Source organism: Humulus lupulus, chromosome 1, assembly GCF_963169125.1.
Source record: "Humulus lupulus chromosome 1, drHumLupu1.1, whole genome shotgun sequence".
Classification (NCBI taxonomy): domain Eukaryota; kingdom Viridiplantae; phylum Streptophyta; class Magnoliopsida; order Rosales; family Cannabaceae; genus Humulus; species Humulus lupulus.
The window spans coordinates 269,632,550-269,776,728 of NC_084793.1; the positions used below are offsets into that span (position 1 = coordinate 269,632,550).

A 144,179-nucleotide genomic window follows, 5' to 3' on the forward strand; every position below is an offset into this window, starting at 1 on the left:
TTTGGTCTATTTTTGCAGACGCGTAAATTCGACCATTTGGTGCTTTTGGCCCTCGACCTCCTTTCGACCTCGACAATGCTCCATCTTTTCTGCTTGAGGTATATTTTCTTTTTCTCTTCCGTTCATTGGGTCTAAATTAGCGTTACTCGGGATGGGGTACCCTGACCTGAGCTTGTAGTGATGTAACGCCCTACTTCCTTAGAGTCGTTACTAAGTGAGTTTTAAGACAAAATAGTGTGCAACGAACTCGCTAACCGAGGTTTTGAAACAAAAGTGTGACTAATTAAAAGTTAAGGCTGTAATCTTAGAAAAATGCGTTGTTTCAATAAAACTTCTAGTATTAAACATTTGGGATCCCAAAATAAGGTTTGAAAACTATTTACATCTTAAAATAAGTTTACAATTGATCAGTTATAAAAATCATAGATTATTGCAGCTATTTTCGAATAAACCCCCAACCAAAGCAGTAGGGCAGGCCAAACATGTACGCGTCGCTTCACGCTCTCCGTACTCATGGTTGGTTGACTCAGTCATTGCCCTTACCTGCAACACAGAGCACCCGTGAGCTGAAGCCCAGCAAGAAAACTCATGCAGAACATAACATATGCAATTTATACAGTTTATCATATCAGATAATCCATAGATAAACAAGTCAACCATTAGACTAAGCAAACATGGCCATGCCGCCCCAGAAGCCTTACCAAAGCCTGGGGTCTCGGTCCTTGCCGTAAGGATCTCACATGTATCCTCTGGGTCCTACCCTGACTATAAGCATCCCATGTGCTAAGTGTTACTTCCGGCCCCGCTGCCGTTCTCGGCCTTGCCGCCCTCGGCCATAGCCGTTCATTTCACTATAATCATATATAGCATAAATCAAACAACATTCAAACAAATATCAATTCATTTAAATCTGCACCCTAACATGTAATGCAATATAGGGTCGTGCCCGGAAATCATCTCATCATGCAATATAGGGTCGTGCCCCGCAATCACACTATGGGCCCACGCCCTATCCTACGGGTGTTATAGTTTTCTTACCTTTCCATTCAATAGCTTAGATCACCTGACTCCTTGAGCACGATCCCACACGAGCCTTAGCGCACACCTAGGTACAAACATAGGTCAAAGTCAACACTGAACCCCAAGTCCGAATACCTAGCCTCGGGACCAATCCCGAGCCCCCGGGAAGTCCTAAATCCCCAAAACAAAGTGGCGGAATCGAGCCCCGAACCCTAGGTCAAAATCCCTCATCAAAAACCCAAAAATCCACCTCTGTGAACAGTGCAGCGCTACAGCGCTCTAAAGAGGGCGCTGTAGCGCTACAAGCATAACACTCCCCCCAGAACAGGGGCTAGTGCTACAGTGCCCACTGACTAGCGCTGTAGCGCTAGTTGCAGCCCAGCAGAACCCAAAAATCGCTTCTTGCGATTTCCTTCAACCAAATCAACCCCAAACTTGTCCAAACCTTTTCCAAACCCAAAATCAAGCTTATAAACATCTCACACTCATCCCAAGCATCCCAAGAACTCAAAACCCAAGCACATTCAACCTAAATCTCAAAATTCACCATGAATAACCCTAAACCCAGAAATTCAGTCAACAACAAAGTTAAAGGCTTAGAATTCTTACCATTGATGCAAATTTTGACCTTGATTCAACCCTAGACCTCCTTAGCTTGTTCATCATCAAAGCTTGCCTAGAAATTCCCTAAAATTCCCATAAACTCAGCTCAAAACACAACTTAAACCATCAAAACCCTTAAAACTGAAATCTCTAAAACTTACCTCAAAAGTTGATGTGTTCTTGCCAAATCTTCAAGTCTAACCCAAGATCCTTGATGCCCAGCCTACCATTGCTCTCCACTAAGCTTTGATCCAAGAAAAATGGAGAGGAATGGTGCAAAAATGCACAAACCGATCCTTTGGAAAACCCCTCTGTTTTTCTCTCTTTTCTTTCTTTCCTTTTTCTTTCTTTTCTTTCTTTCTCTCCACAGCCAACACTCTTTCTCTATAAATCCCACTAAGTGTATAAAGCCTCATAAATCAACCTTCTAAAAGCCAATTGACCAAAATACCCTTCCTATTAACTCTAAATCCTTTTGTCCAAATAGGGCCATTTTAGTCATTTTACCCAATTCCCGCTAATCCTCAAGTGTCTCTAATATTTCCCCGTTGCTTTCCAACACCTGATAAACCACCAAATAAATATTCCCCATCATCAAAATTAATCTCAATCTATTCTCTAAATTCCTGCTTATACCCCCAGGCTCGCCCCGAGCCGGGTATAAATTCCCGTCATGACTTTCCGCTAGCCTGCTCACTGAGATCGCCTCGAGTCACAAATCACAGATACATCCACATCACAATGTGGTCTCAACAATCATCACATATCAATGCAGTTATGCCCAACATGGCCAAAATTACAGTTATGCCCTTCTAACACGATCCGGGCCTACATGCATACTAATATACATAGTCATGCATCTCAGATAAACAAATAGTCATATAACATGCCTTAAATCATAACCATGCATTTAATTCATAAAAAATCACACATAAATCCCATTATGCACTCCTGGCACGCTAATCAAGGCCCTTAAGCCTTATTAGCTAATTTGGGTCGTTACAAGTGAGTTTGACCATATGCACGCCCCTCCCTTTTTTTTTTATATCCTGTAGTGGGCCATTTAGGACGTCTGCATCCAGAGATATTAAGCCTATTCCTTTGTGTTTTGTAGCCTTTCCCTCGTTTATACGTGAACCCCTTTTTGCTGTTGGGACGAGGTCTCATGGTCAGTGACGGCCCGTCCGACATACCTCCGGGGGCTGAATTTATTGACCTGTCCTCAGATTCAGAGTCCCCTGAGGGCAATCCTCACCAAGACTATGACTCCTTAAAGCAGGCCCGCATTCACCACCTTGAGTACATGGCTGAACTTAGGCGTAAAATTTGGGTAGTGGAGAGCGAAATTGACTCGGTGTCAAGAGGAGACGGAGAACCTTCCCCCCCAGACCTTAGTGACCATGTAGCGAGCCTTAGGGTGACCCTCTTAGAGTTGCAGAGGGAGTTAGAGTTTATGGAGGGACACTTTTCGCCTGAGCCTTCCAGCCCGTCTTCGCCTGATGACTGTCAGGGGGCTGCTTCTGCTTCTCCTCAGCCCCTAGTCTCAGTTTTTCCCAGCTTAGCACTTCCGCAGTCGCTCCCTCGATGGAAGACTCTTGCTAGGAAGAAAAAATGGAGGGTCAAGTGTTCTGTCTTTTCCTCACATTTTTCTTTTGATTTTGCAGATATGCCGAGGGCAAGGCGACAGGTATCTACCCAAGAGCAGGACGACGCCCCTTTACTAGCGTCCGAGCTGGTGTCACGCATGTCTGACAACAAACTGATGGACACCATGCATCATTATCACGTCCCTCCAGATTATGCTCTATACGCCCCTTTGGAGACATGTCGGGCTGACCGCCCTAGGCTCGGCTTCGTGGCCCTCAGTGAGCACATTCTGAAAGCGGGTGGTACCGTTCTGTTACACCCGTTCTTTGTTGCAGTCCTCAACTACTTCGACCTTGCTCCGCTTCAGCTGGCACCCAATGGCTGGCTGACTTTGAGCTACCTTTTCATTGCCTATATGAAACTGTTGAAGCACGCCCCTACGACAACCGAGGTACATTTCCTCTACAACCTCATGCCCCTTCACAATTCAAAAGGCTTTTACTACTTACAAAAAGCCAACAACGGGGCCTCTTTGATAGAGGGTTCAGTGTCTAACCCGGGGGCTTGGAAGCGGGACTTTTTCTTCGTGGAAAGTCCACTCTCTGTCCGTGAGGATTTCCGGACCACTCCCAGTAAGTACTCTGAGCATCACTTCCTCTCTCTTTTTTTTTGTTTTTGCAACTTATGGTCTCATGCCTTACGCTCACATTGATTATGGCGCGTATTGTGCAGAGAGATTCACCGAACCCATCGTCGTCGAGTTGGAAGCGAAAGACAAGAGACAGTTCCTCAACGCTGATCCTGCCAGGAAAAAGGCGGTGCGCCTTTTCACCGTAAAAAATCTGAACCGCCACAAGCTATCTCCCGTTTCTGACCTCAAGTTATTGTGGAACATCTCTGGGTTCACGAAGATGAAGGAGACCTTGGCTGAACCTTGCCCGGATGACGATGACGATGAGGAGGGGCCGGAGGAAGCCCCCCTTGACCGCGGGGGATCCCACCAACTGCCTCCATCTCCTGGGGGGTGCCTTCGATGTGCTTCCTATGATCCGGACGCAGCCCCTCACTCACAAGTCCAGCAGGACATTCCGGGGTGTAGTATTTACCCTGACCCTGAGGGCCACGACGCCTTCACTCAGGCTCCTCTCGACTCCGGATCACCGGGGGCTGATTACGCCGGCCTTGCGGAGCCCCCCTTCGATCTACCAGAGCCTCGGCTTTCCACTTTCACCGCGCCCCCTCCCGCATCGGCAAGCGGGTCGTCTGTTCCCATCCAGCCAGGTGCCCCTGGCACGGATGGGGAGCTCTGGGTAACTCGGATGGCATCGTCTTACGGACAGCGATATACCCAAATTGCCTCGAGCCTCCCTGTATCCGACTGGAGTGGCCTTGGGAACGTGACCCAGACGGACCTTGGGGAGAACCTAAGGTGCGCCACGGCCTGGGTGAGTTCCTGCACCTTGCGTCGGCATTATTATGTATAGATGTACATGCGTTTTTCTTTTTGTTACTTATTTTTGATGCCGTTAACTTTCTTGTGCAGGCCAATACTGTGGCTCTACGGTTTTCTGACTCGTCCAGCAACCTCTCCGCGTCTACTGCCGAGAGGGACTGCCATACAGCCTGGGTCCAGGAGCTCGAGAAAGAGCTTAATGAAACTAAGGCTAAGTTTTCAAAGGTCCGGACCAAATTTTCCAACTTGACGCTAAAGAGGAAGGAAGTAAAGGCCAAGACCAAGGGGCTAGAGGACAAGGTTACCCGCTTGGAGCGTGAACTCCAGGAGGCCAAGGCCATCATGGCCGCATCACAGCAGAGAGTTACCCAGTTGGAGGCTGAAGTCGAGGCCCTCAGGGTCGAACTTCAGTCGGTGCAGGAGAGGAATGCTTCCTTGGAGGCGGAGAGGGCTACCACCGAGCGCAGGTCCATAGACCGTGCCCTTTACAATGTGTGGAGGCAGGATCTGAATTTCAACTTCTCTTCTTTTGGTGAACATGCCATTGCTCGAGCGGCCACGTGGAGCGCCCACATTAGGAGGCCCTGAAGTAGTTACCTCATAATATTTGATGGCTCGCCCTCCGTGGGTGTATGCGCTCTTCCTTCTTTTTGTACTTCGGACCTTTGTAATATGACTGTCATTACTATTTTTCTAGCGTAACTCTTGTACTATCTTCGGAACTTTCTTTTTCAATGTATAAATACATATGCTGCTGTTTATTTCTTGTTCTACTGCATTTGAGGCCCTTTTAAGGCTATCACCTCTTTTATTTACCAGGCTGGAGGTCCTTTGGAGCCCATGTGAAAGGGTTCACTGGGACCTCTTTTGGTGCCTCTTGATTACTTTTATAAGGATATTTTGACCCCTTGGATCCTAGCTATCCTTTTATATATTTTTGCGCGCGCTTATTATTCGTTGCGAGAAGCGTCCTTCTCGTCATTATGCATAGTACTATTTTTGCAAGGGTCTCTTTTTGGGACCCTTTTTGGCTAGACAGCTTGACGGCTGCTCTAGACTTATTATTAAGTCCCTAAGGCCTCTTTGATATTCACAAGGGTAGCTAATCCTTGTGATCCCAGGAGATGCCTTGTAAGGACTCCGCTTAAGGCCTGATATAGGGGTTCCTCTGGGATCCCTGCTAAAGGGTCCTTTTTAGGGTCCTCCTGATGGAGGGTTGTTTTTAGGATCCTCCTGGTAGAGAGTCCCTTTTAGGAGTCTCCTTCTTAGAAGGGTGAGGGGTCCTTTTTAGGGTCCTCCGTTAGAGGGCCCTTTTTAGGTTTCCTTTGCTAGCCGCATGTTGTTGCCTCCTGTCCTACTTCCTCCTGATGGAGGGCCCTTTTTAGGATCCTCCTCACAGGGGGTCGTTTTTAGGGTCCTCTTGGTAGAGGGTCCCTTTTAGGGGCCTCCTTTTTAGGAGGGCGAGGGGTCCTTTTTAGGGTCCTCCGTTAGAGGGCCCTTTTTAGGTTCCCCTTGCTAGCCGCATGTTATTGCCTCCTGTCATGCCCCCCAAGTGTTTGGTGAAATTTATTTCGACAGGCACTTTGGCTGATGCCCGCGTAGCGAAGAAAAATAACACATGAAGTTGCAAATAGTTTCATTCATAACACGCGGTTTATAGCCGACTTTGTAAATAAAATAAAAAAAGGGGGATTACATCTAACAAGGAGGTTACCTAGGTAGCCTCTTTGATTCTTACTTGCTTAAGCTAAAATAACGAAGAACAAACTAAACATAGGTTCTTTTGGCACTGAGAGCCGAAGCCTTGCTGGTAGCACTTCTCGAGAGGCTCCGTAACCCATGGGTCCAATCTTGTGCGGATCTAACTTGTGTGGGTCGCTTCTTCATACACAGCCGTTGTCATTGGCATAGATGGTTTGGTGGTTGCGCAGAGGGACATGTTATAGCACTCCCTCGCTTCCTTCTGCTCCCCTTTCACACATGCTACTCCCCCAGGGGTAGGGAATTTCATAGCTAGGTGATACACAGAAGTTATCGCCTTCAATTCTCTCAGAGAGGGTCTCCCTAATACCGCATTGAAGGCTGAGGTGCAATCTACCATGACAAAGTTAGCCATTACGGTGGTTTGCCTGGGTTGTTCCCCCACGGTGAGGGCTAATTCGATTGTCCCTAGGGGTTGCATCGAATTTCCCGTAAACCCATACAAAGTCGTAGTGCAAGGCTTTAGGTGACGGAGGCTCAATCCCATCTTCTCCAGCGCCTGTCGATACAAGATGTCCACAGAGCTCCCGTTATCCACCATGACTCGATGTACCCTCATGTTAGCAAGCTGGGCGGTTAGCACCAGGGGGTCATTATGAGGGAAATGCACCCCCTGCGCATCTTTTTCAGTGAAAGTTATTGAGTCATTCTCGCCCTTGAAGCTCTTCGGGGGGCGTTGCTCCAAACTTAAAACACAATGTGGTGGACTTCGTCGGGCCTCCTTAGCATACCTGTCTCGCCCTTTCCTAGAATTGCCTCCAAATCCTGGTCCTCCAAAGATGGTCCTAACCTCTCCTTGCATTTCTAGGGTCACCTCACGTGCCCATGATGGGGACACTCCTCCTTCTGGCCTCTAGTTATCCTTGCGCACATACCTGCCCAAATGCCCCCTGTGTATGAGTTCCTCAATTTCTTCCTTCAAATGGATACACTCTATCGTGGTGTGACTAGTGTCCTTGTGGTACTGGCAGTATCTACTAGGATCCCTTTTGGGCCGGTCCTTTCTCATTGGAGGGGGCCTTTTGAAAGGAACTCGATCTTCGTTGGTGAGGTAAATGTGATCCCTGGTATCTGTGAGGTTCATGTAGTAAGTATAAGTCGCTTGCCTATGATCATTCCCCTGTTTGGTTTTCCTCTGCTGGTCATCTCTTGATCCATCGTATGCCCTTCTCTTCTTTGTTACATTCGACCCGTCGTTAGTTGGGGGCTTCGCGTGGGGCTCCTCCTTTCCTGCCTTTAGGTTTGCGTGGCCATCCTCCACACGAATATACTTCTGTGCTCTCTCGTAGAAGTCATCTAAGTCAGTTACTTCCCTCTTCAACATGTTGTCCCACAACTTGCTTCCTGGGAGCACTCCAGCTGTAATGGCCATTTTTAACTCTCGGCGGGTTAGGCTCCCCACTTTCGCGGCCTCCATATTGAACCGGTGAATGTAGCTCTTCAGGCTCTCATTCTCCCCTTGCTTCACGTTGGCTAGGCTGGTACCTGGCATCGTGTAGTCCCGCACGGCATGGTGCTATTGGAGGAATTCATCAGAAAACTGCTGCCAGGACCTGATGGACCCCGTCCTTAACCTTTTGAACCATTTGTAGGCGGGTCCTTTCAAGGTGACAGTGAAGCAATGGCACCTGGCACCGCTTCCAATCCCTCTCAGTTTCATCAGATCGTTAAACGCATCCAGGTGGTACTTTGGATCTGTGTTTCCTTCGTAGGGGGTCATATTGGGCTCCTGAAAGTTTGCAGGGAGCCGGATGGCCTGAATCTCCCTCACAAAGGGTGACTCATGGTCGAATTCTTCCTCAAAGGCCTGGCCGCCTGATGCGGTGATGATCTTGCTTCGCAGGCTCCTCATCTCCGTGTCCAGGTCCTGCCTCCTCTTGTTTAAAGAGTCCCTCAAAGTGGACGGGCTAAGATCCGCCTTTCCCTTGCCTTCCCGAGGCGCCATAGGAGGTGTGGTCCCTTTGCCCGCCCTCTTTTTATTAAGCTCCTCCCGTAAATTCGAAGGTGCTCTTTTAGAGGTGACCTCGTCCTTGTTGCGAGGGGCAGCGTTGGTCCTTGGTGCTGGTTTTTGTGCCTGCTTAGGTGGTTCAGGGTGTTCGCGTCGCTTTGCTCGGGGGGTGTTACTGGTAGAGTGTCGCGTTCTCCCATCATCTACTGGTACGGTGGTCTCCACCCCGTCCTTGCCTTTCTCCTTCCTCTTAGGCAAGTTCACGCTCGATTTACCCTGCAACAGGCCATTCAGGACCTCTTGCATATTCTCCAAGGTGGTCTCCAACCTTTGGTTCTTACGGTGGAGCTCACGTATTTCCTCTTCATAAAACTAAGATTTCGAACTCGAGCTCACGGAATGGACCCAGGGATGCTTATCATGCCTACGGGTAGAGGGGCCCGGGTCCTGCCGGTCGGAGTTCGGTACCTGCGGTGGTTTTGGGAAAGGGAACTCATTAGCATTTCCCGATGGTGCTCTTGGAGGACTTTCTCCAGGTGGAGCGGCCGGTGACGAGGCCACTCTATCACCTCCGTGAACCTCGGGGTTCTTCGGAGGCTCCACGTCCCTGGGTGGAGGAGCATCCTTCCTGGAGGCCTTCAGTTGGACTCCGTTCAGATGAACCTCTACCTCTCGTGGTTCCCTGAGTCGCTTTTAACGTCTTGGAATTTCTTCTTGCCGGAAACAATGGTGGAACAGTAGCTTGAAACTAACGTTCCCACAGACGGCGCCAAATTGTTGACAGTGAGAACTCGTCAACTAAGTTGAGTTGGAAAAAATTATCAAGTAAGGATCGTCAATAAAAAAGCTGTAGAAATCTAAGAAATAACTCAAGAACAATGATAGAATAACAATGGAGAAATCAATCTTTCCTTCATTCTCAAGCCTTTGCTACAGTAAATCTTCCAACCCCCTTTCAGGTGGGGTTAGAGTTCATTTTATAGTTGGCTCTAATGGCCCTGGATACATGGTGGTCTAGGAGACCAAGTGGTACATAAGTACTATGCCAGGAGAGTGGCTTCAGAGGTTGTGGTCGTACATCCAGTACAGGGGCAGGTGTCAGGAGGATGCCTCCACTACTTGTCCGTACCCATGTCTGATGAGTGGTGGCAGGCATAGTGGTGCAGGTGGTAGTGGTGTCGACTCTGACTCCTGGCCGTAGACGTATGGGCCACGCTCTTATTCCAGCACTCCCACTCCCTCACTGGCACGGGCGTCCGTATTTCGACGTACAAGGTCTTAAGGGCCGTACCCAGTATGAGATCGTACAAGTACGTTCCACTAAACTCGCACCCGGGCCCCTGAGCATCGGGGCCCCCAAGGCATAGGGAACGGGACACTTGGCGTGTGTAAAGGTGATGGCATGAGGCGAGGCTCTCGGGTCCTTGATGCGAGGTGCTTGAAGCACCCCGAGGTCACCTGCGTGCATAAGTGATAGGCACGGGGCCTTGATAGATGGGTGCGTGGTGAGATGACTTCCATGTGAGACCCTTGGCTCCTCTGACGCGTGCCCCTATTTGCGAGGCCACCTGGTGTGCGGGCGTGGCTGCGCGAGGCCGAGGGCCTCCTGAGGCGCGAGGCCGCCTGGCGTGCGGACGTGGCTGCGCGAGGCCGAGGGCCTTCTGGGGAGCGAGGCCGCCTGGTGTGCGGGCGTGGCTGCGCGAGGCCGAGGGCCTCCTGGGGCGCGAGGCCATTTGGCGTATGGGCGTGGCTGCGCGAGGCCGAGGGCCTGCTGGGGCGCGAGGCCACCTGGTGTGCGGGCGTGGCTGTGCGAGGCCACCTGGTGTGCGGGCGTGGCTGTGCGAGGCCACCTGGTGTGCAAGCGTGGCCGCGTAAGGCCAAGGGTGTCCGCGCCTGGCTGGCCGAGCGAGGCCTAGCGAGGCCGTTGGCATCTCGCATCGGGGTGGCCAAGTGTGGCCGAGCGAGGCCATGGCATCTCGCGTCTAGGTGGCCGAGCGAGGCCATGGCGTCTTGGCATTTATGTCGTGTAAATGGGGGCTTCATGGCAGTGATCTCATATTTCCCCTTGGTGAGATTTTGAGCATCAACATATACTATAAAAACATATGACTATCAAAAACATATATCATATAGGACTACAATGGCCATCATACTTCTTGGGGCTTGCTAGCTAAGCAAATCATATGCCCATAAATTTGTGGGGCTTGTTATCTAAACAAGTCATATGCTTGTTATCTAAACAAGTTATATGCTCAAGGACTATAAAACATATTCTATACATATACATATCATAAAATAAACATATCATAACATATAAGCACATAAAATCCATCCTATTTTCCTTACCAAAAGCTGGGATATTTGGGAACAAGAACGAGATTAGAACACTCCTATAAACCAACAGTAGAAATGGTGAGAATCTCTAAGAATAAAGATGTATATGAGAACTAAACCATCAAGAAGAAACTTACCAAGAAGGACCTTAAGTTTCAAGAACTTAAATACCTAATCAAAAACCAATAACAAGAGTTAGGATCAAAATAAAAGGAAACTAAAGAAAATTAAAGAACCATATAGAACTGAACTTAGGAATAGGAATACCTTGTATGACCTTATGGATTGGTCTAAAACACAATACCAAAATCACACTATTTCTCACTTTCCAAGTGTTTATAAAAGCTTAGAATGATAAAGCTTTAACCCAAAACCCAAGTGTATCTCTCTCTATGATAACACTAGCACCTTGGAGGCTCTGATCAAATGCTTAAAGAATGAAGAAAATGGTTGAGCACTAGGTCTGATTTATAGAGTTCAAGGAGTGAAACTAATCCCTTTTAATTTGAATAAATAAATGATTATAAAATGAAAAAGATTTGAATTTTCGTTCAACAAATGCCCAGAACTCGGTCAAAACCGTTCAAAGGAAAGTTCAAGTGGTTAAGGGTATTTTTAAAATTCAAAAATCAAACTTTCAAAAGTACATACATGGAGCTGATATATCGCCCCCTATAGGCGATATATCGCCTCCCCCTGTATTCCCAAGCCTCGTTCGATCGTTCCTGCAAAGTCGACGTGTTTTCCGTATCTTTCGTAGGTGATATATCAGCCCCTAAGCTGCGATATATCGGCATATGTTGATATATTAAATACGTATTTGCACTTTTTCAACATAATTTGAATTGGATAAATAGCTTTGACTGAGTCATAATACGATCCTAACAGCTTCTGGAAGGTTCTAGAGATTCTAGATCTTTCTTTTATTAAAACTATTCATCAAAAATACTTAATAATCATAATTATGATAAGTGTCACACTCTTATTAGCTCTATCTAAACCATAGGTTATAATAAATATATATCTATGACCAGCAATATTAATCAACCTTATGTTATAATTAATATTCTTAAACTATAGGTTAAACTTATAAAATCCACAACTGTTGCTATGAGTTTCCAACTAAGTCCCGGTTTGAACCAAAATCCATGGTAACTAACATACTACTAACTAATACTAACTACTACTACTATCTAGCTAGCTAAGTAAATATTTTGGGACACTACAAATATTTCATAATTAAAAGGGAATAAAATTACCATTTTACCCTTTTTAACTATATCTAGTTCCTAGTGTACCATTGACTTTACTAGTGAAGGTTGTGTCACAAACAGTTTGCGATGTGAGCGCTCATAATCCTTTTAGTTCCAAAAGTCAACCCAATAGGGAACTTTGGATGCTCAAAATTCCATACTTGTAAAAGATCCAAAGCACGTGCTAAGGCCATAAATGCCCAAGTACATGCATGTGCCTACGTCCTTAGGTGTGTATTGGGAAGCCTTGCCAAGCGAAGCCCCAGTAGGTGTGCCACACGGGACCCCCATCCCACGCCTCGCGAGCCCAGGAGGTGTGCCACGTGTGGCCCTCATGCACCTCCGCGAGGCCATCACCCCCACGCCTCTGCGAGGCCGTTATGCCCTCTCCTCACATACCTGGGTCCATACCGCAAGAAGGCATGCTTAGCAAAGCCTCTCACCCTTAGGGGTCTCGCAAGGTACGGTTTCCCCGAGACGTCTCGCACCATCACTTTTCCAAAGTACCACGCGCACCTAGGTCCATGGTGCAAGAAGGCAAGCATCTTGCAAAGGCACCCACGTCACTAGGGTCTCGCGAGAGACGGCCCCGCCTCACCACAGCCGCTTCCCTAGGGACCTCGCAAGAGACAGCCTCGCCTCGCCATAGCCGCGTCACTAGGACCTCATGAGAGACAGCCTCACCTCACCTCACCACAGCCACGTCACTAGGGCCTCACAAGAGACGGCCTCGCCTCGCCACAGTCGCGTCACTAGGGCCTCGTGAGAGATGGCCTCACCTCGCCACAGCCGCATTCCTAGGGCCTCGCGAGAGACGGCCTTGCCTCGCCTCGCCATAGCCCCATCCCTAGGGCCTCGCAAAAGACGGCCTTGCCACAGCCACGTCCCTAGGACCTCAGGAGAGATGGCCTCGCCTCGCCACAGCCGCATCCCTAGGGGCCTCACGAGATATGGCCTCCCCGAGGCGTCTCATGCCATATACGTAGTAGGCCTCGTTGAAGAGGCCTTATCTTTCTCCTTGAGATAAGTGCCACCAACGGGGCACCGCTCTTACTGTGGGCCTCACAAGAAGTAAAATCAAGGACCTCTCTAACACACGATTATGGACGGATAGGGGAAGTCTCATAGCGATTCGCATAGAGTCAGAAGAAGTACGGAGCACACTTGCAAACTAAGATGAATTAGAGTATAGACACAAGGCCCATGCCAGACAAGTAGTGGTCGTACAAGTGAGGTACCTATTGTGGTCCTCACCAGCCCATCTCTAACACTAGTACTAGGCGAGTAGTGGAGGCATAATCGAGTACTAAAGTGGAGGTGCTCCCATAGACTCTGACCATGTACTGGAGCCAACACCACTACACCTGATACCACTCTCCTAATAGTGCACTTGTGTACAATTTGGTCCCCTGGACCACAATGTATCAGGGGTCATTAGAGCCCACTATAAAGGGAACCCCACTTCAACATTGAAGGGGGTTGGAAAAAACACTGTAGTTTTATACCAAGAGAAATACAAGCTATTTTCCTATTTCCTTCTGCAACTATTTTTGAAGTTTCTTATTAGATTTTTGGAGTTCTTCATTTATAAGTACTATACTTTGATTTTTCTAACTTAACATCGTTGACGAGTTCTCACCGTCAACAATTTGGCGCCGTCTGTGGGAAGAATAAGTGTCAAGCCACTATTCTTCCATTGATTCCGGCAGGAAAAAATGCCAAGACTGTAATGCCCCGGAATCCCTAATGCAGTTTAATGGCTGGATTAGTAGGCCAGGAGGGCCATAATTGTTTAATTATGCCATTAAATGATTATATGCATGTTTATGTGAATTATATTATAATATGATGTTAAATGCATGCATGTGGGTCCACATTTCATTACAGGGATGTTTTGGTAATTTGGCCCGTTGAAGGCATAATTGTATATTTGTATGCATGTCGGTGACCTATTGTTGAGACCACATTATAATGTGGGTTTGTTCGAGCTATTCGGCATGAGACGATCTTGGAATGTTAATTAGCGGTCTAGTCATAACAGGTTTAAGTTTGGGGCTCGGGATGAGTCTCGGGGTGATTTTAATGATTAGAGTATTGCCGAGAATTAAAGGGTAACGGGATATGAATTATTGGTGTTTGAGAATATCGAGAATAGCGGGAATTGGAGAGCGTTAATTATGATTAACGAGATAAGTTAGAAATACTAATTTTGCCCTTGGGAGCCTTTAGAAACCCTTATTAGACCTAGGGGTATTTTGGTCTTTTTACCCCTAGGATAGTTATAAACCATTGAAGGTTGTAGAAAGGTAGTGAAAACAGAGCATAAGTTCAAGCTTCTCCCGTACCTTTTCTCCTTCTGTTTTCTTTGTGATTTTTGAGCAATTCTTGAGGATTCAAGCTTGGGAAGTAAGTCTTGGGAGTTTGGGAGTGTGTTCCACCATTTAAGAGCATCATAATCTGAGCTTGAGGTAAGTTTCTAGCCATTAAAATCCACGCTTTGCCCTATTTTAGTTCTGGTTTTTAGTTGGGATTTCTAGGTTGGCTGATTGGTTTTGTTGGGAGTTTTGGCTAGGGTTCTTGTGGTTGTGATGCTTAGGGTATGTGAGGATGGTTTTTGGGTTCATTTGGCATAAAAAATGAGGTTTGGAAGCATTGGAATAAGGTTGGAATTGAAGGAGTCGAAGAAGAAGGTTTCAGGGGAGAGCTGTTATGGGGGTAGCGCTACAGCGCCCATCAGAGGGCGCTATAGCGCTACACAGGATGTTTGCTGGGCGGTTGGGGGTTCTGAGTATAGCACTGGGGCGCTAGGGAGTAGTGCTATAGCACTACTCTATTCCTCCAAAATCCTGTTTTGAGTGTTTTTAAGTGTTTTTGGCTCGGAGTTTCAATCCTTAAGGCCCGGGATCGAATCTACTCACCGTGTGGGCATGTTTCGAGGTCCCGAGAGTGGGGTTTAGGTTAAGACCCTTTCATTGTTGATTTTCATTAATGGAGGTTATAATTGGTTGTGATTAGGTAACCGCTAAAGAATCAAAAGAGTGATCGTTCTCAGGAGTTGTTCTTATTATATTTCTCGCTCGAACCAGAGGTAAGAGAACTGCACCCCATATGTGACATGCATGGTTGTGTCATGAGGCGTGTTGATTGTGTAAATGTGGACATGGATTGATTATTGAATGCTTTGAAAATCTTGCTCACTTGTGCATGGTACTGACTAATTATTCATAATTGGCAAAGGTGTCAGTATCAACTGTGAAGCTGTGACTCATTAGTCAGGTTCGGCAGTGGTATTGGGCACTGGTCACACAGTGCTGACTCATAAGTCAGGAACGGCTTTTTCGTGCTCAACGCAAGCCAACAAAGATTAGATCTAATCGACATCTGCATTAAATGACTTAGAAGAACGTTAATGCCGGACCGACCTCAAGTTCGATGAAAACTAAAAGCGCTGGTGTGACTTACCCATCAGTCACTCATCTGTTAAGTTAGAGACTTACCCATCAGTCTCTCATTTGTTAAGCCGGTGACTTACCCATCAGTCACTCATTTGTTAAGTTAGAGACTTACTTATCAGTCTCTCATCTGTTTAAGCTAGTGACTTACCCAGCAGTCATTCATCTGTTTAAGCTAGTGACTTACCCAGCAGTCACTCATCTGTTTAAGCTCTGTGTGATTATAATAATAATCAGTTGTAAATATCTCTATGCATAATTGTGTTTTCTTACTGGGCTTTGGCTCATGGGTGCTATGTGGTGCAGGTAAAGGGAAAGAAAAGCTCACCCAACCTTGAGTGGAGAGCTTAGGTGGTGATGTGTACATATGCGGCCGCTTGACCACCACAGCCAAGGAGTTCTCAGAGGAACTAGGGGGTTTACCCTATTTTTGCCGCTTAGGTCGGCGGGTTTGTAAATTTGAAACAGTAATGACCATTTTGAGTTGTAAATAACTTGTAAATGTTTTTATGGGCCCATGAATAGTTTTATGTATTAAATAAAATATATCCTTTCCTTTTTATTAGTTTTCCACCTTAGCCTGTTAATAACACTTAGAAGCACGTTTTTAACAAAAGGACTCGGGTAGCGAGTCAAATTTCTGGTTCACTGTTCATCGAAACTGTCCTGGGGTAACCAGGGCATTACAAAGATGTTCTAAATGACTAAGAGAGCCATGAGAGGTGGAGGTCCACCTTGATGGAGATCAGTTGAAAGCCTCCATGAAGAATCCTCCTCCACCCAAAAATGTGGAGGCCCCAAAGGAGCCCAAGGTTCACGAAGATGAAAGGGAGGCCTCATCCCCGGCCGTCCCACCTGATGAGAATCTTCCAAGGTCAACAGCTGCCCCTGCAAGAGATGCCGGTGAGTTCCCACCCCCAAGGCTGCTGCAGGTGCCGAACTCCGGCCGGCAAGATCCGGGCCCATCGACGTGCAGACCTGACAAGCATCCTCGGGTCCATTCCGTGAGCTCGAGTTCTAGATCTCAATTTTACGAAGAGGAGATATGTGAACTGCACCGTAAGAACCAAAGGCTAGAAACCACCTTAGAGAACATGCAAGATGTGTTAAATGGCTTGCTACAAGGGAAATCAAACATATCTCTCCCTAGGCGAAAAGAGAGAGGTCAAGAGGAGGCAGAGACCATAGTCTCAGTGGACAATGGGAGGACTCGAATCTCCACCAGTAATACCCCCCGGACAAAGCAGCACGAACATCCCAGACCACCAAAGCAGCCCCAGAGGCCAGAGCAGAAGAACAACGCTGGCCCTCGTAACGAAGTCAAAGTCACCTCAAGGAAAACACCCTCAGATTTACGAGAGGAACTCAACAAGAAAAGGGCGGATAAAAGGACTACACCTCCTATGGCACCCCAGGAAGGCAAAGGAAAGGGAGATGCTAACCCGTCCATGTTGAGAGACTCCTTGAACAAGAGGAGACAATACCTAGACACAGAAATTAAGAGCCTACGAAGCAAGATCATCACCGCATATGGAGGACAAGCCATTGAGGATGAGTTCGACCATGAATCGCCCTTCATTAAGGAAATCAAAGCCATCCGGCTCCCAGCCAACTTCAAGGAGCCTCATATGACCCCATATGAAGGAAACACAGATCCCAAGTACCATCTGGACACATTTAACGATTTGATGAAGTTAAGTGGGATTAGTAGCGAAGCCAGGTGCCATTCCTTTGTTGTCACATTGAAAGGACCTGCGTACAAATGGTTCAAAAGACTTCGACCAGGGTCCATCAGGTTGTGGCAACAATTTTCTGATGAATTTCTCCAGTAACATCACGTCGTGTGTGATTACACAATGCCGGGCACCAGCCTCGCTAACGTGAAACAAGGAGAAAATGAGAGTCTGAAGAGCTACATCCACAGGTTCAATATGGAAGCATCCAAGGTAGGGAGCTTGACTCGTAGAGAGCTAAAAATGGCCATCACGGCTAGAGTACGCCTGAGAAGTAAGTTATGGGATAACATGCTCAAGAGAGAGGTCATAAATTTTGACGATTTTTACGAGCGGGGGCACAAATATATTCGCGTAGAGGATGGTCACGAAATCCTTAAGGCCGAAAAAGACCAGTCCCCACCAAAACCCTCAATCTGGGAGAGCCAAAGCGGTGCAAAGAAGAAGAGGGTCTATGAAGGAACAAGAGATGATCGGCCTCGGAAGCCCCAGCGCATTGATGAGCGTAGGCAAGACCCCTACACCTTTTATACTGACCTCACCCACGCTAGGGAACATATTTTCGTCACGAATGAAAACCAGGTCCCTTTCAGAAGGCCACCGCCAATGAAAAAAGAACGGTAAAAAAGAGACCCCAGTAAATATTGCCAGTATCACAAAGATATCGGCCACACCATCGCAGAATGCAACCATTTGAAAATAGAAATCGAAGAGCTTATACGCAGGGGACACTTGGCCAGATACGTCCACAAAGAGAACCAAAGGCCGGAATAAGGGGTATCCTCGCCACGGGCACGAGAGGTGGCCCCGGAGGTACAAGGAGAAGTCAGGAACATTTTTAGAGGGCCAGGATTCGGAGGTGAATCAAGGAAGGGGCGAGACAAATATGCTAGGGAGGCCAGACGAAGTCCACCACCATGCGTCTTAAGTTTGGAGCAACACCACCCGAAGAGTTTCAAGGGTGAGAATGACTCGATAACCTTCACTGAAGAAGATGCACGGGGTGTACATTTCCCTCATAATGACCCGTTGGTGTTGACTGTCCATCTAGCAAACATGAGGCTGCATCGGGTCTTTGTGGATAATGGAAGCTCTGTGGACATCCTATATCGCCCAGCTTTAGGGAAAATGGGACTAAACATCCGGAACCTAAATCCTTGCAATACCTCCCTATATTGATTTACAGGAGATTCAATACAGCCCCTAAGGGCAATTGAGTTAGCCCTCACCATGGGAGAACAACCCAGACAGACCACCATAATGGCAAACTTTGTCGTGGTGGATTGCGCCTCAGCCTTCAATGCAGTATTAGAGAGACCCTCCCTAAAAGAATTGAAGGAAATAACTTCTGTATACCACTTAGCCATGAAATTACCAACTCTTGGGAAAATAGCAAGCATGAAAGGAGAGTAGAAGGAAGCGAGGGAATGATATAACACATCCCTCTGCACGGTCACAAAGCCATCAGTCCCTATGGCAATGGTTGTGCATGAAGGCCTGAACCTGCACGAGTTGGACCCCCGAGTCACAGAAGAACCTAGAGCCAAGCCGGTAGAGGAGTTGGAAGAGGTCACGGTCATGAATGAGCCATTGAGAAAGTTGAAGGTAGGAAGAAACCTTGCGGGTATCGTGAAGGAGAAGCTGGTAGAATTTCTGAAAGCCAACCTCGATGTATTCTCCTAGAGTCACGAGGACATGGTAGGAATAGACCCATCAGTCATGTGTCATCACTTAAACATCGACCCAAAAGCAAGGCCTATGAGGCAGAAAAAGAGAGCGCTAGACCCAGAAAGATACGCGGCCCTAAAAGAAGAGGTTGACAAGTTGAAGGAAAATGGGTTTATCCGAGAGGCATTCTACCCAATATGGGTATCAAACCCAGTGTTAGTCCCAAAGCCCAACGAAAAGTGGATGACTTGTGTTGACTTTACTAACCTTAATAAAGTCTGCCCTAAGGACAGCTTCCCGCTTCCAAGGATAGACCAGTTAGTAGATGCCACAGCGGGGCACGAGCTACTTAGCTTCATGGATGCATATTCTGGGTACAACAAAATACCCATGAACCCGGCCGATGAAGAGAACACTTCATTCATAATAGACAAGGGGCTTTATTGCTACAAAGTGATGCCTTTTGGTTTGAAGAACGCAGGTGCTACTTATCAAAGGCTGGTGAACAGAATGTTTGCGAATCAAATAGGAAGGAATATGGAAGTATGCGTGGACGATATGCTGATAAAGACAAAGAAGGCAGAAGAGCTCACAAACAATCTCAGTGAGATGTCTGGCACCCTCTGAAAATTCAGAATGAAGCTAAACCCGCTCAAGTGCACCTTTGGAGCTTCATCAGGAAAGTTCCTGGGTTTCATGGTGAATTCCCGAGGTATCGAGGCCAACCCTGACAAAATCAAGGCATTGCTAGAAATGAGCCCACCATGAAGCAAGAAAGAGGTGCAGTGCTTAACAGGGAGAGTAGTAGCCCTCAATAGGTTCATCTTCAGGTCCACTGACAAATGCCTCCCTTTCTTCAACATCCTAAAAGGGAGCAAAATGTTCGCTTGGGATGATGATTGTCAGGAAGCCTTCACTAATATAAAGGAACACCTTGGAAAACCACCCCTTTTGGCCAAGCCAGAAAAAGGGGAAAAGTTGTACTTGTATTTAGCCGTATCATAGCAAGCTATAAGTGCCACCTTGGTCAAAGGAGAAAATAAGCATCAACAGCCTATGTACTATGTGAGAAAGCGGTTGGTAGATGCAGAAACCCGGTACCCAAAAATAGAGAAGTTGGCATATGCCTTGATAGTGGCTTCTTGAAAGTTGAGGCCCTATTTTCATGCTCATGCTATCGAGGTGCTCACCAACACCCCATTGCGTCAAGTCTTGCACAAACCGGAAACTTTGGGAAGGTTATTAAAGTGTTCGATTGAATTAATTCAATTTGACATCACTTACACCCCAAGGACCTCAATCAACGCACAGGTACTTGCAGACTTTATAGTCGAGTTTGCACACCGACCCCATGAGGAGGGAGAAGTAGAAGAGAATGAACCGGCGCATGAAGAGGAAAATCACCCTGAAGAATGGAGCCTCCATGTAGACGGGGCATCTAACGAAGGAGGAGCTGGCACTGGCATAGTGATGACAGGACCCTAGGGGCACAAGATGTATTGCGCCTTAAGATTCAGATTTGAAGCTTCCAACAATGAAGCATAGTACGAGGCACTGTTGGCTGGCCTGCAGCTAGCTAAGGAGTTAAAGGTAACCCACCTGCATGTCTTTAGTGACTCACAGCTGGTAGTGTTTCAGGTGAAGGGTGGATATCAAGCTAGAGGCCCAAAAATGGCTGCATATCTCGCCAAGGTGAAAGGGTATTTGGATCAGTTCAAAAAATACACCATAGAACAGATCCTGAGGAAGCAAAACACAAACACCGATGTTCTCACAAAACTCGCCTCTACTTGAGACGAAGACACGCTTGAGTCCATCCCAGTCGAATACCTCTCCAAGCCGAGCATAGCAGAAGAAAAGATCCATATGGTCAATAGCCCTAAGGAGTCATGGTTTGCACCCATCGTGAGGTACTTAAATGACGGGACCTTGCCTTTGGACAAAAAATATGCTCGTAAGCTGACTTACAAAGTTGCCCGATACACCATAGTAGACGAAATCTTAAATAAGAGAGGCTTCTCTACCCCGCTCCTAGTGAGTAGATAAGGGAGAGGCTTTAAAAAATCTGCAAGAGATACATGAAGGGGAATGTGGAAATCATGTTGGGGGGCAGTCCACGGCAAAAAAGGCCATCCGCCAGGGGTATTATTGGCCTACCATGGAGAAGGATGCGAGCGATTTCGCGAAAAGGTGTGACAAGTGCCAGAGGCATGCAAATTACCCCAGACATTCTCCAAATGAGCTGGTGAGCATGACCAGTCCGTGGCCCTTCGCTGTGCGGGGGATTGACTTGATTGGAGCGTTGCCAGTAGGAAGAGGAGGAGCAAAATACGCGGTGGTAGCAGCCGATTATTTTACTAAATGGGTGGAAGCGAAGCCTCTAGTCAACATAACGGCTAAGCAAATCACCACCTTCGCCAACAAATTTATCGTCTGCAGGTTTGGAGTACCCTACAAGATAATCTCCGACAATGGGACGCAATTTGAAGGGGGAATATTGCAGGGAAAAGGGAATCAAGAGGAGTTTCTCCACTGTAGTACACCCACAAGCCAATGGACAAGTGGAGGCCATCAAAAAGATCCTAAAAAGGAACTTGAAAACAAAGTTGGAAAAGTTGAAAGACGCCTGGGTTAAAGAACTTCCCAATGTGCTTTGGCCCTACAGGACCACGCCTCGTTCCACCACTGGAGAGACGCCTTTCACCTTAGCCTATGGTTGCGAGGCTGTCCTTCTAATAGAAATGAAGATTAACTCCATCCACACGCAAGCATATGATGACCAGGCTAATATCGCAACATTATCCGGGAATTTGGACCTGTTGGAAGCTAGGAGAGAAAGGGCGCAGCTGAAGTTGGCAATGTACCAGCAACGAGCCGCAAGATACTACAATTCAAGGGTGCGAGAGAGGGCGTTTAGGGTCGGAGACCTCGTGTTAAGGAAATTCCTGCCCAACACTTGAGACCCAAGCATGGGTGTATTAGGGGCAAACTGGGAAGGGGCCTACCAAGTTGCCCAGGTGGTGCCCCCTAACACCTACAAGCTGGCACGTTTAGATGATACCATGGTACCTAGAGCATGGAACGCAGAGCATCTAAAAAATTATTATCAGTAAGACCTCCATGCTTGAGGCAAGAATGTTATTATCCTGTCTAAACGTGCAAGCCTAATGTAATAGCTATGAAGTAGAAGACTAAATTAGACTCCTTGATATGTAGTAAGAACGAAGTCACCATAGGTTACCATGTACTTCACTCATTTCCAATGAATATGTTGTGGCATTAAATGAATATGTAGTAAGAACTCTTGTTTGAGCAAAATGATCGCACTACCAAAACCTCATTTACAATGATTATCAAAATGCGTGAATGAAATGATCAAAGTGCCTGCCGAGATAAATCTCGCCAACCACTTGGGGGGCAGAGTATATAGCCAAAAAAGGGTCCTAAACGAGACCCTTATATATATAAAAAAAAAAAAAAAAAAACCCCTTACAAATAAAAAAGAAGACCTTACAAGGCATCACTTTAGTTCACAAGGATTAGCTACCCATATGAACATCAAGGAGGTCAAAAGGTCCTACAAGAAAAGCCTCCTAATAAGGGTAAATGCTTCCACAAGAGGAAGTGCCTCAGGAGAAGCACCCACCAATAAGCCTAGAGCGGCCACCAAGCCGTCTTGCCAAAAAAGGTCCTAAAAGAGACCCTGGCAAAAATAGTACTATGAATAATGACGAGAAGGATGCTTCTCGCAAGAAATAATAAGTGCGCACAAAAGTATATAAAAGGATGACTAGAACTCAAAGGGTCAACATATCCTTATAGATACAATCAAGGTGCACCAAAGAGAGAACTATCGAACCCCTTCGTGTGGGATCCAAAGGACCTCAAGCATGATAAACAAAAAAGTATAAAAAGAGAGGACCTATCGAAACCCATTTTGCGGGCTCAAAAGGACCTTAAACATAGAGGAACAAAAGTGAATGATCACATATGTATATATATATATAAAAAAAGAGTTCTGATAATGTGACAGGACTCAGAGAAATTAAAAATAAAATAAGGCTCAAATGAGCATATAACCACATTGAACTGAACGGTAAAAATTGCAGAAGCAGGATCTTAATGCCTCCTGCCGTAAGCATTCCACTCAGCCACCCTGGCAACAACGTGCTCACCAAAGGAGGAAAAATCAAAGTTAGGATTTTGCCTCCATACTCCGTAGAGGGTGCACTCTATGGATTTATACTCGATATCAGCCAAATTCACCTCTAAGAAAGTAACCCACTCCTGCAACGTTGCGATTTTGGCTTCTGCTCCCCTAAGATCAGCCTCTAAGCGAGTAACCTTCTCCTGCAGCATCACAGCCTTGGCAGTCGCCCTCTTCTTATTTTTTGATGATGAAGAGGCCTTCGCCAGGGCCTTTTCAAGCTTAAGGTTGGTTTCAATGAGTTCCCTCTCGAGCCCCTCAACCTTGACCGTTAGACGGTTCCTTTCAGCATTTGACGAGGAGAGGTCCTGCGTTGAGTCGACAAATCATTGGGCCACTGTATAAGTCTGCACAAGAAAAATAACAATAATGATGATGAGCAAGAAAAAAAAGGAGGTAAGGCCGATGTAAGATGAATGAACTCACCCAAGTGGCAGAGCGCACAAGAGTCTCCCCAAGCTCTGACATGGCGGAACTCCCGAGACCTCTCCAGTCAGCCTCAGGAAGATCCCCGGTGACCTGGATATATTGTTGCCCATAAGAGGTCACCATGCGGCCCACCCAAGGCGCCCCCTCCGAGTCAGGGGTGCCTAGTTGGGTAGGGACATATGACCCACTCACTGAAGGAGGAGGGGGCACAGGAATATCGGGAAAATAAGCCCCCAACGAACCAGGATTGAGGGAAAGCATCATAGTCCTCAGAAAAAGGGACAGACAAAGCCCCTTGGCATGGCCTATTGATCGTGGGAATGAGAGGCCATGTCATGGTCCATAGGGTCTAAAGGAGGGCACCCCCTAGGAGACAGAGATGGTCGGCGAGGTCGACTATGTTCTATGGAAACCTCCTCAGCCACACACTCTGCATCACCCCCATCCGAGTGACGCTCAACTAAAATCACCTTTTTCCTCCGCTCGGAAATATGCCACAACAACTCAGGCTCCAAAACCATGGATAGCTTGTAATGGTTAAGGTTGGTCACGGTGAAGAGACGGGCATCCATTTTCTTGACAGGGTCAGCATCAAGAAATCTGTCCACCGCATCCGCCTCCGACTCGGAAACGTCGGGAATGATGAAGTTCTCTGCACAATCAACACAGTTTCCAATATGAACATAAGTTCCAAAATGGTAAGTTCAAAAAAAACTTGAAGTACTTACTAGGAGATGAGCGAAAGTGCTCACAAACAGAAATGGGACCTTTCACGAAGATGAAGTCCTGCTTCCAGGTCCCTGGGTTGGACACAGAACCCTCTATCAAGGAGACCTGAGAATTGGCTTTCTGCAGGAAATAAAAGCCTTTGGATTTAGGAGTGGGCATGAGGTTGTACATGTAATGCACCTCTTGAGCTATGGGAGCACGCTTGTTAAGCTCCATATACACCATAAAGAGGCAGCTCAAAGTCAGCCAGTTGTTGGGTGCCAACTAGAGCGGAGCAAGGTTGAAATGGTTGAGAACCATGACAAAAAATGGGTGTAATGGAATTGTACCACCCGCCTTCAAGATGTGCTCACTCATGGCCACATAACCCTGAGCAGGGTTATCAGCCTGGCACTTGTTCGAAGGAACGTATAACTTGTACTCCTTGCCAACACGGTATTTCTCTGCTAATTCTAGCAATTTGTTTTCAGACACGTGGGACACTATGGTAGATGCCAACAGGGGACCAGGGTCTGGCTTCTCAGAGGCCACCTATCGCCGTACTCTCTTTGACATATCTGCAAAATCGAAAAGGAAAAGGTGAGGTAGAAACAAGGCACTTTACCCTCCATTTTTTCTTCCTAGCAAGGGTCTTCCATCGAGACACTGAGTGTGAAAGTGCTAAGCAAGGGTAGACCGAGAACAAGGGTTGAGGAGAAACCAGGATGACCCCATGACAATCATAAGGGGAAAACGGGGCAGGAGGTTCAAGCGAGAGATTTCCCTCCATAAACTCCAACTCCATCTGTAGATCTAAAAGGGTCGCCCTAAGGTTTGATATATGGTCATTAAGGTCAAGGGGGAAAGATACTCTGTCGCCCCTCAGAATTGAGTCTATTTCTCTCTCCACAACCCAGATTTTACGTCTAAGTTCAGCCATATGCTCAAGATGACGTATACGGGCCTGCCTCAAAGTGTCATAGTCTTGGTGAGGGTTGTCTTCGGGGGACTCCGAGTCTGAAGATAAGTCTACAAACTCGACCCCCGGAGGAGCATCGGATGATCCTTCACATGCCATGGGACCTCGTCTCGTAAGTAATTAGGGTTCACGTGTAAATGAGAGGATTGCTACAAAACACAAAGGAATGGGCTCAAAACCTCTAGGCACAAGCGCTCTAAATGACCAACTACAGGGTAAAAATGAGGGTATGTAATTAGGTTAACTCACGACGAGCTCTAACCAAAGCAACCCATCCCGAGTGGTGCTAATTTAGACCCAGTAAACATAAGGGAGAAAGAAACTATACCTCAAGTAAGTAAAATCGAGCGCTGTCGTGGTCAAAAGGAGGCCGAGGGTCAAAAGCACCGTCACGGTTGAAGAGAAGCAAAGGGTCAAAAGTACGCGTCTGAAAAAACAAAGGAAAAGGATGTTTTAGTCCCCAAGTACCTGCATGAATATGGGCATAAAAGGAATGAACACAAATTATAAAATAAAAGAATAACAAAAATGAGGTGGTGAAGAATCAAACCCCTTACCTCTTGAAAGGAGTAAGGGTTCCAAAACCACTAAGCGAAAGATATAGAGTGTGAATGATAGGATAGACATGAAGGCCTATTTATAAGAATCATGGGCTCATCTTAGCCATCAAGTCCAATGCTTGATCTATAGTCAAAAATAAGGCCAAACACTTACATTGGGATCTACAGAACCAAATGATGGGCTCACATTCAATCTCAAGTAATAACAAGGATCATCACTAACACCACCTATGCTTTGAAGGCATATTTATAAGAACCAAAGAGAAGAGTCTACCAAATCACCTAAAGGTCCTCTCCTAGACTGGGGGGCAAGTGTGGATGCTCAAAATTCCAAACTTGTAAAAGATCCAAAGCACGTGCTAAGGTCCCATAAATGCCTAAGTACATACATGTGCCTACGTCCCTAGGTGTGTATTGGGAAGCCTTGCCAAGCGAAGCCCCAACAAGTGTGCCACATGGGACCCCCGTCCTGTGCCTCGCAAGCCCAGGAGGTGTGCCATGCGAGTCTCTCATGCACCTCCGCGAGGCCATCACCCCCACGCCTCCGCGAAGCCGTTATGCCCTTGCCTCACATACCTGGGTTCATACCGCAAGAAGGCATGCTTAGCAAGGCCTCTCACCCTTAGAGGTCTCGCAAGGTATGGTTTCCCCGAGACGTCTTGCAACACTGCTTTTCCAAAGTACCATGCGCACCTAGGTCCATGGTGCAAGAAGGAAAGCATCTTGCAGACGCAGCCGCGTCACTAGGGTCTCGCGAGAGACAGCCCCGCCTCGCCACAGTCACGTCCCTAGGGACCTCGCAAGAGACGGCCTCACCTCGCCACAACCGCGTCACTAGGGCCTCGTGAGAGACGGCCTTGCCTCGCCTTGCCTCGCCTCACCACAGCCGCGTCACTGAGGCCTCGCGAGAGACGGCCTCGCCTCACCACAACCACGTCCCTAGGGTCTCGTGAGAGACGGCCTCGCCTCGCCTCAGCCCCATCCCTAGGGCCTCCTGAGAGACGGCCTCGCCTCACCACAGCCGCGTCCCTAGGACCTTGCGAGAGATGGCCTCACCTTGCCTCGCCATAGCCGCATCCCTAGGGGCCTCACGAAAGACAGCCACGTCCTTAGGGCCTCGCGAGAGGCGGCCTCGCCTCGCCTCGCCACAACCACATCCCTAAGGCCTCACGAGAGATGGCCTCCCCTCGCCACAGTCGCGTCCCTAGGACCTCGTGAGAGACGACCCTCGCCTCGTCACTGCCGCATCCCTAAGGGCCTTGCGAGATATGGCCTCCCCGAGGCGTCTCGCGCCGCATATGTAGTAGGCCTCGTTGAAGAGTCCTTGTCTTTCTCCTTGAGATAAGCGCCACCAACGGGGCACCGCTCTTACTGTGGACCTCACAAGAAGTAAAATCAAGGACCTCTCTAACACACGATTAAGGATGGATTGGGGAAGCCTCATAGCGATTCGCGCAGAGTCAGAAGAAGTACGGAGCGCACTTGCAAACTAAGAAGAATTAGAGTACGGACACAAGTCCCACGGCAGACAAGTAGTGGTCGTACAAGTGAGGTACTTGTTGTGGTCCTCACTAGCCCATCTCTAACACTAGTACTAGGCAAGTAGTGGAGGCACAATCGAGTACTAAAGTGGAGGTGCTCCCACAGACTCTAACCATGTACTGGAGCTGACACCACTACACCTGATACCACTCTCCTGACAATGTACTTGTGTACAATCTGGTCCCCTGGACCACAATGTATCAGGGGCCATTAGAGCCCACTATAAAGGGAACCCCACTTCAACATGAAGGGGGTTGGAAAAAACACTATAGCTTTATACCAAGAGAAATACAAGCTCTTTTCCCATTTCCTTCTGCGACTATTTTCGAAGTTTCTTATTAGATTTTTGGAGTTCTTCATTTATAAGTACTATACTTTGATTTTTCTAACTTAACATCATTGACGAGTTCTCACTATCAACAGGAACTAATATTCAATCTATAAGAATGTATAGATTCCATATCTGTTAAACTATGTCCCCAACCATATATATCATTGAGTCCTCAAAACAATTGTTCTTAGCCTGATCATTCTGATAAACCTTAACGCATGAATCAAATGATCAGATGACATATATGGGAGTTCATAGTAACCTCAAGATTAAAATTATCATGTATATGATCATCGTTTGATGTGTTTGATTAATACTATGAAATAGTGTTTAAACAAGTATTAACAAATCACATTTGGTCCAGTTCTATATATCACTATATATAAAGTTCCTTCACTAAAGTGTCCTACTAACCTAGTGACCCGGATCTAGGTCACTTGCATTCATAATTCTAGTGAATCGTACTAGCAGTAATTAATCTAAAGATTCCATAACTTTATTTTACTGCGAATTGTTTTAAGTTCATTGTCTCAATCGCGATCTTCTCATACCAATATGAGATTAAGACCACATAGATGAATTTTGAATTTTTTGATATTTACTTAATATTATCAGCATAATATCGGACATATTCTATATGTATATAATAATTCAGTTCAATTATTTATTTCATTTAAAATATTTCTTAACTACAATTTCTTTAAGGGCACTATTCCTAACAGTTGACCTCCACCTCGGTCAACCTGCGTACTATCATCGAGGGCCTCTCTACCACTAAAGTGGCCTTTATCACGGCCTGGCGCTCCACTGCTCTAGCCTCCTCAAGGCCTCATCCTTGTTCTCAGGCCATGTGTTGTATTTCTTTGTCAATTGCATAGAAACTGTGTTGGCGAAGTTCTCGGAGTTCCTCGAACATCTGAAACAAAAACCAAGCAGTTAGCATCCTGACCGAAAGAAAGATGGTTAGAACACGATAACACCCTAAGACAACTGCTAGGGGATAGAAAAAAAAAAAAAAAAGGAGTGTTTCCCGGAGAAATCAAGATGTCAACGGAAAACACCACCCGAGGCTCAATCACAACTACCGAATAGTGGCTGGAATCTAGAAATTTCCCAGAAATCACGTTTGTGGTAAAAATGTAAAAAAAATACCACTTACAGTCAGTCTTGACACCAACACAGGCCAAAACAATGTAAATAAGAGGTAAATACCCTCTAATCCTAGCAAGTTCATTAACCTAAAATCCAAACAATTACCCATAAATTCAAGAGCAAAGAACATAAATGGAGAAAATCGATAGCGAATATTTACTCGATAGATATCAGAGATAGTTGTGGAGATGAGTGCGAACATGGAGATAACGATTTCGATTAACCCATAAGTATCATGGCTCCCTCCAGTTATCCAAATTCAACTAAGGAGGAGTGAGGGTTTTTTGTGAAGAGTTCTCTGAAAAAGAAGGGTTTAGCTCTCTGAAAGTAAAAGGATTTTGGGCACAAATGAAAAGTGAGGAATGTGTGAGGAGGCAAACATTTAAATTCAAAACCTCAAACGTGGGTAAAAAGCAACTCTGTAACGCCTTGAATAACCAAGATCGTTACACTATGTGTTTATAAAGGTGCAAGACTTGCTAATCAAGTCATTTAGTTAAAAATGTGACATTAAAACCATAATCGAACTAGGGTTAAAATATTTTGGTCATAAAAGAAAATTTTCATTTAAATAAACGTTTGATACATGGGATCCCAAAAACAGGGTTTAAAGGATAGTTTACAAAATTTCAAAGTTAATGTACAACCACAAGCCACTCTAATGGCAAAATAGGCACTTTAGGTTCTCTTGTCCCTGCACCATCCCTCGGTCATGGCGGTCGAGCAGCTGACTATGTACATTCTTCTCCAGAGCTCTCCAACTCAGGAATGGTCCACCTTGTCCTTGCCTTTACCTGCACCACATAGCACCCGTGAGCCAAGGCCCAGCAAGAAAACCATAATGCAGAGCATAAACAATACAGACAATCAAATAATCCATAAAGATGTTAACCAGGTATTTAGCATTCCATAACAGTCATCCAATCAGAGAGATCATCACTTACTCATAAGCCATTCATCTCAGTATTAAACAAGATATAAACAACAGACAACAACGATAACATAACAATATTCACCATACAATACTCAGGGTCGATGCCCTTAGGCCGCACCCTCTGTTTAACCCACTGTCTCTGGCTCGTTTAGGCCGAGCTCAGTGATTATTTATCTATCCTCAGCTACCAATGGCTGAGTTGCGTCCTGTGTGTAAATATCAATTCCGGCACTCTTAGGTCATTTAATTCATGCTCACATGGCATATCACAATCACACAACATATGCATTAAAATACAGGGAATCTCAGTCCCACACAGTCACATAAGGGTGCAGTTTTCTTACCTTTAATTATGAGTGCTTTGGTTAATAGAGACAAACCTCAAGCACGATCACATTCCAAGCCCTAGTGTACACCTAGTCACAATCCATAAAATGGTACTTCGATGAGTTTGAATTCTAAAGGACAATCCCGGGACCAAACTCGCGCTCTCAGGACCTCTAATCCCACCAAACGAAGTGGTGAAACCGTCCCCCGAGCCCCCAAGCAAAAACCCTAAAAAAAATTCCAAAATCCAAGTTTAGAAGGATGAGTAGCGCTACTAGATGGGCGCTACAGCGCTAGAGTCAGAGACTCAAACCCCCCAGAAAATGCAGCCTAGCATTGTAGTGCTCCCAACCTTCTTGGTTTTTCTCATCAAACTATCCCGAGCCAAAGCTCCAAAATCCCACTCCCATCATCAACCAAACTTAAAATTGAACCCATAACTCACTATAGCTCACCCAACCCCCCCCCCCCCCCCCCCAAATAACACCAAAACCTGGCTAACCACCTCATCAAACACAAAAATCAAAATTGAGCTCTGAAGCTCAAGAACACTAACCAAAACGAGAAAACCCAGACAATTAAGGCCAGAAATTGTTACCTCAAATGGATGAATCCAACCCTAGGTTTCCCTCAGTGCCCTTCCAAGCTTTAACTCCTCAAATTCCCAAGCTTAAGTCCTTAAACTTCATCCAAAATCCAAACTCAGAAATCATCCTCAACAAAACTCAGCAAACTCAGAAAAACCTTAAACCTTACCTCAACTTGGAAGCTAATTCCAGCTGAACTCCTTAGTTACTCCAAGGATCAAAGCCCCAAAGCCTAGCCTAGACTTCATTTTAAGTTCTCAGCTTCAAAATCCTCAAGGGAGAGTGAGTGAGAGAGGGAAAAAATCATGAGGGAGAGAAATGGGTGAGTTGAGTGCCTCTGTTTTCCTTCTTTTTCCTTCACTTCTTCTACTTCTTTCTACTATAGTCTAAGGAAAACAGATTATAGTAGGTATCCCCTCTAATAACCAAAAGACTATTTTACCCTCCCAACTAAAACTAAGCTTTTTAATTAACTAAGGGTATATTGGTCCTTTGCTCCCAATTCCCACTAATCCCTCGAGTCTTCCTAATATTTATCACCTAATTCCCGTCATCTAATTAATCACCAATTATTTTTTTCCCAATGTCTAAAAATCTCCAATATATTTCCCAAATTCCCAGAAATACCCCCAGGCTCCCCCGAGCCGGGTATAAATTCCCGCCGTGACTATATCGCCAAATCGCTCACTAGGATCGTCTCCAGCCATAAGCTGCAAATACATCCACATAATAATGTGGTCTCAATAATTTACCACAAATAATCACATTTATGCCCTCAACGAGCCAACATTACAAATATGGACCTATAAGCTAAACAAGGCCCATATGCATATTAATACTCATAAACATGCATTTCACATATCCATATAATCATATAATCATGCTTATCACATAATCATGCATTTAATCATTTAAATCACATATAACCCTATTATGCCCTCCCAGCATGCTAATAAAGGCCCTTAAGCCTTATTGGTGAGTTTGGATCGTTACAAACTCAATCCCTAGTCATTGATCACCTTGGGAGTAGATACTCGAGCATCATACAACGATCACAAAAATCGAGGTAAAGATCGTACTCGAAAAGACGAAAGGTCGTCTCAGGTACGGGAAAGACCCCTCATTAAATGCCATCGATTGGTGGACCATGTTGGGGATTTATGAATTACACTTTCTAATCCAACAATGAATAATGGAAATTAATTCGATATTTTAAACCCTAGAGACTAATCAAGAACCATATTCAAAGTATGAATGCAAATCTTGATAATTAAAAAAACATATTCAAAGTATGAATGTAAATCTTGATAATTAAAGAATAAGTAATTAAATAATTATAAAATGAATTTAGAAACATTTAATCATAATACAACCATGGATTTAATGATGGAATAACACAAATTAGATCAAGAGAAAGAATATACCTTTGTGAAGAGAAAACCAAGTTACATAAAATCATAAGTCTATGATTTTATGTGAATCACAAAATGTAACAAGGCTTGACACAAATGAAATTTGTTGTCCGAAAATCTCTATTCCTAGACTCCCCTTTGAGATTGCTTGAAGCTACTACAATGGATGAGATTGGGATTTACAAGCCTTGGATCTTCATGCAAGTCAAGCTTTCTTGATGGAGATATTGAAGAAAACTAGTAATCTTGAGAGCTAGAGAGAGAGAGAGGATTTTAGAGAGAGAGAGAGAGGTGAGTGATCAAGTCACCAATTAACTCAAATGAGCCCTTTAAATAGTATAGGAACCTCATTAGACTCGACCAATGAGATTAGAGAATTTTAATTTGAATTTTGGAGCCAAAACACGCCACTGTACAAACAGCCCAGGCGATGCGTCGCCCAGTCCCAGGCGATTTCAAATGCGAGCGACACGTTGCCCACTGACTTGGCACTCCAAAAATTGTCTCAAAATATCCCCAATTTCTCCCAAAATTTTTGGGTAATCTCATATACTCAAAAGAAACACTTTTGTTGACTCTCACACGTTAACTTTTGTAAAATCGTTATGGTTTTGCACCTCTTCGTGCCTAACCAATTTCACCATGTATTTAACCAATCATAACATTCCCGCACTTGGTTAAATACATCCTCAATTCTCTGGCCAAATGATATTAGTGCATAAAATAAAGTACATTTTGGGTTTGAATTTCATCTTAGTGAAAACACTACAAAGCTTCTACTGAAATGCTAAGGTATTCTTAAAAGATTGAACCCAACATTCCTAATGATAAAAATCGGTAATGTCTCACACACCTTTATCTGATTACTCATGTATTTCTCACTTTTTGCACTTAACACTTTTAATGGCCTTGTGCTCATCCATTTCATGAACTTTCCGAGGATAAACTCCAACTTCCATAAGAGACGGCACCATTGTTAAGTTCACACAGGTGAAGTTATTACAACATATTTGCTACCTTTATAGATGCTTGTTGCACACAACTAAACTTCATTAAAATACCTAGGCTTAACCCTCACTCGGTAGCAACCAACACTAACCATCCTTGGATGGAACTCACGACTATGTTAGTGTTGAAACTATTCACTCAATGACTTATTCTTATCCATTGAACTCTTGCCCATGATGTATACAAGTTTGGAGTTGGGTTTGTTGAAATTGGTTAAATACATGGTGGAATTGTTTAGGCACGAAGAGGTGCTAAAACAATAACATTTTCACAAAAGTCAACATGTGAAAGTTGACCTTGATTATAGGCATTTTTAAATCAAACTTTTGGGTCCAAAATGTTTATTTGGAGTATATAAAAGTACCCAAAAAGTTTGGGAGCATTTGGAGGTGTTTTGAGACACCTCATGGAGTTGTATTACAGCATCGGCGATACGTCGCCTCCTAGGAGGCAATGCGTCGCCTAAGCCCTCAAAACCCTAGAGAGATAAGTACCAAGCGACACGGCGACGCGTCGCCTAGTCCATTACGGAATGTCCATTCAGTTACATGTTTTAGCTCCAAAACTTAAATTTAAATATACTAATCCCATTGGTTGAGCCTAATGAGGATCCTGCACTATTTAAGGTGTTCAAATGAGTTTAATGGTGACTTGATCACTCACCTCTTTCTCTCACTAAAGAATAACTCTCTCTCTCTCTCTCTAGCTCCAAGATTACTAGTTTTCTCTAAGATCTTCATCAAGAAAGCTTGAATTGTATGGCGATCCAAGGCTTGTGAATCCCAATCTCATTCCACTTATTGTAGCTTTAAACATCTTCAAAGGGAAGGCTAGGAATAGAGATTTTTGGACAACAAATCTTCATTTGTGTCAAGCCTTGTCACTTTTGTTTCTCACATAAAATCATAGCTTGTGATTTTATGTCCCTAGGGTTTGTTCTTCAAGGAAGGTTTACTCTAAACTTTTATCCATTGTGCTTATGTAATTTGTGTTTAACAATTCTATGAGATTGATTTACTTGTATCATTTTTTCATTGAGTTGTAATACAAACAAGGGTTTATAAATCCTAATCCCAACATGGTTGCCATCATTGATGAGTATATTATTCTAGGAGTTTCAGTCTCATCCCTTTTGAAGTGGAACTTACAAACATCTTCGCAAGAGGTTTTTTAAATGGATCCGCTAAGCTCTCACTTGTCTTAACATGTGAGATCAATATGATTCCTCCTCGAATCAATTTTCTCACATACTCATGTCTTAGACTTATATGTCTGTACTTCCCATTATATATATATATATCATTATAAGCTCTAGCTAATGTGGCTTGTTTACCACCATTGGGATATGCCTCATGAAATCCCTAAGCCTCTTGGCCTCTTTGCCATTTTCTGCTAGAGCTATGGACTTATTCTCCATGATTGAGTGAAATATATATTTGTTTCTTTGGGCCCCAAGAAACCGCTCCTCTTTTGAGCATAACACCCAACCGATGGTGGAGAGATTGTCTCCTACACTCGTATCCAACTTGCGTCAAAGTATCCCTCAAGTATTTGAGAAAACATTGGAGATCTAGCTTCTTGGTCTTCTCTAGATACCCTAGAATTCTCTTGATTGCCTTCCAATGTTAGATACTTGGATTGCTAGTAAACCTACTTAGTATACTAACAGTTCTACCATTGTTCATTCAAGCTTTATGCTTGAATCAAATGGTGTATTCACCTCTTTGATTTTGAGATGACTAAACTTGTCAAGCACTTTCTCAACAAAGTGAGCTTGACTTAAGGCATAACCCCCACTATTTATTCTCACTTTTATACCAAAGAAGGTATCGACCTCTCCAAGGTATTTCATCTAGAAAGTGGAAGACAAGATCCTCTTTGTTTCTATTATGCCTCTCACCTCATTACTCACAATCAACAATTATCAATATATAGACACTCCAAGATGACATAGCCATCACAAGTCTTAGAGTATAAGTAGTTATCTTCATTATTGTGTCTACACCCATCAGAAACAATAGCTTTATCAAATTTCTCATGTTATTATTTCAGTGCTTTTTTTAATCCATACAATGATATAACAAGCCTACACCTTTTATGTTCAAATCTCCTTAGAACAAACCATCCATATGTTCCATATAGATCTCCTCATCGAGATCTCCATTTAGGAATTCAATTTTGACATCCATTTGATGAACATAAAGATTATATATCGATGATAAGGCAAATAAAACTCTTACTGTGGTTGTCCTAGCAACCGATGCATACGTGTCAAAATAATCGACTCATTCCTTTTGTTTAAACCCTTTAGCTACTCATATGGCTTTGAAGGTTAGTATGTGCCATCAATGTGATATTTCCTCCAAAATACCCACTTGCACCCAATTGGTTTTGAACCTTGTGGAAGGTCTACCAATTCAAATGTGTGGTTGTACATAATTTAATCCACCTCATCATTTATTTTCCTCCTTCCAAAAACATAGTCTCTCGAAGACATTGTTTCTTGGTAGGTTTTGGACCATCCTTAACTTGAAGAATCATAGGAAATTTCCATGTGACTTCTTCAATTTTACTGTAGAGTACTTTACTTGAGAAGATTTCTCAATTAATACCAACTCCGGAAGCCTTTGGCTTCTCTGAGGCAATATTGGTTGCTCATCAACCTTTGGATCTTTTTCTTTAAGAGATTCTCCAACACCTGTGGGTTCTTGAGAGTTGTTATCACAATATAACATATTCTCAAAGAACTCCACTTCTCTTGATTCAATTATCATATTAGACTTGTCTAATAGCCTATAGGCCTTGCTATTTGAGGCATAGCCAACAAATGCACACTTTACAGCTCTTAGACCCAACTTAGTCCTTTTAGGCTCCGTGAGCTTGCAATAAGCAAGGCACCCCCACACTTTAAGATAGCCTAGGTTAAACTTTTTTCCTCTCCATAACTCATATGGAGATACATTGTTTATAGGAATTTGATTCAACATATAACATGCAGCAAGCAAAGCTTTACCCCATAAATTATAACAGAATTTAGCATGTAAAATCATATAGTTAATCATCTCAAGATAAGTCTTATTCTTTCTTTCATCTTTATAGATTTTAAATGCACTAAATGCCTCACATTTACTCTTAAGCAAGTACACATAAGTATACTTAAAGCAATCATCTATAAAAGTTATAAAGTGTCTATCTCCTCCTCTAGTCAACATGTCATTTATTTCACATAAGTCACTGTGTATTAAATCTATCAAATTTGAACATCTATCAACATTTGGAAAAGGTTTCTTTGCCATTTTAGATTTAATACATAATTCAAATTTATCATGCTCATTCACATCACAATTAATTAATCCACATTTAACAACTCTTTTTATTGTGCTAAAACCTATATGAGCAAGTCTATTATGCCATAGAGTAATAGAACGAGAATTAATCACATTACAAGAATTAGATGTCATATTATTATTGTCATTATCAAAAGTACAAAGTTTGATCATCTCATCACATGAATATCTCTTTCCCACAAAAGTGCCCAATTCAGTCAAAATGAGTTTACCAGATTCAAACTCCATTTTGATACCAGATTTACCCAATAGACTTCCAGTTATATTGTTTCCATTCACATTGGGAACATAGAAAATATTAGTTAAGGTCACTTTCTTTCCCTTGGTGAAATACAAATCAATGCAGCCCCTTCCAAGTACCTTGGATCTCTTTTCATTTTCCATTTGGACTTCAAATCCCTCCTTTGCACTTTCAAAGGTTTTGAAAAGAGTTTTATTATAGGTTGCATGAATGGTGGCACAAGTTTTATACCATCATTCTTGCACATTTCCTTGGGTTACATTAGTCTCATCACTACATGCATAAACTATGTCAATATACTTTAAAGTTATCATACATTCCTCATTGAATGCATTATTCTCTATTAGGGTTATAATGCATTCCTCATCGAATACATTAAATTTAATTAAGGTCATAAAGATCTCATCTTCAATTAAAGTGACCCAATTAAATTCATTTAGAAGTGCAATGATCTCAACATCAATTGTCTTAACCCTAATCTTATTAGGGTTAATTTTACAATTATCATATCTCACATGATGATCAATAATTTTACAAACAAAACAAGTATAACAATAACCATTGAATTATTCATTGACATTCACCATTGTACTCTTAACATAAACAATAAACAATAAACTCAAACTCACACAAATATGGCAGCAACATATTTCATTCAATTTCTTGAAATTTACACATTTAGAAATAAGGAATTTGATGATACCAATCGCCTTAAGTTTGTAATCCCATGGAGTAGTCTAATCGTTTGTTGATGAAGACTTTGAATCCATAATCACATTCATGTAGCGCATATCCAAATAGAATTTTCTTTGATCTCTCATGGTTATGTGTTCAACACAAACCAAATCTTGAAGCAAGGATTTGAAGATTGTAGAAGATGAACAAATTTCCCTCATTGTTGATTATGCAAAACACAAAAGAAAGTAATTAGAGATGGAGATTTTTTATTTTTCGGGATATATGGCTTACACTTTCTAATCCAACAATGAATAATGGGAATTAAATCAATATTTTAAACCCTAGAGACTTATCAAGAACCATATTCAAAGTATGAATGCAAATCTTGATAATTAAATAAACATATTTAAAGTATGAATGCAAATGTTGATAAGTAAAGAATAAGTAATTAAATCGTTATAACATGAATTTAGAAACATTTAATCATAATACAACCATGGATTTAATGATATAATAACACAAATTAGATCAAGAGAAATAATAGACATTTGTGAAGAGAGAACCAAGTTACATAAAATCATAAGTCTATGATTTTATGCGAGTCACAAAATGTAACAAGGCTTGACACAAATGAAATTTGTTGTCCAAAAATCTTTATTCCTAGCCTCTCTTTTGAGATTTCTTGAAGCTACTACAATGAAATGAGAATGAGATTTATAAGCCTTGGATCTTCATGCAAGTCTAGCTTTCTTGATGGAGATCTTGGAGAAAACCAGTAATCTTGAGAGCTAGAGAGAAAGGGTTTTAGAGAGAGAGATAGAGAGGTGAGTGATCAAGTCACCAACCAACTCAAATGAACCCTTTAAATAGTATAGGAACCTCAATAGACTCAACCAATGAGATTAGAGTATTTTAAATTTGAATTTGGGAGCCAAAACACGTCATTGTACGAACTTGTATGGACATCCCAAGTGATGCGTTGCCTGGCACCAGGCAACACGCCGTTGGGTGCCTCTTTCAAAGGCAAGCAATGCGTCACATCCTAGAGGCAACACATCGTCAATTCCATTGACTTGGCACTCCAAAACTTGTCTCAAAACATCCCCAAATACTTCCAAACTTTTTGGGTAATCTCATATACTCAAAAGAAACACTTTGGACCCAAAAAGATGATTTATAAATGCCTATACCGAAAGTTGACTCTCACATGTTGACTTTTGTGAAAATCGTTATGGTTTTGCACCTCTTCTTGCCTAACCAATTTCAGCATGTATTTAACCAATTAAAACATACCCAACAATTGGGAGCCAACACATGGCACACCTCTTTTTGGAAATGTCAGGTCTCGAGGACACCCAACAGTCATGACCCGAGGATGAATTCCCTAAGGAATGCTATTTTTGGCTAACTCTCCACTGTCCCCGAAGACAAGTGAATACTTGGGGGGGAAATATTGTCTGTGTTTTCACCGAGTGATATATGGCACAAATTAAGAGTGATTAGGGTACCACGGAAGTTGGTTAATGTTTCGAGAATCTGTTTAAGGCTCCACGAGAGTTGAGCACAATTTTCATCACGGTTCACCACCACTGGAGGAGTAAGTCATCTGAAAAAAATTACCTCCTGAGGACCTTGTCAAAGGATAATGCTCCAAATCTCACAGCGAGATCACCAACACCATAATCTCCTCCTCCGGGCATGCGAGAACCCTCATCCAGACTAGGAGGATTGTTGCTAGGTGTCAAGGATAGTGATCCTCCACCACAGACAGCATTCTGACACCTACTGTCACATGGATCGTGGTGTCGACTCCGTACAAGCAGCAAAAAGAATGTCCCACGATGCCGCCTGTCATGGGAAAACGTGCAGCTACTACTATGACAATGCCAGGGGCATTTTCCCTAATAAATTAATGGGATGTAATTCCTTGTTTTGGGCCCGCAGTGATACGCTGAGGCCCACCAGCTTATTTAATAACATAATGTATATTTATGTTGTAGCAAACCTCCATTAAGGGAGGATAATTGTAATCAGCTCCAATTAATGAACTTAATCGCCCCAGCTGCCTATAAATAAGGCAAGGGCACACATTGTACATGATTTAATTCATAGTTTTCAGAGTGAGCACAAACGCTGCCTGAAAACCCCAAGAGAACTTGAGTTAAGCAAGTTCTTCATCATCATAATACAAGTGACTCGTGGACTAGGGTTAATTAATAACCTGAACCACGTAAAATCTGTGTTTCATCTTCATTTTATTTAAGCATTCTATTATTTTGTTGTTAGCAAAAAATCTAGTCAATAATATATAAAATAATAAATCAATCATATAGGAAAATTCTATAGTAGGAACTTAGCTTTTGTCCCCACTAGAATGGTCTTTTTTTTTTTTACACGTGGAGAAATTTTAACCTAAATTTTTTTATATGATGGTGTAATTTGTAGCTATAGTTGACATCCCACTAGTTTTTAGGAAATTCTGAATAATTTACGCTGCCAAAAACATGTTTCAAAACAATTTGTTTCACACGCGTTTAAAATAGGCTTCAAAACAACCTGTTTTCGGCACATGAATTATAATCTAAATTTTTTTATATGATTGTCAGTGTACATTATAGTTATTTAGTTCCTCCCACTGATTTTTGTAAAATTTTAAAAAGCACTGGCAAAAATCAGAACTGCCGGCAAAAGGTTCTCTCGTGAAATCGTAGGATGAATTTTTGTCGGCACGGTTTGTCTTTTGCTAGCGCAACCAACCACGCCGGTAAAAATGTTTTATATTTTTTTGTTCGACTCTTACCAGCGCAAAAATGCACCACGAAAAAGTTTTTCCAAAATTTTTAGGAACTTTTCCCGACGCTTTTAAGCTTTTCTCATAATTTTTTAAATATATTTGATTATTTTATATTTTTATAATTTAAATTATAAATCAATTTAAAAGATAATATTGCTAATTAATTTGATTGATAATAAATAAAACATTACATAATTATCTTTTAAACATAATTAATTAATTAATACAATATAATTAAATTTTTTGCCGAATATTAAATAAAAGAAACTAATACTAAGATAGTTAATTGTCTTCATACAATCAGAAAAATTGAAAATAGCTCTAAGAATCAAAAGCATGATGGTCATCTTCTTAAGCTTATGTTTATTTGCCGAGAAGAGCTACCATGTCCAATTCTAAAGGCAATGTGACATCATAATTGCAACACAAGAAGCAACACATGATGCGTGTCTTTGAGTCATCTCCCCCTAAACATATATAAAACCCATAATCAATCATATTGGGCATGTTCGGTAACTATTAAAAAGCTAATTTTATATTTTTTTAAATAAAAAAATGGAAATATAATGCAAAAACACATTCGGTAAGTTCAATTTGGTTTCTTATTTTTTAAAACTTTTAATCATAACTTTTTTATACTTTAATTTTTTTTTTAAAACGGTTTTCCTCTCCAACCTTCGCATCGCAGACTCTAGTTTTCTTGTTCGACTTCATTGTTATCTACTCTACTATCACTTGCTATTAGCTTTCATGGCTACTTCAAGTATCATTTTATCCCCATTTTATCATCTCCATCATATGAATATCCCATTTTTTTCTCAATCTATTTCTCAATAAGAATATTTTCTCTCTAATATTTGATATCTTGTACTTGCATTGTAAAGGTTCTTGGATCCATATAAAAATGGTGTACTGACTAAATCAGATTCTTAGGGGTTGGATTTTTCTAGTAAGGTATGAATCTATTTATTATTTTTTAGGGATTAAATTTTGTGCTACATATTAAGTGTTATTCTCAGACTTGAAATCTTCCACTTCAGCCACTTTTCATGCTTTTTTTATTTTGTCTTCTTAAAGAATATTAAGGGAAATTTTTTTCCTTAATCTATTATCAGTTCAACATATAATAGGAATATCTAAATGTGAGTGTGAAGAATAAGAATTGAATGGGCTAATTTTAACTTCGGCATCCATATCCCAATCTGAGACAGCTGAGAGAATATAGTTATATATATTTAACTCCCAATGAGTTTAGGCTCAGATTCGGGACATTGCTGGCTAAGAAAGGTGGCTATTTTCTGCTATTTTTGTTTAATTTGTTGGTTTTTCTGATATGGGTTTTGATTGTTTTGCCTCATGATCATGACTTTCTTTCATTTGATTTTTGTGAAAAGATATGATATTGATTGTATGGATTTTGATCAATTGTTAAGATGGTAGCTCTTTCGAATTAGTTTAGTGGTTTTTGCTATTGGTTATTTGTTTTGTGTTGTGGGTTTTATGTGGGTTCGTTGAGGGCAATAAGGCTGATTGTTTCTTGTCATGCTTTTATTCAGTTTGTCTCTAGATAACCTGTTTTTGACTTTTAAGCTACGTTTTTTAATTTACAATACAATTGTTTTCTAAATTTTGCTTACTATGTTTGCTGATTCTTCATCGTTGCTATATTTTATTCTATTAATTGGTTTGAAACTTGAATATGAGCCATTATATTTAATTCAGTAAAAACTAACACGGATGAATGTCCTCTTTTGTAAAACATATTTTAACAAACTTTCACATAGACATTTACTAGTCACCAAGAATGTTTGGCTTGTTTAATTGGATATCTGGTGTAGTTAATTGTGTGTTGGCATTAAACTAGAAGCCAGGATGAAATGGTTTCTAAACTCCAGTTAGAATTTGGTAGTAGTAATTGTCTAATTGAAATATAGTATTTTCTTGTTATGTTTACAATGAAAAATTTATATTCTTCAATTATGAAATGTGGTGTTGATGTCTCCGTATCTAGACTTCCTTGATATATGTTGTAATCTAAACTTGCTTGGTTCAGCTAAGAGAAATTTGTTGTTGAGAAAATCTGTGTTTATGCACTTAAGGTGAGTATAGTTTTATTAGCATTAGTTCTAAGACAGATCGGTTGAGATGCATTAGTACCTATTACTCAGCATGGTTTTCTGACTGTGTTAGAGCATAGAGCATAGAAACTTGCATAACAAAGTCGAAATGGAACTTATTGGGAGTTATTATTGAATGTTAATTGATAGAAACGGCAAGTCATTTGCTATAATTAGGCCAATTTAATTCATTGTTAACCTTAATATAAAATTAAATCTCTGTAACTCTGAATTTAAATCAGAAGTCAAGAGATTGCTTATGATACTCAGCTTCTAGATATTTGGGGAGAGAAGTTACTCTATGAGTTTGGAATTTGACCAAAGGCTAGAGTCTATGAAACATTAGTAATGTTTAAGAATCGTTTGGTACTATTGATATTCACAAGCATCATAAAATTTGAAATCATAGTCTGCAATAATAAAATTGATTTTACTTTTTGGAGTCACCTAGTCAATAATTTCTACTTGCTTGTAACTTTGTTGGTATCTTGTACTTCACAATTAGATACTCAATATTTAGTTGATGTATACTTTTATGGGGTCTCAAGATAAAAGAATCTATGGTGCCATACAATACATACATCATGAGTCATTCAGAGTTTCTCTTAATATTTGAAAGAAGAAAGTTGTTTTCCTTAGTTGGAATATAAAATGTTCCTTGACTTTTTTTACTATGGGTGTAATACAATTTATTATATCCTAGTATTTTTCAAACAACCAGCTCTTTTTCTTGAATTTTACTCTTAGCAACTACTGTGTTCGCTTTCTATTTGATTGTATTGAAAGCCCCGAGGACAGTCTGTGTTTTAGGTTTTTGATAGGTGTTTGCAACCAATGTAATTTCTCAAACATGTTTAATTTAGTAAGAACTATATAGGCACTATGTGAATAATGAAGTTATGCATTACATAACTAGGATGAAAGAATGCTAGTCAATAAGACCAATCGTTGGAGAAAAAATTGCTAGCAAACGTTTTGATAAAAAATTAATTTCTAGCTTCTCTTTGGGCTTAAGTGACAAAGGAATATAAGGGCTTTCTGCTATCTTTAATTACTGTTTGCTGGAAAAACACTGAAGTTCTTATCGAATACTTTGTTTAGCAGTGTCTAGTTTCATTTTTGCACTTATTTTTTATCCTTAGTTTGTATGTTTGCTCCTCTGTCTTTTATAGGATACCTTATCTTTCTTGTACTCTTTTTTTTCATTACATAACTTTTGTTTCATATCCCACAAAAAGGTAAAACTATAGATCAAAATGTTGTCAAATATATCATTAAGCTTGTGAAATCTCGGTTTAAAAGTTTCAAAATTAGTTATCAGCCTTCAGTGAATCTTATTTGTTGTTCAAAGCTTCGAGCATCATTTCTGCTATCTAAATGACTAGAGTTTTTGATATTTAGATATCTTATCTAAACATTGAGGTATGTTTCTAACAGAAATTTAAATCTTTCCATTTTAGAGGAATGCATTGAGGGAATATATGTTGAGTTATTGGCTTGCTAGCTAACTCTGGACCTACTATAAAGCTATACATGAGTTTTTCAAATCTTTGTGTTTTGTGTGTGTTCCTAATATCCAACTTTTTTTTTGTCAGAGTGTCCTAACATCAACTCAAAAGACTATTTATTTGAAATATGCAATGTAAACTTTCATGCTTACACAATGTAATAAAATCATTCTTGTAGGCCTCTTAAATTGAACTAGATATTTTTTTCCCTATTGTCTTGGTGAGAAGCTCTTTCCATACAACCATATATATGGTGCTTTGTTAGTGGAGTGACCATATAGAAGCCATTATATTGTGTAATTTTCATTTCGTTCCCTGTTTTAAAACATCACTTGAAGTTAGTCACTAAATTATAACTAGAAAAATCCCGAAAGATTTTGTTTTGGTATCTGAAGTTGATAGCACGTGAGAGGATTTGCAGTCTAATGATTAGTATTACCTTGGTTCTTGGTCTGTTTTTTTTCTTCTATGATAATAAATGGAACAAGCAATACTTGAGATAAGCAGAGCAGCGGCTACAAGTCCCAGGATGACATAGAACTTCTTAGAAGCCAAGATAGAATGGTTTCTAAACTCCAGTTAGAACTTGATAGTAGTAATTGTCTAATTGAAATATAGTATTTTCTTGTTATGTTTACAATAAAAAATTTATATTCATCAATTATGAAATGTGGAGTTGATGTCTCAGTATCTAGACTTCCCCGATACATGTTGTAATCTAAACTTGCTTGGTTCAGCTAACAGAAATTTGTTGTGGAGACAATCTCTATGTTTATGCACTTAAGGTGAGTATAGTTTTATTAGTATTAGTTTCAAGACAGATAGGTTGAGATGCATTAGTACCTATTACTCAGCAAGGTTTTCTGACTATGTTAGAGCATAGAGCATAGAAACTTGAATAACAAAGTCGAAATGGAACTCATTGGGAGATATTATTATATATTTTACCCTGCAATGACAGTTCAATTAAGAAATGATCTACATCATGATAGAATATATATACATATATATTTATGTATACCTTTTATGTTTTTTGGTGTGTGTTTTTATTTCATATGACATTGTTTTATTTTGTTAATTTGATGAATATATGATCCTCTTCATTGCTATTATTAGAATTACTTACTTGGTAATTATAACTAAATCAGCTTTTCAATTTACTAATGTTATGAATGAAATCTATTTGGAAAGTTTAATATGTTTAAATTATGTTTTAAACATGCCTATGCAATATTGTTTATATTATGATTTTTAAGAATGATTTTTTATTTTTATTGTATTTATTTTAAATATTTGATCTAGTTTGTTCATGATCTGGTTAGTTTCTGGTGTTGTTTTAGGATAGCAAATATATGACATAAATCTAGTTTCTTATTGTTGTTCTTGAAATTGTTGTTTCTTTAGGAATAGTCTTGTTTTTTCATTTAGAATTCTTATTGAATCCTTAGGTCTTACCTAGATGGCAGGCATTGATAATGAAGTTCTTATTATTGAGAACAATGATGAGGCTTCTGTTTGGACTCAAAGGCATGAAGAAATTTTCATCGAACTTATGGAAGAAGAAGTTTTAAAGGGAAATAAGAATACCACAACATTTACAAAGCAATCATGGAAATATATAAAGGAAGAGCTTTGTGCACGAGCAAAAAGAAATTATAGTGATATGCAACTAAGGAACAAATACAATCAATTACAGCAAAAGAATAAGGATTTTAAGTCTTTACTGAAAGAGACTGGTATGGGATACAATGCAGTGACTGGAGAAGTTAGTGCAACTGATGAAGTTTGGGATAAACTTATTCGGGTCAAAATTATTTAAAATGGATTTTATGCTTGTTTTATTTTAATAGGTATTGGTATATTTTATCAATATAATTTCATTTCATGTAGGTTAAGAAGTCTGCTAAAAGATTTAGAAAGAAAAGTTGTAAGTTTTATGAGAAATTATGCACTATCTTTGGTGATACTACTGCAACTGGTTCCAATGCTCACCCTTTAACTCGAAGTCCTTCTAATGATGGAGATAATAATGATGATGATGAAACGTCGATAAGTCCTTCTACTAGGAATGAAGAAAGTGGTTTTGATGAGGATGGTAGCAAAAGAAGAGGTAAATCAACAGCCACTTTAAACTCTCAATCAGTAAAAAGAGCAAAGTTCTCATCAGCTTTGGCAGATGCACTGGCAACATATAATGAAACTGCAAAGCAAAAGACTGAATTGATAGAGAGATCAATGGCAACATCTGCATCACATTACTTATTGGATGAGAATGTTGAAGCTCTTAATCAAATTTATAGAATTAGTGGAGAAGTATACGCAAAAGCTATTGAGAAGTTTGAGAACGAGGTGTCCAGAGCATTGTTTCTAAAGATGCCAGAGCATAAAAGAATAGATTGGTTGCTGAATTTGAAGTGAAAAGTTTAGACTTTGTTTAGCTGTGAACAAGATGACTTTGTTTAGCTATTAACTTTAGTTTTGTTTAGCTATTGACTGGATGAGTTTGTTAAGTTATTGACTAGATGACCTTGTTAGCTATGCTATTGACTGTATAAATTTGTTTAGCTATTGACTGGATGACTTTGTTTAGCTATTGACTCAATGACTTGTTTTACTTATTTTGTTTTATGGTTTGACTTTGACTTTGAGTGTTTATATATTTTTATATATTGAATGTAAAATTTAAAAGTTTTTCCTACTATCAGGATAAAATGTCTTTAAACGTTGCTCGGTTCAACAAGGATGATTTACAGGATGATTCAGATGATAAGATTGGAGAGATTTTGCTATATTTTGCTTGCAAGGAATATAATCAATTATATCTATCTAAGCAACCTTGTAGAAATTCAGCTCTTTTAGGCCATGAATACATTATGGAAGTGTTGCACATCCATTGGAGTAGGTGTTATGATTTGTTCAGAATGAACAAATATGTCTTCAAACTATTTTGTGGTGTTCTAAAAGGAAAAAAATTTATTGAAGAACTCACGATATTTTTTTGTTGAAGAACAAGTGGCTATGTTTTATTTGTGATTGGCCATAATGAATGGCATCATGTGGTTGCTGAACGATTTCAGCACTCCACCTCAACCACATCTCATTATTTTAGGAATGTTTTGAAGGTAATATGCCATCTATCCAAAGAATTAATTACTCCTGTAACTCCTCCACAAATGCGATTCGATCCAAGATACTATCCATTTTTTAAGGTACAAAAATTTGAATTATTTTTTTTCTCTTTCTTTCAATATTCAATAAAAAAAAATCTAATCATTTATTTAGTGTTGGAGCTATAGATGGGACTCATATTTCTGCGCATGTTCCAATTGATGAACAAATACCATATCGAGGTCGGAAAGTGGATACAACTCAGAACGTTATGTGTGTTTGTTCATTTGACATGAAATTCACATACGTTGTCCCTGGATGGGAAGGATCAGCTAATGATGCACGGAATAGCTACTTAGGTATTTTTGTTGTCAAAATGTTTACATAAGTAGTTAACTGCAATAAATGAAATTACATGAGAATTTAACCGCAATTATCCCAAAAACAAATTACAAAAAAGATCCAATCCTATTGAAATTCAATTTTTCAAAGGTAAATACCATTTTGGACTCTGTGTTGCGTAAAAGTTACTGATCGGACCATCTGTTTTGTTAAATGACAATTCGAACCCTGCATTTTGCAAAATGAAACAAAATATTTTTGTTTTGTCAATCGATTTTGGTCAAAATATTTTTAATGTGACCAAAATTCCCTCACTCTTATAAATTAATTAATATTATAATTTAATTTAAATTATTAAATAAAAAGAACATATATTTAATTTTATTTTCTCTCTCCTCTCTCTTCTCTTTCCCTCATTCTCTCCCCCCATTTCTTGCTTCATACCTAAACTCAGTCCACCATACTCAAATTAAAACCTAATCTTAACCTTAAATCAAATTGAAATAAATTCTAAAATATAATGAATCAAACAAACATTACAATACTCAAATTAAAAATCAAATTCAATAACAGGTGATATAAAATCATGATGAACATCACCCATTTCCAGCCAAAATGAAAAAAAAAAAAAAAAACATCACCCACCTAAATCTGTACCAACTATGAATTTCAAATGTGTTCTATGAAGAGATTGAATAACATTAAAAGCTCATTTCTCTACTGTTAAAAAAAATGAATAACACCCTTCGTTGAACATCTTTCGTTTCCAACCAAAATGAAGAACATCATTTTGATGTTCAGACCAAACAAAAAAAATGATACCCACCTAGACCGTTACATCCCCAATGAATTCGACTGCTGCGAGTCCGTTTGAATACCCCTTTCTTGGCTACCATAGAGACGACGAATCTTATCTGACCCATGTGGAAGGGACTAATCCAGATTTATGGGACTGTGAAAATGCCCCAAATTGCTTCCATTGTTGTGGGCACTCAGCAGCCTCGCTGAACAGCAAAAGTGACTCAGACGAACAACCATGGTGATGAAAGCTCAAACTCATATCTAAAATGGAGAAATGGAAGAGGGAACGTGAGAAAGAGGGAGAGTGAGGAGAGAGAAATTTGTTTACTTTTTGTTTCTTTATTTTGTTTTAGTTAATTAATTTGTTTTTAATTATTTTTTATTTTTTATTTTTAAAATTAATTAAATATAATATAAAATTCAATATTTAATCAAAAATAAAAAGTATTTTGGTTATATTAAAAAATATTTTGACCAAAATCGAATACATGATACTATCTTGTTTCATTTTATAAAAGGGATATTTGCGGCAATAATGCCTATGTAGTTCATTTTATTACACTTAAATGCTTATGTAAAAATTTTGGCGGCAATAATGCCTACCGTTACGATTTTAGAGCAGACGTTGGTCCCTGGGCCGTTAGGGGTATATTTGATACACGTGGCACGACCCGATTGGGTTAAATTAGTAAAATTTAAAACAAAAACAAAAAAAGAAAACTAACTGTGATTAATTAATATAACCAAAAAAATCGTTTGTCTAAAACTAATCTAAAACAAAAAAAACTCAAAACTCCAAACCCAGAAAAATGATGAAGATGAAGCTTTCCCCCCGACCACACCCAAACGATCCACCCCCGACAGTATAGCACGTGAACCCAGTAGAAGAAAACTTGTAATTCCTTTGAATTGGGGGTTAGGGCATCTTTTGCATCGGGTTAATGGAGAACGGAAAAAATTGCCATTGTCGACCACCAAGGCCAGTGGTAGAAAGAACGGCTTGGACAAACAAAAATCCTGGGTGAAGATTCAAAACATGCAACAAGTATCGGGTAAGATCTCCATTTGTTTTTGTAATCTTATTCATTGAATAAATGGTTATGGGTGTTCACTAGAAATTTTGTATGTTTTGGTGATTTCAGATTCATGGTGGGTGTAATTTCTTTGAATGGATAGACCCTCCAATGTGCCATCGAGCAAAGGTGGTCATCCCTGGACTACTAAGAAAAATTGGTGACCTTGAAACTGAAATCACATCCCTAAGTACGACAACTGACATGGGAAGTCATCGGCAATGCAATGGTTCTTCAAATGGATTTGAGACACAATCTCACAACCTTCAAAATGTTGGAAGAGAAAGCTGTGAAAGTTGTGCTGAAAGCAGGGGTAGAGTAAATGATGGAGGTCAAATGCAATGTTACTACTTTTTGAATACTATGTATTTTGCTGTAATTCTATTGGTTGTGGTTATTTGGGCTACAAAATCAAAGTAGAAGTTGTTGGTATTGTTAGTTTATTTTTGGGTAATCTTCATGTGCAGTATTGACAATGACAAAGCTATTGCACCCTAGGCATTGATTTGTAATGAATTTTGTTGTAAAATGAAACCCCAAATCAATGTAATCTATCTTGGTCTATTTTGAATTAAGTATTCTAGTTTATGTATATTGTGAAATAAATATGATCAACAACTAGTTACATTCATTACCATAAGAGATAGGTACAAAAATATAGGCCTAAAAAGCCAAATGTATCTGATCTGTACATGACCAATATCATGGCCAGCATGACCCTGTCATGACTCAAAAAACAGACACCAAAATACATGACTCTAAAATGGTCAACATAACAGACACCAAAATACAAGATTCGACCACTAGTTCAAAATAAAATCAAAAGATGAAACTCCTTCCAGTCAGACAGTATCGGGTTGAGCATTGGTTGCACCACTAGTTCCTCCTTTAGCATGTTGTTTCAGTCTTCTTTCCTTCCTTAAAAGTGTGGATTCAGTTGGGTTCTGCAGTGGTGGACGACCTCGCTTTTTGACCACACGATTCTAAAATAGGTTGAACAAACAAATATTTAGCTCCAAATTCACAAAACAATGATAAAGCAACTAATCAATGATAAAAAGTATCTGGACTGAGAAGAAAGCATAAAGTTTATACCTCAACCACCTTAGCAGATTTGCATGTTTCTTTCCTGTGGCCTGTTTTCAGACAAATGCTGCATGTTTTAACTTGTCCAGTTCTTCGAGCTTTCTTTAAAGCAGGTGGAGGTTCATCTGTCTCCCTTCTCCTAGCTTTCTTAGGTCTTCCAGGCAGCTTCGTCTCAGGTGGTGGATCAATTAGGTTGAGTCCTGTCTGAGGCCACATATCTGGACTAGGCATAGGATGCACACTCTGTTCATATGCTTTTTGCAATGATTCTTTTTTATAGAATCCGTGGACATAATCAAAGAAATTACCTCCCATGAACCAGATAGTAGCTAGTGCATGGCCACAAGGAAGCCCAGATAATTGAAACCTCCTACATGTACAAGTTCTGAATTCCAAATCGGCGGCCAAGGCACTACCATTGCTGCATTGAACCTGAAACTGAAACTTGTCAGACCTAGTAACCAGACAATGCTTTGCAACCTGTTTTTGCTTCTCAATTATCTTCAAAATTCTCTTCCCCACAGGTTGAGTCATCTTCTCCAACTCAGCTTTTTTGTTATAAAACCGAGACATCAACCAAAATCTAATTTTCTCTAGTAAAGTTATAATTGGCTTGTCGTGAGCATCAAATATGGCTGCATTGAAACTCTCACACAAATTATTCACCAAAATGTCACATTTTGGGTACTCTGAAATATGTGGCTTAGTCCATTCTGTGGGGTTCTTCCCTGCCAGCCAATTGTAAGCACCATCCGAGACATTCTTGACTTCTTGCATTGCTCGAGCAAACTCAGCTTATGTTGTAGTATTAGCTGCTGCCCACAAAAGTTGCTTAAGTAAAAGTCCAGGATATTCCTTTTTAAAGTTAGCAAGAAGATGTCTAACACAAAACCTCACCTCACACCCACTAAAGATGGCTCCCACTGCATTTTCTAATCCTTTTTGACGATCACTCATCATTGTCACCTTGGTGGGACTCAAACTCCCAATATCAGCCTTCAATAGCTCCAACAACCAAGTCCAAACCTCAGTGTTTTCCTTTTCAGCAACACAGTAGGCAATGGGAAACATGGAGTTATTACCGTCAATGCCTACTGCAGCCAATAAAATGCCCTTACAATATCCTTTTAAAAAGCAGCCATCAAGACCAATTAGAGGTCTACAACCCCCCAACCAGCCATCTCTACATGCCTTAAGACAAATATAAATACGCTGAAATTGCCTTCTCCCATTAACCAAATCAGTTTTCAACTTCACAGTAGAGCCAGGATTGGTAGCCAACAACCTTTTACAGTAGTCATCAAGAATGGTGTATTGTTCCTTGACAGACCCATCCAACATCTTCCTTGCTTTTGTTTTGGCCTTGTAAAATGTCCAGCTAGACACACGTGAGTACTTGGTCTTTGCAGTTATCTCCCTAAATACATTGTATTCCATACTCGGATTTAGCCTAAATTGCTCCAAAAAGTGCTTTGCAAGCCAAGTTAAGGTCAGCTTTTTATTGTCCAAAACAATGCCACAACTATGCTTGTCAACAAGTGTTTTGACCCTCATTGTTTTGCCATCTATCTTGTTAACTATTGAAGCAAACAACATCCACTCACAGTTTGCACCCTTGCACTTAACTCTAACTCTATTTGAATCATTGGCAATAAATACATATTCTCGATCACCTTCAATAAAGTACTCCCTTATTGCATTCCTTAAAATTGTAACAGTGGAAAATTTCATGCCAAGAACAAATTGGAAGTTTTGCATTTTGGTTTTCGGGTTGAATTCATTGGAATTTTTACCAGCATCAAACTCATCATCTGACTTCAATTCGTGTAACTCCTCCTCAGAACATATACCATCTGAGTCTCCATCATCAAGATTTTGAGTACAAAAATCTGAAATTGATTGCCGCCACTTCCTAGGGTCAGACTGTGTACCCATCTCTATCTCAGCTTCAACATCTTGCTCAAACTCTTCCTCCTCCAATATGAAATCTTCATCACTTTGCTTTCCTTTCCCTTTTCTGTCACGCTGAACTTTGTCTTGGCTCTTCTCAGCTGTATTTTCCCTCACATCAGCTTGAACTTTGTCTTGGCTATCCTCAGATGTATTTTCCCTCACATCAGCTTGCTTTCCTTTCCTATTTCTGTCACTTTGAACCGGGTCTTGGTTCTCCTCAACTGTATCCTCCCTCACATCACCAATATCATCCTCTGAATCTGAAAGCACAACCACCTCTGGTATTTGGTCTTCCATATCACTTTCATCATCCATGTAGTCAAACTCTTCTTCATATTCCTCTTTATCAGGTTCATCAAAGGCAGCATCATGAAATTCCTCAGAATATTGATCAGCATCAAACTTTTCTTGTTCCCCATCAATGGTTGCATCAACAGGGATACCAACAACATCTGTAGGGACATCACAATCATCTGGTAATTCCTCTATAATACATCTTTTCAGAGGAGGTAAAATGTTAGCAGGGACATGTTTAACAGCTTCTGAATCTTCCTTCCAATCTAAAAGTAGAACTGTTTCAGGAAAAACAAGAAATATTTCAATCTTTGTAGCCCGATTCCTCTCAATATCCTCTAGAATTCTTAGGATCTCCTTATCCCCTACCACCATGAAGCCCATATTAAGCACCTTTCCTATTGGTTTGTACATAAAACCCACTGGAAGTTTATGCCCTAAGTCCAAGGCCATTCCATCCAATTCCATCCTAGTGAAGTAATCAGTATCCACCCAATCAACATAATCAACTTTACCTCCCTCATATCTTCTATTGCCGAATGGAGTAAACCAGCTCCCCCCATGGTGTATTGCAATAGTGAAGATGTTAGTATGACCACCTGTCAATAGAAATAAAAAATGCAATGTCAACACTTCACACACACACAAACCGAAACACAATATAGTTCACACACTTGAAGAGCAACATAGTGTACCACACGATTGAACCATGGACCACAACAACAAAGATTCATTTCAATAACAAAGTATATATTTCAATGGACCCCACTCTGTCAATTGTATGCACATGCTTCCCAACAACATTTTTAGCCAAATTTAATAATACCACCTACCATAAATCAACATTATTCTCACCCCCAAAAAATTTTAAAATCGACACCCTTCCCCGCCCAAACTGCTCTATATAGAGCATCATTATCATTCTCCCCAAAAAATAACTGCATGAAGACTTTGAGAAATGAAACCCAATCAACAGAAAAGAACTCACCGTAGTCGGGTGGTTGTTCCCCCGGTTGTCGAATGGTCGGCATTGTATTGCAATAGTGTCGTCGTCGTCTCCTCCGGTTGTCGTCGTCTCTTCGATCGTGGGGGGAAAGATGATTTTTCTGGGTATGGAGTTTTGAGTTTTTTTTGTTTTAGATTTTGGGTATCTGTTTTAGACAATCGATTTTTCTAGTTATATTAATTAATCATGGTTAGTTTTTTTTTTCAAATTAGAAACCTGAATAATAAATAGAGTTTTGTTTTTAAATTTTAATAATTTAACCCAATCGGGTCGTGACACGTGTATCAAATATACCCCTAACGGCCCAGGGACCAACGTCTGCTCTAAAATCGTAACGGTAGGCATTATTGCCGCCAAAATTTTTACATAAGCATTTAAGTGCAATAAAATGAACTACATATGCATTATTGCCGCAAATATCCCTTTATAAAATACAAAATTTGAATTGTCATTTAATAAAACAAAAGATATGAACTATAACAAAATAATATTTACCCATTTTCAAATGGATCAAATTATAACTACCGTTTGCTTATAGTATAATTTTAATTAGAAACTATATTTATACTCCAAAACCTTTTTTTCTTTTATGTTTGAAAGAAATTCTACTCCAAAAACTTTTATACGTACACTTATAGTGGCAATCTTAATTTATAATAAGCTAATTGGTGAAAATAGTGAACTATTTTTGTATTTTGGTTAGCTTTGATAATTTTTTACAAAATAATCATCCTAAAATTTCGACCACGCATATGAAGTGTCGAAGACAATTAGACAAAAAATTATCAAAACTAAACCAGAGTGCAAAATGACTTCAAAAAATTATTTATTTTGTCAAAAGACTATAATATTGATCTTATGTAACTTCTCAAATTTTGACGACTCTTTTACAATTTTATACTAATTAAACAAATGTTTATAATTGGTCTTTGATAAATTTGAACAGTAGATTGTCAAAATTATTTCCCACAACCAAAGATTTTCACCAAAATTAATTGCATGAAAAGAAATACAAGAATATTTCAATCCATTTTACTTTTCCAGTATAAAACATCGGTATTAGCTCTTCCTACAACACAACCATACTCCTTAAAATAGAGAAAGGCGCTCATAATACAGCACAAAGTACTACACTTCTAATCATAGAAACTAAGAGCAAAATTTATGAAACAAAATAAAAATGCACAGGGTGAGTATTCTTGATCCCAAAATTTATTCAAACCATGGGCTACTTAAGTCATCAAGGAAGGATTTTGCGTCTTCGTCTTGGGGTTTCTCGCTTTACGTACATTTTCTCCATTTCATTTAGAGGCCGACTCGAACCATCTGCTATGCTAACAAACTTCCACCCGCCACCACCTCCACGCTTACCACGTGGTCCCATTTTCTCCACTGTGAAATTCCAGCCATTTGAAGGGCGACGACGGCTGTACTTGTGTCGGAAGACCTCCCCTGCCATCTGAGTACACAACAACATCAAACAATGGAACCACCAAGAAACACAAAGATGATATCCATTCAGAGAAATTATTTTAAGCACATGGGAATGCCAGAATAGATGCTACACAAATCTGATTCATACCACACCATTCACCATTCTTTAAATGTAGAATGCAGCTAGGCCAGTACTAAATCTCTAAAAACTTGTATAATTAAATTACAAATATCTAATCCCTCAAAATAGTTCATGTTCTCTGATCAGCTATCCACAAACCCAAAGTTCTGACCAGTAAGGCATTTACTTATGGGCATCAAATGAATGAATGTTTTATATCAGAGGTTCGTACATAAATCCCACATTACCTAAACATACTCCTTAACTTGTCTGCTATAGGTGCTCTCTTCAGATAAGAGAGTTTAAAAGAAAAATGCAGCATTACTATATTTATATGTTCAAATTTGACGTTACTTGTTTTCTCAAGGAACACTGAGGAGGAACTTACTTTCTTTTTGTTAAAATTCATTTTCTGGACAAATTCTTCATAAAGCATTTCATCTTCTTTTTGAGAGATTTCATAGTGGACTTCATCTAGATCTCTGGTAGTACCATCCCAACCCTCAGGCATAACTTTAAAGTCAGGTTTGTATGGAAGTGATGCCACATGAAATTCCCGGTCATGTGAGTTAAAGAATCTGCAAGATTAAAACAAAAAAGTTGAGTACAATTTGAAGAAAAATAGTTTGTGTACCCAATGGGTAGCTCAATTGGTCAAACGTGCTATTTACTCCCACGAGGTCTAAGGTTCAAATCCCTTGTGAGTATCTACATGGAAATTTATATAGTTTCCTCAAACACTAGAAAGGTTAAGCGAGAGCCTAGTTTAAACCTGTTGTGAATGTGATGAAAATGATCATAACTTATGCAGTAACCAACTTTAGGCATTAAAAAAATCTAAACCTCAGATAAATGATAAGGGGGGAAAGTAGAGAAAGGATAAGCAAGATTCTAAAAGACTATTTACTAACTCAAAAGTTTAAACGGTAGGAAAAAAATGCCTTTCTGAATCTAGATTCTAGAGTTCTAACATAACTCGAGAGTTGTCATATAAAGTAATTTTTTAAAAGATAGATTACTGAAGCCCTTCAGTAATAACTCATTTTTTCTATCATTGAAAGTAGAAAATATAGTTGCAACAAACAGAATTTCATAAACCAAGATTAAATAAAGCAAAGTAGAATGTTTTAAATAATAAGGAGATTATATTACATCAGTACAACTAAATAAAACTAAAAAATTATTGTTGTCAATAAAAGGAAGAAAGATTTAATTAATAGAGTTTTGCAGATACAATAAGCGAAATAAGGGAAGATATATAAGAAGATAGGATAATAAAGCCTCAGTATTAACCCAAGGTGGTAACTTATAAGTATTGTATCACTTCAGGAAAAAATATGATAAACCTCCCAAACAGTATGTGTATAATAGGCGGTCACGAGCATAATTAGAGTAGGGTTGGTTTTATTTTTATTGATTCCCTTCTTGTATCTAGTTGGCATTTTTTTAATAGGCTGAGTTGTATTGTAATTAGAGGATCCTAGTTGGATTTCTATTATTTTGTCCAGTACCTATATAAAGGGGAGGGGATTCATTTGTAAGGGGGCCTGGGAAATAGACAGATTTGGTCTAAGGAGAGAACAACCCTCTCGAATAGGTTGTAATTTGGAGAGCTAGCTGTGTTCTTTGCTACTGAGATCAATAAAGTGTTTTCTTTGAGGGATTTCAATAATTGTGTTTGATTTCTGAGATAGAAAGTTTCTAACCTAAGAAAATTCTATCAAATTGGTGCGGTGAGATGCGGACATGGGGCCTAAGAAAGCAGCGGAGAAGCATGATCCTACTATTGGAATCGAGGAGGAATTTGAAGCTCTGAAGACAGAAGTCTCTGAGATCAAAGGTTCCATTCAGAATTCGATACAGGAGATGGCAGATAAGATTCATCAGCAGCTGCAAGAAACCCTTCAGCAACAGTTCAAGGCTCTCCTGGCAGTTCAAAAAAAGTCAAGAACTCTCCAAGAAACAGGGGGAGAGGTGAATGGCACTGCTCGCAGCCAGGAAAAAGGAAAAAGTAAGGGGTCGAAGACACCATTTGACCCCCAGAGTGAGGGACGATCAGATTTTCAACGAAGGTCTGCTGGGACGTCACCAACAGAAGGTTTCCAAGGGGATCGAAATTTCGAAAGAGGTTCCTTTGACAGGGGTCAACACAAGACATGTTTCCACCATGAAAATCCTCTTACGAAACTGAAGATGCCGACCTTTGATGGTGAAAATCCAGACGGATGGATAATGCAAGCAGAGAGATTTTTTACTTGCCATGGCTATGAAGAGGACGAGAAGATTGAGGCTGCTTTCATATCATTTTCTGGCGATGCTCCACTGTGGTACCAATACGAGAGTAACAAGAGACCTATTCATAGTTGGGAAGAGATGAAGAGATTGATGCTTCACCATTTCAGAGAGACGCACGAGGGATCGCTGTATGACTAGTTTTTGACTGTCAAACAAGAGGGGACAGTTTCAGATTACAAGAAAAGATTTATTAAGCTCTTGGCACCTTTGAAGACAATAGACTTGGCTGTGCAACTAAGTACATTTTTGAATGGTCTATTTCCATCATTAAGAGCAGAATTGAGAGTTCACAAACCCCGGAATGTAGATGAAGCCATGGATATTGTTCAAGATATAGAGGACAAGAACAGAGCCAAGACAACGTTACCCACCCTCCAACCGCACAGTACTAATTGAGTCATCGACAAGGGTAGAGAGGGCACCAACTAGGACGTACTTGACAAATTCCACTACTGAGGTTCGAAAGCTCACTAACTCAGAAATCCAATACAAACGCCAAAAGGGGCTGTGTTTTCGCTGCGACGACAAATGGTCTCCGGGCCACCACTGCAAGAAAAGAGAGTTACAAGTCATCATGGGCCCTGAGGAGATTACCGACAACATTTCAGAACCAGAATCCAAGGACGACAGTGAAGACAGTGGAATTGGACTCAACAGAGCTGCAGAAAAATGTGGAAGTTTCTTTTCAATCCATGGCTGGGCTATCAAGCTATTCAACCATGAAACTCAAGGGACATCTTGGCTCGAATGCAGTAGTAATACTTATAGACTCAGGGACTACTCACAACTTTGTCTCTAAGGCGCTAGTAGCTAAAATGCAAATCCCGGTCACGAAGACAAACGAATACAGAGTCACGATGGGGAATGGCGACTCGCTGAAATGAGAAGGAGTTTGCAAGAACTTGAATGTCCACTTCCAAGGCATGGATGTTTGGGACCCATCTCTGGACCGATCATTGGTGTCTCTAAAGACCATGGTTAAAAACCTTCAAGCAGAGAAACAAGGTTTTATTTTGGAGCTAAATAATGTCCACAGGGAGGACACCCTTTCGAACCCTACGGTATTAGAATTTTTGACACACATTCTCGATTAAAACACTGCCGTATTTGACATGCCTGAAGGCCTCCCCCCAACCCGATCACATGAACATGCAATTACACTTCAGCTGGGCTCGGCCCCAATCAGTGTTTGACCATACAGTTACACCCATTCACAAAAAGTCGAGATAGAGAAATTAATCTCGGAAATGATGGCTGCTGGAATAATACAGCCAAGCACCAACCCTTTTTCAAGTCCAGTTCTCCTTGTCAAGAAGAAGGATGGCTCATGGAGGTTTTGCGTTGACTATCGCGCATTAAATAGAGTGACCATACCAAATAAGTATCCCATCCCAGTAATAGATGAATTACTAAATGAACTTAATGGTGCACTAATTTTTTCTAAATTGGATCTGAAATCAGGGTACCACCAGATACGAGTGCGAAAAGAAGATGTGCACAAAGCAGCATTTCGAACGCATGATGGCCACTATGAATCCCTTGTCATGCCTTTCGGAATAACCAATGCTCCCGCCACCTTCCAGTCACTCATGAATGATGTGTTTCGACCCTATTTGCGCCACTTGGTCCTAGTATTTTTTGATAACATACTTGTGTAAAGTAAAACACAAGAGCTACATCAACAGCATCTGGCACAAGTTTTGGCTCTTCTCCGCAAGCACCAACTCTTTGCTAATCGGAAAAAATGCGCCTTTGGACAAACAAAAGTAGAGTATCTCGGCCACATTACTTCTCAACAAGAGGTAGCAGCTGATCCTGAAAAAATTAGAGCAATGCTTGAATGGCCACTACCTAAGACCATCAAAGCTCTCCGCGGATTCTTAGGTCTTACCGGATATTACAGAAAATTCGTCGCCAACTATGCTCGCATCGCTCAACCCTTGACCGATCAGCTCAAAAAAGACCAATTCTCATGGGGTGAAGCGGTTGAGACAGCGTTCCGTAATCTCAAAGAAGTGATGACTCAGGTTCTGGTCCTAGCATTACCTGACTTTTCTCAGCCCTTTGTAATCGAAAATGATGCTTCTGGCCACGGTTTGGGGGCTGTTCTGTTGCAAAATCAGAGGCCAATCGCCTATTATAGTCAAGTTTTGGGTGTGCAAGCTCGAAGGAAATCTATCTATGAAAAGAAGTTAACGGCAATAGTATATGCAATAGCTAAATGGCATTCTTACCTACTAGGTCGACAATTTGTAGTGAGGACCGATCAACAAAGCTTGAAATTTTTGTTAGGACAAGAAGTTATTGGCTCGGAGTATCAAAAGTGGGTCTCTAAGCTTATGGGGCTGAACTTCGTGGTAGAATATAAATTGAATGCCCACGACAAAGTTGTGGATGCTTTATCACGTCAAGTGGCCACGCTTGACACCATGGTCACTGCAGAATGGAACCTTTGGCCAGAACTAGCAAGGGAAATTGCAGCTGATCCAATGTTACAACAGTTGCTCCATGAGGTAAAAACAAGCAGCAAGGTACATCACGGGTTTCAAGTCCACAATGACCTTCATTATAAGAACCGCTTGGTTATCCCAAAGAAATCCACACTAATCCCTCGAATATTGGACGAATTTCATAATACACCATTTAGTGGACATTTAGGCGAACTCAAGACTTACAAACGAGTGGCAGTCGAGCTCTTTTGGGAGGGACTTCGAGAGGATGTGCACCGATTTATACAACACTGCACTATTTGTCAACAAAACAAGCTTTCACCACTTCTCCCGCTGGCCTATAGCAGGCCCTCGCCCTTCCGGCACAAGTTTGGGATGAGGTCACTATGGATTTTATCGAAGGACTCCCTAAGTCGGAAGGTTGGGACACTATCCTAGTGGTTATTGACCGCCTTTCGAAGTATGCCCATTTTATCAAACTAAAGCATCCATTTTCTGCTCCTACAGTAGCTGATTTATTTATGAAAGAGATAGTTAGACTACATGGTCTTCCCCAATCAATAATCTCAAATAGGGACAGAATTTTCTTAAGCCAATTTTGGAGTCATCTATTCAAACTACAAGGTACTACATTAAAGAAAAGCACCGCCTACCATCCTCAAACTGATGGGCAATCCGAAGTGTTAAATCGTTGCCTAGAGACGTATCTACGCTGCTTTACGTACCAGCAACCAAAGCAGTGGTCAAAATGGGTAGCATGGGCCGAGTATTCTTACAACACCTCCTACCATACCTCACTCAAGACCACTCCATTTAGAGCTCTTTATGGTAGGGACCCTCCTACCCTTATCCCATACAAGAAAGGGACTGCCATAGTGTCATCCGTGGATGAACTATTGGAATCTAGAGACACCATTTTAGATGATCTATGTATGCATCTTCTCCGAGCCCAACACCGAATGAAGTTACAAGCAGATACGAAGAGAAGACCGCTGGAATTTTCTATTGGCGACATGGTTCATCTCAAATTAAGACCATATCGCCAACAATCCCTTGCCAAACGTCCCAATGAAAACCTCTCAGGCTGATACTATGGACCTTTCCCCATCATCCAACGAATTGGTGCGGTAGCATACAAACTCCAACTTCCTGCCTACGCATGCATCCACCCTGTTTTTCATATTTCTCAGCTTCGACAAGCAATTGGCAACGATCCAGCGACTCCAACCCTTCCACCACAACTCACAGCAAACCTTGAACTTCAAGTGGAGCCCAAGGCAGTCTTGAATATCCAGTTTGCTACTGTCGATGCCGTCTACCCTTCGGAAATCTTAATAAAATGGAAAGCATTACCAGAATTCGAAGCTACATGGGAGCCTTTCCACACCATCAAGGAGCAATTTCCTTCCTTTCACCTTGCGGACAAGGTTAAATTTTTTGGGGGTATTGATAAACCTCCCATACAGTATGTGTATAATAGGCGGTCACGAGCATAATTAGAGTAGGGTTGGTTTTATTTTTATTGATTCCCTTCTTGTATCTAGTTAGCATTTTTTTAATAGGCTGAGTAGTATTGTAATTAGAGGATCCTAGTTAGATTTCTATTATTCTATCCAGTACCTATATAAAGGGGAGGAGATTCATTTGTAAAGGGGCCTGGGAAATAGACAGATTTGGTCTAAGGAGAGAACAACCCTCTCGAATAGGTTGTAATTTGGAGAGCCTAGCCTCTCAGATGCTAGTTGTGTTCTTTGCTACTGAGATCAATAAAGTGTTTTAATTGAGGGATTTCAATAATTGTGTTTGATTTCTGAGATAGAAAGTTTCTAACCTATGAAAATTCTATCAAAATAGTATTCCAAACCATAGGGATTTTGGTTACACGTTAGAATCCATAAATGTCAGCAATTGGAGCTTAGCCTATTAAATTTTCCAAGGCATATTACTGTGATATTGGTCTTATGCTGAATTTGTAAAACCTTGAAGGGACTTGATATTTGGGAGCATACATTTTGTACTAACAGCAGAAAGGAAAAACATAGAATGTATGAACATTGATAATATCTTCAGATCTACAACAAAAGAGTAAATTGAGCATATGTACAGAAAAATTTGTGTAAAGAACAGAGTTTGGATCATTCAGTCAACTATACAATTCAAAAGACTCTATACTTCTTAAATAATGACACTACTGGTACCATATGTTGAATGATCTTATAAAATAAGAAAAAATAACCTATAAATAAATAAATAATAATATATATATAGAAAAAAGAGTGCAAAACTAAGTGTTCTAGTCTGGATATACTAGCATTTTGGGGTCTTTGCTATTTATGTTAGGGAGGTTTCCATCAAAAGCATGGTAATAACAAAATTTTAATACATATTCCCAGTTCTTGGTACACATGCAGACAAATCAAACCACCAATATACTTTAAATCAGCCGCATCTAAGGGAGTGTGCATGTACTAAAGATATAACTCTCATGAAACTGCAATATGCATTAAACCGTTATTATGAAAAAGTGAATATCATGTAACCTATCTTATGCATGCATTACTAATAAAATTTTCTACCAACACAATTCAACAAGAAGATAAAGAGATAAACAATGATCAAAATGTTCCTTACTCAGGAAAGGCATCAAGCAAGAGCTCAACAGAATCATCCAAAGGACGACCAAGCTTTTTTTCCTCCTCCTCTTCAAGCTCCTTGAGCCAAAGAATGGCATGAACTCTCTGCCTCATAATCCTATAATCCTTAGCCAATTTCTCCACTGTGTTAACTGCAGGATTTTCCTTGTGCAGTCTATACATCTCAGCCTTCTCCGAGTCCTTGAGATAAGATCCTCTTGCACCAGGTTCTCGAACTTGCTTCAATAAGACAGTCGTCTCCTGCATCCTATTTCCCCATCCATCTAAAACGGCCTTACTTCTCTTGTTCTCCGCTTCCCATTCTTTTAAGTTATCATCAACATTTTGAATCTCAGCGATCACTGTAGAGTGAGACTTATCACCATCACTAGATCGATGACCTGCAACCTCCCCATCAAAATGATCCTTGGTAATTCCAGTCGACCAAGAAGACACTGAATCCCAACCCAAATTCCCAAAAGTGGAATCACCAAATGTTCCAGCTACAGTCTTTCCCCACTCACCTTCGCCATCATTTTCACCATCACCTCGAGACGTTGATGAAAAGAGATGAGAGGTGGCATATTTATAAACTCTACTGCCATTCCTCAAGTGAATTACAGCACCATTTTGAAGCGCATCTTTTGTATTCTCATTCAACACTCTCAATCTCGAAGTGTTTGCGATAAGTGAAATGGAGGACAGACGGGTTATAACACGCTGCACATTCTGCATTGCTGTAGTATTCACTCCTAGAATTTACTCTACCACTCCAAAAATGCCAAAATATCCTGAAATCATAAACAACCCTCCTTAGCATCCACGAGACAATATAAGGTATTAGTTAAACCAACAAAGATGAGCATAGAAGCTGCAAACAAACACCCAAATGCATAACGAGAGGGAACACTGAACTTCACTATGGGCTAGGCTCATAACTTTGACAGGAAAAGAGTAAATTCATTTTCACAAGTTCTTACTTAAAAATAGCAAAAAAAGAAAAACAAATAACACAGAGAACAATACTTGCTTTACTCTCAAATCCCAACTAATAGAAATGCAATTTCATTCTCCTCCATTTTCCAAAAACCAATCTCAGTTATTGTATTAAGAAACATATAATCAACGAAAAACAGTCTTCCAAACCTCAATCACACCTAGAAAGAGCAGCCGAATGAAAAAAAAAATTATAGAGGGGCAATATGTATCTCTAATTCAAAAATTCGTATACTTACATTGTGGACCGTCCATTAGTTCGATGTTTCTTCGCCTTAAAGTTTCATTGTTAATAATCAGATTTAGGAACTAAAAATAAACTTAAACGATATCAAAATCAACATTCAGCCAAAAAAGAGAAAGAATACATTACATTACATAAAATAGGACCAAGACATAAGAAAGAGAAAATGGCAGCGGACCTGGGGGCAGCCGGCGGCAGCAGAGACAGCTTTGAAGAGTGATTGAGAGAGAGAGAGAGAGATGGTGAATCACAGAAATTTTGGGATTAAACGCAGACGAGACCTATGGCGGCTATTGCGTTCCCGGATAGGGGTTTTAGGATTTGTTAACAAAATTTGGTCCTTGAGTAACTGCAAATAACAAATCTGACCAACTTAACAAAAGAGGTATAAAAGGAAATTCAAACTCAATCCAACTTGGTTAAAAAAATACATAATCAACTAAGAATAAAAATTAATCTACAACAAGAACTCTTCAAGTCTAGAATACTTCAACTCTCTAAGAATTAATCATCCTGCCAACAATTGAAAAAAATTCAAGTTCACAACATCAATCTGAAGTACTAAATATAACACGAAAAGCAAGCCACAACCATATCATTGTCCTCTTAAGCTTCATTGTAAGTTTCAGCAAACATATATCCCTAATTCTTTTCTCTTTTGTCCAAGAATCGCAGTACATATCAAGTGAACAAAACATTACGAGACAAGAACAACATTAATAGATGACAATGCACAACAGGTGCACAAGCTTAGCGCAATTATTGTTTAATATTTAACGAAAAAAAAAAAGAGCAACCAAAATATTCAAACCTAGAAAAGATCACAACTGCTCTATTGCTCATAATTGACATTAAAGATATTGTGAAAATATATATAATAATAAAGATTGAGTCCGGTAATAACATTTTCTGTACTTTTTTGTTCCCTCAATATATAACATAAGTACATCATAGTAGAGCTAGCTCTCTCCTTTTGGTTTCATACCAGAAAATACTTGAGGTTATAATAAATGAAATCAACTTATAGTCTATAATATACAGGTTTAGTCAAAGCTATTAAATAAAGCTTTGAGGGAGATTAAGTAAAAAAAAACAAAAACAGGTTCAAAATAAATAATAAAACACAAATCAGTAAACATCATACAGTACTAAATTAAATCCATAAACATTATAAGTGAAGCTTTGAGTCAGTATTTTAAGTCGAGGAATTAAATCACCAGGTTAGAAAGAAAAAAAATGGTTAGATATTACATTCCCAAATCAGTAAACATTATACAATATACAGTTCTAATAATATTCCTAAATCCAAAATGAAGATGGGAGTGTATACAAAAACTCTAAATGGTAAAGAACATATCCATTCACAGCATTATACAAAAACTCTTCATACCGTATAGACTACAGTAAAGAAACTTCTTTTTACTATAAATAGTAAAATACCTCTAGGTTGTGCGTGACGGGAGACCGCTTGAGCGAAGAACGACACCGCTGCTGAACGCACCTGAGATTGAGAAAATGTCAAGTTGTGTGCCTGTTCATCAGGGCAGGTCACTTGAGAGTGGACCCTTGCCGTGACCGACGACTGTGAGAGATGGAGTCAGAGGGAGGGGAGGCCACATGAGAGTGGACCCTAGCCGTGACAGACGACCGTGAGAGATGGAGTCAGAGGAGGCAGGCGGCTGCTGGGTTTGTGAGAGATAGAGATAATGTGAGACGATGATAGTTTCTTTTAGGGTTTGTTCTTGTGAAACCGTGTAAAGCTTAAATTTTTATGACAAAATGTTTTTTTTTTTCTATAGTACTTGTTGAATTTTGCCGCTTCCGTGAAAATTGCAGTTAAATATACTTAAAAATTATTTTTTATTAATTACTTAATTTTAAATTAGAAAAAATTAATAAAAAATTATTTTTAAATTTATTAAATTATATAAAATCCAATAAATAAAAAATCAATAAACATAAATTTTTTTAATCCAAATATAATTTTAAAAAAATCAATATTCCAAAACTAAACTAAAATATTTAAATTGAATTAAATGAAAAACTCAATTAAATCTATATTTCACATGTAGATAAGTAAACACATTTAGAAAACAATCAAGTAAAAAATTAAAAAATTTACTTTTGTTTAGTTCAGAGTATAATTTAGTTTTCAAATATTAGGTTTAGTTTTTTTTAAATTATATTTGGATTAAAAATTATTTATATTTAGTGATTTTTTATTTGTTGGATTTTATATAATTTAATAAATTTAAAAATAAGTTTTTATTAATTTTTTATTTTTAAAATGATTTTTATTAATTTTTTTAATTTAAAATCAATTAATTAATAAAAAATTAATATTTTTAAGCGCCACAACAACAAACTGTTACTATTTTAGATGGAAGAGGTAAAAGTCTACAAATGTTATATTTCAAGGGGTATTTTTGCCTAGCAAAAAAATTTAGGGAGCAAAAGTATACAAATGCTATAATTCAGAGAAAAAAATATTTTTTCCTAAATGTAATATTTTTATATGGGGCCCTAGTTTTTTTATCATATTAATATATTACAATGTACTACACAACATGATATGATGAGACCCATATATTTACATTAAAAATTCTCAAGTCAAACATAGCCTACCATTAGAGATATTTTAGTTGACTGCAAAAGTGCTGAAGGTTTGTGATCTTGATCTCCAATGCTTGACAATACATACTTAGCATGTCTCTAGAGAGGAGAGTCGAACAGCTCACAATGAGTGTAACACCCTACTGTCTTAGTGCCGTTACTAAGTGAGTTTAAAAGTACAATTATCTCGCTAATCGAGGTTTTAAGTCAAAAGTGTAATTAAATCATAATCCGAGTTATAAACTTGAAAATAAACCTTTCATTGGAAATTATAAGACATATAATGTTTGAGATCCCAAAATCATTGTTTAGAAATATTTACAATTCAAAATTTAGTTAGAGTCAACTAAACGACAAATTCAGGTTTTGTACAAACATCTCCCAAAAACACCCCTGCCCAAGGCAGCCAAGCAGACCGGACATGTACGCGCCGCTCGTCCCGCTCGTCCCGCTCGCCATACTCAAGGTTGATCGACTCTCCCTTTGCCTTTACCTGCACCATAGAGCACCCATGAGCCGAAGCCCAGCAAGAAAACCCTCACAAGCAGATGATAAACGCATATCAAACATTTAATATAAAATCAAGCCAACACCAGGTCATACAAGTACGGCCATGTCGTCCCAGGCGCTTTACCAGGCCCTGGGTTCGCGGTCTAAACCGTGACGATATCCCAGGTATCCATTAGGGTCTCACCCTAGCAACTCGCACTCTGTGTGCTAAACGCTGCACCCGGACCCTTGCCGTTCCCGGCCTTCGCCGTTCCCGGCCTTCGCCGTTCCCGGCCATCGCCGTTCCCAGCCTTCGCCGTTCCCGGCCATCACTGTTCCATCATTAGCATATACTCATAATATACTAAACAGATATTAGAACACACATAAATTCAGTCAAAGGGTCATGCCCCACAACACAATCATATAGGGCCGAGCCCTGCAACACAAGCTCTATGGAACAGTAGTTTCCTTACCTGTGTCTCGAGCTTTCTAAGCACCAATGTCCCGAGCACAGCTCCCTAGTCCGAGCCTCGCTGAAAACCTAGTCACAACGCATTAACAATTCCATCCATCAAGTTCTAATCCATTAAGTAGCTTCGAGCCATAATTCTAATCTCCGGACCTTGAATTATATCAACCCAGGTGATAAAATCCATCCCGAGCCTTAGCAATTAGGTTCCCAAGTCAAAACCCACAAGTCACCCTGCACCTTGGGCTAGGGCCGCGACCCAACCCCTCAAGGGTCGCGGTTAGCCTCAAAACAGAGGCTAGCACCTCCCTAGAAACACACACGGGCCGCGGCATGCTTGGCCAAGCGCCGCGGCACGCCTCGAGCTCCATGGCCTCCCCAGGCCTCGAGTGCACACGGGCCGCGGCATGCCCCTCCTAGGGTCGCGGCCCTCACCTCCAAACCTAGAAAAACCATTTTTTTTCCTTGCATTTCCTTCAAGCCAACACCTAAACCCAAAATTCATACTTATGCAACCTAAGCATACCAACAAACTCAAGAACCAATTCCTACACCCATCAAGCAATCAAAACCAATCCTAGAATCCAAACCATGCATGTCTAATTCCTAACACCCAATATCAACAGAATTCAGGTGCAAATCAACATAACTAACATATTAAGAAACTTACCTTTGCTTAATTAGGTTCTGAGCTAATCCTCTAGGTTCCAAGCTTTAATCTCCCCAAAATCTCAGCTCCACTTCTTAGTCTTTAGCTTGATTCACCAAGAGTTTTCCCCAAGCTTCAAATGGAGAGAAAGTCTTCCAAAGAGAGGTGAAGGAAGAGATAGAGTCGGTTTATAGAAGTCTGGGAGTTTCCTATTTTTTTATTTATTTATTTAACTTAAGTCTATGTGGTTACCTCAAGGCTCGGGGTACCAAAACGTCCCCGAGGGCAAAATGGTAAATTTCTCCAATATTCCCTCCTAGGCATTCTAACCTCAAATATATCTCAAAATATTTATTTCCAAAACCTGGAAACCCCATAAGATATCTCATACCCGGTATACCCCTCGACTCACCCTGAGTCAGATTCTCAACCCCATTGTGACTTTCTGACTAACGGCTCCCTAGAACTGTCTCGGATTGTGCTACACAGATATATCACAAACGTATCACATTTATGCCCTCAATGGGCTAAAATCGCAAACATGCCCCTAATATCCAAACGGGGCCCACATGCATATTTAATTCGACTAAACATGCATCTCTATCACATATTCGCATAAATTCATATATTATAACAATAATTCACTTATTGCCCTCCAGGCACACTAATCAAGGCCCCAAGCCTTATTAGCAAATTTTGGGTCGTTACAACTATCCCCTCCTTACAGAAATTTCGTCCTCGAAATTACCTGAATAACTCGGGATACTGCTCTCGCATCTCAGATTCCAATTCCTATATCGCCTCCTCAACCTTGCTGTTCCTCCACAGCACTTTCACCAAGGCGATGGTCTTGCTTCGCAAGACTTTATCCTTCCGGTCGAGAATCTGAACTGGTTTCTCCTCATAGGATAAATCTTGATCCAGCTCCAAATTTTCATAACTCAGAACGTGCATCGAATCTGATACATACTTTCAGAGCATGGACACATGGAACACGTTATGGACCCCTGATAAGGCTAGAGGCATTGCCAATCTGTAAGCTACCTCTCCAACCCATTCCAGAATCTCAAAAGGACCAACAAACCTAGGGCTTAACTTGCCCCGAACACCAAACTGTCTCACTCCCTTCAAGGGCGAAACCCTAAGAAACACATGGTCACCAACCTGGAACTCCACACTCATGCGTTTCAGATCTGTATAACTCTTCTGGCGACTCTGGGAGGCGAGCATTCGGGCTCTAATTTTCTCAACTACCTCATTGGTCCTCTGGACCATCTCAGGACCTAAATACCTCCTCTCACCTGTCTCATCCCAATGGATAGGTGATCTGCACTTTCTCCCATAAAGCATCTCATACGAAGCCACTCTGATAGTCGCCTGATAGTTGTTGTTATACGAGAACTCAATCAAAGGAAGATACTTACTCCAAGATTCCCCAAAATCTAGCACAGAGGCTCGTAGCATGTCTTCTAGTATCTGAATCGTCCTCTCAGTCTGTCCATCTGTCTAAGGATGATAAGCGGTACTAAACCGTAACTGTGTGCCCATAGCCTTCTACAGACTTTCCTAGAACTTGGAGGTGAAGGTGGGGTCCCTGTCGGATACTATCGACCTTGGTGCCCCATGCAGTCGAACAATCTCCTTCACATATAGCTCAGCATACTGCTCCACAGTATAAGTCGTCCTGACTGGTAAAAAGTGGGCGGACTTGGTATACCTATCCACAATCACCCACACTGAATCATGATGTCCTACGATCTTTGGCAACCCAACCACGAAGTCCATGGCGACATCTTCCCATTTCCACTCTGGAATCCCTAGAGGCTGCAGCAACCCTGCTGGCCTCTGATGTTCAGCTTTGACTTGCTGACAAGTTAAGCACTTGGCCACATAATCCACCACATCCCTCTTCATGCCTGACCACCAGTACAAAGCTCTCAGGTCTTGGTACATCTTTGTCGTACCCGGATGTAAGGAATAGGGAGTGGTATGCAGTTCATCCAAAATCTCTCACCGGATATCTGCATCCATCGGAACAAAGATCCGACCCTTGTACTTCAGTTACCCTATCTCCGAAATAAAAAAGTCCTTAGCTGCTCCGACCAAAACGTTCTCCCTATAACCCCTCAACTGGGAATCATTCCCCTGTGCCTCATTGATCATCTCAAGGAGCGTAGACTAAAGAGTGATGTTGGCTAACCGACCAACCACCAGCTCTATACCCGCTCTAGTCATCTCCTCTGCTAGCTTATCGGATATCTGTCTCGAACTGAACAGCTGTCCTGGGCCCTTCCAGCTCAAAGCATCAGCAACTACGTTAGCCTTTCCAGGATGGTACAGGATATCACCGTCTCTGACACTTATTCAGATCCTTCTGAGTGAAGAAATACTTCAAACTCTTATGATCAGTGTATATCTCTCACTTCTCACCATATAAATAATGTCTCCAAATCTTAAGTGCGAACACCACCGTTGCCAATTCTAGATCATGCGTGGGATATCTCTACTCATACTCCTTTAATTGTCTCGATGTGTAGTCTATCACCTTCCCAGCTTGCATCAACACACACCCCAAATCTTGTCTGAAAGCATCACAATAAACCACAAACTTCTCATTATCTGTTGGCAAACTCAACACTGGCAATGTAATCAATCTCCGCTTCAATTCTTTGAAACTGTTCTCACATCGGTCTGTCTAAACATACTTTGTCTTCTTCTTCGTCAATTCTGTCAACGGCGTAGCTATTCTGGAGAACCCCTCAACAAACCGCCGATAATACCTTGCCAATCCTAGAAAACTCCACACTTCAGAAACATTGTTCGGTCTAGGCCAGTCTCTCACTGCCTCAACCTTATTTGGGTCAACCAGAATCCCTTCCTTACTGACGATATGGCCCAGGAATGTAACTTGTGGTAACCAGAACTCGCACTTGCTGAACTTAGCATATAACTTATGCTCCCTTAATCGCTGCAATACCAAACGTAGATGTTGCTCGTGCTCTGTCTCTGACTGTGAGTACACCAGGATATCGTCGATGAATACGATCACGAACTTGTCTAAATAATCCTTGAAATCCCTATTCATCATGTCCATAAATTTTGCTAGGGCATTGGTTAATCCAAAGGACATAACCAGGAATTCATAGTGTCCATACCTCGTGCGGAAAGCGGTCTTTGGTATGTCCTCCTCTTTGATCCTTAACTGATGATAACCTGACCGGAGATCTATCTTAAAGAACACCGTCTTTCCCTGCAGCTAGTCAAACAAATCATCAATCCTAGGCAATGGGTACTTATTCTTGATGGTCAACTTGTTTAGCTCCCTATAGTCAATACACATCCTGAGAGATCCATCCTTCTTCTTAACAAACAACACTGGAGCACCCCATGGTGAGAAACTCGATCTGATGAACCCCAAATCCAGTAACTCCTGCAACTGAATCTTCAACTCCTTCAGCTCAGCCGGAGCCATTCTGTAAGGTGTCCTAGATACTGGCTCCGCTCCTGGTACCAACTCTATAACAAAATCAATTTCCCGCTGCGGCGGTAGCCCTGGCAGATCTGTTGGAAATAAATCTGAGAACTCGCATACCAATCTGGTCTCCCCCGATCCTACTGATACAACCTTAGAGGTATCCACAACACTCGCTAGGATTCCTATGCAACCTCCCTGCATCAGGTCCTTAGCCTTTAATGCTGAAATTATAGGTACCCGCGGTCCACAAGTTGTTCCCACAAATACAAAGGGTACATCCCCTTCTGGTTCAAAAGTCACCATCCTACGCTTGCAGTCAATTGTCGCCCCATTCTTTGATAGTCAATCCATTCCTAGGATCATATCGAAGTCTTCCATCGCAAGCTCAATCAGATCAGTAAATAATTCCCTACCATCTACCTCTATTGGCAAAGCTCTAATCCACCTCCTAGAGACTACCAGTTCCCCAGTCAGCAACAAAGTCTGAAAACCCCTAGCATACAGAACACTAGGTCTACACAGCTGATCTATCACTCTAGTAGACACAAACGAATGGGTAGCTCCTGAATCAAACAATGCAGTATAAGAAGAACCAGCACTAGAGATCTGACCTGTCACAACTGAGGGGCAAGCCTCTGCCTCCATCTGAGTCAAAGTAAACACCCTGGCAGGAGCGAGACTGTCGCCCTACTTTGGCTCCTCCTTCCTGGCTTATGGGCAGTCCTTCTTCAAATGATTGGCATTCCCAGAGATAAAGCAGGCCCTAATCCTGCATTCACCCTGATGTCGTCGTCTGCACCGAGGGCACACTAGAAAGCTCCTCCAATTGTCACTTCCGCCCTGACGGCCACTAAAACCACTTCGTGCCCTCCTATTAGAACTGGGAGGAACAAAGGAATCTGAGGCCTTCCTCTTCTGCTCACTAGAGCCACTACCTTGGCTGGATCAAATAAAAGGAGGCACTGTCCTCCTGGCATCGCGCCTAACAGCGTTCTCTCTCCAAATCTGGTCCTCGGCCCCCTCAGCTGTAAGGGCCTTGTCTACCACCTGAGCATAGGTAGTAGTCTCTAGATCCAAAGTGATCTTTACATCACAGGCGATCATAACGTTCAATCCCCCTAAAAACCTGTCCCTTCTTGCCGCATCTGTCGGCACTAGATCTGGCGCAAACTTCGCCAAACGATCGAACTTCAGAGCATACTTTGTCACGGTCATCCGGTTATGAGTCAGGTTGATAAACTCATCAACCTTCGCAGCTCGGACTGCCACACTGTAATACTTCTCATTGAAAATGTTCCTAAACTCTTCCCAGGTCATAACGGTCACATTCCTCCTCTAGACCACCACATCCCACCAGATGCGAGCATCCTCTCTGAACATGTAGCTTGCACAAGCTACCCTCTCGTTCCCCTCAACCCTCATGAAATCAAGAATGGAGGAGATCATATTCATCCACTACTCTCCTCTGCAGTGGGTCTGGTCCACCTCAAAGGTGGGAGGATGTTGTTTTCTTAACCGCTCATATAAGGGTTCCCACTTATTCTCCACAACAGGTTGAACTGGCGTTGGCGCCATAACTTGCTAAATCAGTAACCCTGTAACCTATGGAGGGGCCTGCTGCCTCAGCTGGCAGATTTCTTCCTTTGTTCGTTGCAGCCTTGCTTCCATTTCGGCAAACATCTGCTGCCAATTCTATGGGGCAGGTGGAGGGTCCTGACCCTGGTTATCATCCTCAGCCTGACTGCCGCGAAGTCTAGATGATTGACGAGGCATCTCAACAAATATGCCTGCAACCAATGACACCGCTCATCAGGCATGATAACAACATCCAATCCACCCCCCAATCACATCAGTCAACCATAAGCAACAATCCACATAACACTCAAATAACATATAACACACAACGGGCCATGCTCTGACGTCATGCATACATTAAATCATTCATCATGCTCTATATCAAATAAGCAGGCAAACAGGGAATTTAAGCAAATATTTCAACACAATGGTCAATCATACCAACCAACCCTGAGTCGAGCTTGCAACTGACAGCGAGCGTACATGTTCAGTCATTCTCTAGAAACAATAAACCTTGGCTCGCTCTGATACCAAGTTGTGATGCCCTACTTCCTTAGAGCCGTTACTAAGTGAGTTTAAAAGTGCAATTATCTCGCTAATCGAGGTTTTAAGACAAAAGTGTAATTAAATCATAATCAGAGTCATAAACTTGAAAATAAACCTTTCATTGGAAATTATAAGACATATAACGTTTGGGATCCCAAAATCATTATTTAGAAATATTTACAATTCAAAATTTAGTTAGAGTCGACTAAACGACAAAATTCAGGTTTTGTACAAACATCTCCCAAAAACACCCCTGGCCAAGGCAGCCAGGCAGACCGGACATGTACGCGCCGCTCGTCCCGCTTGCCATACTCAAGGTTGATCGACTCTCCCTTTGCCTTTACCTTCACCATAGAGCACCCGTGAGCCGAAGCCCAGCAAGAAAACCCTCACAAGTAGATGATAAACGCATATCAAACATTTAATATAAAATCAAGCCAACACCAGGTCATACAAGTACGACCATGCCGTCTCATGCGCTTTACGAGGCCCTGGGTTCACGGTCTAAACCGTGAGGATATCCCAGGTATCCCTTGGGGTCTCACCCTAGCAACTCGCACTCCGCGTGCTAAACGCTGCACCCGGTCCCTTGCCGTTCTCGGCCTTCGCCGTTCCCGGCCATCGCCGTTCCTAGCCTTCGCCGTTCCCGGCCATCACTGTTCCATCATTAGCATATACTCATAATATACTAAAGAGATATTAGAACACACATAAATTCAGTCAAAGGGCCATGCCCCGCAACACAATCATATAGGGCCGAGCCCTGCAACACAAGCTCTATGGAACTGTAGTTTCCTTACCTGTGTCTCGAGCTTTCTAAGCACCAATGTCCCGAGCACAATTCCCTAGTCTGAGCCTCGCCGAAAACCTAGTCACAATGCATTAACAATTTCATCCATTAAGTAGCTTCGAGCCATAATTCTAATCTCCGGACCTTGAATTCTATCAACCCGGGTGATAAAATCCATCCCAAGCCTTAGCAATTAGGTTCCCAAGTCAAAACCCACAAGTCACCCTGCACCTTGGGCTAGGGTCGCGGCTAGCCTTAAAATAGAGGCTAGCACCTCCCTGGAAACACACATGGGCCGCGGCATGCTTGGCCAAGCGCCGCAGCGCGCCTCGAGCTCCATGGCCTCCCCAGGCCTCGCGTGCACACGGGCTCCGGCATGCCCCTCCTAGGGCAACGATCCTCGCCTCCAAACCCAGAAAAACCATTTTTTTCCCTACATTTCCTTCAAGCCAACACCTCCAAAATCACCTCAACCCAACACCTAAACCCAAATTTCATACTTATGCAACCTAAGCATACCAACAAACTCAAGAACCAATTCCTACACCCATCAAGCAATCAAAACCAATCCTAGAATCCAAAACATGCATGTCTAATTCCTAACACCCAATATCAACAGAATTCAGGTGCAAATCAACATAACTAACATATTAAGAAACTTACCTTTGCTTAATTAGGTTCTGAGCTAATCCTCTAGGTTCCAAGCTTTAATCTCCCCAAAATCCCAGCTCCACTTCTTAGTCTTTAGCTTGATTCACCAAGAGTTTTCCCCAAGCTTCAAATGGAGAGGAAGTCTTCCAAAGAGAGGTGAAGGAAGAGATAGAGTCGGTTTAGAGAAGTCTGGGAGTTTCCTATTTTTTTTTTGTTTTATTTAACTTAAGTCTATGTGGTTACCTCAAGGCTCGGGGTACCAAAACGCCCCCGAGAGCAAAATGGTAAATTTCCCCAATATTCCCCCTAGACATTCTAACTTCAAATATATCTCCAAATATTTACTTCCAAAACTCAGAAACCCCATAAGATATCTCATACCTGGTATACCCCTCGACTCGCCCCGAGTCGGATTCTCAACCTAGTTGTGACTTTCTGACTAACGACTCCCTAGAACTGTCTCAGATCGTACTACACAGATATATCACAAACGTATCACATTTATCACATTTATGCCCTCAACGGGCTAAAATCACAAACATGCCCCTAATATCCAAACGGGACCCACATGCATATTTAATTCGACTAAACATGCATCTCTATCACATATTCGCATAAATTCATATATTATAACAACAATTCACGTATTGCCCTCCAGGCACACTAATCAAGGCCCCAAGCCTTATTAGCAAATTTTGGGTCATTACAATGAGGGGGACCAGCAACTTCACCATATAGGGAAACACTAAAATATTAGGATTAGTTAAAATACAAAGTCCAATTATTCTTATTTATACAAGCTTGGTGTAAACACACTAAATGGTTTCACATAGTGAAGATATGAAATTTGAGTTTTTGATTGTAGGCATTTAAACTTTGTGTTTTTGGGTCTAAAGTGATACATTGAGGTATCTAAGGATGCCTAAAAAGTTTGAGAGTATTTGGAGGTGCTTAAAGTCAATTTTGAGAATTTTCACCTGCGTAAGTGGCGTTGTGTCGCCACCTTGGAAGCATTGCATCGCCTAAAACCATAGGGTTTTGGCGATGCCCAGCAATCGACGCATCGCCTGCTAGTAGACGACGCATTGCCTAGCCAAGCGATGCATCGCCTATAGACAAGCGACGTGTAATGTCCCAAAAATGCTAATAAGGTTTAGTACATTGATTAGCATACTGGGAGAGCATAATTGGATATATGTGTGATTAATTGATTAAATGTGTGACTACGTGGCATGCATGATTTATATGATAATGAGTATATTTATATGCATGTTTATGAGTATTAAATATGCATGTGGGCTCGTTCTTGTTTATAAGGGCATATTTGTAAATTTGGCCTGATGTGGGCATAAATGTGATTATATGCGTTAAAGGATTGAGACCACATTATTATGTGGATGTATTTGCAGTATACGGCTCGAGGCGTTCGTAGTGAGCGGATTAGCAGAATAGTCACAACAGGGTGAGCCTAGGGGTATTCTTGGAACTTAGTGAGTATTTGAGGATTTATCAAGTAACGGGTAAGTATTTGGTGACTAGTTGGGCATGTCTGGATTAATTGGGAATTTGTAGGTCGACTCGAGGAATTAACAGGTAATGGGGAAAATTACTATTTTGCCCTTATGGGCAATAAAGGGTTGAGTTATCACTAAGGGCGTTTTGGTCTTTATGTTAGAGGATATAGTAGGATAAACTTCAGGACTAAGACAAATCAGAAGCACTTCTCAGCATTATCGCTCACATTCTCTCTCACGTTCTCTCTCCCCCTTTGGTGTGCTTGGATGCCTAAGGAAATTCTTGAAGGAAAAGCTTAGGAATTGAGTTGGGAATTTGGGGAATTAAGCTAGAAGTAGGCAAGGGGACAGCTGATGATCAAAGTTAATATTGAGGTAAGATTCATAGATCTTAATCTGTTGAATTTCTGGTTGGGTTTGAACATGCTTAGGGATAATTAGGTTAGTTTCTGATTTTAGGATTTAAGGAAGTTTGAGCTAATACTATAGGCTATATGTGTTGTTTGTAAGGTGGTATTGAGAGTTTTGGACTTAATATTGGCTTGGGTGTGTGTTTTAAGTTGAATCTTGTGGCTTTGAATTTGGGAAAAATGTAGAAGGAAGCTGAGATTTCTGGGTTCGCGAGGGTGCGCAGCGATCCGCTTGACCCCAGGAGCCTGGGGGCTTTCTGTTTCGTAGATGTGCCATAGCCCTAAAGGGCAAGTCGTGGCGCGCGTCCTTGAGAAATTAGGGGGTTGGGGCCTCTGACTTGGAGGTGTGCTGCGACCCTTGGGGGCAGGTTGCGGCCCGCCTAGGCAGCCTTAGCCAAAATAGGTTTTTGGGCTAGAGAACTTAACCCTAGGCGCTCGGGACAAATTCTACTACCCAGTTTAGTTGAATTCGAGGTCCTGGAGGCTAGTATTTTATTGCAAAGCATTTAATTGGATTATATTTTTAATAGTTTTCCATTTTTGCTTGTGACTAAGGTTACTGTTAAGGCTCAGAATTGAGGATCGTGCTTGGGACCGCTATATATCTTCAACTTGGGATCCGAGGTAAGAAAATTGCACGTTAGGTAGGTTAGCTTGGGCTGCTTTCGATTGCATGCTTCACAACATGTATGTCTACTATGTTTGATATGAAAGTCCAACCTAAGGGAGCCGGGGCTGATGTTAAGCGTATTGAACACAGCTCGCCCTAAGCGAGCCGAGATCAGCTAAATAACTAGAGGGCTCAGCCTAAGGGCGCTGATACCTAAACAATTGTATTAAGATTGAATTATATGTTTGGATTAATCTTTTTACTATTGCCTAGTTTATTGCTTGTGTTGTGCTATTGGTTGAATTGGTTGATCTAAGTTTACTATGCACACTCTGTTGTTGTCTATGCTTGTTGAATTTAGTTTTCTTGCTGAGTCTTGGCTCACGAGTGCTACGTGGTGCAGGTAAAGGCAAGAGAAAGCTGGACCAACCATGAGTTGGAGAGCCTTGGGGGTGGTGTGTACATCAGCAGCTGCTCGACCGCCACAGTCAAGGGATTTACAAGGACCAGAGCCAAAATTTATGTTTTGCCATTTAGGGTGGCTGTAGTTGTATTAACTTTTGAGGGTTGTTATCACCATGTGAACATTATTTTTGGGATCCCATGTATCAAACTCTTATTTTAATGAAAGTCAACCATTTTATGATCAAAATCTTTTAACCCTAACCTGTCAGTTGACTTTAGAAACACATTTATGTTCAAACGACTTGATTAGCAACTCTTGCACTATTGTAAACACACAGTGTAATGGTCTTAGTTACCCAGGGCGTTACATGACGCGCCTGACGTGTTTGTTCAAACACGTGTTTTAAGCTCTAATCCTATTTATTAGATTTAATGATGATGCCTACACTGTAAAATGGTTCTCATAGAGTTTTGATAGACTTGATCATTCTTTCGAATCTCTCTCTAACCTTTCTAGCTCTCAAGATCATAAGTTTTCTCCACGAAATTCATAAAGAAAGTGCTTGTCTTTGTGAATTTCAAGACTTGTTCAATCCCAATTCTCTTTCCTACTAGATAAAGCCTTAAGCATCCATTGAGGACTAGGAAATAGAGAACTTGGTTAACAATCCTCCTCATTTATAAGCCTTGGTTTTTTATTCTCATCATAGAAGAAGAAGTTTCAAGTGGTGTTCTAATTAAGGTTTGAAGCTTTCAAGAATATTCAAGAGTTTTATTCTACTACTAGGGTTGGCACATCTCTATCTCAATCTTTTCTTTGACTCTATCAAGTGCTATTGTGTGTAGATTCTTATTATTATGGTGGTGTAATCTCACTCTCTCCCAACATTAAATTTCTCTATTATATGAGATACATCATCATGGAAGAATCATCTCCAATTTCAGCTTTAAAATTTATGACACAAGACTTTGTTAGATTGGATAGATTTGATGAAACTAACTTTGTTCATTGGCAAGACAAGATTATGTTTTTGCTAACTACTCTCAAGGTGTTCTACATCCTAGACAAGGATCTAAATGTAATGCCCAAAAATCCCTAATAAGGTTAGGACCTTGATTAGGAGGCCAGGAGGGTCATAATTGATTTATTACGATATTAAATGTTTATATGCATATCTATGTGAATTATATTATAATATGATGTTAAATGCATGCATGTCGGTCCACATTTCGTTACAGGGGTGTTTTGGTAATTTGGCCCGTTGAGGGCGTAATTGTATATTCGTGTGCATGTTGGTGACATGTTGTTGAGACCACGTTATAATGTGGATTTGTTCGAGCTATTCGACATGAGATGATCATGGAATATTAATTAGTGGTTTAGTCATAACATGTTTAAGTTCGGGGCTCGGGATGAGTCTCGGCGTGATTTTAATGATTAGAGCGTTGCTGGGAATAAAATGGTAATAAGATATGAATTATTGGTGTTTGAGAATAGCGGGAATTGGAGAGCGTTAATTATGATTAACGAGATAGGTGGAAAATACCAATTTTTCCCTTGGAAGCCTTTAGAAACCCTTAATTGACCTAGGGGTATTTTGGTCTTTTCACCCCTATGATAGATATCAGCCATTAAGGCTGTAGAAGCTTGTCAAAAACAGAGCATCTCTTCCTCTTCTCCCGTACCCTTTTTCTTTCTTTTTCTCTTTGAATTTTAAAGCTCTTCTTGAGGAACCAAGCTGGGATAAGCTAGGGTTATGCTCCACCATTGAAGATGGTGTGTTGCTGAGATTGAGGTGAGTTTTTAGCCATTAAAACTCTTGCTTTTGCTCTATTTTCTTAGTTAAGTTTCAGCTGGTTTTTGAGTTGGAAAGTTGGGAATCGATTAGAGTTTTGGCTAGGGTTCTTGTGGTTGTGATGCTTGGGGAATGTGAGGATGGTTTTTGGGTTCATTTAGCATCAAAAATGGGGTTTTGAAGCATTGGAATTGAGTTAGAATTGAAGGAGTCGAAGGAAGAGATTTAAGGGGAATTCCTGGTTGAGGGTAGCGCTACAACGCCCATCAGAGGGCGCTATAGCGCTACACAGGATTTGTTGGGCGGTTTGGGGGTTCTGAGTATAGCGCTGGGGCGCTAGGGAGCAGCGTTGTAGCGCTACTCTGTTCCTCCATAATCCTGTTTTGAGTGTTTTTAAGGGTTTTGGCTCGGGGTTTCAATCCTTAAGGCTCGGGATCGAATCTACTCACCGTGTGGGTACATTTTGGGGTCCCGAGAGTGGGGTTTAGATCAAGACCCTATTATTGTTGATTTTCATTAATCGGAGCTGGTATTTGGTAATGACTAGGTGATCGCTAAAGGATTAAGGATCGATCGTTCTCAAGGGTCGTTCTTGTACTAACTCTCGCTCGAACCAGAGGTAAGAAAAATGCACCCCATATGTGACATGCATGGTTATTCATGAGGCATGTTGAGTGCTCTATATGCGGACATTGATTGCATTAGAAATGCATAAGATACATGAGATTAGGGCATGGGATGAATGTTGATTATGAGATTGATCAGAGCATGAGTCTCTGTAATTGTGCATGATTATAATTATGCTTTTGATTATTGAATGAGCATGCCAAATTACTTATATCTGAATATTTGACATATGATATATGTTTGTTTGTATTACCTAAATGAGGAAGCACTGACTTATTAGTCAGGGATTGGCAATGGTGTCAGTATCAACTGTGAAGCTGTGACTTATTAGTCAAGTTCGACAGTGGTACTGGGCACTGGTCACACAGTGCTGACTTATAAGTTAGGAACAACTTTAGCGTGCTCAACGCAAGCCAACGAAGATTAGCTCTAATCGACATCTTCATTGAATGACTCGAATGAGCATTAATGCTGGACCGACCTTAAGTTTGATGAAAATTAAAAGTGCTTGTCTAGTCTAAGGGCTAGTTAATTAGAGCCAGAGCTAGAAAGGCTAAGGTGACCTACATGTCACATGGCTAGGAGGGTATGGGACCTCCAGAGTGTGACTCATTAGTCACCTATACAGAGTGTGACTTATTAGTCATCCACATAGAGATTGACTTATTAGTCATCTATACCGAGTGTGACTCATTAGTCACTTATACAGGGTATGACTCATTAGTCATCCATACAGAGATTGACTCATTAGTCATCTATATAGAGTGTGACTCATTAGTCACCTAGACAGAGATGGACTCATTAGTCTTCTACACAGGGTATGACTTATTAGTCATCTATATAGAGTGCGACTCATAAGTCACCTATACAGGGTGTGACTCATAAGTCACCTATGCAGGGTGTGTCTCATTAGTCACCCACTCCGAGATTGACTTACTAGTCATCTATTCAAGAAGCAGGTCCTCAAAGAATGACTCATTAGTCTTCTATTCCGATGCAGGACCCCATAATCATTTATTTGAACTTATTTGCATGCATGATGAAAGTTATTATTGCTAGGCATGTGCATTATGATTCGATGACAGGTTATTACTGTTCATGAGCATGTTGAGTTTTCTTGTTGGACTTCGGCTCACGAGTGCTATGTGGTGCAGGTAAAGGCAAAAGAAAGCTGGACCATCCTTGAGTTGGAGAGCTTAGGTGACGACATGTACATATGCAGCTGCTCGACCGCCACGGCCGAGGGTTAAAAGAGGAACTAGGGTTTAACCCTATTTTGCCGCTTAGATCGGCCTGTTGTAAATATTTTCTTGTAATATACCTTTAAATTATATTTTTGGGATCCCAATGTATACAGTAAACATTATAATGAAACGTTACATCTTAACCAAAATTTTTAATCCCTAAACTGCTAATCATACTTAGTTACACAATTTTGCCCAAATGACTCGATTAGCGAGTTTAGCACTGTTTACAAGGCACCCCATAACGGTTCTTGGAGTTTAGGGCGTTACACTAAATGTCATAGAACATGCTAAGGAGGATGACACTCAAGAAGTCATCAAAAAAAGGAAGAAATGTGAAGAACATGAACTAATATGTAGGGGTCACATTCTCAATGCTCTTTCGGATCGGCTGTATGATCTCTACACTAATACAAAGACCGCTAAGGAGATTTGGGAAGCATTGGAGAACAAATACAAAGAGGAAGAAGGTACAAAGAAATTCTTTATTACTCAATATATGAAATTTAAGTTTTATGATGTGAAACTCTTTCTTCCCCAAATACATGAATTACAAATTATTGTAAATAAGCTACCTACCCTAAATATTATATTGCCAGAACAATTCCTTGTTGGTGGCATAATAGCCAAGTTGCATCCATCTTGGAGGGGCTATAAAAGGAAAATCATTCATAAGAACGAGGAGATTTCCTTGGATGAAATTCTCAAACACTTAAGGATTGAGGATGAATCATGTTCTAGAGATAAGAACATGGAAGAGTCTAATGAAGAGACTTCTAAAACCATTATGGTGGCTAAACCTCCCAACAACGACAAATGCAAAGGAATTGGGAAGAATAAAGGCAAGGGTACAAACCCTTGGGACCTAAGAAGAATGAAGGTCAATTCAAGAGTTCTAAAGGACCTTGCTTTGTGTGTGGAAAGAATAGACATTTTGCAAGGGATTGTAGGTTCAAGAGGAACAACAATAATGAGGCAAAGGTTAACTCAACCAAAGAAGAGTTAGTGGCAACACCAAGTGAGATTAATGCCATACATGGAAAGGTAAATGGATGGTGGTATGATACTTGTGGTACCATCCATGTTACTTATGATATATCTTTATTCAAGACCTTTGGGACTTCAAAGGAAGGGCATGAAATCCAAATGGGTAACGAGAAAAGGTCCAAGGTTGAAGGCAAAGGTATAATTGATCTATTCTTCACTTTCGACAAGAAGGTTCTACTCACCAATGTTTTGTATGTACTGGAAATGAGTAGAAACCTTGTGAGTGACAATTTACTTGGCAAACTGGGAATCAAGGTTGTGATTGATTCTGACAATCTTACTTTGTCAAAGGGGAATATTTTTGTGGGGAAGGGATATGCATGCGATGACATATTTAAACTTTGTACCTCTATTGATAATATGAACAATAAAACTCCTAGTTCTTCTTGTTATATGCTTGACTCAAATTCTATTACTTTGTAGCATGTTAGACTTACACATATAAGATTTAGCACAATTAAAAGAACAATTAAATGTGGATCGATTAATCGTGATAATTTTAAGCATGATAAGTGTGAACTATGTGTAAAAACTAAAATGGTTAAGAAACATTTTTCTAGTGTTGATAGAAATTCTTACTTGTTAGCTTTGATACATAATGATTTATGTGAACTAAATAGCATGTTGACTAGATGAGGAAATATATATTTTATTACTTTCATAGATGATTGATCTAGGTTCACATATGTTTACAGATATAAAGCGAAAGTTGAAAATCAATTAGAAAAAAAATAAAGGTGCTTATAAGTGATTGGAGTGGTGAATATTTTTCAAATGAATTCAACTTGTTTTGTGAAGGGCATGGAATAATACATGAATGTACCACCCCATATACTCCACAACAAAATGGTATATCGGAAAGGAAAAATAAAACATTTCTTGAAATGTTTAATGTTATGCTATTACATTCAAAATTGAGTTTTAATTTATGGGGTGAAGCCTTGTTATATGCATGTCATATTTTAAATCATATACCCATGAAGAAAAATAATGTATCTCCATATGAGTTATGGAAAGGAAAGAAACCAAATATTGTTTATTGCAAAGTGTAGGGGTGCCTTGCTTATTGCAAGAGCACAGATCCTAAAAGAACCAAGTTAGGTCCAAGGGCTATAAGATGTGCATTTGTGGGCTATGCCTCAAATAACACCTATAAATTGTTAGACTTCGAGTCTAATGTGATAATTGAATTAAGAGAGGTTGAGTTATTTGAGAACATGTCATGTGATGACAATAAATCAAAAGAACCTATTCAAATTAGAGAGCCTCAAGATGAGACTACTAAAATTATTGGTGAGCAACCTTTATTGCCTAGAAGAAGCCAAAGGCTCAAAGACTTGGGATCAAGTGAGAATTTCTCTCAAGTAGAGATACTGCATCTCATAGACGGAAATAATGAGGAAGTTACATGACAATATCCAATAGTACTTCAATTAGAAGATGATCTCAAAACTTTCAAAGAAGCAATGTCCTTAAGAGACTCTGCTTTTTGGAAGGAGGCAATAAATGATGAAATTGATTCAATTATGTCTAACCACACTTGGGAATTGGTTGACCTTCCAAAATGGTCCAAGCCAATTGGGTGAAAATGAGTATTTAGAAAGAAATATCATACCGATGGCACCATACAAACCTTCAAGGCTAGGTTAGTAGCCAGAGGATTCAAACAAAGGGAGGGAATATATTACTTTGATACATATGCACTGGTAGCAAGAACTACCTCTATAAGATTGTTGTTTGTCTTATCATCTATATATAACCTTTATGTTCACCAAATGGATGTCAAAAAGGCATTCCTAAATGGGGATCTCAAGGAGGAGATCTATATGGAATAATTAGAGGATTTTGTTCTTCAAGGAAATGAACATAAAATGTGTAAACTTTTTTTTTGGTGAATAAGAATCATTGTATTGCTCAAAACAAGTCATGTACAATATAGTTCCTTCCTACCTCTATATTACTTACAATCCACATCTAACTTTACAAATTCTGGAACCATTCCTTATCCCTATTTTGTTTCCCTTTATACATTACAGCAAAATCTCAGTTTTAGTTCTCTCCTAATGACCTCCATTGTATGATCAACATGCCACATCTTCGAGGACCATAAAACCTGATTCCTGACTCTCCAAATATGATACACTAAAGCTGATACAGCAGCTATATAACAACTTCTCCTGAATTTAGTAATGTGTTTGGCTTTGGATATCCAACTCAATAATGCGAAATAGTCCCCTGTTTGAGCTCTGCAACCGATCCACTCTTTTAGTTTCACTAGACATAATTTGCTGTAATCACATTGAAAAAATAAATGTGATATCTCTTCATTATGCATCCCACACAGCAAGCACAGTTTATCCACTACCTGACCGTGACTATTAAGATAAGTTCTGGTTTTCAGCTTCTGATGTATCGTCAACCATAGGATGAACCTGTGTTTTGGTATATTGCATCTCTCCCAAACATATTTACTCCATTGGACCTTAGTTTGTTGATCATACAGTAATGCATGCCCCGAGTGTATTCCATATTTCACTGCTCTGAACACTGCTTCAACCATTCTTGCTCGAAAAAGTTCTTTAATTTCTACTATTTTTTTCCAGTACCAGCTGCAGCCTTGCTGAACTGAATATGTCCACCAGTCCTTATCTTTCATATATATGCTATGTATCCACTTCACCCATAAGTTGTCCTTTTTAGTTGTAATTGCCCAGAAATATTTCCCCAAGGCAGCTATATTCCATTCTATAATTTTCCTGAAGCCTAACCCTCCTGCAGATTTTGGACAACAGATAGTGGACCAAGCAACTGTACCTGGGCCGTGAGCTTCTGCAACTCCCTTCCATAAGAATGCCCTGCAAATTGCATCTATGTCCTTCAGTAACTTCTTTGGCAAGACCATGATTTGAGCCCAGTAAGAGTGAATGGATATTAAGACCGAATTGATCAAGATTGCTCTGGCACTATATGACAAATTCCTGGAACTCCATTGTCTAATTTTGGCCACCATTTTGTCTAGAATGATCCCACACTCAACCTTAGAAATCCTTTTAGAACAGATAGGAATGCCTAAGTATCTAAATGGTAATGTAGATCTTGAAAATCCTGAAGCAGCTAGTACTCTCTCAATCTCAGATTCCCTCATACCACTGCAATATATTGTAGACTTTGCCTCATTTGGAAAGAGTCCAGAAGTCGTGGAAAACAGCTTGAGACCTCTGAGCATCAAAAGTATAGAACTAAAGTCTCCATGGCTGAACAACAAAATGTCATCAGCAAAACATAAATGGTTCAACCTCAAAGTAGCACACCGATCATGATACTTATAACTAGGATGAGAACCAACCTTAATCATGATCCTAGATAAGTATTCCATACCAAGTACAAATAGTAAGGGGGATATAGGATCTCCTTGCCTCAATCCTCGCTTAGCCTCAAAATTTCCATTTAATGAACCATTAATCATCAATGAAAATCTGGTAGTTCTCACACATACCATGATGAGCTGAATCAACTTCTGTGGAAATCGAAAACTAGTGAGCATTTCTTCAATAAAATCCCATTCGATGGTGTCATATGCTTTCCTCAAATCCAACTTAATTAGGCAACTTGGTTTACTGTTTTTCCTCCCATAGTGCCGAACCAGGTCTTGACATATCATAATGTTGTATGCTATATATCTACCATGAACAAAACCCCCTTAATTGTCTGCAATTAATTCAGGTAGCACCTTCCTTATCCTTGAACAAATCAACTTAGATGCAGCTTTGTAAATGACATTACAGCAGGATATAGGTCTGAAATCACTCACCGAATCTGGGCATATATGTTTGGGAATAAGTGTGATAGCTGTGTTATTAATTTCTCTAAGAATTTTACCTGAAGTAAGAAAGGATAACACAGCAGTAGTGACCTCCGAACCCACCAACCCCCAATTATCCTGGTAAAAAAAACTACCAAATCCATCGGGGCCTGGGGCTTTCAACCCTGGGATTGCAAATATCATGTTCTTAACTTCCTAAGCTGTGAACTCCCTTGTAAGCGCCTGAATGAGCCCTGTGTTTAGGACTGGTCCCAGCTTCATGATTGACCGTGACACCTTCTTCCTGCATACCATTACTGTCCCTAACAAGCCTTTATAATACTCTAAAAAAGCATTTGTTATAGCTGTAGGAGAGTCTACCCAATTCCCTGCCTCATTCTTGATGGATAAAATTCTGTTCTGAAGTCTCCTTGCCTTAAGTGAAGCATGAAAGATGTGAGTGTTTTCATCACCATTAATCATCCAAGAGGCTTTAGCTTTTTGTGCTAGGAAGCTCATGTAAGCTTTATGGTAAGACATATACTGTTCTCTACACATTTGCTCCTGAGAAATCAATCTGTCATTTAATGGCTCTTTTTGTAACTGCTCCCGAGTCTCCTTCAATACAATTCCTGCCTTGAATTCCAACTGTTGAATATCAGAAAAACCTTCTCTATTGATGTTCTTGAGCACCTGCTTTAACCTTTTTAGTTTTGACACTAGCTGGAACATTGGTGTGCCATCCACTGATAATTCCCAATTTGCCTTAAGTTTATTGTCATAACAGGGTGCTTCTTTCCACATACGAAAATAGCGAAATGGCTTCTTTTCTATCTGCAATTCCAACGTGACATGAACAAGGATTGGACAATGATCAAAGATCCCTTCTAGCAAAAATACAGCCTCTGAGTTAGGAAACTGATCAGTCCAATTTGAATTCACTAATGCTCTATAGATTTTGGAATAAACCCTCTCATCTGCTCTCTGCTTATTATTCCAAGTATAGTAACATCCAGAGAACTTCAAATCTTCTAGATGACAAGCTGATAGACAATCTGAAAATTTGCTTGAGAACTTCATAGAAGTTTTTTTGCCTATTCTGTCATGCATGAATAATATCTCATTGAAGTCGCCAACCACCAGCCAAGGGACATATATACTCCCAGCCAAACTTTGTAAATCATTCCAAAGGCTCTCCCTAGATGATGCATCATTATACCCATATACAAAAGTAATCAAGAAACTTCCTGTTCGATTAGGGACCTGTACTTGACAGTGGATTAATTGTGTTGTACATAACTTGATATCCAAAGTAAAGGCACTCAGATTCCAAGCAATTATTATCCTACCCTTATCAATCCAAGGGTTATTATTTGTGAAACACCATCCAGAAAACAGATTCATGTAAATAGACCCCATATTTTTATTCTTCACTTTTGTCTCGAGAAGACTAACCAAGCCAACCTTCTTTGACTGAATTAACTGTTTAATCTCTCTGTGCTTATGTTGACTGTTAATCCCCCGAACATTCCAAGTTAAAATTCTATCCATCTAGTATAGAGGGTCCTCCCCCCTCTCTTACTGTATTTCTCCTCTGTAAGATCTCCATTTCAGGGTCTCCCTCAAGCAGACAAAACTTGTTCTTCACACTCGTTGGGAGGACAGTAGAATCCTGTATCTTAATTCCCTTAGTAGCTGGTTGAAAACCATCAGGATCTACATTAACTTTGCTTACAGTTGGCGATGAAACCTTCTGTTTAGGGACCCATTCTTGCTTCACACCTTTACTCTTCCTGCAAACTTGTGCCTCGTGTCCTAATCCAGAACAATTCATACAGACAGTAGGCTTCCATTCATATTCCACGAAGATATCTACTTCTTGATCAAATTCATTCAGGAAACTGATTCGAGATGGAAATTCCTGTGTCATGGTCACTTCAATGAGGATTCTGGGATAAGCTAAGCGATCTCTGTTTTTAGTAATGGAATCCACTTGAATTGGCTTCCCAATCTGTCCCACTATCTTGAACAGAGACCTATCACCCCAGTATTTAATATCCAATCCTCCCAACTGTATCCAAGTTGGAACAGAATCAATATCTTCCTTGGTAAAATCATCAACTGGATTCCATGCCTTCATTATGAGAGGTTTATTCCCAAAGAACAGATATCCTCCCTCCAATATTCTATCTCTTACTTCCATTGTTGAAAAACGAATGATGAAAATACCAGATGAGAGAATGCCTACCTTATCAACCTGGTCCTTCCATAATCTCCTCACAAAGCCTTCTAGAATTCGGATTGGTGGGTTCGCACCCAGCACATAGCACATTAAAGAGGATTGCCAAAAATTCACCTCCTCAGCAATATCCTCAACATCAATTTTGACTCCAGAGGTCGTCTTCTGATCTATACCCTTCCCTGCGATAACCTTCTCTTTGTCTCCATTAGTAAAGCTATTAGTATAGTGAGTCTGTAAAATCGGAGATGGTACAGCCTTACCCATATGAACATCTTGCATAGCTTGTTTAGTAGCCGATTTCCAATCTTCAACATTCGTACAAATTCCAGATCGAGGCGAAAGAGTATCACTACAGACTCGCTCTGCCCCTTTTCCTTGCTCATCCTCTGACAACTCCAATTCCTGGACCCCAAGAATAGCATCCATAGATCGAGTTTTCATGACCCTATCTGCAGAAGTTGGCCCTGTTTTCTTGCCTTTGCTCTTCAATTTGCCCTTCCCCCCGACCTTGGTTCCCTTTGCCATGGCGCCGGTGCAGAAATCACCGAGAGAAAAAGCGCGGGAAAAATTTCAAAAAGAGAGCTAAAAAAAAATGTGTAAACTTGTCAAATCATTTTATAGTTTGAAGAAAGCTCCCAAACAATGGCATGATAAATTTGATAAAGTCATTGTTTCGAATGAGTTTAGACATAACAACGCGGGCAAGTGCTTGTATTCTAAGACTTGTGATGATTATGTCATATTAGTGTGTCTTTATGTAGATGATATGTTGATTTTAATTAATGACATAAGAGGAATAATAGAAACAAAGAGGTTTCTATCTTCTAACTATAAGAAGAAGAACCTTGGAGAGGTCGATACCATTCTAGGTATCAAAGTTAGAAGAAATAGTGGGGTTTTTTTTATTGAGTCAAACCCATTATCTCGAAAAAGTGCTTTACAAATTTATTCATCTCAAAGTCAAATAGGGAAATACACCATTCAATTCTAACATCAAAGAGGATGAAATGCAAGTGCAATAGGGAGCCTAATGTACGCCGCTCATTGTACAAGAGCAGACATTACATACGCGTTAGTAAACTTAGTATGTTTACTAGCAATCCAAGTATCAAACATTGGAGGGCTATTGAAAGGATTTTAGGATACCTTAAGTGTACCAAAGAATATAGTCTTCACTACTCAAATTTCCCTAGGATATTTGAAGGATATTCCGATGCTAGTTGGATATTGGGAGTGGGAGACAATCTCTCCACCACCGGTTGGATGTTTACTCTTGGAGGAGGTGCTATCTATTGGGGTTACAAGAAAAAAAACTTGTATATCACACTTAACCATGGAAGCGAAATTTATAGCTCTAGCGACAACCGACAAAAAGGCCGAGTGGCTTAGGGATCTCATGCAGGATATCATTTTTACTACAAAATAACCTCGATACATTGTGATAGTCAAGTTACTCTTGCTAAAGTATATCATAGTATGTACAAGGGGAAGTGTAGACATATAAGTCTAAGACATGAATATAAGAGACAATTGATTCAAGATGGAATCATAACAGTCTCATATGTTACGACTAGTGAAAACTTAGTGGAACTATTTACATAACCTATTATGAGAAGGTTAGTAAGTTCCATTTCAAAATGGATGTGACTGAAACTCCTAGAATAAGAGATACACCAATGATGTCAACCTAACTCCAACCTTATTAATATCAAGGGAAAGAGTTCAATGGGTAAGAACAAGTTATTGATAAATGAATGGTTTCAACACTAAAACTATTGTGAGTTCCATCCAAGATGGGTAGTGTTGGTTGCTACCGAGCGAGGATTAAACCAAGGGGTTTTTAATGAAGTTTAGTTGAGTGCAACAAGCATCTATAAAAGTAGCAAAGATGTTGTAAGAACTTCACCTATGTGAACTTAGAGGTGGTGTTATGATTGGTTAAATACAAAAAAATAAGTGTTAAATTACAAACTAGGTATAAACAGTTAGTAAATTTCACATAGTGAAGATGTGAAATTTGAGCTTCAATTGTAGCCACTTTAAAAATGCATTTTTTGGGCCCAAAGTGATACATGAAGGTATCTAAGGGTTCCCAAAAAGCTTGGTAGCATTTGGAGCAATTTTAGGACCTTTAGAAGTGTCCAAAAACAGAGAGGGTAGTGATGCGTCGCCACCCAAGTGGTGTAGCATCGCTTGATGCTTAGGGTTTCAAAAAACCCTAGCAGGCGATGCATCGCGTGCTGAAGTCTGTACAAGTTACGTAAATTTCTATAAATGACGTGTTTTACAAGTCTAATCCTATTGGTTTGACCTAATGATGGTGCCTACTCTATATAAGGGTTAAAATAGAGTTTTGGAAGACTTGATCACTCTCTCCAATATATTTCTACCCTCTCTATCTCTAGTTCTAAGAATCTCAAGTTTTCTCCAAGAACTCATAAAGAAAGTGCTTGACTTTGTGAGTTTAAGACCTGTTCAATCTCAATCCTCATTTCCTCCTAGAAAAGGCCTCAAGCATCCATGGTGGCTAGGAAATAGGGCATTAGGAAAGCGTTACGAAATGTGTGTAAGCCTTGGATTTATGGGTTTGCTTTGTTCTAAGGATTTGCTCAAAGTGGTGGTTCTACAAGGGTTTTGAAGGTTCATCAAGGTTGAGGAAGATCATTCACCAACTTGGGTTTGCATAATCTTTCTCAATCTTTATTTAGTCTCTGTTAATCCATTTTTTCTGTAGATTCTAAATTTTGAGGTGGTGTTATCTCACTCTACCCCAACATTCTAATACTCTATAATGTGAGATATTATATCATGGAAGAATCTAACTCATTTTTGGCATTGAAATTCATGACTCAAGACTTTATAAGATTGGATAGGTTTGCTGGGACTAACTTTGTTTGTTGGCAAGATAAGATTAGATTCTCGCTCACTACTTTGAAGGTTTTCTACATCTTGGACAAAGACCTAAAAGAACTGGGAGAGCTCAATGAAGATGATACTCAAGAAGTTGAAAGAAAGGAAAAAGCATGAAGAAGATGAATTGATATGTTGGGTTAAAACCTCAATGCTCTTTCAGATAGGCTCTATGATCTCTACACAACCACCAAGACCGCCAAGGAGATTTGGGAGGCCTTGGAAAAGAAATACAAAACAGAAGAAGAAGGTACAAAGAATTCCATATTACTCAATATATGGAATTTAAGTTTCATGATAATAAATCCCTTCTCCCTCAAATTTATGAGTTGCAAATTGTTGTGAATAAATTGTCTACACTCAATATTGTATTGCCGGAACAATTCATTGTTGGTGCCATTATAGCCAAGTTACCTCCTTCTTGGAGATACTATAGGAAGAAAATTCTCCATAGGATGAGGAGATTTCATTGGAGGAAATTCTCAAACACTTGAGAATTGAGGAGGAATCTTGTTCTAGAGATAAGAATGAGGAGATTTCCAATGGAGAGACTTCCAAGGCCAATGTGGTGGCTATAATGTCCTCCTAATCCAGGACCATTACACTGTGTATTTTAAATTGTGTTAGACTTGCTGATCAAGTCATTTGGTTATAAACATGTAACTAAGGTTAACGTCAAGGGTTAGGGTTAAATTTTTTGGTCAAAGGAACTGTTGACTTTTATTTAAAAAGTTTCATACGTACATGGGATCCCAAAATATTACAAACAAACATTTAAAAGGGTGTATGTACATCAAAATTACTGCCAGCCGACCTAAGCGGCAAAATCAGGGCTATGACCCTAGTTCCTCTGAGATATCCTCGGCCATGGTGGACGAGCAACCGCATATGTACACACTTCCACCGAAGCTCTCCAACTCATGGATGGTCAACCTTTCATTTTCCTTTTCCTGCACCACGAAGCACCCGTGAGTCGAGGCTCAGCAAGAAAACTAAAACATGTGCGTGAACAAAGAGTACAGATTTCCAAATACTTATCTAGTATGTCCAGCAGTAGTAACCTACTCATACAGACATACAATTACAAATATATGGTCATTGGACCATTTTGGGTCCTTTGCCCTAGCTAAGTGACCATAAAGTCACCTGGGGCCATCGCCCTTAGCTCTGGGTAACTAGCCATAGAGCTAGCAAAATGCCTTGTTTTCTAATGACCATTGGGTCGCCCAATGTAGTAGTATGCTACTAATTTGGGCCTAAGCCTTTCGGCCAGCGCGCATCGCGTTATTGTCGTCCTTGACTAATAAGTCAAGCCCTGAACCAGGTATTCAGATATAGATACAGAAATAGATATGGATAGGCATACTTCAACAATACAAGCATGCATAGATATTAATCACATAACACCATCAAGTAATTACAAACATAGCAATAACCATGCTCCTTAATGGGGCCAAGCCCTAGCTACGCAAACCACGCGAACAGTCATGTAACAATTAATTAGGTACAAAATATTCAAGTATGTTTAATCAGCAAGCGAAACGATAACTTAAACATAATCATTCTCAGGGGCCCAAGCCCTATTCATAACTATTATTAACAGTTGGGCCAAGCCCTAATCACATATATCAAGTATTTGGTGAAGTTTTCTTACCTCAGGTCTGAGTATAGCTGTAACGACCAAAAATTACTAATAAGGCTTAAGGGCCTTGCTTAGTGTACCGGGAGGGCATAACTGGATTATGTGTGAATTAAATGATTAATTCCATGGTTATGTGATAAGCATGCTTATATGATTATTTGGATATATGAGATGCATGATTATGTGTATTAGTATACATGTATGCCCTGATTAGGTTATAAGGGCATATTTGTAATTTTTTCCTGTTGAGGGCATAAATGTAAATATTTGTGATAAATTGTTGAGACCACATTATTATGTGGATATATCTGCAGCTTGTGACTCGAGGCGATTCTAGTGAGCAATTTAGCGAAAAAGTCACGGTGGGGATTTATACCCGGCTCGGGGGAGCCCGGGGATTTTTATGGGAATCTGGGAAATATATTGGAGACTATTTGATATTGAGGAAAATAATTGGTGATTATTTAGGTGTCGAGGTTCAAGTGGTAAATATTAGAGATACTCGAGGAATTAGCGGGAATTGGGAACAAATGACCAAAATGCCCTTGAAGGGATTAAAGGCTTAGGATTTAAGTGGGAGGGCAAAATGGTCATTTGGTTTAATAAAGGATAAGTGATGTTCTGCCTTTTCAAACTTAGTGGAATGTTTAGAAACAAGTAGAAGCTGAAAGAAAAAGGGAAAGAAGGAAGGAAAGAAAGAAGAAAAACATGGGCACTTTCTCTCTCTCTCGGTTTAGGCTGATCTTCACCATTTCTTGAGGACTTTTGGAGCTGTAGTTCAGAGGAGGCTTAGGCTAAGGCTTAGCACTTGGGTCCTTGGTGAAGCTAAGAGGTTCTACTGGAATTAAGCTTAACTGAGGTAAGGGTTCAAGGTTTTAATGAGTTTTCTGGACTATGTTAGAATTGATTTCTAAAACTTGGTTTTGATGGAAGTCAAGGAAGTTAAGCTTTGGGAATTGAGGAGTTAAAGTTTGGAGAGGCTTGGAGGATAACCTAGGGTCGAATTTCCCCATTAAAGGTAACAATTTCTGGCTTTGTAGTTATGAGTTTCTGGTTGAGTTCTTGAGTCTTCAATTCAATTCTTGTTTTCCTTTGTTTGGTGATGCATGTGGCTAGTTTTTGTGTTGTTGGGTTATGTGGGATGAGATGTAAGGGATGGTAGGCTCAATTTGGAGTGTGGTTGAGCTTTGGAGGAGTTTTGGTTTGGGGAAATTCGTAGGAAAAATCAGGGGAAGTTTTGGTGTTGTAACTAGCGCTGTAGCGCTAGCCTTTGGGTGCTACAACGCTAGGCCTGGTTTTCCTGGACGCTTTTGGCTCTGTTTGTAGCACTGTAGCGCCCACTTTGTGGCGCTGTAGTGCTACCCTACATTCAGAAGTGGATTTTTGGGTTGTTTCTTAGGGTTTTTGCCCGGGGGCTCGAGGTTTGATTCCACCACCCCGTTTGGTGGAATCAGGGCTTTCCGAGGGCTCGGGATGGGTTCGAGGTTAGGTTATGGAATTGAAGTTTAGTGACGGTTCTAATTTATGGCTGTCACTAGGTGTACGCTAGGGCTCGGATCAGATCGTGCTTGAGGGTCAGTTTCACTAATCAAGTTATCAGAATCTAAAGGTAAGAAACTGCACCTGGATATGTGTTTGTGTTGAGACTAAGAGCTCCCTATATACATATGTGATGTCATAACATGGTATTATGCCATGGGACATGGGATAAATGGTGTAAGCGTGTTGGAATCAACATTTGCGCACAAGGCGCGACTCGGCCACTGGTAGCTGAGGTTATATATATAATCACTGAGCTCGGCTTAAGCGAGTTGGAGTCAGTGGGATAGTCAGAGGGTGCGGCCTAAGGGTGCCGACCCTGTATTTTGGCGTGATATGTTTAATATTGTTTAATTGATGATTATAATGAGTTTGTTATCTGAACAACTGACCGTTGGCTTGTAGTTTGATGTCACTGTTTATGTGAGCTGTGTAACTATTGTATGTTTGGTTGATGATTTGTAAATTGTCTATGCTCTGTATTATGGTTTCTTGCTGGGCCTCGGCTCACGGGTGCTTTGATAACTCTTGAATAAAGAGTTATTTCATGTACTTTTGATCTTATAATTGTGAAAAGTATGGGTGATGTTAGTTTATTTTTAGCTTTTGTAGCTATCTTTGGTGTTTTTATTATCTTGATTAAGTTTAATTCTTTTTTGTTTAGTTTTTAATAGCTAGTGGGTTAAAGATAATAATTTCATGGATAAATATTTGCACAAAGGAATGAGATAGCATATGAGTCTATTTTGATGAAATCATGTTGTTGATGGCTGAATATTCAGGTTTGCTGTAGCAAACATGAAGCATTTTGATCAGGCAGATTTTGGGGCACATGGAACACGTGACAGTCAATGGGCAAGCTTACATTTTGGCTGAGGTGGTAAGGGCAGAAGGAAATAGTCAGCATATTGGAGAAAAGGATAAAAGAGAAAGAAGACTTTATGTTTTGAGAGAGAAAAGAGGAGCAAGATGGTACTTTTGGAAGGAGAAGAGAAAACCTAACATACCCAAAAGAGTGCTTCAGCCGTAACAAGTACCCAGCATCCATTTTTGGCAAAGAAAAACCAGAAAAAAATAGAGGGGAAAAAGCTGAAAATACCAACAAGGAAGAATGAGGACAAGCATAGAAAGCTCAAGCATCATTTTGGATTTGTTCTTTCCTGTTTTCCTAAACTTTATTTTATTAATTTCTGAGTTGGATTCTATATCTGAATATTATGGGCTGTTTTGATTGTGAATTAATGTCTATGAACTCAGCCATGAACTAATTTTTAGGTGGCTTGAATTGTTGATAAACCCTATGTTATAGTCTATAAATATTCTTGCACTTTATTCTAGTAAAATCTCCTTTGTTCATTCAAGTGTGCTTACATTAATTTCTTGTTGTTGTTTGGCCAGCAATGGCAAGTTATTTAATTATGTTTAATGCTGGAAAGATTAAATGTAATGGGAAAAACTTGGATGACACAAGTCATAATCTAGGTTAGGTTATGTTAGTAAGTAACATATGGATATGTTATTTGCCTTATGTAACTTTTGAGAATTAAACTTTGATTTGCATTCTTAAATCTGATTTTGCATAGCAATATGTTTAATTATGTAGAAGAATTAATTTCATAAAATTTGGGAAAGTTTTATGAGTGTTTAAATGAATTCTTGTTAACCTGGGAGTTTTGCTAGAATATTGCTGCAGCAATCTGTCCGCAAGTTGTCTAGGATGAATAATATAGGGGAATTCAATAATTCAAGTCCATTTTGCAATCCATATATTTCTCTCAATTTTCTTGTTCAGTTCAGTTTTTAATTTTAATATTTCCATTTTATTTTAATATTTTGCTTAGCCTATAAACAACCCACTTGACTTTTAATTTTCTAAAATTGTTTAGTAATTGTTTTGCTTAATTTTTTTAATTTGCAATCCCTGTGGAGACGATTTACTTATCATTATATTACTTGTATGATTACGTGTACTTGCGTATTTAAAATCAAATATTAAATTGAACCACAACAAGTTTTTGGCGCCGTTGCCGGGGATTGAAATTAGAAATTCTTGTAAAATCAAGTACTTGCAATTTATTTTTTTTCTTCGTTGAGCTGACTTTGTTTACTTGCTCTTGTGTTTCCTCGGGTGATTTACTATATGAATGAGCAAGAAGACATTGAACTAGCTCCTATTGACCCTGAAATTGAAAGAACAATTAGAAGAAGACTAAGGGAACAACGGGCTCAAAATCGCCTTAATATGGCTGAAGAGGTTGAAGGAGTTGAGGGTGCTAATAATGTCACTAACACAATCGCTATGGCTGATGATAGAGAGAGAGCCATAAGGGAGTATGCTGCCCCCATGTTTGATGAGCTTAATCCGGGCATTGTTAGGCCTGAAATTCAAGCACCTCAATTTGAGTTAAAGCCCGTGATGTTCCAAATGTTGCAAACAGTGGGTCAATTTAGTGGGCTGCCTACTGAGGATCCTTATCTTCATCTTCGTTCATTTTTGGAGGTGAGTGATTCCTTCAAGCTACAAGGAGTGACTGATGAAGCCCTAAGGTTGAAATTGTTCCCTTTCTCTTTGAAGGATCGAGCTAGAGCTTGGCTCAACACCCTTCCTCCCGACTCGGTGACTACATGGAATGAGTTGGCTAAAAAATTCTTGATGAAGTACTTTCCCCCTACCAAAAATGCCAAGTTTCGCAATGAAATCATGTCATTTCAGCAGCTGGAAGATGAATCATTCTGTGAAGCTTGGGAGAGATTCAAGGAATTATTGAGAAAGTGCCCACACCATGGGATCCCGCATTGTATACAAATGGAAACTTTCTACAATGGGCTCAATTTTTCCACTCGTATGGTGTTAGATGCTTCAACTAGTGGGGTTATTCTCTCTAAGTCCTATAATGAAGCCTATGAGATTTTGGAGAGGATAGCTAGCAACAATTATCAATGGTCCAATGTTAGAGCCTCAACAAGTCAAAAAGTGGCTGGTATACTTGAAGTTGATGCATTGACAGCTTTGACTGCTCAAGTTTCTTCAATGACTAACCTTCTCAAGAACATGAGTTTGGGGGGAATGGTACAACCAGCTGCTATGGGACAAGTTGCCAATGTATCTTGTGTTTATTGTGGAGATGGGCATGCATTTGAGAGTTGTCCTTCGAATCCCGCTTCAGTTTGTTATGTGTGAAATCAAAATGCCAACTGAAATAACCCTTATTCGAACTCTTACAATTCGGGGTGGAGGCAGCATCCAAACTTCTCATGGTGGGGTCAAGGAGCTAGTTCAAGCGGAGCACCAATGCAAAACAAGCCTACATATCCACTGAGGTTTTCTCAACAACAACAAAGAGCTCAACCACTTCCTCCTCAAGTGTCTCAATCAAGCTCTTTGGAGAGTTTAATGAAGGAATATATGGCAAAGAACGATGCTGTGATTCAGAGTTAAGCGGCATCCTTAAGGAATCTAGAAACTCAATTTGGCAGCTTGCTAATGAGCTAAGGAATAGACCACAAGGCACCTTGCCTAGTGATACAGAAAATCCAAGGAAAGATGGCAAGGAGCATTGCAAGGAGGTTACCTTGAGAAGTGGCAAAAATGTGGAATTGACTGAGGACAATTGTACTAGAAACAACGAGCCCACTTCAATCCAAAGTAGTGGGGACAAAGGAGACAAAGCTGTGAAATCAAAAAATTTAAATGCTGATCCTGAAGCAATTCCTCCACAAAATGCTACAGGAAAGCCTATAAGCAAGCCCCCTCCACCATTTCCTCAGCGCTTTCAAAAGCAGCAACAAGATAGTCAATTTCGGAGATTTTTAGATGTTTTGAAACAACTTCACATCAATATACCGTTGGTGGAAGCTTTGGAGCAAATGCCCAACTATGTGAAGTTTTTGAAAGATATTTTAACTAAAAAGAGGAGGCTTGGTGAATTTGAAACAGTGGCGTTGACTGAAGGGTGTAGTGCTATATTGAAGAGTAAAATTCCTCCTAAATTGAAGGATCCGGGCAACTTCACAATTCCTTGTTCTATTGGTGGTAGAGATGTTGGTAGAGCACTTTGTGACTTGGGGGTTAGTATCAATTTGATGCCCATGTCAATTTTCAAGAAGTTGGGGATTGGAGAAGCAAGACCAACCACAGTCATTTTGCAATTAGCGGATCGTTCTATGGCACACCCGGAAGGAAAAATTGAAGATGTACTTGTGCAAGTTGATAAATTCATCTTTCCGGCTGATTTCATCATCCTTGATTATGAAGCGGATAGATATGTTCCTATTATCTTGGGTAGGCCATTTCTAGCTACCGGGAGGACCTTGATTGATGTACAAAAAGGGGAGCTTACTATGAGGGTGAATGACCAACAAGTGACTTTCAACGTGTTCAATGCTATGAAGTTTCTGGATGAGGTTGAGGAATGTTCTAGGCTAAGTGTAATTGAGTCTATTGTCGCTGAAAAATTCCATAAGGAAGCTTGTAAAGATGGAGTGGGGGTGAGGTCACTTGAAGAGCTTGAAAACTTAAGTGAAGAGGAAGAAAGCCAAGTTACATGGGTGAAGTCAAAGCAGCCCTTTGCTAAATTTAGGAGGCCTTTTGAGTCATTGAACTTGTCGGAAGGGAATTTTAAGCCTCCTAAGCCTTCTATTCAAGAGCCACCAAAATTAGAGTTGAAGCCTTTGCCTAGTCACTTGAAGTATGCTTTTTTGAGAGATAATGAGACCATGCCTGTGATTATTTCAGCCATGTTAGGAGCTGAAAAAGAGAGTTTGTTGCTGGCTGTTTTGAAGAAATACACAAGGGCCATTGGTTAGACTATGGCGGATATCAAGGGGATAAGTCCCTCATTTTGTATGCATAAAATTCTGTTGGAGGATTGCTGTAATAATTCTGTTGAGCAGCAGCGAAGGCTTAATCCTATCATGAAGGAAGTGGTTAGAAAAGAGATAATTAAATGGCTTGATTATGGAATTGTTTACCCAATTTCAGATAGTTCTTGGCTCAGCCCAATTCAGTGTGTTCCTAAAAAAGGTGGAGTCACGGTGGTGGCTAATGAAAATAATGAGTTGATTCCCACAAGACAAGTGACGGGGTGGCGTGTTTGTATGGACTATCGGAAGTTGAATAAGGCTACTCGTAAAGACCACTTCCCGCTGCCATTCATTGAACAAATGCTTGATCGATTGGCGGGAAAGGAGTTTTATTGTTTCCTTGATGGGTATTCAGGCTATAATAAGATTTCCATTGCACCAGAAGACCAAGAGAAGACTACCTTTACTTGTCCTTATGGCACCTTTGCCTTTAGAAGGATGCCTTTTGGGCTGTGCAACGCCCCCACCACTTTCCAACGTTGTATGATGGCAATATTTTCAGATATGGTGGAGAAGTCTCTTGAAGTCTTCATGGATGATTTTTCAGTATTTGGGGAGTCTTTTGACACTTGTTTGGCTAACTTGGAGCAAGTCTTGGCTAGATGTGAAGAAACAAACTTGGTACTCAATTGGAAAAAATGCCATTTCATGGTTCAAGAAGGCATTGTGTTGGGCCATAGAATTTCTAACAAGGGCATAGAAGTGGATAGAGCAAAGTTGGAAGTTATAGAAAAATTGCCACCACCTACTACAGTCAAGGGGATTAGAAGCTTTTTAGGGCATGCAGGCTTCTATAGGAAGTTTATAAAGGATTTTTCAAAGATTTCTAAGCCCCTTTGTTCCTTACTTGAGCAAAATCGAGCATTTGAGTTCACCAAGGAGTGTCAAGAAGCATTTGTGACTTTAAAAAAGGCTCTTATCATCGCACCCATCATTGTAGCTCCAGATTGGTCTCTCCCCTTTGAATTGATGTGCGATGCTAGTGATTTTGCTGTGGGTGTTGTACTTGGGCAGCGAAAAGAGAAGGTTTTTCATTCCATTTATTATGCAAGCAAGACATTAGCCGATGCCCAATTGAACTATACTACCACTGAGAAAGAGCTTTTGGCGGTGGTGTTTGCTTTTGACAAGTTTAGAGCTTATCTTGTGGGGACTAAAGTGGTGGTTTATACAGACCATTCAGCGATCAAGTATCTAATTGCCAAAAAGGATGCTAAGCCACGACTTATTCGATGGGTGTTGCTTCTTTAAGAATTTGACTTGGAAATTCGGGATAGAAAAGGAACGGAGAACCAAGTGGCTAACCACTTATCTAGACTTGAAGTTGGACGTGAAAAGCAAAATGAAGGGCCTATTAAAGAGACATTCCCCGATGAGCAATTGTTGGTTGTGAACCAAACCACTACTCCATGGTACGCTGATTTTGTCAACTATTTGGTGAGTGGTTTGCAGCCACCTGATTTGAATAGGCAGTAACTCAAGAAGTTCTTTCATGATGTGAGATTCTATTATTGGGATGAGCCCTATTTGTACAAACAATGTTCAGATCGAATCATGAGGCGTTGTGTGCCTGAGGAGGAAGTTTCTAGCATACTAGAGCATTGTCATTCAGCTCCTTATAGTGGACATTTTGGTGGGCAAAGAACAGCCACTAAGGTTTTTCAATCGGGGTACTATTGGCCCTCTATCTTCAAGGATGCTCATGAATTTGCTAAGAGATGTGACCGCTGCCAGCGTGTTGGAAATATTTCAGCAAGAAGTGAAATGCCTTTGAATAGCATCCTTGAAGTGGAATTGTTTGATGTTTGGGGAATTGACTTCATGGGGCCATTTCCACCATCATTTGGAAATTTTTATATCTTGGTGGCTGTTGACTATGTCTCTAAGTGGGTTGAAGCAATGGCAAGTCCTACTAATGATTCCAAGGTGGTCATGAAATTCCTACATAAGCATGTGTTCACCCACTTTGGCACTCCAAGGGCGCTTATAAGTGATGAAGGTACCTACTTTGCGAACAAGATTTTGGCAGCTTTATTAGCCAAATATAGTGTGAAGCACAAGATTGCCACCGCCTACCACCCCCAAACCAACGGTCAAGCGGAAATATCCAATAGGGAGATCAAGGGAATCCTAGTAGAAAGGATTGGTCTCAGCGATTGGATGATGCTCTTTGGGCCTATAGAACGGCTTTCAAAACCCCTTTGGGAATGTCACCATATTGTTTGGTTTTTGGGAAAGCTTGCCATTTGCCCGTTGAGTTGGAGCATAAGGCATATTGGGCCACTAAGAAGCTCAATATGGATCTCCAAGCTATTGGAGAAGCTCAAAAGTTGCAGTTAAATGAGCTGGAAGAGATGAGGCTGTTCTTCAATGAAAATGCTAAGTTGTACAAGGAGAAAACTAAGAGGTGGCATGATCAGAAAATTCAAGCCCGGGTCTTTGAGAAGGGGCAGAAAGTATTACTCTTCAACTCGCACTTGAAGTTATTTCCGGGCAAGTTAAAGTCCCGTTGGTCTGGCCCATTCACAGTGGTGCAAGTTTACCCCTTTGGAGCAGTTGAAGTTCGCGAAGATCAATCCGGAAGGGAGTTTAAAGTGAATGGGCAGCGGCTGAAACATTATTGGGGAGGTGAGGTCCACTGCGAGAAGACCTCCATCACTTTGGAGGATCCTTAAAGCTGAGGTTGTTTTGGGTTGTCAAGTGATTCAGGCACTAATTTAAAGACAACCCAAAAAGAAGCAAGGGTAAATTGATATTGTATATAAAAAAAAAGAAGAAGAGAGAAAACAGAAAAAAAATATATATATATATACATACATATGAGTGTTTTTAATTATTTTAATTTTAATTTTAATTTTTTGTAATGTTAATTCCATTTTATTGTGATGTTTTGGAGTGGTTTTAGGTGTATTTTGGTGCTTCAGGTATTGAGAAATCAAGAAACAGGGTGTTTTGAAAGTCATGTTGGAGTCTGAAGGTTTTGCGAGAGTTTTGCTTCAGCAATATGTACGCAAAAATATCCGAAAAAAAGAGAGTTACGTCAAATTTGGATTGCTGAAGCAAATCTCGGGCAAAATGTTAGCAATCTGGGCAGAGAAAAATCCTGGGTCGTGGTTTCATTCAGAGGCATATATATAATACTATATTTATATATAAATATATACGTATATAGAAATATATATTGAAATATATATATATATATATGTATACCCTATAAACTATACAAAATCCATATATATATTTCAGTAGAAATTTTAATAGATATTATAAGTATACAATATATCTGTATATATTTTATTTAATTGATAAAAAATATATATATCTATATATACCCCAAATACCCTAATACCCCATTATCATCTTCCCCACCTAGTCGCTGCCCAATACCTCTCTGGCCAGTACGCTGCCCTCTACCACCTAGCCGAAGCACGCCGATCCCAGCACTCGGCATCCTAGGCATCCCCAACCCTCGTAGCCACCACTCCTCGACACAGCCATTCGCCCACCCGCACCTCACGAACCGAGCCTCCCACACCCAGGCCGATCCAGACGCCCCTGCCTTTTGCACGCCTCAGCTGAGGTGGTTCCAGGAGAACCCACACACAGCTCTCCACCCTCGCATCCACGCAACCAGACGTCCCTATGTCTCGACATCTCAGCCCCAGGCGACATTCGCCCAGCCGCACCTCACACACACCCCAGTGCCCCTGCCTTTGCGTGCCTCAGCTGAGCAAGCCACGCTCAGTCCAGGCGCAAGGAACCCAGCACCCCTTCGATACCCCAGGTGCTTCCAAGAGTCCTTGCCTCAATTTTGGTCAGACGAGACCCCAGCCTTCAGCGCCTAGGCATCAAGCCGTAAGCTCCATACATTGACCTCATATCCCAACAGTCAGCCGAGCCACTAAAAAATGGGGTATTAATTTCCTTGTCCCCGTATAGTGCTATATATATTACTGGGCATTTGAGTTACTGCTAGTCTTTGATCTGGTGAGCGCACAACCTGTTGGAAACTCTGTTGGATAATCTGTGGCCTTACTTTTTAGGGGTGGTAATATTGCTCTGTTATTCTGTTGGAAATTATGTGGCATTAGTGTTCAGGTGCTCCTTTTGTTGTGTGATAGCCTTGTGATTTAGCTGCTATCTTTTTGCCCATCATGACCATTAAAACACGAGCATAGAGAAAGAAGCCCAACACTACCCCACCATCCCCTATCCCACCACCAGATAAACCAAAATCTACACCAACCTCTATCCCACAACCAACCAAAACAACCAAAAAGACATCTAAAACCACCACTGTCCCACCAAAGACCCCACAAATTCCCATTGCCCCACTCCTACTGCCTGCCCCAGCAGCTATAATTACTCCTACCCAGGCCAAAACTACCCCACCCGCCACCAAACCAAAACCACCCCGACTCAAATCCAAAAGACCAGCCCCACCAGCATCAACTACACCCCCACCAAAGCAACAAAAGACTTCCACTACCAGAAACATTGCCCCCAGCCTACACACACAGTTGTCCCACCTCCTAAAACTAAGAAAACAACTACCCCTTCAGGTCCTGCTAGAAAACTTACTTCTGCTCAAGCCAAGGCCAGATATGAGTCTGTCAAGACAAAGAAATTGTTTCCAGAAAGAGGATTTTTGCCTACCACTATTGAGGTGACTGCTTTTATCCATACTGTCATTGAGCAACACAATTGGGAACTTTTCTGTCAGAAACCAGAGCATGCCATTATTCCATTGGTCAGAGAATTTTATGCCAACCTAGCCTCCGCTGAGAATTCTGAAGTGTTGGTTCGTGGCAAGGTTGTCTCTTTTGCTGGTGAGGCTATTAATGCCCTCTTTGGGTTAGCCAGCGTTGACTGCGCTGTTTATAATGAAATGATCTTGGCACCTACCCCAGCTGACTTTGACAAGGTGCTGTAGTGTGTCGCAGCTCCCGGAACTCAATGGTGTATATCTTCTGGCGGTGTGCGCACTCTCTTCCACACCTCTATTTTGCCTGAAGCTGGAGTATGGTTAAGCTTTCTGAAGTGTCGATTGCTGCCCACAACACATGACACCACGGTGTCCAAGGAGAGGGTGCTCCTGTTATATTGTATGCTAGTTGGGCTGAGTATCAATGTAGGCCAATTAATCTCGAGGCAGCTTGTTAGCTGTGCCAGGAAGAAGAAAGGGAAGTTGTTCTTTCCTTCACTCATCACACAACTATGCATTAGAGCTGGGGTGCCTTTTGCTTCCACAGAGGATCTACTTTTCGAGCGTCGGGACATTGATTTCACTCTCATTGGGCAGACTCGTGCACCTGCCTTAGCCGCTGGACCCTCCACCATGCCTCCCCCAGTTCCACTCATTGACCTCATTTCCTAGCAGCAGGAGATTCTTGGCCGGTTGGTGTCTATGGAAGCTCAACAACATGCTTACTAGAAGTATGCTAAGCAGCGGGATGCAACCCTCATCAAGTCCCTCCAGCAAAACTTCAACAAACCAACCGCTGCATTTTCAGTCTTCCCCAGCTCCATCTTGGAGGCATGGACCACGCCAGTTGTGTATGATGGCCCTAGTCCTTCGGATGCTGATTCCGAGGACAAGGAGGAGGGAGCTTCTTTAACCCACTTTTGATTTGTAATTATTATTATTATTTTGTAAATAATTCCTATCTTGAACTCTCTTGTTGTCTACCTTTATTATCTATTGTTTTGTCTTGCTTCTGTGTGCTTTGTTGCTTATTATGTTCCTGTCTTGTTATTTAGTTAATCTTGTAGCGATACTCTTTGCTTTTGTCATATCTAACTAGGGGGCTCCATGACGATTTCTTTAATCAATCTAAGTTGAAGCTGACTGTCTTTCTTTTTTGAGTTTTCAACTAAATTCTTTGGATGTGAATGTTGCTAGCCATTGATTGGTGCAAATGTTTCTCTTTTTAGTTTGTGCATAGTTTGATTAAGCATTTTTGACACCTGAGAAAGAGTTAGTTTCTTGTGAGAGCTTAAGTTTCTAGAATTATTTAGTGATTTTCCTTGAGGCGAAATCCTAGACAACACCACACTGATGACATGATTTAGGCCATCTTTGGAGCATTTGAGCCTTTGAAGCCTACCTTGTATGCATTTTCCTCACTAGTCACCCCATTGAGCTTAAGTGTCATTTTTCTTTCTTAGCCACTCATTAGCCTACCTTTATATATATAATCATCTCTTTTCACCACACCCTTTTAGCACCTTGATCTTTATAGGATTTATTTGTTATGCATTTTGGGGGGTTTTGTGAGTGAGTGGGTGAGAAAATTGGGTGAGTGTTTTCCTTTTCTCCTTTTGCTTGTTTTCACCATTGGGGACAATGTTGATTTTAAGTTTTTTTTTTTTGGGGGGGGGGGGGGGGGGGGAGAGTGTGTTCTCAATTTTCTTGTACTCTTGCCATTTAGTTGTTATTTTCATAAAAAAAAAATAGAGAGAAACCAAAAAGAAAAAAAAAATTAAGAGTACACTCCCTTGCATCAAAGCATCTAAAAAAAAAGAAAAAAAAAAAGAAAAAAAGAAGAAAAAATCAGAAAAGAAAAACAAAAGTATGTATGTTTGTAAATAAGTTTGGGGGTGTACTTTTCAAATAAAGGAAAAGTTGTTTTAGTTTTGTCTTTGGATGTTAGTAATAAAGGCTAGTGACAAGATTTATATTGTGTTGTGGGGTTTTCTTTGGGGGAAATTAATGTGTGCATTTATGTATTTAGGTCCTAGAAAGATTGAGGTGTTTAGGGTGATTTGAGCCAAAAATTTATCTCTCTTATCCTACCTTTACCCTAGCCTATCATTACAAGCTTGTTAAAGTCCTATTGATCTTTGGTGTGGTGTTTGTCTACATTAGTGGAGAGGGAATCACTAAGTAACTTATGGAGACACTATTTAAGCTTGAGGACCAAGGTCTATCTTGATTTTTAGTGTTTGAAATTGTTTAGGAAAAGCTATGCATGCACTAAAGGGTGAAACACTTGATTCATATTTTTGGCAGCAACATTCATGCTTGAAGAATTTGGTTTAAAGCTTGTGAAAGATTGAAATTCAGCTTCTCTTTTTCAAAATAAAATTTCCCAAGAGCCTTCCCCTTTTTACCATTGGCATAGCAAAGTTTGTCCATTGTTGTGGTGTTTTGTCTTTGTATTTTCTTGTCTTTTGTTGTTTAGTTTGTGCCTTTTGTGTCTTGTGTTAGTTGTGTTTTGTTTTTAGAGTCATCACTCGAGGACGAGTAGTGTTGTAAGTTTGGGGGTGTGATAACTCTTGAATAAAGAGTTATCTCATGTACTTTTGATCTTATAATTGTGAAAAGTATGGGTGATGTTAGTTTATTTTTAGCTTTTGTAGCTGTCTTTGGTGTTTTTATTATCTTGATTAAGTTTAATTCTTTTTTGTTTAGTTTTTAATAGCTAGTGGGTTAAAGATAATAATTTCATGGATAAATATTTGCACAAAGGAATGAGCTAGCATATGAGTATATTTTGATGAAATCATGTTGTTGATGGCTGAATATTCAGGTTTGCTGTAGCAAAATTGAAGCATTTTGATCAGGCAGATTTTGGGGCACATGGAACACGTGGCAGTCAATGGGCAAGCTTACATTTTGGCTGAGGTGGCAAGGGCAGAAGGAAATAGTCAGCATATTGGAGAAAAGGACAAAAGAGAAAGAAGACTTTATGTTTTGAGAGAGAAAAGAGGGGCAAGATGGTACTTTTGGAAGGAAAAGAGAAAACCTAACATACCCAAAAGAGTGCTTCAGCCGTAACAAGTACCCAGTAGCCATTTTTGGCAAAGAAAAACCAGAAAAAAATAGAGGGGAAAAAGCTGAAAATACCAACAAGGAAGAAAGAGGACAAGCATAGAAAGCTCAAGCATCATTTTGGATTTGTTCTTTCTTCTTTTCCTAAACTTTATTTTATTAATTTCTGAGTTGGATTCTATATCTGAATATTATGGGCTGTTTTGATTGTGAATTAATGTCTATGAACGCAGCCATGAACTAATTTTTAGGTGGCTTGAATTGTTGATAAACCCTATGTTATAGTCTATAAATATTCTTGCACTTTATTCTAGTAAAATCTCCTTTGTTCATTCAAGTGTGCTTACATTAATTTCTTGTTGTTGTTTGGCCAGCAATGGCAAGTTATTTAATTATGTTTAATGCTGAAAAGATTAAATGTAATGGGAAAAACTTGGATGACACAAGTCATAATCTAGGTTAGGTTATGTTAGTAAGTAACATAGGGATATGTTATTTGCCTCGTGTAACTTTTGAGAATTAAACTTTGATTTGCATTCTTAAATCTGATTTTGCATAGGAATATGTTTAATTAGGTAGAAGAATTAATTTCATAAAATTTGGGAAAGTTTTATGAGTGTTTAAATGAATTCTTGTTAACCTGGGAGTTTTGCTAGAATATTGCTGTAGCAATCTGTCCGCAAGTTGTTCAGGATGAATAATATAGGGGAATTCAATAATTCAAGTCCATTTTGCAATCCATATATTTCTCTCAATTTTCTTGTTCAGTTCAGTTTTTAATTTTAATATTTCCATTTTATTTTAATAGTTTGCTTAGCCTATAAACAACCCACTTGACTTTTAATTTTCTAAAATTGTTTAGTAATTGTTTTGCTTAATTTTTTTAATTTGCAATCCTTGTGGAGATGATTTACTTATCATTATATTACTTGTGTGATTACATGCACTTGCCTATTTAAAATCAAATATTAAATTGAACCACAACATGCTTCGTGGTGCAGGTAAAGGCAAGAGCAAGGTGGACCAGTCCTGAGTTGGAGAGCTTTGGGGGCTTAATGTACATAGTCAGCTGTTCAGCTGCCACGGCCGAGGAGTGATGCAGGACGGGAGAAGCCTCAATGTCTGTTTTTCCCTTAGAGTGGCCAATACATGTTTATAACCTGGAATTTTTGTAAACTGTATTTTAAACTATATTTCTTTTGGGATCCCATGTACAAAATGTTTAATTAAATGAAATGTAACTTTTATGACCAAAATCTTTTAACCCCACTTCAATTATAGTTTTAGTAACACGTTTGACTTGATTAGCAAGTCTTGCACCTTTATAAACACACAGTGTAACGGTCTTGGCTATCCAGGGCGTTACAATAGCATAAAATAAGAACGACCCTCGAGCACGATCCCGGTTCCGAGACTCTAGTGATAACCTAGTCACAACCATAATATAGGATTCTGTCAATAACGAGCAAATAAAGGCTTCTGGACCGAATCCTAGCCTCCGGGACCTCGAATTCTACTAAACCGGGTAGTAGAATCGATCTCGAGCCCTTAGAAATAAATTCCCGTTATTAAAAACCCACATTGGCCAAAACAACCCAGGCGGGCTGCGACATGTCCTTGAGGGTTGCGGTGCGCCCCTCAAGTTAGAGGCCCCTCTTCTGTTGGAAATGAGACATGGGCCGCGACCTGCCCTTGAGGGTCACGGCGCGCCTCCCAGACAAAAGCCTCTAAGGGCCCTGGGTTCGGTTGGGTCGCGGCGCCCCAAGAACAGGGTCACGACCTTACCCTGCAAACCCATAATTCCTCCATTTTTCTCCAACCAAACTCAACCAAAACCACCCCAATTCCACCCTAAAACAACAACTCAATCCACATAACAAATTTAACATCTTCCCAGCAACAAAATCCAACTAAAAACTAGATTAAAGACCCACCAAAATCCAAAATCTCATACTTGAGCCACAAGCTCAAGAACACCTCAAAGCTTAAGGAAAACATGGCAGAAATTCAACTGGAACAGGGATTAAAGTATTACCTCTGCTATGAATGATGCTCTCCCAGCCACAACCAATCCTGAATCCTAACCCGAGCCTTCAATTCCTTAATTTCCTGCCAAAATCTTCTTAACTTCTCACGAATAAACTTAGAATAGCTAAAGGAGAAAGAGAGAGGGACAGAGTTGGTTGAGTAAGTGAGGTGTTTGAGTGTTTTGTGTTTTCTTTCCTTAAGGCTTAAGCGACTTAAGCCAATCCCAAGGCTCAAGGTACCAAAAACGTCCCCGAGGGCAAAATGGTCAAAATCCCCAGTATTCCTTCCTAATCTCACTAACTCCAAATATATCCTCAATTATTCATTCCCATTACCCGATAACCCGATAATATGCTAAATACCTAAAATACCCCTTGACTCACCCTGAGTCGGGTATTGGGTCCCGTTCTGACTTTCACGCTAACTTTCTCCATAGGATCGTCTCGTGTCGAGTAACCCAAATAAACTCACATACTAATGTGGTCTCTCATATATATCACATATATGCACATATATACAATTATACCCATAACATACCAAATTACGAAAATTGCACTTCTAATAAAAAATGGGCCCGCATGCATATTTAATACTCCTAAACATGCATATCTAGTTACATTATCATATAACTCACATAATCATACAAAAATATATTATATAAACATATAGTTCCATATATTGCCATCATGACCCCCTAATCAAGGCCTTAAGCCTTATTAGGTAATTTGGACGTTATAGTGGCTAACCCTCCTAACAAGGCAAAATGAATTGGTAAGAACAAATGCAATGGTCAAAAACCCTTAGGGCCCAAAAAGATTGAGGGACAATTCAAAAGTTCTAAAGGACCTTGCTTAGTGTGTGGCAAGAATGACCACTTTGCTAGAGATTGTAGGTTCAAGAGAAACCAAAACAATGAGACAAAAGTCAATTCAACCCAAGATGAGCTAATGGCAACACTAAGTGAAGTTAATGCCATTCATGAAAAGGTGAGTGGGTGGTGGTATGATACTTGTGCCACCATTCATGTTACCTATGATAGAACTCTTTTCAAGACTTTTGAATCTTCAAAGGAAGGGCATGAGATACAAATAAGCAATGAGAAAAGGTTGAAGGTTGAAGGCAAGGGAACTATTGATTTGTTATTCACATCCAACAAGAAGTAACTACCCACCAATGTTTTGTATGTACCGGAAATGAGTAGAAACCTTGTGAGTGGCAATTTGCTTGGCAAACTGGGAATCAAGGTTGTGATAGATTTCGACAAGCTTATTTTATTTTAGGATAATGTCTTTGTGGGCAAGGGATATGCTTGTGATGAGATGTTCCAACTTTGTACTTCAATTGACAATATGAACAATAAAGTTTCTTCTTCTTGTTGTTATATACTTGACTCAAATTCTATTAATTTATGGCATGTTAGACTTGCACATATAGGATTTAGCACAATTAAAATGGCTATCAAATGTGGATTAATTGATTGTGATAATGTTGAGCATGATAGATGTGAACTATGTGTTAAATCTAAAATGGTAAAGAAACATTTTCCAAGTGTTGAAAGAAACTCTAAGTTGTTAGATAGTGACTTATATGAACTCAATGGAATGTTGACTAAATGAGGAAGTAGATATTTTATTACTTTCATTGATGATTTCTCTAGGTTCACATATGTATATTTGCTTAAGAATAAAGATGAAGTATTTGATGTGTTTAAAGTTTATAAAGTGGAAGTTGAAAATCAACTTGAAATGAAAATTAAAGTTCTTAGAAGTGATAGGGATGGTGAATATTTTTCAAATGAATTTAACTTGTTTTATGAAGAGCATGGAATAATTCATGAATGTACAACCCCTTATACTCCACAACAAAATGGTATAGCTGAAAGGAAAAATAAATATTTATTGAGATGATTAATGCTATGCTATTACATTCTAAATAGAATTTTAGTTTGTGGGGTGAAGCCTTGCTATTCGTTTGTCATATTTTGAATCGTATTCCCATGAAGAAAAACAATATCTCTCCATATAAGTTATGGAAAGGAAAGAAACCAAACATTGGTTATCTTAAAGTTTGGGGGTGTCTTGCTTATTGTAAGAGCGTCGATACTAAAAGGACCAAGTTGGGTCCAAGGGCTATAAGATGTGCATTTGTGGGTTATGCCCAAAATAGGAATGCTTATAGATTATTAAACTTGGAGTCTAATGTAATAATTGAATCAAGAGAAGTTGGGTTCTTTGAGAACATGTCATGTGATGACAACAAGTTAGAACCAACTCAAACTAGAGACCTTCAAGAGGGGACTCCTAGAATAGTTGGTGAGCAACCTCAATTTCCTAGAAGAAGCCAAAGGCTCAAAGATTTGGGATCAAGTGAGAAGCGTTCTCAAATAGAGACACTATACCTTGTTGAAGGTGATAATAAGGAAGTTACTTGGAAACATCCAATAGAAGATGATCCCAAAATTTTCAAACAAGCAATGTCTCAAGAGACTCCGCTTTTTGGAACGAGGCAATTAATGATGAAATTGATTCAATTATGTCTAACCACACTTGGGAATTGGTTGAACTTCCAAAAGGGTCCAAACCAATTGGGTTCAAATGAGTATTTAGAAAGAAATACCATACCGATGGCACCATACAAACCTTCATGGCTAGGTTAGTAGCCAAAGGATTCAAACAAAGGGAGGGAATATATTACTTTGATACATATGCATCGGTAGTCAGAACTACTTCTATAAGATTATTGTTTATCTTATCATCTATATATAACCTTTATGTTCACCAAATGGATGTCAAAATGGCATTCATAATGGGGATCTCGAGGAGGAGGTCTATATGGAACAACCAGAGGGTTTTGTTCTTCAAGGAAATGAATATAAAATGTGTAGACTTGTCAAATCATTATATGGTTTGAAACAAGTTCCAAAACAATGGCATGAGAAGTTTGATAAAGTCATTGTTTCTAATGGATTTAGACACAACAATGCAGACAAGTGCTTATTCTCTAAGACTTGTGGTGAATATGTCATACTAGTGTGTCTATATGTAGATGACATGCTGATTTTGAGTAATGACATGAAAGGAATAATATAAAACGAAGAGGACTTTATCTTCTAACTTTAAAATGAAAGACCTTGGAGAGGTGGATACCATTCTTGGTATCAAAGTTAGAAGGAATAGTGAGGGTTTTGTGTTGAGTCAAGCCCACTATGTTGAGAAAGTGCTCGACAAAGTTAGTCATCTCAAAATCAAAGAGGCACATACACCATTTGATTCAAACATGAAGTTTGAAAAGAATGAAGGAAGAGTGGTGGCTCAATTAGAATATGAAAGTGCAATAGGATGCCTAATGTACGCCGCTCATTGCACAAGAGCGGATATTACATATGCGGTTAGTAAACTTAGTAGGTTTAATAGCAGTCCAAGTATCAGGCATTGGAAAGCTATTGAGAGAGTTCTTCGTTATATTAAGGGTACCAAAGAGTATAGTCTTCACTATAAAAACTTTCCAAATGTACTTGAAGGATACTCCGATGCTAATTGGATATCGGGAGTTGGAGATAATCTCTTCACCACTGGTTGGGTGTTTACTCTTGGAGGAGGTGCAATTTCATGGGGCTCCAAGAAGCAAACTTTTATATCACACTCAACCATGAAAGTGGATTTTATAGCTTTAGCGGCAACCGGCAAAGAGGCTGAGTGGCTTAGGAATTTGATGATGGATATTCCTTTAGCCGTGGATATGGTATCAACAATTTCAATACATTGTGACGCCTCCAAAAAATGTCAGACCTGACAGGTTTGGAGCCCGACACCACTAACGCCTTCTCCATGATCCTATGAGGTGCCCTATCATACCGCCACCTCTTTGTCCCCTTGGGATCATTTTTGTACTAAGAGCCATTAGAGCTCCCCTATAAATATGACATTCCTTCATCTATGAAAGGGGTGGGAAAATGATGCATTGTAATGAGAAATTCTTGAATAATATGAACATTCTCTCCATTTTCACTATGCAACTTGATTCTAAGTTCAGATTGCTATCATATGTTCTTCTAAGTTTCTTCACAACTCTTCGTTTACTTTTAAGATCAGAAGTTTTACAATCAAACTTGGTTGGCGAGTTCTTACCGTCAACAATTTGGCACCGTCTGTGGGAAGGATTAGTATCAAGCCGTTGTTCTTCCATCAATTTCAACAAGAAGAAATCCCAAGGCGTTCAAGATGCCTACGAGAATCTCAGGATGTTGAGACCCACCTTGACAGAGACCAACTAAAAGCCTCCAGAAGAGACCTTCCTCCACGTGAGGATGGAGGTATATTGTAGGAACATCCAACTCTTGGAGAGGAGAATGAGGCATCTGTAACGCCCTCTTAATCAAGGATTGTTACACTGTGTATTTTAAATAGTGTTGGACTTGCTAAACGAGTCATTTGGACATAACCGTTTAACTAAACATGATTAATGATTTAGGGTTAAATTTTTTGGTCAAAAGGTATAACCGTTTCACTAAAATGTTTACTTCCATACATAGGATCCCAAACTAACATTTAAAAAGGTTGTTTACAATTGAAAAGTTACAACCAGCCGACCTAAGCGGCAAAATAGGGTTTGACCCTAGTTCCTCTGAGATACCTCGGCCGTGGTGGTCAAGCAGCCGCATATGTACACATCGTCACCAAAGCTCTCCAACTCATGGATGGTCCAGCTTCCTTTTCCCCTTACCTGCATGACATAGCACCCGTGAGCCAAGGCTCATCAAGAAAACTTAAACATGCTCATAAGCAGTTAATAACACATTACCAAATCATAATAAGCATGCCTAGTAGTAATAACCCTACTCATGCATGCATATCATTCATATAAATGACTATAGTGTCAAATGGGGCTAGTTGCCCTAGATAAATGATCAATGAATTATACCGGGCCCGTTGCCCAAAATACATGATTAATGAATCATACTGGGGCTCAACGCCCTAATACATGATTAATGAATCATACTGGGACTCAACGCCCTAATACATGTTAATGAATCATACTGGGGCTCAATGCCCTAATACATGATTAATGAATGATACTGGGGCTCAACGCCCTAATACATGATTAATGAATCATACTGGAGCTCAGCGCCCTAGGATATGATTAATGAATCATACTGGGGCTCAGCGCCCTAATACATGATTAATGAATCATACTGGGGCTTAGCGCCCTAGGATATGGGCCTAATGAGTCATCATGGGACCCTTTGCCCTATCCTTTGTATAACCATCCTTGGAGTTGGCCCAACGGACCTAACGCTTTAGTTTTCCACGACCAATAGGTCGGTCAAGCATATGTCACGCTCCTAATTAGGCATAACCATATCAACCAGCGCTCAGCGCGCTGTTGCCGCCTTTGACTTATAGGTCAATGCTTTCGACCAACACTCAGCGTGCTAATGCCGTTCTTGACTTATAAGTCAAGTCCTGGGCCCAACCCTAGGATATGGGACTAATAAGTCACCTGGGGGCCCATTGCCCTATCCTCTATATAACCGGCCTTGGAGCTGGCCTAGCGTACCTGGTGCTGAATTTTCCATGACCAATGGGTCTGACAAGCGTATGATGTGCTCCTGGTTAGCCTAACCAGAACGAACAGTGCTCAGCACACTATTGCCACCATTGACTTATAAGCCAATGCTTTCCAACCAGCGCTCAGCACTATTGCCGTCCTTGACTCATAAGTCAAGCCTCTTACAATCAGATAATGCGGACATGCATATATCATACATCAAATATCCAGATATAGGGCATTCATCATGCTTAATCAATGATCACAAGCATAGTCATAATCATGCACATTCTCAGAGGCCCAAGCTTTGATCAAATCTATAATCAACATTCAAGCTAAGCCTAAATCACGTACATCACGTATTAGGTGCAGTTTTCTTACCTTTGGTCCAAGCACGAGTTAAATATGAACGACCCTCGAGCACGATCCTGTCCCGAGCCCTAGCGGTAACCTAGTCACAACCACATATAATAACCTCATTAAGATTCAATCCCTAAAAAACAAACTCTGGGACCACTCGCATGCTCTCGGGACTTCCAATCCCACCCAACGGAGTGGTGGAACCATCCTCTGAGCCCCCAAGTCCTCCCAAGCTCTAAAAATGAGCTTTGCTGAAACAGGTACAACGCTGGGCACCCAAGGATGGCACTGGGGCGCCAACCAAGTCAGAGAACCCCTCTTGGCTTCCCCTTCCTAGCGCTGGGGTGCCCTAAATTAGCGCTAGGGCACTCCCCCTACAGCCCAGAATTCCTTGGTTTTCCCCTACATTTTCCCCTGAATTCAAGCCACCAAAATCTCATCTAAACACAATCCAAACTCACAATTCAACCTCAGAACCTCATCAGTACATTAACCTCAGCAAAACCCAAGTTTAAACTTGATCTATGACCTATCAAAACACAAAAATCCATACTTGAGCTTTGAAGCTCAAGAACATCTCAAGAACACCCTTAAGCCTAAAACAAACCTGAATCAAAGGAGGGGTCTGGCTTACCTCAGTGATGGATTATGTCCCTTAACTTCCTACTACTTGAATTCCCAGCTTGAATCTTCAATTCCTTAGCCTTTTCCTCAAAATCAAGATCAAACCTCCAATACTTTGAGAGAGAGATAGAGCGAGAGGAAACGTGAAAGAGAGCTGAGAGAGAGAAGGGAGAGAAAGAGAGAGAGAGAGAGAGAGAGCTGCTCTATTTTGGTTTCCTACTAGCGAGGGTTTTAGTGACTAAGTCACTACTTATTGCCCAAAATGACCCAAGTGCCCTTTTTTCCTAAGCCTTGCCCTCTTAAGCCCTCAAGGGTAAATTAGTCCTTCGTCACATATCCTGTTAATGATAATTAACACCATATAATTCTCGTTACTTCCAATATCCTCAATCAATCCCAGTAATATACTAAATAATTCACAATCAATCCCGGTAATATACTAAATTACCAAATCACCCCTAGGCTTAACCCGAGCCTGATATTTGACCCCGTTGTGACTTTCTCGCTAGCTTTCTTCCTAAGTTCGCCTCGTGCCGAGTAACCCAAATATATCCACATAACAATGTGGTCTCACACATATATCACATATGCCAAATATAACCGTAACGGGCCAAATTACGAAAATTGCCCTTCTGATGAGAAACAGGCCTACATGCATATTTAATACACCTAAACATGCATATATGGTCATATTATAATATAACTCACATAATCATATAATCATACACACATATATATATCACATAAACACATAATTTTTCATAATTTGCCATCCTGGCCCCCTAATCAAGGCCCTAAGCCTTATTAGGTAATTTGAGACATTACAAAATCATTCCCGCCTGTCCAACCTAGCAAAGGTCATCCTAAACCATCTATCACCCATGTAGGTGGCCTGAGTACGCACCCTCCTCCTCGACCACCGACTGCACCATGCTTCGGCCACCGGGATCCAGGCCCCTCTTCGCGCAGGCTCGGCAACAGTCTGTGGGTACACTCCGTGGACTCCAGCTCCAGAACTCGCTTTTACGAGGATGAGATATGTAATGCCCCAAATTTCCTAATAAGGTTTATGATCTTGATTAGGAGGCCGGGAGGGCCATAATTGATTTATTATAATATTTAACGATTATATGCATGTTTATGTGAATTATATTATTATATGATGGTGAATGCATGCATATGGGAGAATTTATTATTATAAGGGTATTTTGGTAATTTGGCCATTGTGGGCGTAATTGTATATTTTGGGTGTGTGATTGTGATTAATTAATATAGCCACATTATAAGGTGGATTGGTTCGAGCCTTTCGACATGAGATGATCATGGGATGTAAGTGTTCGGTCTAGTCATAACGGGTTTAAGTTCGGGGCTCGGGGTGAGTCTCGGGGTGAATTTAATGATTAGAGAATTACCGGGAATTAAAGGGTAATGGGATATGATTTATTGGTATTTGGGAATATTGAGAATAGCAGGAATTGGAGAGCGTTAATTATAATTAACGAGATAGGCGGGAAAGGACGGTTTTACCCTCGGAAGCTTTTAGAGGGATTTATTTGGCTTAAGGGCATTATGGTCTTTTGACCTTAAGGATTTATATCAGTTTTAGGGGGTTTGGAAGGCTGTGGAAATAGAACTAAAACAGAGCTCTTCCTCTCGTGAAAGTCTTCCTTCATTCTTTTCTTTGGATTTTGAGAGCCACCTTGAGGAGTTAAGCTTGGAGATCGAAGGGGGAAGCTAGGGAACTTGTCACAGCCATTTAAGGGGATTCAAAACCGTGTTTGAGGTGAGTTCCAGTTATGAATTTAATGGTGTGCTCTGTTTTTGAGTTAAGTTTTGAGTTTCTTAAGTTTTCAAGCTTAGAATTGGACTTTGTGAATTGTTGAGTTTTTGGTTGGTTTGAGCTTCAGGTTTTGGTGGTTTTGGATAATTGGGAAGTTTGGGAACTTTGATTTGTTGATTTGGAGATGTTTGGATGGGTTTTTGGAAGGTTTTAGAAGTGGAAAAACGAAGAAAAATGGCTGGTGCAAAGTTGGGCCGCGACCCTGTTCTTAGGCGCCGCAGCCCTAGCTTGAGGAAGGTGGAGGAGGCTCTGTCAGGGGGGCGGGCTGCGGCATGGTCCATGTAGGGTCGCGGCCCTTAAGGGAAAAATTGCCCAAAAGTGTGTTTTTGTGATGGAAACTTAACTCTAAGGGCCTAGGATCGATCCTACTACTTAGTTGAGTGGGATTCGATGTTCCGAAGGCTTGGGTTGGGTTTGGAAGTATTTAATTACTCATTTTGATGAGGTTTTATATTTGGTTATGACTAGGTGACCGCTAAGGGCTTAAAGGTTGATCGTTCTCAAGGGTCGTTCTTTAAATCGTTCTAGCTCGAATCTGAGGTAAGAAAACTGCACCCTGTGTATATGAGACATGCATGGTTATTATTGATGCATGTCGGTTGATTATTATGTATGACATGCATGGTTATTATTGATGCATGTCGGTTGATTATTATGTATGACATGCATGGTTATTATTGATGCATGTCGGTTGATTATTATGTATGACATGCATGGTTATTATGATGCATGTTGGTTGATTAATGAGTATGACATGCGTGGTTATTATTGATGCATGTCGGTTGATTATTATGTATGACATGCATGGCTATTCTTGATGCATGTTGGTTGACTATTAAACGTGACTTGCATGGCTGTTATTGGTGCATGTTGGATTGCTGGATATATTGCATATGACGCATGAGAAACATGTGATTAGGACATGCTTTGTATACTGGGTATGATATTGTTCAGAGCTTGAGCCTCTGTGGTTGTGCATGGTCCTAATTGTACTGGTATCTGTTTAGTAAGCATGCTAAATACCTTGTTTATGGATATTGAACATGTGGTATACGATTGGTGGCATGACTTGCTTGTGTATGGCACTGACTAGTTAGGGACCAACTCTAAAGTCGAGAATCACGCATTGAATGGCTCTATGGCATTAATGCTAGACCGACCCTAGGGTCGAAGAACTTATAAGCGCTTGCCTGGTCTACGACCAGATGACTACAGCCAAGGTATATGACCCCGGTGACCGTTTGTCACATGGCTAAGGGACGTTGTCCATAGTTTCGACTCTAGAGTCGTGAGGAAGGTTATGTTGGTGACTAATCACCTTGCACCTGTCCTAATCAGACTTAAGGAAGAATCACTTATCAGTTAAGCCCTGGTGACCCTATCGTCACATGGCTAGAAGGAGCGATGCTCATTATTGTGACTTTTGGCTATTGTCACCTATTAGCTTGGACCGATAGTCTTGATATGGTTACTATGGTTATTGTTGATATTTCTTGATATGGTTACTATGGTTATTGTTGATATTATGTCATATTATTCTGTGTTTTCTTGCTGGGCTTCGGCTCACGGGTGCTACATGGTGCAGGTAAAGGCAAGAGGAAGCTGGACCATCCTTGAGTTGAAGAGCTTAGGTGATGACGTGTACATATGCAGCTGCTCGTCCTCCACGGCCGAGGTTTAAAGTGGAACTAGGGTTGAACCCTGTTTTGCCGCTTAGAACGGCCTGTTGTAAATATTTTATGTAATAGACTCTGAAACTTTATTTTCGGGATCCCAATGTATATATTAAACGTTCTAGTGAAACGTTACATCTTAATGAAAGTTTTTAATCCCTGAACCGCTAATCATACTTAGTTCACGATTTTGGCCAAATGACTCGATTAGAGAGTTTAGCACTGTTTGCAAGGCACACCGTAACGGTCCCTGGAGTTGGGGCGTTACAAGATACGGGAGTTGCACATACAAAATCAAATGTTCGAAGCTACGATAGAGAACATGCAGGAGGTGATGATTGACCTGCTGCAACAAAAGTCAAGCATGCCCCTTCCCCAGCATAGAGAGAAAGAGCATGTACGAGGAGAAACCACCATACCCATGGACAATGGCAAAACACAACTCTCCACTTGTCATACCCCTAACCTTGGATGCAAGGAAGATTATACACTGTTGCGATAATTTCAATGTGCAAGTATGCACAATTGTAGACAAGTAATAATAGATAAGTAGAGTATCATCCCACAAAGATTGTTTATTAGCTACCAATAATTAATTTCCAAATTCTATTTGGTTAATAAATTCTAGAATCAAGAATATCAAGAACAGAAAAAAAGTATTGACAAAACTAACAATTAGCTAATAACATAAACAAATAAAAGCAAAATTAATTTAATGGATGAAAACCTAGGGTATTTAATTTCATCTTCTATCCACTTTATTACTCCATCAATACAATTTCACTATTCTTTCTCTTATTGTGATAGCAGATTTACTAATACAATCTATATTCTTATTAGGATATATAAATCTCTCAACCTATATGTGAATCTTCTACATCTGTGTGATAAATTCCAACATAAGGCAAGCATTAAGAATAGAAATCCTAAAAGCTACACAAATCATGTAGGTACTCTCGTCCTATGTCTATTCTACTATAGCATATTTAACTCTCAGCTCTCAGATTTTGAATCAAATTCATAAACAATGCAAATAACGACGTCAAATTACTCACATTCATTACACACAAATTGAATAAATCACAATGAAGAAAAAGAAATCACAGAAATTGCATTAAGTAATAATAAAGTATCAAGAGACTACATTAAAACCCTAGAAAATAAAATTATTTCATAACTAGATTCATAACCATTGATTCAAAAAATAACATAGAAACAAAAATTAAAGAAGAAAAACTCTTGGTGAATTCCCCAATCTTGATCTCCCAGTTCCTCTTGTTCTCCAGCGGCCATCACCACTTTGAATCGTTCATAATTATGTTTTTATAATAAGCCTAGCGATTCCCTGCGAAAAGACCATCTTGCCCCCATAAAAATACGATTTCTGTACGTTGTATGAACTCAAGCGCTGCGGCCCAGCCATCAAGTGCTGCGGCCCTAGCATGATAAGCCCCAGTTGAGGAGCCTCTGCCTTCAACGGCGCTGCGACCAAGCATTCTTGCGCCGCAACTCAAAATGATTTAGCACCGCGGCTTAGCATTGAAGCGTCGCGACTCACAATCCAGAGGTATAACAACCTCTCTAACTTCGCTAGCACTCCGGCCTAGCTTCAAGAGCCGCGAATCAAAATAGCTCCATCTTAAAAATCAATAGTTTAAGCTTCCTTTTGACCCTCAATCTCTTCTAAAGTGCCCCGACACGACAAAACATCATTTAACGCAAAAAATGTGCCATTTATCTTGGAATTAGCCCTTAGTTACACCACATTTACACCAATCCTTAAGTAATCACTAAAACCCGAAAACACACAAAACACAAGCATAATTCTGCACCAAAATAACTTAAAAGATTAAAAACACACCCTAAAGCACACTCTAAAATCATACTAAAATAAACCTTACAAATAACTTATCATTTACTCGCTCTCGAGTAAAGAACACAACAATAAACAAACTCAACTAAAAACCTAAACAACAAACACCATTGAATCAAGCCAACAAAAACAATCAAGCCTCAAGCTATGATGACTAACACAATTATATAATCTTAAGGAAAATCAACTTATAATCCATAATTTCAGTCAAAACATTCTTCCAATTCACTTAAGTCCAAACAAAAATAAAAGCTCTCAAAATCATGATTAATAAATAAAATGCATTCGAATCAATTCATGCTCACAAATTTTTTTTTTCATTACAATCAATTAATTACTTGTTATCTCATAAGCTTGCTATACTTACTAATCTCTACTAATGTAGACAACACATGCTTAGAATTTAATAGGACTTTCACAGTTTATAATTGAATGGCTTAGGTAAAGATAGATGAAATAATCATTTAGGCTCAAATATACCATAAGCACAAAAACCAAACAAACCAATCTTGTCTCAACTTGCAAACCCTGAAAACAATCCCAAAATTTTCTTACTTTGAGAAAGAATTCATAAACTGTTTTTTTTTTCTTTTTTCTTCTAATGATACTACACTCCCCCAAAATTATTTCTTTGTATTTTAAATTGGAATGTAAGTCATATTCAATATATATATATTTTCTTTCTCTCTCAATTTTTTCTTCTTCTATTGACACAAATTTTTAAATCTAAATCCCCATTACAAACCATCCCCCAATCACTTTTCATATGCTCATTGTATATCAAAGGGGAGAATTTTATTTTTAAAAGATTCAGCTAAGCTTAAAATTGGTGTCAAACAAGAAAAATTATCATATTAGGCTCAAAATTGGGTAACTAGAGATTAAATAATAAAGGTTGGCTTGAAATGCTCAATCGTTCCAAAGAATTGCCTAAATCATCTTCCTAAGCATGCACACAAGTTCTAAGATTACAACACTTTCATATTTTATTTTTATTTTAAAAACTCAGCAAGCATAAATAATATTCAATTACATAAAATTTATTAAAAATCATGATTAATCTTTCAATTATTTAAGTAAAAAAAGTAAAAATGGAAAGAAATATTTAACCAAGCACATATTTTTTTATAGCTTCATTCCCATTCAATTTATACAGCACATCATTCAATCATAATATCATTGGCCAATCATTGTCAACTTGATTCAACTACACTCTAAACAACCTAGACAAAACACAACTAAAACAAAACAACACCAACCAACACAAACACACAACAATAAAACCCTTCCCCCAAACTTAACCTAAACATTGTTCCCAATGTTTAAATAAAAGCTAAGGAAAAGAAACTTACCTGACACTTCAGATTGCTTAAAATGATACAGATTGGGATGTTGAATAAAAAATGGGGAAAGAAATTTTTTGGGTTAGCCCATAGTTCATTCTTCCTGGAGCCGAAGTAACGTTGCGACCCAAATTAGTCTCCGCTGCTGTAACATCCTCCTAATCCAGGACCGTTACACTGTGTACTTTAAATAGTGTTAGACTTGATAATCTAGTCATTTGGTTATAAATGTGTAACTAAGGTTAATGTCAAGGGTTAGGGTTAAAAATTTTGGTCGAAGGAAACGTTGACTTTTCATTTAAAAGTTTAGTACATACGTGGGATCCCAAAATGATACAAACAAATGTTTAAAAGGGTATACACAAGTCAAAAGTTACAACTAGTCGGCCGATATAACCCTAGTTTCTCTAAGATATCCTCGGTCGGGGTGGTCAAGCAGCTGCATATGTACACGCTGCCACCGAAGCTCTCCAACTCATGGCTGGTCCATCTTTCCTTTCCCTTTACCTGCACCACATAGCACTCGTGAGCCGAGGCTCAACAAGAAAACTTAAACATATGCATGAACAGTAAATATAGATTCCAAATACATATCTAGCATGCCCAGCAGTAATAACCTACTCATGCATGCATGCAATTACAAATAAATGACTACCATGTCATAATGGGGGCTCGCTGCCCTAAATAAGTGGTTAAGAAGTCATACTGGGGGCCCAACACCCTAGGATATAGGACTAATGAGTCACCCCGGAGCCCATGCCCTATCCTCTATATAACCAGCCTTAGAGCTACCCACATACTTGACACTTTAATTTTCCTCGACCATTGGGTCAGACAAGTGTATAATACGCTCCTGATTAGGCCTAACCATATCGACCAGCGCTCAACGCGCTATTGCTGCCCTTGACTTATGAGCCCATGCTTTTCAATCATATAATGTAAACAAGTACACATATTTTAACAATTATCCCAAAGCAGAGCATTCATGCATGCTTAATCAATTAATCACAGACATAATCATAATCATGTTCATTCTCAGAGGCCCAAGCCCTATATACAATCACATTAAACAACTAGATAAACAAATAACCAGTTACTGATAAGCATACTTCAGATAGTACAAGTATGCGTACATATTAATAATACATCTCAGCCAATAAAATACAAACACAGTAAGGACCATGTTCCTTAACAAGGTCGGGCCTTAACCATGCAGATAATGACATTTAACACATACTGGGTGCAGTTTTCTTACCTCAGGTCCGAGTGTAATGTATATTAAGAACGACCCTCGAGCACGATCCCAGTTCCGAGCCCCTAGCGATAACCTAGTCACAACCAAGTATTGAATCCTGTCAATAATGAGAAAATAAAGGCTTATGGACTGAGTCCTAGCCTCCGGGACGTCGAATTATACTAAAATGGGTAGTAGGATTGATCTCGAGCCCTTAGGTTTGAGTTCCTGCACTCAAAACCTTCCTGAGGCTCAAAAACCCTTTAAGCGTCGCGACCCAAAATAAAAGAGCCGCGACCCGTCCCAAGTCAGAGAGCCCAAGGCTCTCCTCTGGACCACACGCGCCGTGGTGCGCCACTACAGGCGCCGCGACTCAAATGGGCTGACAACACCTGCTTCTCCTTGCGTACATGAGAGTCGCGACGCCCCAAGAATAGGGCTGCAGCTCGACATGAAAACCCAAAATTCTCTCTGTTTTCCTCAAGCCAAATCCCTCCAAAAACCTATCAAAGCCTAGCTAAATCCTAAGAGTAAGGTTCCCAATCAATTCAGCAGCTCAATATCATCAAAACCCAAGCTAAAGCTTGGCCAAAACCTCATTAAATCTCCAAATTCAGATTGAGTTTCTAAAACTCTAAAACTCAGCCAAAACCCAGAGAAGCACAAAGATTTAGGGCTAGAAATCATTACCTCTGTTGCCTCAATCGATGCTAAGCTTTTCCCCAAGCAATCATGAGCCTAAGCTAGCCTCGATTCTCCTTATATCGCAAAGAATTCAAAGATTGAATGAACGAGTGTGTGAATGGGAGAGATAATGTTGAGAGAGTTGCTCCTATGTTTTCCTGTGTTGTTTGGTTATGAGAGGTTACTTAGAGTTAAAGTAACTCTAAGTAAATCCTGGGGGCTCGGGGTAACCAAAAATGTCCACGAGGATAAAATGGTCAAAACCCCCATAATTCCCTCATAATCTTACTAACTCCAAATATATCCTCAAATATTTACTCTCATTACTCGATATCCCGATAATGTACTAAATACCCAAAATACCTCTTGACTCACCATGAGTCGGGTATTCGGTCTCGTTGTGACTTTCCCGCTAACTTGCTCCCTAGGATCGCCTCGTGTCGAGTAACCCAAATATATCAACATAATAATGTGGTCTCAAACATATACTCTAAATATACCCGTAATGGGCCAAATTACGAAAATTTCCCTTCTAATAAGAAACGGTCCCACATGCATATTTAATACACCTAAACATGCACATCTAGTCATATTATAATATAACTCACATAATTATATAATGACACACACACACATATATATATCACATAATTTTCCATCCTGGCCCCCTAATCAAGGCCCTAAGCCTTATTAGATAATTTGGGACGTTACAGCCGCGACCCTTCCCTTGTTTCAAAAATTTAGGGCTTTCTGGAACTCATCGTGTCACGGCTCATCATGCAAGCGTCGCGACCCTATTCTTTTTTTTTCCCGATTCAACATTACAAATTTACTACTAAATGACATAAATTAAAACTATACCTAAAAAAATAAATACTCAAAATACTAAGTGTTCATAAACCAAAAATTAAATAAAACTAATAAAAAAATGCAAATAAAGGATTGGAATGCCTCTAAATCCGTTGTCGTTAACGTCATTTAGCCGGACGCTGAGTTCATCTTCAAATTTAACTCGCATCAAGTCCACCCCTCGAATCCTTAAGAGCCATAATGTCATAGGTGTTAGTCTGTCTTATGATGTTGCCACTTTTTGGAGCTTTCCACCGCTCGTGTAACATCTGAGCTTTCCCATTAAAGAACCTTTTCACACGATTACGCACTGTTCGACTACCATCTTGAGTAATGACATTTCTCTTGATAACTTCCACCTTGCTACCGCCTCCTGTTATCACATCCACTCTACAACATGTTGGAATTTAAGTTGTATCAAAAACATTAAATGTTACCTCCTCATTTTGAACTCCAAACTTCAATTCCCCTTTTTGTACATAAATTAGCGCCCTTCTGGTAGCTAAAAATGGTTTCCCAAAAATAATCAGAATATTTTCATCTTCCTCAATATCAAGAATAATAAAGTCTGCAGGAAAGATGAATTTGTCCATTTTCACCAATACATCCTCAATAATACCTCTTGGGTGCTTTACTAAATGATCCACCATTTGTAAGGACACGGTAGTAGGGCGAGCTTCTCCCAATTTCAATTTTCTATAGATTGATAAAAGCATCAGATTCACACTTTCCCCTAAATCACATAATGCCTTCTCAAAAACCACATTCCCTATAGTACAAGGAATGGTAAAACTACCCGGATCTTTATGCTTGGGAAGTAGTTTCTTTTGGAGTATTGCGCTACACTCCTCAAAAAGTGCCACTGCCTCATAGTCCTCCAGTTTCCTTTTCTTCTACAAGATTTCCTTCATGAACTTCACATAACTCGACATTTGTTCTAAGGCTTCTACAAAGGGAATGTTGATGTGAAGTTTTCGAAAAACATCTAAGAACTTGGAAAACTCCTTGTCAAGCGTCTTCTTTTGCACCCTTAAGGATATGGGATTTAGATGTGGTACGCGAAACTCACTGGTGACTGCTTCTTCTCAAGGTTCTCAGTAACCTTTTCTTCCACCTTTCCTTTTTTTTTTCCAGACTCCATTTTTGATGGAAGACTAGATTTCTCAACTAGCTCTACCAATTCCTTACCGCTCCTCAAGGAGATCCATTGCACTGCTCCTTAGGATTCACCTTAGTATTACTTGGAAAATTTCCTTGAGGTCTACTTTGTAACATATTTGGAAATTGACCCACTTGCATTTCAAGATTTTTGATGGATGACCGAGTTTCAGTCATAAATTGAGCTTGGGAGTTGGTCAAAGTCAATAGTGCAGCTTGTAATTCATTTTTCTCTTGAGAAACCGGTGGTTGTGACATTTCTTAAGGTGGAGCTTGAGAAATGGGCTACTAAAATTGTTGTTTAGGGCATGATTATTTCTCCATGAAAAATTAGGGTGATTCCTCCACCCTGGGTTGTAAGTGGTGGAGAAAGGGTTGTTGGCTTGCCTATTAAAATTCCCCATCATATTCACTTGCTCCATAGGGATAGCATTATTCACCTTTACTACCATTCACTGCTCAAATTGGTAAGAACCTCCACACCTTTCACACATCGTCTGTATCTGCATTGCTTGAGATGGAATATTGTTTTTGTGCAACTGCTTAGTTAAGGTGGCAACTTGAGTAGTTAGTGTTGTGATAGGATTTAATTCATGAATCCCAGCTACTTTTCTGTTACTAGTAGCTCATTCATCATCCCTTTGGTAGTTATTCATGACCATTTCTTCCAACAATGCATAGGCCTCATTAGCACTCTGTACACCCTACTACCCTAGAGTCGTTACCATGTGGTTTTAAAATGTGCATTTTTCTCGCTAATCGAGGTGTTAGACCCAAAATTGTGGTTGGATTAATGTAACAATTTATTTAATGAAACTTAAATATAAAGGTTTGGGCATTCATTAAGATCACAACAGCGACCTAAGTCGATCAAGGTGCGTTACCAGGTACTAGGTTCAAAGTCCTAACCGAGCGGGTGAATACAACACCCTAGATGGTCATGCCATGGCGGTCTGCATTCAACATGCTTATCGCCGATTCCGACCCTTGCTGCTCAGTCCTAAACACATATATGACATAACAATTACAGACATTTACACTTAACACTAAGCATAGATAATCAGGCCATGCCTTGCTCTATGTGCACAGACAATTTTCTTACCTTGAGTCCCGAGTTGACAGTACAAGGAGATCTTGAGCACGATCCCTAATCTTGAGCCTTAGTGGTAAAACCTAGTCACAATGTAATAATAAACAACCATCACAACCTAAACCAATTAAAAGCTTCAGAATAATATACTAGCCTTCAGGACCTCAAATTCTACTATATCGGGTAGTATAATCTTTCACGAGCCCTTAAGCTTAAACACTTGTTTTGGCTAACATTTTCTATTTGAGTCGCGGTACCCCTCAGAGGCGCCGCGACCCTCTTCAAGTCAGAGAGCACTCCTAGGCATTTCCCTGAACAAGCATCGCGACGTGCCCTACCCAGTGCCACAGCGCTAAGGCAGTTCAGCGAACCCCCCTTAGGCTTCTGAGTTCATGCGGGCCGCGACACTCAAGAACAGCGCCACAACGCGACCCCGCGAACCAAGTTTTTCCCAGCTTTTCCTCTGTGTTTTCCTGAGCCAAATTCACTAAAATTCATCCTAATCAATAGCTAAACCCAGAATTACATCTAGAACTCATATCAACACAACATGGACATTTTAATTACCCCAGAAACTATTCCATGCTCTCACCAAAACCCAAAATCAGACTAAAGTTTAAGCCTCAAGAAAACACTTAAACCACAGTAGAAAATCCACCAAAATCAAAGTAAAAAACCTTACCTCAACTGAGAATTTCGATCCCCTTGAGCTGTTTCACTTAATCCTAGCTTCAATCCCCAATCTTCAAGCTTCTTCCTCTCTAAAAATCAAAGGTCACCAAGGTATCAAGTTGAGAAGAGAGCAACGAGAGAGAGAGAAAGTGCTGAGGTAAGTTTTGGTGACTAAGTGTACCCGTAGTGTTTCTGGTGGGTTCCTAAGTTATCCCTTGGCACCAAAATGACCCAAGTACCCCTAGGCCAATTCGTGCTCTTGAACGCCCCCAAGGGAAAAATGGTCATTAGCCACACTTCCCGCTAATTCCTCGAGTAGTCCTATAAATTCCAATTAATCCTGACATACCCAAATAATAGCCAAATAATTACCCGTTACCTGATCAACCCCGAATATGCGCTTTGTTCCTAAAATACCCCTAGGCTCACCCCGAGCTGGGTATTTGACCCCATTGTGACTATTCTACTAATCCGCTCCCTAGGACCGCCTCGAGCCCAATATCATAAATATACCCACATAATAATGTGGTCTCAGTCATAACACACACATAATTACATTTATGCCCTTCACAGGACAAAATTACAAATATGGCCTTTTTAACCAGAACAGGCCCACATGCATATTTAATACACCCAAACATGCATATCTAGTCACGTTATAATATAACTCTAGCTATCAAATAATGATACACATATATCATAATTAATTCACCTAATACTGTAATTAAATCATTTATTTCTCTCCCGACACACTAATCAAGGCACTAAGCCTTATTAGCAAATTTGGGACGTTACAACTATCCCCTACTTACAGAAATTTCGTCCTCGAAATTTACCTGAATAGTTTGGGATGCCGATCCCGCAAATCTGACTTAAGCTCCCAAGTTTCCTCCTTTACTTTGTTTCTCCACAGCACTTTCACTAAGGCAATGGTCTTATTCCGTAAGACTTTCTCCTTTCTATCTAGGATCTGAATCGGTTTCTCCTCATAAGAAATTTTTTGATCCAATTCTAGGTGTTCATAACTCAACACATGTGCAGGATCTGATACATACTTTCGGAGCATCGACACATGAAACATGTTGTGAACCTCTGATAAAGCTAGAGGCATAGCTAATCTGTACGCCACCTCTCCAACTAGTTCTAGAATCTCAAAGGGGCCAAAAAACATAGGAATTAATTTGCCTTTCACTCCAAATCATTTCACTCATCTCAAAGGAGAAACTCTGAGGAACACATGATCACCTACTTGAAACTCTACACTTCTACGTTTTAAGTCTGAGTAACTCTTCTGTCTACTTTGGGAGGCAAGCATTCGAGCTCTAATCTTCTCAATTGCCTCATTAGTCCTTTGAACTACCCCAGGACCTAAATACTTTCTCTCACCCATCTCATCCCAATGAATGAGCGATCTACATTTCCTCCCATACAACATTTCATATGGAGCCAACTCCGATAGTTGCCTGATAATTGTTATTATAAGAAAACTCAATCAAAGGGAGATACTTACTCCAAGATCCCCCAAAATCTAACACACATGCCTGCAACATGTCCTCTAATCCAACATGTCCTCCCATACAACATTTCATACAGAACAACTCCGATAGTTGCCTGATAACTGTTATTATAAGAAAAATCAATCAAAGGGAGATACTTACTCCAAGATCCCCCAAAATCTAACACACATGCCCGCAACATGTCCTTTAATATTTGAATCGTCCTCTCAGACTGTTCATCTGTCTGAGGATGATAGGCTGTACAGAATCTCAATTGCATGCCCATAGCCTTCTGCAGGCTTTCCCAAAACTTAGATGTGAAGGTGGGTTCCTGTCTGATACTATCAATTTTGGAGCCCCATAGAGACGCACAATCTCCCTCACGTACAACTAGGCATACTTATCCACTAAATAATTTGTTCTAATAGGCAAAAAGTAGGCTAATTAGGTATACTTAGCTACAATCACCCACACCGAATCATGCTGCCCCGCTGTTCTCAGCAATCCAACCACAAAGTCCATTGTAATATCTTCCCACTTTCACTCTGGGTTCCCTAAAGGCTGCGACAACCCTGTTGGCCATTGGTGTTCAGCCTTCACCTGCTGATAGGTTAAACATTTGGCCACATAATCCACCACGCCCTTCTTCATTCCTAGCAACCAATGCAGGGCCTTTAGATCTTGTTACATCTTCGTCATACCCGGATGTAGAGAATAAGTAGTGGTATGAGACTCATCTAGAATCTCTCGCCTAATACCAGAATCCATCGGAAGGCAAATCCAATTTTATACCTCAACAAATCTGCCTCTGAAATAGTGAAGCCTGTAGCCAATCCAGCTAAGACATTCTCCCTGTGTTTCTTCAATTGAGGATTCTTCTTCTGCGATTCTCTGATTCTCTCAAGGAGTGTGGACTGAAGAGTAATGTTGGCTAGCTGACTAACTACCAGTTCCATTCCCGCTCTCGTCATTTCTTCAGCTAGCTTTTCTGATATCTGTCTCGAACTGAACAACTTCCCTAGACCCCTCTGACTCAACGCGTCAGCCATGACATTGGCCTCCCCTGGATGGTACAAAATCTCACAATCGTAGTCATTTACCAACTCCAACCAACGCCTTTGGTGCATATTCAAATCCTTTTGAGTGAAGATATACTTCAAACTTTTATGGTTAGTGTATATTTTGCACTTTTCTCCATACAGGTAGTGCCTCCACACCTTCAGTGTGAATACCACTTCTGCCTGTTCCAGATCATGAGTGGGATACGTTTGTTCATAATCCTTCAGCTGTTTAGATGCGTTGGCTATCACCTTTCCAACTTGCATCAATACATAACCCAAACCCTGTCTTGAAGCATCACACTTTCTCAAAAATTCTTTAAACCTCTCCCATGTGTCATATAATGATTCCCCTCATTCTGGAAGAAGTTATTGATCTCTCATCTCAACCTTGCAGCCTTTGATGGAGGAAAGAACTTTGCCAGTAACTTCTGTGCTAGCTCCTCCCAAGTGTTAATAGAGTTAGCCTACAAAGAGTTTAACCAACTCTTAGCTCTTTCCCTCAGTGAGAATGGGAACAACCTCAATCTGATAACATCTTTGATAACTCTAGAAATTAGAGTTATTTTTATGTTTTTAAACTTGTATTTTTTTTATCAAAGAAGAGTGATTTGTGATGTTTTGTAGTAGTTTTATTGTGTTTTCATTAAATATTAATTAAAGTGGGATAATATTAAACAGTATAGTAATGCTGGGAGAATCTCTAAAAAAATGTTGGTTCATTATCTTGATAGGTGGTCTTTGAGTTTGGAGCAATTTGAGAAAGAATTGAAGTGTGAAGTGGAATCAGAATTTGAGGAATGCTATGGCATTGCTGCAGCATCGCATCCTGGCAGATGCTCTATTTTGAGGGTCCACATGTGAAGTTTCAAATTTATGGTCTTTAACTCATTTTGTTGGAATTATCTTAATTGGGCTGAAAGTAATTGATAAAAGAATATTTGGGCTTTTATTGTACCTTGTCCATTTGTGGTAAAGAAGACAAAAATAAATTAAAAGAAAAAACAAAGAGGAGGCCCACGTGACCCAAGGGAAGAGGAATGACCTAAAGGAAAAGTAGTATTCTTTTCCAATTGGGAAGGATACATGTCTGGCAGAGAAAAAAAAAAAGACCCAGCCGCCTGGTGCATTTGGAGAAGACCCAATCTAGTTTTGGCAGCCATTAATGTGAAGGAAAGAGGAGAGAGGAAGAAGAAAAGGGGGAAAAGCAAGAGGACAAAGCCACTTGAGACATCACTTTGGCTTGAATTCTTACCTTTATTTCTATTTCCTTTCAGTTTATTCTCTAAAATTTCAGATTATGGATTGTAGTTATATGGGTATTTTTGAGATTATGAGTATGAGCTAAACTCTAAATAGCTAGGATAATTAGAACCCTAATATGTGATTGTATTGACACTTTTATATTGATGTTTATGCAACTTGATGTTTATTCATTCAAATATTCATCATGTTTAATGCTTGCTATTGATTGATCACCTTTAGTAGGTAATTGGGTTAATTTTTAATTATGAAATTGTTGAAATTAATGGACACACAATTTGAATGGTGCATGCTTGAACTCTTTGAATTCAAGATTGTAGTGATATGGACATATATTATTACAATGCATAGTCTTATGGAATTGATGCTTAAATTAAATCTTTGAAATTAAATTAGCATAGACATATGTGATTTAATTAAAAGATTAGAATCATAGTGCTTTGACGAAAGCCTATGAAAATTAACTAAAATTTTGGGCTAATAGACTTCCAGCTGCTGTAGCATCAGTCCAGCATCAGTGTTAGAGTTGCATATTAGGGGGATAATTATTCTAGTTGCCATCATACCATTTGTTACTCCATGAATCAATTTTCCTGAGTTGTTTATTTTATTTTTCTGCATTTAATTAGTATTTAATTACTTAGTCCATATACCGCAATCTTTTTAATTAATTTTCGTGCTTTTAAATCATTTTGTTAGAACTTAGTTTCACAATTAAAACTTAAGAAAACAATCCTTGTGGATACGAAATTAGGTACTTGTTACTATATTACTTGTTGTTGATAGTGTGCACTTTAACTTAGCTTAAATTTACACAACAATCGTCACTCACCGCATTCATCTTGAAAGTTGTACACAGCTCCAGGAAATTAACTATGTGCATGTTTGGATCTTCTGTAGGTAATCCACCAAACTAAACGGTGGACTAGACCATTTGTAGTATTGTCGGCTTGATCTCAAAATTGTTAGCAGCAACTGTGGGGTGTCTGATGCATGAATGCACTCCCGTAATAGTTGGGAGTACATAATCTCTTAAAATTCTAGCCCCTTGTTCAGCAGGGACCTTAGCAGCTACTGCCCCTTTGACATTGTTGGCGGCATTATTTATTGCATTCCCTTGGTCTACAACCATCCTTGCCTCCAACCTCTCATTCTTCCGGTTCTGTCTACATGTTCTCTCAATCTCAGGATTCACTAGTAATATCTCAGCTGTTTTACCTCGTTGCATAAACCAAAACTACCTATGATAAGAGGATTCAAACAAAAACCAAGTTAGAATTCTAAAAAGAAAAACAACCAAATTAGAACACAAATTAATTATTTTGATATCAATAAAACAATCCCTGGTAACGATGCCAAAAACTTGTTGCGATAATTTCAATGAGCAAGTATACACAATCATAGTCAAGTAATAATAGAGATAAGTAAAGTATCGTCCCACAGAGATTGTTTATTAACAACCAATAATTAATTTCCTAATTCTATTTGGCTAATAAATTCTAGATTCAAGAATATCAAGAACAGAAACAAGTATTGACAAAACTAACAATTAACTAATAACATAAACAAATAAAAGCCAAATTAATTCAATGGATGGAAACCTAGGGTATTTAATTTCATCATCTATCCACTTTATTACTTCATCAATACAATTTCACTATTCTTTCTCTTATTGTGATAACTGATTTACTAATACAATCTATATTCTTATTAAGATATATAAATCTCTCAACCTATATGTGAATCTTCTACATCTATGTGATAAATTCCAACATAAGGCAAGTATTAAGAATAGAAATCCTAAAAGCTACACAAATAGGTACTCTCGTCCTATATCCAAATCTATGTCTATTCAATTATAGCATATTTAACTATCACCTCTCAGATTTTGAATAAAATTCATAAACAATGCAAATAATGACATCAAATTACTCACATTCATTACACACAAATTGAATAGATCACAATGAAGAAAAAGAAATCATAGAAATTGCATTTACTAATAATAAAGTATCAAGAGACTACATTAAAACCATAGAAAATAAAATTAGTTCATAACTAGAACCATAACATCCATTGATTAAAAAAATAACATAGAAAAAAAAATTAAAGATGAAAAGAAGAAGAACTCTTGGTGAATTCCCCAATCTTGATCTCCCAATTCTTCTTGTTCTCCAGCGTCCATCAGCACTTTGAATTGCTCATAATTATGTTTTTATAATAAACCTAGCGATTCCCAGTGAAAAGACCATCTTGCCCCCATAAAAATACAATTTATGTACATTGTATGGACTTAAGAGCTGCGGCCCTAGCACGATAAGCCCGAGTCGAGGAGCCTCTAACTTTAATGGCATCGCAACCCAACATTCTTGTGCCACAACTCAAAATGATTTAGCGTCACGGCTCAATATTGAAGCTTCGTGACTCACAATCCAGAGGTATTACAACCTCTCTAACTTTGCCAGCGTCGCGACCCAGCTTCAAGAGCCGCGACTCAAAATAGCTCCATCTTAAAAATCAATAGTTTAAGCTTCCTTTTGACCCTCGATCTCTTCTAAAGTGCTCCGACATGACCAAACACCATTTCACACAAGAAATCCACCATTTATCTTCGAATTAGCCCATAGTTACATCACATTTACACCAACCCTTGAGTAATTACTAAAACCTGAAAACATACAAAACACAAGCATAATTATGCGCCAAACCAACTTAAAAGATTAAAAACACACCCTAAAAGACACTCTAAAATCATACTAAAATAAACCTAACATACACCAACGGTGAAACTTGGCGCGAACCTCACCTATGGGAGGTGCGAACCCAAGACTACCTCCAAAAGAGCTTCACCTGACTTGAAGGAGAAATTTAACTATAGAGGGTCCGAGGTAAAAACCACACCCCTTGCAGCTCCCCCATGGGACACAACCAAAGCAAGGGTTCACCCTGAGAACCCACGAGACTCCTTAAACAAAAAGAGGGGGGGGGGGGGGGGCGGAACTAGACACCGAAATGCAAAGCCTTCGAAACAAGATAGTCACTGCACCTGGGGGGCATAGAGGTGACAATGAATTCGACCACGAGTCTCCCTTCACAAGGGAGATCCAGTTTAAGCAACTCCCCACCAACATCAAAGAGCCTAGCATGACTCGGTACGAGGGCACTACGGACCCAAAGTATCACTTAGACACCTTTAATGACTTGGTGAAGTTAAGGGGGGTCAATAGCAGGGCAAGGTGCCATTGCTTCACCATTACACTCAAAGGAGTAGCGCACAAGTAGTTCAAGAGATTAAGGCCAGGAACAATCAGGACATGGCAGCAGTTCTTTGATGAATTTCTTCAGCAGCACCACGTGGTCCATGATTATGTTTTGCCGAGTACCACCCTCGCTAACATAAAACAAGGAGAGAGTGAAATCCTAAAGAGCTATATCCACAAATTCAATATGGAAGCAACTAAGTTGGGAAGTACAACTAAAGCGAAGCTCAAGATGGCTATCACAGCCATAGTTCATCCATAAAGAAAGTTATGGGATAACATGTTCAAGAGGGAGGTTACAAACTTATACGACTTCTTCGAAAGAGCACAAAAGTATATACATGTGGAAGAGGGGCAGAAGAACTTGTATGTTGGGGAAAGCAAGCCTTCCTCCAATCACCATTCTACCAATACGTTTGAAGACTCCGTGTAGATGAGATCATTGTGATAAAGAAGTCACTGATCAAGTTGAGGATTGGAAGAAGTCTACAAGAAGGTTTCAAGGAGAAGCTAGTGGGATTCGTCAAGGATAACCTCCGATAAGACCCCCTTTATTTGAGTCGCTTAGGAACCGAAGAAGTCATCTCAGTGGGCCCCCATAAAGTAGTAGTAGTAGTAATAGTAGTAGTTTTTATTTATTTGAGTTATGCCTCGTAAGGAATCAAAAGTTTCACCATAGTTAGCTTCCCATAGATGTAATTTATCTTGATAGGATCCAAAGAGACCACCAAGATAACTCCAGGATGTAATATGACAATTACATTGTGCTTACCCTTGCACGCTGTCTACTATTACTAAGGTCAAGCACCTATCTTATATATTACATCTCTTATCTCCAAGGACACTCATATGACGCACATACTGCCATTGTTAGTTGGAATTGTCAAAGTGTATCGGAGAGAACAAAAAACAAAGTACTTGGCTAGATAGATCCCATCAACCACTTGGGAGGTATTAGACCCAACCTTACCAGGCACCTAGCCATGTGCAAAATAGGTGCCTAGCCTCGTGAGCCTTAATAGGTACCTAGCCATGTGCAAAATAGGTGCCTAGCCTCACGAGCCTCAATAGGCACCTAGCCATGTGAGAAATAGGTGCCTAGCCTTGTGAGCCTCAACAGGCACCTAGCCATGTGCAAAATAGGTGCCTAGCTTCGCGAGCTTCAATAGGCAACTGGGCAAGTGCAAAATAGGTGTCTGGCCTCATGAGATATATATAAAAATACTTATAATGCAACAGACAGATTCTCAGCTTATAAACCGAGCTTCCTAGCCAGAACAAACATCCAAATAATACATTCATCATACTCATAGATATGATGCATTATAGTATACTAAAGCAGATATACATAGGCATAATTATAATCATGCTCATTAGTTGGGCCTGAGCCCTAATCATGCTTACATTTAACAATTGGGGCAAGCTCCAATCATATTACATTTAATAGTTGGGCTGAGCCGTAGTCATATTACATTTAACAGTTGGGCCGAGCCGTAATCATATTACATTTAATATTTGGGCTGAGCCCTTATCATATTACATTTAACAGTTGGGCCAAGCTCTAATCATAATACATTTGATAGCTGGGTCAAGCCCTAATCATAATACATTGAACAACGGGGCCAAGCCATAATCACGTATCTCACGCATCGGGTGCAGTTTTCTTACCTTGATCCTCGTGCGAATAATGAAACTACCCTGAGCGCTAATCCTGACCCGAGATTGGCAGAAACCCTAGTCACAACACAAATATATGTTCATCAGGACTTAATCCCAGAACCCGAGTTCCAAACCAAACTCTAACTATTACAACCATGGTTCCCAGTTAACAGGGCGCTAGAAATGTCCCCCGAGCCCTCAAGTAGGCTCCCAAGTCAGATTCCCCGAGCCCTCCGGCCTAGCCCTAAAAGTCAGCATTTCATCATTTCGAGGCCCCTAGCACAGTCATGCACACAAAAATATTGGGACTTCTAGGCCATTGGCGCGGTCGCGCCCCTCAACTCAAGCCCCCAAATTGGAACCCAATGGTTAGCCCAAGACCGTCACACTGTGTACTTTATATAATGCATAACTCGCTAAATGAGTCATTAGGCTGTAAACGTGCATCTAGGTATTATTAACAGGTCATGGTGAAAATCTCAGTTAAAAGGAATGGATATATTTTATTAAAAACGTTAAACTGTACATGGGATCCCTTAAAAGTGTTTACAAAGTTATTTACGATCCAAAATGGTCATTACAGTTTGTTGACCCAGAATTTGGCCAACTGACACGGAGTCAAAATATGCTTGATGTGCATGAATGTGTTGACAAGAATCCAATGGCAAAAAGTAAAAAGAACACGATATTTTATAGTGGTTCGGCCCCAGGATCTGGTAATGACCTACGTCCACTTAGACTGCTATTGATGTGAGAATCAAAGGAGTGATCAAAGAACTAGGGTTCAATGAGTTTCACCAACCTCTGAAGAACAATACAATATTTCAAATAGAATTATACTAGTATCACGTAATTCGAAAGCCCAAAAGTCCCCTCCCTTGAGCTATCTTTTTCTACTTATAGGCTCAAGGGGGATTACATGATTTAGTTGCCGATATTCTCTCCTAAATAACCGGATATTCAGGAGATTGTGTGAGTTAAATTCGGGATCTACAAAGATCTTTACAGTAATGTTACATCGCATGCGGAACCTGCGACCAGACTGGTCGCAGGTAAGACTGGGCCGCTAACTGTTTCTAATACGTCTTCTGGTCGATGTACTAATAGAGCTTTTCCAGGTGTCAGCCACGTGTCCAGGGATTACTTGCCACGTCATCAAATGCCAATTTTTTTGATAACATTTGCCCCCCAAGTTTATTTGTTACAAGCAATAAATAAACTTTTGAGCGAACGACCCTTCGGTAACCCCGCCTTACGTGTCAGGATCCTTCGTGTGTTCTTGGAAAAAGTAACCTACTTCTGTCTAATCATGACTTTTCGGTTCCCCAGAAATAATTCGACGGCTATTCCGCTTCCCCATACTTCGAAAAAGGGAAACTGATGATTACACCTTTTTAATGCCACAGACAAACTTATATAATATCTCCGAAATCTTCCTTTTCTTTTTACGCACGCCACTACTCACTCCAGAAACCCTAAAACCAGAGCTCTCGTCTTCTCCCAAAAACCGTTCTTTTGCACTTTCCAAGTTCATCTTGAAAGCACGTCGACTTCCGAAGACTCTTTTTTTTTTTCTTCTCAACGATCTTTTTTCTGGTAAGTCTTCGAATCTTTATGTTTTATATTTTCGCAATGCATGCTTCTGTATGTCGACAGTTTGAGTTCATCTGCTTCTGGTTTGAGATACTTGTGAGTAGAATGTCTTGTAGGCGAAAAAGGGTTACGAGTTAGTTTAATAGTCGGGATCATACTTTTAGGACATAAAATTGAAGTAAAATTTTGATCTTTAGGCCAATTGGAAAATAGGTTTTTCCCGCCCTAAGGGGAGTTGAAAAAGCTTTTTTGAAAAACTTTTTACTTTCACCCTCTGATCCGTTTTTCAAATTGTTCGTGTGGAAAAATTTAGCTTTTTGTTAGAATGCTGTTGTATAAAAGCTTGGCTTGTATACTCGACCAGCGTTATTCTAAAAAGCCTTTAAAAATTCTCCATCCTCACCTCCCCATTCTTCTGTTTGTAGACATTGATGCCAGATTTGTGGGGAGGTGAACGGCCCATCGACGATGATCTTCTCGCCCAGCTGCTCGAAGGCGAAGAACAACCGGCCGACCGAATCCACGAGATTCCCTTCTCACGATCCTCTTCCAGACCTCGTCCTTCTCCTCCTCAAATGGCTCGTTCCAAATCCTCAGGCAAGAGAAGACCTGACTCCGACGATAGTCCAAACCTTCCTGCACAGCCTGATTCGCAGGCTAGGGTTCCCTCAACCAGCGGTCGAAACAATCCTGTTCCTGACCCTAACATCCAAATTAGAGCCCGCCCTCGCCATCAGAATCTGCCTGATGTCGAGTGGTATACTTCCCCGACTAGCTCAGTGACTCTTCGGATGGTTGCTAACTATTTCAGGAAGTATCCCTTCACAGGGGTTTCCATTAAAATTCCTGCCGCAGATCAAAGGGCCAACCTCCCCGGAGGTATATATAGCGCCTGGTCTCGATATCACATAGAGGCAGGGGCTTTCCTCCCTCTACATCCTTTTTATCAGGGGGTGGCTAATTATTTCGACGTCGCCCCCTTCCAAATTACTCCAAACGGATATAGAATGCTGGCCGCACTCTATATCCTGTACAAACTTAAAAAATGGCCAGAACCTACCCCCCACGAGGTCAATTATCTTTTCGACCTTAAATCCAACCCGCAACAATATGGGACGAGTTTCTTCCACCTCTGTCACCAGGAGACAAACCGGACATTCCTGAGTGACACCACGCACATATCTAACGTGGGGCAGTACAGTAAGGAGTACTTCCTTACTCCGGACATAACCAGCAACAACCTGGCCTTCGCTCAAGGAGGTAAGTGCCGTCTTTTACTGGTCGACATTTTTAATCAAAGAGTCTCTCTTCATTTTTCTCAAACTATACTTTGTTTTTCAGGCCCATGGTTACGTCCGACCCCAACACCAGACATGGTGTTGAGGTCCTATGCATTGGCCAGGATGACTGACGCAGAAAAAAGCGCCAAGTCCCTTGTTACTGATGAAAACCTGAGGTTGTCTGGCCTCCTGGCTCCTCGCCATGAAACAAGAGGATCTGTGGTAGCTGATGCCACTGCCGAGGGGGTTCCTGAGCAGTAACCTCCCGCGTCCCCTCCTCGAAGGAGGCCAACGGGGGTTACAATCAGGGAGCCCACGGGCAATCCTTCCGCAGAAAGGTATTCTGCTCCCCAAGGCAAGGGGAAACAAAAGGCCAAAGGGCCAGTTGTGGACTTGGGGGAATCCTCTAATGAGAACGGTAAAATTATTTTGCTTTTAAATAGCTTGCCAATTCCCTATCACTTGTTTGAAGGGGAGGGCAACTTTACATATACTCCACATCTAGGGCCAGACTTCTTCGTGCTAGATAGTGAGTGTGTGACTAATAGAGTCAATAGTATAGCGACCAGTAGTTGTAGCTCGGGTATTAACTTTGTGACCTTCTTTTCCGTTGGATAAAGAATTCTCATCTGCCTCTATCTTACCCTTTGCATTTGTTTACTTGTATGCAGACATGGCCACTCCCAATGTCTTCAACCTATATCAGGCTGAGGAGGAAGAAGAAGTTCCTCACCTTCGGCGAAAGTCGTCAAGGAGACACACCGGCGAAACAAGCCAGGGGCCTGCCAAAAAGAGTCGAACAGAAGACCCTCCTAAGGACGTGCCAGCTGGGCAAACTTCTGCTCATCCTCCGGCTCCTGCTGATAAGCAGACTCCTCCTGCCCCGCCAAACCCTCCGGCTACGCCCACCAGGGAACAAATCAAGCGGGAAGAAGCTCTTGGGGCCAAACTCTCGAGCCATGCCTTACGAGCAGCCAAAGACCGCCTTGCACACATCGCGAAGAACGACCGCGTCAAAAATGCGTTGGTTGAGGCAGAGAGCATGGCGGTCGACCAAATTCTGAACAGGACCCTGAACGAAATAGCCAGCATAAGTGCTTCTTTATTTCTTAGGCCTTAGTCTTTTATTCTTTGCAACATGTTCTAACTTTATCTTCTGTCCTCAGGCTTTGCTGTCTGCAACTGCTGCTCGTACCAGCACCCAAGCCACCATTGAACAGGCTTGGGCAAAGGCTATCGAGAGGCACCAGGTGAAAGCGGCCGAGGAACTTTCAGCTGCAGAGGCCAGGCATGCAAAGGAGTTGGAGGCGATGGTTCAGCAGAGGGATGCCGCGGTGACAAAGCTGTCAGAGGTTGAAGCTATGAAGGCAGCTATAATGAAGCAGAGGGAGGAGTATCAGGAGGCCAGCTGAGTCCAGTATCGCGAACGCAAGAGACTGGAAGAGGAGCATAAGTCTAAGGACGAGGCCATTACTACTCTTGAGGGCAAAGTAAAGCAGCTGGAGCTTGACAACTCCAAGAATCTGGAAAGATATAAGAGGACGACGCTCTGGTGTTTTTACAACTTTTGGAAACACAATCAAGGTGCTGACTTCAGCTATCTTTCAGAAGATGTTAGGACTGCCGAGCTGGCTCGCTGCACCGCTCAACTGGCTGAAGAGGAGGCAAGAGCCAGGGTCCCTGCTTCCCCAAGCATTGCTGGCGTAGAGGAAGAAGGAGCTGCTGAGGATGCTGCCAACCAGAATGCTGATAAAGACCCTCCTGCTCCCAATGCCTCTTGAGCTTTATTAATATATTTTTTTTCTTTCTTTTGATTATACGACCCACGGGTCGTGATGTAAAGACAATACCTTTTTTGAATTTGCTGCATGGGCAGCAAACCTTTTCTTTTATTTGAACAGTTACATCCAAGCAGTGATGCTTGCGGTGTAAAAGATTACATCATGATGCTATAACATTTTCATTTATTATAACATTTTTCCGTATGACCGAACTTAGCATAGTACTTTGGCTTGATTTAACAAAATATAAAATTTGAAAAATACTCTAAGTACCTTAGCATGCTTTCACTCATTTTGTTCATGTGTTTACATACCTCATGGTACGCTTTGCTATCGATGTGCCTTATATGCCCCCCAAGTGATCGAGGAGCTTTAGGTCCTTGGTCACTTGCCTTGACCACGACCTGTTTGAACATTTCTGCTCGGGTGAAAAATAATACTTGTAATACAGCAAAACAACACACGTAATGAACAAATACTTGTAAATATAAATTTACAAAAGTTGGCAAGAATGACTGGCTGTGCACAGTCCCTTATAATCTCGTATTAAAAATGGACTAAACATGTCTTTATGAGTGATGCTAAGATAGAATCTTACATATACGAGCGATTAGCCATACAACATGGCTAACCCTCTTTGCAAAACTTGTAAAAAGGTAAAATTTAATACAAGCCAGTCCTTTAAAAAGGACTGTTCACTGATAGTACTTGCGCAGGTGTTCTCCATTCCAATAACGTGGAACAAGATCTTCGTTTAGGCATGCAAGTTTGTAGGTGCCCGAATGAAGGACTTCTTCAATCTGGTAAGGTCCTTCCCAATTAGGTCCGAGCACTCCAGCAGTAGGGTCGCGGGTATTCAAGAAAACTCGTCGTAGCACCAAGTCACCGACGTTGAATTTTCTTTCTTTAACTTTGGAGTTAAAGTACCGGGCGACTTTTTGCTGGTACGCAGCAACTCGGAGTTGCGCCTTCTCCCGTATCTCGTCAATCGAGTCTAGGGATTCCATCATCAGTTGGCTATTCAGGTCTTGGTCGTATGTTAGGCGTCGATGTGAGGGGGGATCTAATTCGACAGGCAACATCGCCTCATATCCGTAGGCTAAAGAAAATGGGGTATGTCCTGTCGCTGTTCGATGAGACGTTCTATATGACTAGAGGACTTCAGGCAGCTGCTCTGGCCACGCTCCTTTAGCTTCTTCAAGCCTCTTCTTCAGGGTATCTTTAAGAGTTTTATTCACGGCTTTGACCTGCCCATTTGCTTAGGGGTGTGCAACTGAAGAAAAGCTTTTAATAATTCCATGTCTTTCGCAGAAATCGGTGAATAAGTCGCTGTCAAATTGGGTTTCGTTGTCTGAAACTATCTTTCTAGGCAAACCATATCGACAGACGATGTTCTTGATAACAAAGTCAAGAACTTTCTTGGTCGTGATGGTAGCGAGTGGTTCAGCTTCGGCCCATTTGGTGAAGTAATCAACTGCCACGACTGCATACTTTACTCCGCCTTTTCCTGTAGGAAGGGATCCAATCAAATCTATCCCCCATACTGCAAAAGGCCACGGGCTTTGCATCTGTTTTAATTCGTTTGGAGCTGCTCGTGGAATCTTGGAGAACCTTTGACATTTATCGCATCTTCGTACAAACTCCACCGAATCCTCGTTCATAGTTGGCCAGAAGTAGCCTTGCCTTAATATCTTCTTTGCCAAACTCTGCCCCCCAGCGTGATCCCCGCAGAAGCCTTCATGCACCTCTTTCATGAGTTCCTTAGATTTTTCCTGTGTAACGCATCTGAGTAGTGGCATTGAATATCCTCTTCGGTACATAATACCATCGACCAGTATGTACCTAGCGGGTCGCCTTTGTAGAGTTCTGGCTTTGTTTCTATCGGCTGGTAGCACACCGTTCGTCAGATACTCCAAATAAGGTGCCATCCATGTATCCTCCATTCGAATCTCCATACTGGATTTGACCACTTGTATGCTTGGCTCACTCAGTCTTTCTACTGGCACAATGTTCAAAGTGTCAGCATCCTTCGCGCTTGCGAGTTTTGCTAAGGCATCTGCATTTGAATTCTGATCTCGCGGAATTTGCTGGAGGGTGTACTTCGTGAATTAGGCTAGCAGGTCTTTTGTTTTATTCAAGTAGGCCACCATTTTTAAGCCTCGGGCTTGATATTCTCCTAGAACTTGATTCACCACCAGCTGTGAATCACTGTAGATATCAAGCGTCTTTATGCTCATATCCTTCGCCATTCTTAATCCAGCGAGGAGTGCTTCGTATTCAGCTTCATTATTCGACGCGGTGAAGTCGAACCTAATGGCGCAGTGAAATCGATGCCCTTCCGGCATTATCAATATCACTCCCGCTCCAGCGTGGGATTCGTTGGACGACCCATCCGTGAATAACTTCCACGAAAGAGCTTGCTCTTGAGGCCCAGACGCATTAGGTTGTTCGCACTGCTCGCTGTCTGGGAGTTCGGTGAATTCTGCAATAAGATCGGCCAAGACTTGTCCCTTTACTGCTGCTTGCAGTGAATAAGTTATGTCGAACTGCCCTAGTTCGACTGCCCATTTTAATAATCGCCCAGCCGCCTCTGGTTTTTGCAAGACTTGTCGCAGGGGCT

The 144,179-nt window shown here is 40.4% G+C and overlaps 6 protein-coding genes and 1 non-coding gene across 10 annotated transcripts; 2 read left to right on the top strand and 5 right to left on the bottom strand.

The window, feature by feature from the left end:
• The first annotated feature begins 45,132 nt into the window (after positions 1 to 45,132).
• Positions 45,133 to 46,091, top strand: LOC133834181 (L10-interacting MYB domain-containing protein-like). The gene is made up of 2 exons (XM_062263699.1): positions 45,133 to 45,477; positions 45,564 to 46,091. The coding sequence occupies exons 1-2, from the start codon at positions 45,133 to 45,135 to the stop codon at positions 46,089 to 46,091; spliced, it is 873 nt and encodes a 290-aa protein (XP_062119683.1).
• Positions 46,092 to 49,839: 3,748 nt separating this feature from the next.
• LOC133834192 (uncharacterized) lies at positions 49,840 to 50,860 on the bottom strand. The gene is made up of 2 exons (XM_062263709.1): positions 50,093 to 50,860; positions 49,840 to 49,980 (listed from the first exon to the last, which is right to left on the bottom strand). Exons 1-2 carry the CDS (start codon positions 50,858 to 50,860, stop codon positions 49,840 to 49,842), a joined length of 909 nt encoding a protein of 302 aa, XP_062119693.1.
• A 3,486-nt stretch (positions 50,861 to 54,346) lies between these two features.
• LOC133806598 (protein GAMETE CELL DEFECTIVE 1, mitochondrial) lies at positions 54,347 to 65,279 on the bottom strand. Of its 4 annotated transcripts, none has more exons than XM_062244694.1 (6): positions 64,950 to 65,279; positions 63,688 to 63,858; positions 63,505 to 63,539; positions 62,268 to 63,060; positions 55,280 to 55,469; positions 54,347 to 54,795 (listed from the first exon to the last, which is right to left on the bottom strand). In XM_062244694.1, the coding sequence occupies exons 4-6, from the start codon at positions 63,002 to 63,004 to the stop codon at positions 54,577 to 54,579; spliced, it is 1,146 nt and encodes a 381-aa protein (XP_062100678.1). In that variant the 5' UTR covers positions 63,005 to 63,060; positions 63,505 to 63,539; positions 63,688 to 63,858; positions 64,950 to 65,279; the 3' UTR covers positions 54,347 to 54,576. The 4 variants fall into 4 exon arrangements, with proteins under 4 accessions (XP_062100678.1, XP_062100686.1, XP_062100674.1 ...); XM_062244702.1 differs by having other exon boundaries at positions 63,505 to 63,574; XM_062244690.1 differs by lacking the exon at positions 63,505 to 63,539 and having other exon boundaries at positions 64,950 to 65,278.
• A 21,161-nt stretch (positions 65,280 to 86,440) lies between these two features.
• On the bottom strand, positions 86,441 to 87,643 carry LOC133834205 (uncharacterized). Its single transcript, XM_062263735.1, has one exon. It carries the CDS (start codon positions 87,641 to 87,643, stop codon positions 86,441 to 86,443), a length of 1,203 nt encoding a protein of 400 aa, XP_062119719.1.
• A 124-nt stretch (positions 87,644 to 87,767) lies between these two features.
• LOC133834214 (uncharacterized) lies at positions 87,768 to 88,991 on the bottom strand. The gene has a single exon (XM_062263747.1). The coding sequence runs from the start codon at positions 88,989 to 88,991 to the stop codon at positions 87,768 to 87,770; it is 1,224 nt and encodes a 407-aa protein (XP_062119731.1).
• A 7,865-nt stretch (positions 88,992 to 96,856) lies between these two features.
• On the top strand, positions 96,857 to 99,363 carry LOC133834221 (uncharacterized). The gene is made up of 4 exons (XM_062263760.1): positions 96,857 to 96,928; positions 98,035 to 98,373; positions 98,470 to 98,823; positions 98,950 to 99,363. The coding sequence occupies exons 1-4, from the start codon at positions 96,857 to 96,859 to the stop codon at positions 99,361 to 99,363; spliced, it is 1,179 nt and encodes a 392-aa protein (XP_062119744.1).
• Positions 97,241 to 97,347, bottom strand: LOC133813029 (small nucleolar RNA R71). Its single transcript, XR_009884078.1, has one exon. It is a non-coding gene; the product is annotated as a small nucleolar RNA R71 (small nucleolar RNA).
• Positions 99,364 to 144,179: the final 44,816 nt, after the last annotated feature.

What these genes read in the sequence shown, in the direction of transcription:
- LOC133834221 (XM_062263760.1), top strand. Translation starts at nt 96,857, where the DNA reads ATGGCTGATGATAGAGAGAGAGCCATAAGGGAGTATGCTGCCCCCATG. An exon ending in ATGAGCTTAATCCGGGCATT is followed by an intron (nt 96,929 to 98,034) that starts GTTAGGCCTGAA and finishes TCAATTTGGCAG; the next exon opens with CTTGCTAATGAGCTAAGGAA. An exon ending in AATTTCGGAGATTTTTAGAT is followed by an intron (nt 98,374 to 98,469) that starts GTTTTGAAACAA and finishes TTAACTAAAAAG; the next exon opens with AGGAGGCTTGGTGAATTTGA.
- LOC133834205 (XM_062263735.1), bottom strand. Translation starts at nt 87,643, where the DNA reads ATGGGGTCTATTTACATGAATCTGTTTTCTGGATGGTGTTTCACAAAT.
- LOC133834214 (XM_062263747.1), bottom strand. Translation starts at nt 88,991, where the DNA reads ATGGCAAAGGGAACCAAGGTCGGGGGGAAGGGCAAATTGAAGAGCAAA.
- LOC133834181 (XM_062263699.1), top strand. Translation starts at nt 45,133, where the DNA reads ATGGCAGGCATTGATAATGAAGTTCTTATTATTGAGAACAATGATGAG. An exon ending in TTTGGGATAAACTTATTCGG is followed by an intron (nt 45,478 to 45,563) that starts GTCAAAATTATT and finishes CATTTCATGTAG; the next exon opens with GTTAAGAAGTCTGCTAAAAG.
- LOC133806598 (XM_062244708.1), bottom strand. Translation starts at nt 63,004, where the DNA reads ATGCAGAATGTGCAGCGTGTTATAACCCGTCTGTCCTCCATTTCACTT. An exon ending in TTGCTTGATGCCTTTCCTGA is followed by an intron (nt 55,470 to 62,267) that starts GTAAGGAACATT and finishes TTAATCTTGCAG; the next exon opens with ATTCTTTAACTCACATGACC. An exon ending in TGAATTTTAACAAAAAGAAA is followed by an intron (nt 54,796 to 55,279) that starts GTAAGTTCCTCC and finishes TTGTGTACTCAG; the next exon opens with ATGGCAGGGGAGGTCTTCCG.
- LOC133834192 (XM_062263709.1), bottom strand. Translation starts at nt 50,860, where the DNA reads ATGCAAGAAGTCAAGAATGTCTCGGATGGTGCTTACAATTGGCTGGCA. An exon ending in AATCTGCTAAGGTGGTTGAG is followed by an intron (nt 49,981 to 50,092) that starts GTATAAACTTTA and finishes AACCTATTTTAG; the next exon opens with AATCGTGTGGTCAAAAAGCG.